At 38.3% G+C, this 144,179-nt stretch overlaps 1 protein-coding gene across 3 annotated transcripts; it reads left to right on the plus strand.

Moving 5' to 3' along the window:
* The first annotated feature begins 23,147 nt into the window (after positions 1-23,147).
* Positions 23,148-115,263, plus strand: fam107b (family with sequence similarity 107 member B). 3 transcript variants are annotated; one of them, XM_028815110.2, is made up of 4 exons: positions 23,148-23,334; positions 81,365-81,548; positions 95,597-95,750; positions 113,833-115,263. In XM_028815110.2, exons 2-4 carry the CDS (start codon positions 81,424-81,426, stop codon positions 113,950-113,952), a joined length of 399 nt encoding a protein of 132 aa, XP_028670943.1. In that variant the 5' UTR covers positions 23,148-23,334; positions 81,365-81,423; the 3' UTR covers positions 113,953-115,263. The 3 variants fall into 3 exon arrangements, with proteins under 3 accessions (XP_028670943.1, XP_028670937.1, XP_028670934.1); XM_028815104.2 differs by having other exon boundaries at positions 23,317-23,454; XM_028815101.2 differs by lacking the exon at positions 23,148-23,334 and adding an exon at positions 79,483-79,659.
* The last annotated feature ends 28,916 nt before the right edge of the window (positions 115,264-144,179 follow it).

Consider the following 144,179-nt stretch of genomic DNA (forward strand, 5'->3'; position numbering starts at 1 on the left):
TATCCAAGGTGCTTCATTGAATGCCAGGGCTGATGGCTCACCCTAACTTCTACTTGACCCTGAATGAGGAGATTGAGGTTAGGATAAAGTATGTTTCCGCACCTACCACATGACAAACCACCTCAGGATCACAGATTAGGACCCGAGTGCAGCCATGCAACAGATGACACCTCAGCACCACACTAGTTCAGAGGGAATGGAACAGTGTGAGGTTTTTTACAGTGGCTGGAGTGCCAATCCTGTCACCAACCCCCACGTTTTCTCTGCAGGTTGGAGGGCCTACTTGCAGGGCTGGATGCAGATTAACATCATACCCAGGAGGAGCAATTGCAGGTTAAGGGCCATGTTCAAGGGTCCAATGGAGTGGAATCACTTCTGGCATTTAAGGGATTTGAACCAGCAACCTTCCGATTGCCAGTGCAGATCCCTGGTTGTGGCCTCAGAGCCACCACTCCGCCCGACCCTGAAAGAACTGAATTAATTTTGAAAAAAATAGATTTTCAAGGCTGGCTGTTTTGTTTCTTGGAAATATCCTATTTAGGATAGGTGGGACCTGCTAGTCCTTCAGGGCCTGTCTATTAGGTTTCCCTTTGAAGAAGAATTCTTTGTTGTTGATTTTTTTCTCCCTCTCTCTCTTAACAGTGCCTTTTGGGTCATAAAAACATACTACATTGTAATCTGGAAACCCAAAACTCATTCCACTGACAGTGTCTGGATACCTTTTAAAAGGCTAAGCAAGTAACCAGTCACATGTTCTGACACAAGGAGAGAATAAAGAAAAGCAGGCAGGAGATCAGTCAGGTCAACAGATGAAAATGTGATCATGGGGCATGCAGATATCAAAAATAAGTAATTAAAGTAAGTAATGAGTAATTAAAAATCATAAAATTAATTATTCTTAGCACTTGAAGGAAGCACACTAACTTACAAAGGAAATAGTTGGTATCAACAGCCTTGGATAACTTGGAGGTGCATGATACCAACTTTTATACCATCATGAAAATGACATCACATGTTGCACGTTTCTGGTTATTCCAACATAGCAATCTGGTTACAAACCATAAGATTAAAGCAAAAATAAATCAATCACATACTACATGGAAACAACTAGGAGTACAAAATAAAATAAAAATGGTCTGTTGTCGTATTATCACCTGCTTAACATGATTCTAATTAAGGTCATCATAGTCCTTTTTCCAAGTTTAATAGGGAAGAGGGACCACAGGGGTTGCTATGCTAGCCCCTTTTTACTTTCCTGGGTCTTTTTACACAGTATATGGAGTACATGTAATATATAGTGCTTACAACAGTCTAGTAACCCATACCAGGCGCACAGTATCCTGAAGAGATTCTCCTTTTTCCATTGTTATGGAATTTTTTAATAAAAAAAGAAGAGATTTTTTAAGTCTGGTTAATCAGGTGGAGATACGTAAGAAACCAAATGATGTTCATAATTAAAAGCCCATACTATTTTTTTTACCAAAGCCAAAATCATAAATAAAAAAATGTAGTTGAGAATTAATAGCATGCGTAAGTAGTTTTATCTAATAATCAGATGTATTAGAATATGCCAACTTTTATGTGGTTGCTCTGATGATGTCATAAAAGGTGCACCCAGGGCATTCTGGATACAATACCTATAGCAACAAACTATGCTAACACTAGAAAATGGCGCCACCCATGAATTAACAAAATAGTGTTGTGGAATAACATGAAACAATATCCAACTGCTCAATAGCCCTTTTTAGAGGGAAAAAAGTGATTGAATCAATTACTCTGCCATCTGATAATAATAGTGTTCCTTAGCTGAATGGACTGTCCACACTACAATAACACTTTTTACTCCACCAAATTCTTGTACATATAAAACAAAATAGTGAAAAATTTGAAAGTCTTTTTCAGGTACTTAAGGAACATGAAATGGTCTTGTGTTTCAAAAACTGCCCTAGATTATTCTCTTGGCCTTTACTCTGAATTGTTGTTTTTTTTTTTTGGATAGTTTAGCTTTCTAGTACTTTTTAAATTTTACTGTTTGTTTTTGATCTTCTCCTCATTTTTTAACTTTGCTTTTGTGTTTCTGGACTATAAAGTGCTAACTATATTTTCTCTCATATTGTGAATCTAAATCTACCAGACTGCTTAAGTGTACTGACTCATAATGCATTTAGTGCAACCAGTAATGCTTTGTTTGGTGCTCCTTGACTCTGCAAACATGGAACTAGTTTGTAGTTGAGCAGAACGCCACCAGCCATTCATGCTGGCCAACTCAACCTCTTAGAAATACAGATTGCTCATCATGGTACTCTAGAATAGTCTCCTGCCTTAGGATGCAGCAGGTGAGAAGTGGAGATGCAGTGGAGTTCAAAACATTCTTGATATTCTGCAGCTTCAGACTGTGCTGAATTACTGTGCCAAAACTGGGAAGAGAGTTAAAAGAAATCACTTGATCCTATTATGCAGGCCAGCACAAATGTTCCAAATGAATCTCTAGCTAGCACAAATTGATTAACTTGGTGTGTATAAAACAAAAAAGTGGCCATCACCCTGCAATGATATATATATATATATATATATAAAATATACTAGCCATGTTGTGGTGGGTTGGCACCCTGCCCAGGATTGGTTCCCTGCCTTGTGCCCTGTGTTGGCTGGGATTGGCTCCAGCAGACCCCCGCGACCCTGTGTTCGGATTCAGCGGGTTGTAATATGGATGGATGGATACTAGCCATGTGCGCCCAACTACGTTGCGCGTGTTAAAGTTGTCTGTGAAGGGCTCCCTGTTTAAACGCGGCTGCCAGTCGTGAACTGGGCCCTTCGTCGCACAGCATTATGATTTTTTATAAGGGAAACAAAATTACAAAACAAAACCCTTGGACATTGATTCGATAGAAACAGCCTACTCGGAATCACTGTCCGAATAGTAATTATGTGGTAGTGGAGGAGCATTTCTGCTTCTCTCCATTCACAGTCCATCACGTTTTCATGACGCTATCGTTTCCTCTCACGATCTCTTCTCAACCTTTCTCCAATCTCGCAGGTTGCTTTGTGGCAATCCAAAGAGTAAAGAAGAACCAATGCTTCTTTCTTGAACTCCAAACGCCGACTGATGGAAAATCACAGAAGTGTGCCCGACTTATATACTCTGACTGCCGACTCCAAGAAGTGGGTGAACATTCGATTTGGACGAAGTGCTGCCTACGACGGTCAATAGAAACACAAAAATCCACAGTCTTGACAACGACGCAGGTGTCGACGCCAGATCTAAACACAAAGCACGGTGTCAACGCCAGATCTAAACACAAAGAGTGCTATCGACAGTGTTTGTAAACAAAAGTAACAACCAAGGTGTTGTGTATTCAGGAGGTACAAACAGCACGTAGTCTCCTTTAGTTCAATCCTCTTTAATCACCACACTCCAACCTCATCCAACGATCCTCCCCCTCACTTCCTCTCCTTCTCCATCACTACTGCCCTCTACTGAACACACCAGGAACACCACACAAGGCAGTGAATTCGCGGACAAACAAAGATCAAGATCCAAATGAAGATTATATATATATATATATATATAAACACTCCTAATTTAATCTTGCATTATTATTAGCAAAAGTATTATTAGGAGCCATGCTGTATGCTGTACATAAAGTAGATATTATTTATACCTTTCAATATTTCTTTTTTCTTTTCTTCAGTTTCTTCCACTAACATTTTAGTTACATCTATTCATACTGTATCTCTCACTACAGTTAAAGGGCATACAGCACTCTGGTAGTACATTTTTGTTCCTATTTAACCCCAGTGTCATTGTACATTTTCCTCAGTCAGTTATATTCATAGTTATTAAATTATACAGTGGAATTAAAAGACATCAGCATTTTTGTTTAGTTATCTAAATTGAGTATGGCCCAGCTTCTGCTGCTCCAACTGATTTCTGCTTTACACCCTATGCTGCAGATAAAGACTGCCTAATACCATAAGACTGGATACATTGGTTGGAAAAATGAGCAAATGGAAAGAATTTATTTTCATAACACAAAATGTGATATATATTTTAATATATTCCATGGCATCCTAAACTGCATGGACCCTGACCAGGTTTCCTTTCAAGTTTCTAGTCTCTTTTGTTTTCCGTTTGTATTTTACAGAAAATGAGTTTGTCCACATCTCCCCAATATTCAGTGGGTAGATGGTTTCTTTCATACTCTTCACAAATATTGTATTGCATAAATGCTTCCACTCAACTCCAGACACTTATACTTGTTTCTTCCAGATGGCTGCCCATTCTAGTTTACCCAACTCACATCATTATACTAAGCTCATATTTCCTGGCCAAGAAGCAGCTTTATAGCCCACATTAAAACTGTTTGTGGGAGAATTTGTTTTCTGGGCAGGAACTCCCAGTTCTTTCTGCATCCCTGCATTTGAATGCTTATTTAAAGGGTCAGGTATACTTGTCAGCCCATATTCTGCTTGCTTCTTAACATCTGCAGCATGACCATCTATACTTCTCACCAGGGCTATCTGCTGCTACCTAATATTTGGAGGAAGACTGGATCCTTTGTCTATCCACCATAATGTAACAAAAATGCTAATGTAAATGGAGTGATTATCTGTATTCCACTGTCAAAATGGATGAGGTGTAACTATCTCTAATGATTCCATATCCACATTGTATTAACCATAGATCCCTCTAAACCAGTGTTTCCCAACCTCGGTCCTGGGGGCACATTGTGGCTACAGGTTTTTGTTCCAACCAACTTCTGTTTTTAATTGAACTCCTGGGCTAATTAAATGATGTGTTATTTCCCAAGTTCTGTGGTTTGGGAACAGTATAGAAATTAGAAAACTAAGTTTGGTAAAAAATATATACTGTATATATATTAAAATGTGTTATATGGGAATAATGTATTTTTTTCTTTTTACCAATATTTTCATTTGGATTTTCATTCTACTTTTCTAGGTGTTCTAATTGTTTAATTAATCCATTAATTTACTACTTAGTAGGTCTGACGCTAAAGTACTTGTAGCCTTTGATTATTCTGTGTTGTTTGACAATGTGTCTGCTCTGCCCGTTTTTAATTGTCATTAAAAAGATACAATGAAGGGGAAAAACTGCACAGAGAAAGGGCAAAATAAAATGAAATCAACAACAGAGTTAAGCATTTAAATCTATAGCAAAAGCAGAAATATTTCTAAATGTCTTATAAATGTAAAAATCATGCTGCTGTGCTTTTCTGAATGGAGATTAAAAGAAAAATAATACCAGCTAATTAAATGAGTTCAGTGATATCAGGCGTTGTCACTGATTTGGAATCTGGTTGGAACAAAAACCTGCAGTCACAGGGGGGCCACAGGACCGAGGTTAGGAAACACTGCTCTAAACAACATATCTCAAGAAAGACAGATATCTAATGGCTGATGACACATTTTGTCCTGGTTCTCCATGCCCATCTCTATGCTTACATTGTATTCAATGAGGTCATTTTGCCTAACTTTACGTCACGCTTAATGCTTAATGTAAAAGCCAAGCCACCCAGGATACAGGCATTAACAGATCTGTCTCTAATCCCTACCATACCTGGCGCCATCTTGCCAGCATGCTACTCTGTCACAATAGGGAGGTATAGGAGGTGCTCATAGTTATGTTCATATGATGACCGTCTCTATAAAACTCATTTTGTTATAAGTAATAGAGTCTTTCTTTTAATATACTGTTTTTGTCTGTGTATATAGGTACACATATTGCCCGTCTAATGTGACAAGTGTATAGCCCAAGTTGATCACTGGAGTAAGTAGGTCAGAGTCTAATAAACATGAAATTGCATCTGGCATATTCTTTTTATTATCTCTAAATGGTAGGCTGTGAATTTTGAATAACAGTCTTTAAAAATCAATTAACTGTACCCATTTGCTTCATATACCAGTCTGTGTTGACTAATGAGCTTTTACTAAGAATGTATCACAGCCATTATCTTCACTTTAAAATAAGATCCTTAAATGGGAAAAAACCCAGCATAACACTCCTGACTTCTGATAACATCATACTGTAGGAAAAGTGGTTTATCATTTTTGGATGGGAAACAATTGCTTGGCGTTGCCTTTTTTAAAGACACTTTAAGAATTAACTATGACAAAGAGCCCAGTCTTATGATTACTGAAGAATGCTGAGATAATTTTTTCCAACTATAAAAGTGCTCCCTACTTTCAGTTATCAGTCTTCTTGAGACAAGACCCCTTCTGTCTAAATCCTTTAACAGTGCAAGTCTTCCTGCTAATATAACATAATGAACAACTGTGACAGAACATTTCTCACTGTTCACAAAAGATGACCATTCAAAGTGCACATTTCTGAAATGATTTATTATCTGCTGTGAGGGTTTTCATCAAATTCCATTCTGTAGGCTGTGTATTCCACAAAATGTGGTTTTTAACAGAACATTGTTTTACTTTTTCAAAACTGAAATATCACACTTTCTATGTGTAAACATCCATCCATCCATTATCCAACCCGCTATATCCTGACTACAGGGTCACGGGGGGTCTGCTAGAGCCAATCCCAGCCAACACAGGGTACAAGGCAGGAAACAAACCCCGGGCAAGGCGCCAGCCCACTGCAGGGCACGTACACACACACCAACCCACACACCAAGCACACACTAGGGACAATTTAGAATCGCCAATGCACCTAACCTGCATGGCTTTGGACTGTGGGAGGAAACCCACGCAGACACGGGGAAAACATGCAAAGTCCACGCAGGGAGGACCCGGGAAGCTAACCCGGGTGTCCTAACTGCAAGGCAGCAGTGCTACCACTGCGCCACCGTGTGTAAACATCTTCAACTCAATCTGTCATTTCAAGTAATTTATTTAACACTTTCAAATACAGTACTATATTTATGTCAAATATCAGGTGTATAAAGTATAGCATGTCACATATTAGGTGTCTTGTACCCGAATGCACAGCTGGGCCATACATTACTGAAGCCTACTGATTTTTAAGCTATAGATGTGCGAGAAGCTTAATACTGCAATCCTGACTAAGAATATTGATGTAGAAAATTAATGGTAAAATGTACAACTAGGAAAAGTTACATTTACAAAACATGTTGCAACTTGAAAATGGATAAAGGAAATGAATGGCTACATGGATAAAACAGGTTTTTGTCTAAACAACATGGTGGCATGGTGGTGAACACAGAGGTATTGAATTGTAGCCAGATCGCTATTTTTTTTTTTGGGAGCATACAGTGCGTTGCCGCACCCACCACACGGCAAACCACCTGGATTGAGATCCGAGTGCAGCTGTACAATGGGTGACACCTCGGCACCACACTGAACAGTGTGAGGTTTTTTAGAGTGGCTAGAGTGCCAATCCTGCCACCAACCCCCATGTTTTCACTGCAAGTTGGAGGACCTGCTTGCATTGCTGGATGCAGACTAACGTCATACCAAGGACTGAGCAATTGCAGGTTAAGGGCCTTGCTCAGGGTCCCAACAGAGTTGAGTCACTTATGGCGTTTTATGGGATTTGAACCGGCAACCTTCCTCAGAGTTACCACTCTGCCCAGTTCACTGATGGTGTGGAATTTGCAGGTAGATAAGTTATCTTTCTAATCTTACATTACTTGGTTAGTTGACCATTCACATATGCATTCATAAATGATCTGCCTCATGCACATCAATATTAATGAAATACATGTGTATCCAGCAGGGGGCGCTCTTTCTCTCCCGGGATATGTTTCTTGATGCAGAATTGACGAGAACCAATACCATCCCTTTTGTACCCATGGAGGAAAATAATTACAAGAGACAGATATATGGTACAAAAAGAGACATATGTATTTAACTTGCTTTAAAAGATGACATTCATTTCCAGAATATAATGCATAATCCTGTATACATCCATATTCAGGCCAGAGTGAAGCAAAGAGACATCCCAGCCAAGTGGGAGAATGCTGACACACAGATGTCCTATCCAGCAAGGAATGTTGGCGGCATAGCGAGATGCTTCTGACGTCATAATGAATCCTCATCATTATAAACACTGACATAATTACATATTAATAGAATTCATGTCAGATATGGGCGACTACCAGAAGAACTTTCTGGTTATTAATACCTTCACAGACTCTGGGTTTTTTAACCATATTGGTCAAGCAGACATCAACACCTTTTAAAGTAACCTGCTTGTGTCCTTCACATGTTTTCTACCTATCTCCCTAACCTGATTTACAGCTGTCATTTGTCAATCTCTTTGGTAGTCTGTCTCTGTCTCTTTCTCTCATCTGAATTGCATGGCTTTGTGAAATAAACTTCACAAATTACATTTGGCACAAATAACCTTCTTGCTGTAATTCTTATTGGGCTGGGTTTCATGGTCAGACTAGGGCTCCACCCATTTATGGTTAGCCACACCCACTGTCCTTTTTATTCTGTTCTAGTTTGTTCAAGTTACTGAGCTCTTCAACATGTTTTATGGTCCCTTCCCTGCTCCTCACTCAGGTTTAGTCCAATATCAATAATCAATCTATTATATAGTAGGAGGAGTCAAAACTATAAAAGCTTAATCTGTAGTTTGTTTGTGGTCTCATTTTATTTGTTAGCTTCATTTCTGTAATCAGTCTTTCTCAGGTTTTGGCCTTTCCTTTGTCTTTTAATCTTTTTACATCATTAGTGTTGTTCTGCTGCTTTGGATGTTTGCATCTTCGCAAAAAAAAAAAATCAAACTTTTTATATATCATACAACAACAGCATGGTTGTCACAATCTAATTACATTTTACTCTTTTAAATGTCATGACAACTGAAAGTTTTATTATTTATTTTTCTGTTTGTTGTTTTCCTATTTATGCATTACATGTTAATGATGTCATTACACCACTATTTTACATTTTGGTCCTTATACTTACACATGGTGCCACAGGCAAATCCTTTGTGCATGTACTTGTGATGGCACGGTGGTTATCATGCAAGCTGCGTGTTCAGTAATTGTATGAACTTTGTTTTAAAAGAAACACCTTCTGCTCAGTTTGACAAGACTAGTATCTCTGTCAGATTTTTTGTGAGCCAATTTTTAACTGATGGTTTTGACTTTCTTTTGTTTAGTACTTCAGAAATGTCAAGTCAGTTTGTTTCAGTGGCTAATTTCTAGACTTTTGTGAACTGCCCAATGCTCTGTCCAAATTACTCTTCTTATTTTGTCCATAACAGACCACTATTTCAAATCATTTGTGACCATTGTGGATTTGTAGTTATCATTGCCATGTGACAAAACTTAGATCTAAGTCTGATTACCTTAGGAGTTTTGGCATTTGCCCTGTGTTTGTGTAAATACTTTCTGATCATCATCTACAGTCCAAAGATATGATGTTAAATGAATTGGCCTGGTGCTACTAAGTACAGGTGTTTGAGTAAGTGTTCCCTTTTATGTTGTAATTGCCATTCCACATATACTAGCCTCATTAAACCAATTACTAAGTCTCCAGTTTCCTACAATACAAATCTGGAACACACAGATAGAGTGTTTTCTTTTTGTTAGATCTCTATAGATATATGAATATAAAAGCTACATTGCAGGATTATACGTAAACCCCACCCTATGGTTCTCATATAGATCAACACCAACTACAGTTCTTGGGCATGTAGAGACTGAGGGATGCTCACATAAAGCTTTGCGGTTTACTGAGATTCATAAAAAATACATATAGATTTTCAAAGCACATGGATGCTTAAAGGTCTATCAGAAAATGAATTAAATGAAAGTTGTTTAAAATGCTGTTCATTAATACTTGCAGCATGAACATAAATATAACTTCAGTAAATGCCAGCTTCTCAAATCAGTGGCTCTGCCAGGCTCTATTCTAAATCATTCAACAATCCTGTAAATCAGGTTAAACAATATGGAGGGTGTTGTGTTTTCAATTTTATTCAAATGCAGACACAGTGGGGTCCCATATTGAGCAGCAATTGGGGTTCTGAACTGTAGCTAACAATTTCAAGAAATACACCTTTCTTGCAACAAAAATATCAAGCAGGAAATAATTCACAGACTGGGAATCTTGCAAAATGCTAGAAAAAAACAACATAATTTTGCCCCCAAGTGGACCCCACAAGATACACAAAACACGATTTTCCACCTTCAGGGAGAGGAACAAAACTTATACTCTTAGGCCTTAGTCAGATCAGGCTGTTTCTAATTTGTTCGCATGCAGTTTGTGTGAGGAACTTGCAAACTTAGGTGCGACTGCTGATCATAATGAGATGTGAAAGACCTTCTGTGACAAGACTCTGAAGGCTGCTGAGGGTTGTGTTGGTGTTGCCTGTGGTCCCAGAAGGAAGTATTTCATTGCGTAGGGCACCCACCCTGGATATCATCAAGAGCAGTTGCAGCACATGGCTTGATGGCCACTCTGGCCTGTACCAGGAACTGAGAAGGATGGCTGCAAGGGCTTAGAGGGCACATAATGAGGTATTTGTTAGAGGAATCTGTGAGCAAGTGACACACCATCTATGGTCCTTACAGATGATGCTGCAGTTGTGACCCACTGGGATGGTAAGTTTTAGCAGCTGTTTAAAGCTGATTCTCTAGCTAGGACATTAGATATCTTTGGGTCCATGGTTCTTGAGGCTGATCCTTCAATTATCTGTGAACCACCCAATATCAATGAGATTGCACAGGTGGTGAACCAGCTTAGGGTAGGGAAGGCTGCAGGAGTCTGTGGTATTCAGGGTGAACTTCTCCAGGTTGGTGATAAGGCTGTCCTCCTGGCATTGCAAGCAATCTTTGCTTCAATTTGGGAGACAGGCATCATCCCAACTGACTGGAAAGTGGGACTTGTTGTCCCTATCTGGAAAGGAAAGGTGATCGCCTGGATTGCTGCAACTAGAGGGAGATAACACTGCTCTTGGTGCCGAGTAATGTTCTTGCTAGGGTCATCCTCAATAGGATCCGTGATCATTTGCACACCTACCAGCGCAGTCTGGTTTTAGGCCTAAGAAATCTACCATTGACTACATCCTGGCACTGAGGGTTCTCATCAAGCGCAAACACGATTATTAGCAAAGTTTCTTTGCAACCTTTGTCGATTTTCGTGGCGCAGTTCCACAAAGGTGAGCCGGCTCACAGGATCCTCACTGCTGAGGACCAGAGAGGCTGGACCAGGCCAAGGGGACAGCCACATAATACTTGCCCGTGCCAGATAGATGGTCATTTTGGGGAATGGGACCGCGGGTCTGCCTTGGGGGTTACCAAATGGGATTCCTGGCTGTTTCGTCTTGTGGGGGTTGCAGAAATGTGCTGTACCAGTGCGTGCTCCCCAACCTGACCTCACCTGACTCTAGCTCACAACGTGCATATGCAAGACATTCTGTAAATAATGACTGCAACACAACGTTTAAAAATACTTACTTTTACAAATTGTTAAATTCATGACTTGTCTGGAGTCTTGCAGTATATACTGTATGCAGTTGTGGGATATGAACCTTTGACTATAGAATTACTTGTCAAACCCTTTTCTGAGCTGGCTCAGTCGCACTACTTGATTGTGAATGCATCATTTAGGACTGAGGTGCTTTAATCTGGATCTAGTGTAACCTGAGTATGAGGCTAAAAGAAAGCTGAATAGGAGTAGTTATAGCATACTGTTTTATAACACTGAAAGGTTTATTATATTCTATTTGTCTGCAGAAACAACAAACAATTGTTGATATTTTTGCTAAAATCTAAATGTATTATATCCATATAACACAATAACAAAAAGCCTATCTATTGCAAGGCTGGTGCAACTATTTTTTTCAATCTTATTTTCCTTGTGGTAAAGAAAAAAAGAAAAAAAGAAAACAAAAATATTCCATTAAAATGGTCTGTTTTGTTCAGACTTAGCCAAGCCGAGTGACTTGGTGCTCCTCGGTGCTGCCCTCAGTTAATTCTTGGAATCATACCTTCTGAATGTAACTTTTACTTACACTTGGGCACTGGGGACATTTGTCATTTTTTCATTTTTGTTTTCATGTTGAACATTTTTTGCTTGTTCACTGATATGAATATGAAATCTAAGAAGTGGTGGCAACTCTTGATTTCTACATGCCTGATTGCAAAACACTGTGTACTAAAGTGTCATAATTTTCATGAAGCACGAAGGCATATATTTTACATTCCTCCCTGGAATCCAGCTGTATTTAAAAGGACAAACTCTACATATGAAAATTATTATAATCATGGCATGCAAAGCTATTTTTACATTATCTTTCTTGTGCCTTGCCTTTTTCATACAGTGTAACTTATTTTGTATATTTTTAAATGGTGTCTATCAAGCATTTTGAAGGCCTATTATTCAGAAACTGCTAACTGGCACAAGCCAAAAGATTTGACTAGGCGATTTGGGACTGGGTGGTACATTAGATAATTGCATATTTGTACAGCAAAAGCCATTTCCTTTTGATACTTGGGGGTGAGTTCCATCACAGACAATAGCTTCTAAATCTGTTCCATCTCATGATGCTTGCAGAAAATTATTTCAACAAGCAAAGCAGCATTCGTAGCAGATGATTATCACTTTCTAAAGTATGTACAATACTAGTATCTGTTCATTGTCTTTAGCAAAAATATTTTTGCATGTCAAAACATGAGATGTACAGATCTGACTAATAAGAAAGCAAATTTAGGTTATCATTTTAAGAAAGCTTTTAATTTAAGTGTATGTGGTATGAAGAAAACCCTTATAATAATAACTTAAAAGTCAACATTTGTTGAAATGGTGCCTACTGTAATAGAATCTGCTATATTATTATTGTTATTATCACTGCTGTTTCATGAAAATTATAATGTTCTAAAACAATTAGACATTCGCAGTTTGGTACTTAGACATTGCAATGATTCTTATAATACAGAAAGTATTCAGTGATGCAATCAAAGCTACTTTTCAAAGAGAGACAGATATTGATAGGCCATAAGCAATCAGGATTAACAGACACAAATACATGAAAGTATCAATCACTCAGTCCAAATACTGAGAGGGTTAGCAACTATCTAGTTAAAGGACACACATACTAATAGTTTAGCAGCTAATTAGTCCAATAGGTACAAATACTGATACTGAGGTTACCAACTAATGGTTATCCATGTATTTAGTCTCTCTCACAAGGAAAAAAGTTTTTTTTCTTGTGTTTTGCAAGAGTCATAAACATGACATGATGCCTGGTTGAAGCAGTCAGAGCCTGGCTGGGATACCAGATGGAATTTTACTTTTCTCCATCTCTGTACTCAGATGATCTTAGCTAAATAAATTTGTACATTTCTATTTAAAAGTTTTGAAACACATTAAGAGTGCAATTTATTTATTTAAAAAAGTCATAAATGTACAATATACATGTATATCATAATTATCAGACATGGCATAAATGGTTTAATCAAAGGGCCTACTTAGCATTCAGTCCTGGGTCTTGCATAGGAGGAATGAGTGGAGAGTGGAAGGACTCAGAGATCAGTGTTTTGTAAAACTGTCAAATTACAGCAAGAACAGATACCAGAGTTGTTTCCTGTGGTCCTAACAGCAGGAGCAGGTAGAAGTGCAACAGGGACTGTAGGAAAAGAAAATAAAGTGTTTTTTGGGCTTGCGTGTATAATTTAATGCATTCTGCTATCCCAAACTTAAATTAATTGAGTTCACTGATTAGATGGATTGATGGATGAATATACACAGTATACAGTATTCCACCTTATGTTATTAAATCAACCAAGATATGATTACGTATATATGATTAAATATAACAAAATGTCAAAATGCTTTTATCTTTAAAAATCATGATGTTTTAAAATATTTGTAAAATTGCTTGTTTAGTGATTCATTTTATGAGTCAGTCTTTTCATTATAATTTTCTTTTCATGTCAATCACCATCCCACAATGCTTTATATGTCAAATGCAAAATTGCAGAAGAACATGACATTTGTAAAACCAGCAGAATAACTGAGTTTTTGGCTCACATATTAAACTATATATGAAATTCAACTCTGAAACTGTGGTTTGAAGTCCTAGCTTTCTGCCTTTAGGGCAGGGCCTTAACAACTACCATCATGGAGGTACCATTTAGCTGAGCCTATGTTCAAATCATGCCTTTCAGTAAATCCGAATATTACCTAATTGTGTTGTTAGAAACAATAACAATGGTATGACAGCACAAAGAGATTTTATTACTAAGATATATGAAGTGAGAAGAGCACAAAGTAGATTAATTGCACAGTGAGGTACACTGATGGATATAACATTGTCTTTTGCATGACAAATTGTTTATTATTACAGCCCTGCTTTCTTTTTAAAATGTATTTATTTATTTAAATGTATTTAATATTTAAATAAATATATAACAATAACATCACAAAATGTATGTGTTTTGTTACTTATTTCATTGTGTTTTTGTTTAATTATTTAGCCTTTTATTTTTTTGTAATGACACTACACAGAAAATGTCAGTCAGTCAGTTAGTGTCCAACCTGCTATATCCTACCACAGGGTCATGGGGGTCTGCTGGAGCCAATCCCAGCCAACACAGGGTACAAAGTAGGAATAAATCCTGGGCAGGGCGCCAGCCCACTGCAGGGCACACACCCACACACCAAGCACACACTAGGGACAATTTAGGATCGCCAATGCACCTAACCTGCATGTCTTTGGACTGTAAGAAGGAAACCAGAGAACCCGGAGGAAACTCATGCAGACACAGGGAGAACATGCAAACTCCACACAGGGAGGACCCAGGAAGTGAACCCAGGTCTCCTTACTGCGAGATAGCAGTGCTACCACTGCGCCACCATGCCGCCTGACAGAAAAAGTATAATCCTTAAAATTTTAACAGTGAAAAATATGCACACTTCGAATTGCAATGCTCAATAGGAACTGATTAGACACCATATACACTTTGACTTATGTTGTGGTACTGAACAAATAAAGTCACACAGTCTGTTATTCTTACCTTAGTAGGGAGACTTGAGTTTTCATTTATCCAGAAGATCCAGCAGTGACTCATATGATGCCCAGGCTGAGGTTAATTGTATGCTTGTCACACTGTTGTTAGGATGATTTCTTTCACTTGTGAAAAGCAGGAGCTACCAAACCACAGGGGTCTGAATACTTAGGCAGGCAGAAGACTCAGTTTTTGACTGTAATACATATGCTTACTTATTCCATCTTGATATCTTGTGTTTATTTTTTTGATTATATCAGTTTACAACAAAAACAGACTAGAAACAAATGTATGAATAAAATTTGTAATATAGCAAAATTTACAATTTTTCTGAAGAGTTTAAAGAACAAATTCTGTTGATTTGATCACATTAGAAAAAATAGTAGTGCAAAGTTTACTCACACAATTGGTAAAGCTGTAAAAGTAATGATGTTTGATATTGTTAAAAGCCATTAGTGCTTCATCTGCAGTGGTACTGACTTCTTGGATCAGCTATCTTCTCACACAATAATACAGATTTTAAATATTCTGCTGCAACAAAAATAAACAAAATCAATGTTAAAAAGCCATGTGTATAGTTTCCAATCAATCTGTTTGTCTATCTTGGTACATTCAATAGATTAAGCTCTGGCAAACAGAATAGAACACCAACATAAATATGTTTTATTTTCTTATTTATATTGGCAGAGATCTGAAAATAGCAAAGAAAGAAAAATAAACTAATTGGATCAAACAGCCATACAGTTTCTATTTTCAGATAGCATTTTTCCATATAAATAGAATCCTGAGTTTCTTGTACAAAGTAATAGTATTGCAAAATTTTATAAATGAAGCTCACGTTATTGAAGGACTCATGAAGCATGTCAAAGGTGGGACATTTAAAGTCCAGTAATTTAGACAGTATCTCATACTTGGTCAAAGTACAGTAATAGAATAAGTATGGAAGTGACTATGACCAAAGATAATCATTACAATCTAATTAAAATTAAATTATGTAATTATGACAATGGCATTATTATGGCAATTTAAGCTCCATTTCACATTAAAGATAAGCATAAAATGTAAAACCAACAAAAAAAGTTAAATATCCTATTCCCAGGAACACTAAACCAGTCAGTTTTTACTACTCGTTAAAAGAAGTGTTATTACTTGTGTTTCATGAAGTTGAGTAAAATGGAACAGGAAATTAATGCAGAAAATGTATTGACTCTGATGTATTACTGTAAATGCTGTGACCATGCCATACATATTTCTAAATTTCTTAAAAATTAAATCACAATGATTTTTATTTTGATTTGATGGAACAGGTATAGAAGCAAACTTTTTAAATACACCAGGAGGTTAGTACAATTTAAGGATTGATCTATCAGTAACATTCTGACAGAAGTGAACCAGATGTGACTGGTCTAGATTATGCTACTTGCCCAGTGGATCCTTAGAAAATGTAACAAAAAACTGGTAAGAAAAGGGTGTATGAAGAGATTAGCTGACAGATAACTTACAAACAGTGTTATTAAATAAACAGAAACTCTCTGTAATTGAAGTAAATGGTGACCTTGACAAGTACAAAGCCTATTGTATTTTATTTCTAAAAGAGAATCAAGTATTCAATTGATTCCTTTGTATGCATTTATATAAATATAAACTGTTTCCACTGCATCCTATATTGTGTTCTAACTTTAGTGAATTTATTTTAAATGAAATATTCATGACAAATATTTCCTGTATAAACCACCTCAACTGGCTCTGTTAAATCTACTGAGGCAGTGATTTCACTTTAAGTCCGCCTTGTATTGTTAAACTCCTGACCCCATCATGGAAAATGAGTCCAGCAAACCAGTGCAAGAACTTCATTTTGGACATTTATATACACCATCTTGTTCTTTCAGTCATTACAGTTAAAAATAGAGGTGCACACTGAGGACATCCGGAGGACATTCTGACACAGTCTCTTTATTTATTAGTTAATGTCAAAAACATCTTTGCCCTCACTCATGAATTAGATCCCAAAGTACTTAAAATCCGCCATATGGGGCTATTTATTCCTCATATCTAAACAGAAGGCCAGCTACTCTCATCAGTGACATAACAATGATCTCAGAATTAGACAGACAGACAGACAGACAGACAGACAGACATTATTTGTCCCTAAGGGGAAGTTAAAACTTTACAGAAGCTCAAACAAAAACAGAATATATATAAGACATGATCTCATTTTAATCATTTCACACACAGCTGTGACCCACTCCCTGTGCTGGTGGTCATAGTTTGATGAGGCCATCATCAGCAAAAACCAAAGGTGTAACCCTTAGCTTTCTAAACTTGATTCTCTTCAGACCTCAGCTGTGCCTTGATATCTCATACAAGAATGAATTACAAGACCCAACCTTAGCCAAGTCCTGTGTTCACATTAAACAGGCCCCACTTAATGTATGTGATGAAATCTCCCACATTTCTAATATCGAGACTGAATGGCCTTGAATTTTCATACTCTTATAGCTTCCTCCTCAAGGCATTGCAGAAAGCATTTATCAATCACCTTTCCCTAAGTCCACAAAAAGTGTGTACAGGTGTGGAAAATTCACATGTTACTGCTTTGTTTTTCCCAAGAGGTGACTGTACACCTTATTGATAAATCCAAATAAAGAGCCAGAACTATGGTTAATTAATATGCTATCAACAAGGATTCTTACAAATAATATCAGTCCATCATTTAAAATATACTACATGCTTTGAATTCCAATATCAAACAATTTTAGTATTTGAAGAGCTATAAATTATTATAATAAAAGTGCGCAGTGCTGGTTCTTACCTATCTTCTGACACTTTCAGGATAAGCTTCAGACCACTCCAACCATCCATTTGACTACATAGTCTTAAGAAAGTCATGCTACTTCAGACAAGTATTTTTCAGTTAGGATACTTCTCAAATCTTAATATACATAACATTTTAAAATTTTGCAAAAACAATTTGTCTATGAGTATCAACAATAAAAAAGTGAGCATTAAGATAAAAAAATGTACTTGAGAAGCTTTAAACTGATTGCACCAAATTTCTATTGTTTTTTGAGCATTTGTTACAAATCAGAGATGACTGATTACTTTTTTGGTTTTTATATTCATTATGAGGTTGCCCAACTTCCAAAGAGTCACACGTAACTATAATAAAAATATTCCATGTGGTGAAGAGCATTGTGATTTTAAGAGATTGTATTAAATGTTGCTGTCCAAAAATGACTTGTTACATGTTCATATGGTGGTCTAGAATGTACCATATTGAAAACCTAATAGAATATAAGAGACAACAGTCAATGTGATTAACTGGATGCAGTTACAATATTACTCAAACAACACTAACAGAAAATTAGCTTTCTGTGCTGTTTAAAGTCTCTTATTCCAATGAAACATTGCACTGATCGCTTGACAAACTAGAGCACCCATTACACATTGATGTTCTCCCTGGAGCACTAGAAAAAATTTTAGCTGCCCTAGGCTCATACTAATACTGATAATAGAGAATGGGGTAACGTTTGTGATTTATTTGTGGTAAACTGTATATTTTTGTATATATTATTTTCTTGTATTTGCATGAAAAGTTTGTGTAAAACAAACCTAATTAAGTAATGTATATTTTTGTCTTTTCAAAAATTGGCATTCAATTAGGGCAGACGAAAGATAAATCTCCTTAAATCTGTTTTGACGCATCAGTGTCTAAATGACCAAATTAGTCTCAACCACAGAAAATATCTGCTGATACAATAATTTCTGATTTGCCTGTAGCCAGGAAAAATATCAGGATAACTGAACCTAGTAATAAGGGTGACTACAATTAAAAAGCTGGATAATTTTCTGGATAGGAAATGCATAAGGCTGCAAATTATGGTATGTGCAATTTTAAGAAAAAAAAACAACCTGAAATTTCAATTCAGCAAGATGAACTTAAAAAAGTGAGTTGGATTCTCATGCAGACAGTAACTATCGTACAGGGCACTAAAAGACGAGATTATAGTGTGGGACAAGCCAGGGTGGGCATCTTAAGAAATCCAGTATATTCTACTTTCATCAAGAGACAGTTATTAAAAGTTATAGAAATAAAAAATGTGTATATTAAAAATAGACTGGTGGCCATTCCACAATTGGCTCTTGCTTTGAATTTAGTAGTGCAGCACTAGATCCCTTCCCAACAGACCGGGTTTGAGAATGGATAGATGAAGGAGTTAAGGCTTGTAACCATGCGGTACAAGGTCTCAGATGACACCAAACTATCAGCACTTGAGATGTGATTCATATCCAAGCTGGAGTGACTTCTGTGTTGTTATTTCATGCTCCCCGATGATCATGTGGAGTTCTGACGTTAGTAAGAATTTCTTCCCTCTATTGTCCGAAAATATACTTCTGTTTCTTTCACCACACACTTATTTGTCAAAATCTTTCTGTTACATCTTTTAGCAATTTATCTTTCTATAAGATAAGAAATGCTCAACATTTGCCATTGATCCCTGAAATCAAGGTATAGAAGTTATTGGAATATTGCTTTTCAGTTTAATTTCTCTTTATTTTATGTTTTGGCATCTCTTTGTCTACCAAATTTTATTGATTTTATCAAACTTCAGAGTTAATGCTCCGCGGCAATTTCTGGTAATTTCATGTTTAACTACTGTTAATTTAAAGACATTTCCATAAGACAATCCTTTTTGCTTTATCTCATAGATCTTTAACTGCTTCATTAAGCAATTGATGATATGAATTTCCTAAAACTATATATCAGTAATTATACTGTAAACATAGTTGTGCTAATCAATAAAAATAATACACATGCATTTGCAACCTATCACTTTATAAAGAAACATGAAAACAATGCCAACATTTTTAGAATGCATTTAGTAAATAGATTAATAAAACATGTTTTAAATTATGATACAGAATCAATATGTTACAGTACTTACTGTTTTTTGATACAGATAACATTCTTTTTGCTGAACTCTTCTTGCTGTCCAAGATTTGTACATGTGTGTGCTAGTTCGATATTGATAAAAAATTCAGAATAAACACTATTGAATACGCTCAGAATTTTACTATACTTTGTATATGTGAAAAACACAACAGAAAAAATATGCAATGATGCAAAGCCCTCCTTCAGTAAAAGGTAAATTTGTTGTCTAAACAGCTGGTGGTAGATGCTTTGGACCCATTAGCTCGTGTGAAAGGAAAAAAAAACTGTGGTCACTCAAGCAAAAAGAAGAGGAGGCTATTTCTGCATCACCAGTGTGGTAAGGAGGACTCTCGGTTTAATTATGCAGGATTGGAACAAGTAAGATTAGAACAGGATAACCCTGCTCCATCGGCAAGGCCTAAAGATTATTTGTTTGTTTACTGTTGAATTTGAACCTGAACATGTGATGATGTCAGGGTTCCATGTTTTGAACATACCAAAAAACTGATGCACATTCAAATATGTGTAGTAAATGTTTGTTTTCTTATTTAATTTTTGTATCCTTGCCTTTTAAATATGGAAAAGCTGGAACATTTAGTGAAAGTTTGTTTTTGTAAGCACATTTACCTTAACCTTAATCCTGGCTGCATTTGGTACCTACCTTGTCTCTGATGCTGTAAGGATAGGCACTGACTCCTGCTACTCTGATTTCCCTAAAGTAGTTTACAAAAATGAAAAGACTGGCACCCAAATATCTGAGTGTTTCATACCTGCCTTAAACACTCATGTTACTACAATAGCATTAAGTAAATTAGATACCAAATTATTGAGACAATGTCCTCAGAAGCTTAATATAGTCCATTGTCCTACTCATAAGTGATTTTAATTTCATAGGTGGTTTAATCAGGAAGGGGTGTAGTGAGTTTCCCTTTATAGAAACAATCAATTCAGTGCCTTTGTCACTGGGTCAATCAATTGACCACCACCAGTCAGAGCCTAGAAATTATACCCAACAATGTCTTATTTCAACTAGAGTTTTATGTATGCCAATAATATGACACATGCAGTTGCTGAAAGCTGTTTACGGCATTTAGCTTAGGCCCAGCTTTACAACAGGTACTTGACATTGCCAAACAATGCTGCCTTCTGTTGTTGGCAAATATTAGACTGAGAATATTTAAGTTGTTTAATTTCTATTTCATTTCGTGTAATTTGTAATAACAAGCATTTACTATCAGGAAGAAGTCAAAAGTGCTTTGTAGTTTCCTGCCTTTAAAAATTAATCACAACAAATGCTTTGTGGGACAATTGCTGGGGTGGTTCTTAGCTCACCGTATATACTACTGCATTCAGCAGAAAACAGAAAAGACTGTGTTTGAATATTCTTTAAAACGTATAAGCTTTTGGTAGGACAACAAGGATTCACAGCTGGACTTACATATCATTAAATGCAACATACGGCACTCGGCTATTGCACTAATATCCACACATGGATGTGCTAATGCATAGATAGGGGCAAAATATTTATTCAGGTCACCACTTCATTGTTTCTCTCAATTATCCACCTGTTGGCAGTATTTAGTCATGTCTGAAATATGTTGTGCTTAACAGCTAAATGTAGGGACAGCCAATTGATACTTAGTGTTGATTTTGCAAGGACAGTGAATGATGGGCTGAGATTTATTTGGCAAATTTTTAATGTTGCTTTTGGCAAATAAACTTAAAAGTACTGGTTTCATGGGTATACATATCAAGGTTCTTAAAGTCTGCTTATATACCAATGTTACAGTTAATTTTTTTATACGAGAGAGAGAGAGAGAGAGAGAGAGAGAGAGAGATAGATAGATATACAAGAACTATTTCTCCAGTGCCTTCAATACCATCTAGCCATTCCTGTTATGGGGTAAGCTCAGGGATGTGCAGGTGGATGAGTCTATGGTACCTTGTATAAAGGACTATCTGTCTGGCTGAGCACAGTTTGTGAGTTTCACCCTCTACCACCTGGGCACTTCTGTATATTCTCAGATGGTACTGCACTTATGGGGTATTGACAAGGAGGATAAGACAGTATGAGTATTGGAGTCAGACAAAGAACTTTGTTTCTTAAGAGCCACTATGACAAATCACCAAGGAGTAGATGTGGATTTGGCACACTACTACAAGTGAATGGAGAGCCACATCACTGATTAGCTGGACTTGTCCAGTAACACAGTGGAGAAAGGACAGAACAGACTCTTTTTTTTTTCTTATAGGAGGCTGTGTTCTTTTAATTTGGGTAGCAACATTCTTTACATGTTCTACAACTGTGGGATGGTCAGTGCAATTTTCCACGCTGTGGTGTGCTGGGACAGTAATGTCACTTCAGGACAGTCCACCGAATCAACAAGCTAATCAAGAAGGCAGACTCAGTTGTGGTACACAGAGAAATAGTAGCAGAGGAGACAATTAAGACAAAACCGATGGTCATTATGAACAATGCTGCACATCATTTCTCTAAAACACTAGCAATAAGTACTTTCAGCCAATGAATTATTTAGAAGATATTTGTAAAGAAACGTCACTAGGGCTCCCTCATACCTCTGGCAATATGCTTTTATAATGCTTCTTAGAATTAGCTAAGTTTTTTTTTCTTAGTTCTGGTGTGTATCTGAGGGTGGTTGCTGTTGTTTGTAACAACGATTCTTGAGCTTCCTTAAAAAGCTAAACTCCCCCCTTTGGACAAATAAAGCGCTTTCTATCCATCTCTGAGTTAGCTAAATACATTGATGAAAATAGGTGTGCTCGTCATGGTTAATGCAATCTAAATGATCAGACAAACAAATAACTAAGCAATATACATAAAATAAATGTTTTGGTATACAGTAATGGGAAAAACTTAAGAATGGAATGCACTGATTTTGGCGCTGAGTACTGTAAAACGGGGTGCAATATTTAGCTACAGTTTTCTGTACTCATTCAGTATTGTGATAACGCTATCCTAAAACTCGTCTGTGTCATAAACCACACTGACAGTATAGGACTAGTTTAAAATATATTTTTGATTATTTTACTCTGCAAGAATTCGACAGTGTACACTAAGTATTTTTATTTTTTAAGCTCCGCGGCAATCCTTCTGTAGAGAAAGCAGCACCACTAGCACCTCCTCCCCCACTCGGTTACAACACCCCCCAGGGGAGCTGCCCAGAAAACCCTGTGAAATTTCCTTTCTGGTAATGAATAGCGATCAGAGAGAGAGAGAGAGAGAGGGGGAGTGTAGAGGTGGAGCCTCCTCTCTGTGACTTAATTATTGAGTCATCTGGACCACACACCCCAAGCAATAGTAATTTCCAGTGAGTGGAGAAGAGTTCCGAATCTATTTGGCAAAGGAGGAGCGGAGAAAAAGCAGCTCACTTACGGGAAGGCAGCCCCACATCAGGAGGCTGGTGACTGAACGGAGTACTTGAGGTGAGCTCAGGCTGTTTCGACCGTTGTCCGAATGAAAAAAAAAAGTTCAGAAACAGAGAAGTGGCGTGCAGTACAAGAGAGAAGATCGTAGAGATGAGTGTGAGATGAGAGGGGAAAAAAGTAAGTTGTCTTTTTAATGTCAAGGGAGTCTGGGTTGGCGCTGACGGCGGGAGCGCCGGAGCCCCACGGGAGTCTGCAATACAGAAGAGCCCCGCAGGAGTCGAGCTCACATGGCAGACTCCCGGGAAGCCCGTCGTTGTCTTTTCTATGGTGCGCGCCTTCGTGGCGAAGAAAGAACGGAAGCCGCGCGTGTTGCTGTCACGTAGGGCCCTGTTTGCTTGTCACAATGAGAAGTATGCCGGTGAGTGATTTATCAGGCTGCACGTGCGCCGATTGTGTGCGTTGTGTTGGGCTCTTGGCAATTCATATGCCCGCTTGGTTGAAAGGCTCAGTGACAAGGGACATCGTGGCGTGTGTCTTAAGTAGCCTTTCTGCAATGTTAGAATTCTCGACTCACCCACTCACTTTTGTTTGCACGCGGATGATTTTGCTTGTGGCAAACTTAGCAGTTTGCTCATTGGTAGTAGCGAACAAGATTGAATATATCGTGGCAAATATCGCTGTGTAAACAAAGGTGCGTGATTGGTTAGTTATTCGTCAATGTTTATGTTATGTAGCGCCTTTCACAGCGATCATTGTTACAACAGATGCAAACAATGTTTCGTTACTTTTTGTAGGTTCAAGCTCGTAATCTTTGAGTAATAACATTTTTTCGGAAACAAAGTACAGTAAGTACAGTTAAAAAAAGTAAAAAGTTTTCTTGTTCTCTAATTTCGTTCATTTCTTTGACAACTACTTAAACAGTATTATAAATTGATAGCTGACAAGGCTGGTCAAATATAATGACCTCACATAAAAGTGGAAAGCTTTAGAAGAAGAACTGGCATGGCCATGACTTGTCATTGTGAACTTAATGTAAACGATGGCTTGTCGGAAAGGGTAATCCCCATTCTGAGCACCTCTTCTGAATGATAAATCTAACAGTCCTGACTCTGCATATGCCCAGTTCAAGCAGTTAAGGTGCAAAGATATGGGCAGATGCCCCTACTCCTCAACACTAAAATAGGAGTAACAAAGCTAAAGGGGACGTTTCAATAGTCTCTCTGTGCTTGCAATTCTCCTTTATAGCTGAGCTGGTTGTTCCTCACTCTTAAGAAGTGCACTCTTCTGAGAAGGATTTGGGGGTTAGTGTAGTTACATTGTCAGATATGTTAAAAATTTGATTACTGATGGTCATTGTTAACTTTAAGTTACTCTTTGATTATAAGGAACTTTAATGAACTCCTCTTCTATTATAAGCATGCTTGTGTTCAGCTAAGTGTCAATTTTTTGTTTTTGCTTTCTCATTACGTGACCAGGGGGGAGATTCAGTTTTAAAAGCATCAGATGAAATGGAGAAACTAAACTTGGGTTGGGAGCTAGTTAAGTGCAGAGTATTTTTCATGTTAATTGGGAATTCCTGGTTTGTAATTTGCGTAGAATGTGTAAGCCTTTAAATGACGAATCTTCCCTTAATTAATTGTAATGGCCTGAGGCCAGGGTGGTTGAAGGTCAGCTGTAGCTAACGCCATGTTTCAGGCTATTACCCCTCCTCTAATTAATAACAAAAAAAACTTTCCATCAAATTTACTGTTGCAGGCCACTTTCAGTTAACTCTGTGTTTAAAACGAAGTTTCATTTAATTAATTATTCTATCCATCTGTATTTACTTTATGATTATAGAAATCATTAATCCACCTATTTACCTGAAACTGTTTGATCAGTACAGAGTTGGAAGACATAAAACTAACCAGTAGCATCAGGCTCAAGGTAGCCTACAAGTCTAGGTACACACATGCTCATACCAGGCTGTTTTTAAAAATGAATGTATATGTTTAATTGCATTGTGCTATTGATTGATGATTTTCTAATTTGTTCATTCTAATGGGGCTTTATGGAGATGGAATGGTTAGTGCTGTAGCCTCAGAACATCGGAGACCTGGTCTCAAATCTCAGTTTGGTTACTGTCTGTGTGAAGTTTGCACGCTCTCTCAGTGCAAGCATAGCTTTCTTCATACAACCCAAAGACACACATTAGCTTCATTAACATCTCTATATTGCCACTGCATTAATGAATGAGTGAGTTTGTGTTCTGTGTGGACCTTAAGATGCACTGGTGTGTTACCCAAGTTTTGCTTCCATTCTTTCACAAGTCACTACAGGGCTTGATTTGGCAGTCCATGTTCCAGTAATAAAGAAGGCAAATTCAGAAAACAAATGATTGTAATGTGTGTCCTGTGCAATTTAATGTTTTCATTATATTCGACTTAACATTTTATAAAATCTGCTTATAGTGGTTGAATGGTTATGTGTACCAACAATGGATGTCCTCTTAAAAGACTTCTAAAGTAATATTTAATTACTGAAAATAAGTGGCGAGCCTTTTACATTGTGTATATTTACATGACAAGCTGTACACTGTGTATATTTATTTGTTGAGCAGCAGAGTTGGATACTCGCTGCTTTATTCTTTGGATCAATTCCCAGCCAATTATCTGTCAGTGTGGAGAAGGGATATTCTCCTTGTGCCTGTGTGCATTTTCCTTCTGCTACTGTACTTTAGTTTTCCTGTCCTATCCTAAAGATATGCATGCGAGGTTAATTGGGTACTCTACATTAGCCATTTGTGCTCAAGTGTGCCCTGCTGTGAACTTGGAACCTTTCCAAGTTGAATTCCTGGTTTGTGCTCAGGTCTGCCAGGACAGATATTGACTCAGTGCAACCCAGTGTTAAATGAGGAGATACCAAGAAGAATGGACACTACAGCATTTGAATGGATATTTGATATTGGTGTAAACTTCTTTCTCAGCAGACCTAGGCAAAAAACTGTGTAATCTGAAGAATGGACCTCTCAAACACTGACATAGTTGTGGAGGTGTCTCTTCAGTTTTGTTACATGGATGCACTCTTCACCTTCACAAGAACAGCTGTTTCCAATATGACTACTCTTCTGTTTTCTTTGTAGTGAAGTGTCCCTAAGATGTGTAGTGTAATTTTTGTATCACCTGTAAATGCACAATTTTTGAATGGCTTCTCATGTCATAGTCTAATACATGATTCTTTTGAATCCTGTGTTAGACTATGTAGCGCAATGCTCTTGAATTTAAAAGGAACTCAGCAATTGGGAGTGTGGCAGAAAACCTACTGCTTTCTAGGTCTGTAACAGTTCCTTGGAAAAAGTGGAAACAATTAAGGGTAAGGGAGTGGGGGTAACTTAGAGACAGACCTGCAGGAAGTTGTGGACTAGTTGTGAAAGTCTCAACATATGTTAACAATTTGGCCTGCATTTCCTTAAACCTTTTGTGTCAGTATTTAAAAACATAGAGCAAATGCTATTGCACCCAGAGTGCTTCTGTGCTTGTGCTAGTGTGTAGAATGCAGGCTTAAAATGAGCTACTTTTCAAAGAGGCTGTGATACTGAAATTGCCTGTTTTACAATGAACATGAGTGTTTTAGTTTAAGGTGTGTTATTCAGGCAAGTGTCCTGTTTGAGATGTTTCCTTCTTCATGTTAAAATATATTTTCCTTTTAAATGAATTAGTGCTATTAAATAAAAAGTAACTCCTAAACTTAAATGGTCACACTTCTCATTTAAGGGGCTGATAGTGTTTATGTGATGGTGCAGACTAGCATGTATTACAGCAGGTATAATAAATTATTGCTGTTGTTGATGTGCTCTTTAATTTGTGCAGATGCCTAAATATAATTGCAATGTTTGATTTTTAGTTTGGGTCTTGGTATACAAAACTGCACCAGTGAGTTACTGTCCTCTATGTCTAGTATTAACAGTACAAGGGTGGGGTTGTTTATCTCCTTGTTCTTTGAAGTGTTTTAAGAGGAAACTGGCATACCTTTTGGTTTGTGTCTCATAATCATCACATACAGAAAAGTCTCATCTGTTACCAGTAATCCAGGACAATTCTTTGAACATATGAGCATTTATCTTTGTTTTTTTCTTTGTCCATTTTTGATATGTCTTTAATCATCAAGCCAGTTTCCTAGTGTTTAAACCTCACTTAATCCTAATCTGTCGTATTTAGGTTAGTCACTTGATATGTCAGTGGATTTAACTATAGCTTTAAATAAAAACATGTACTTAAAAACATGGATTCAACCAGCGATGTGCTTAATAAAATCAAAAAAATAGCATTGTTCAGAAAATCTTTTCTTTTAGTGACTATTCCTGTACTGGCCTGTATCAGCTGAAGCTATCTAGCAGAAATCTTAACGTCAATTTGACTGCTTAGTTCATCTATTTACTAAATACATGTAATCCAGTTTGGGGGTCATAAGGAGCCAGAGCCTATACCAGTACAATTGCACACAGGATAGGAACCAGTCATGGATGGGTTGATACTGGTTCCTTACAAGAAAGTTAATTTTTAAAATTTTGGAAAACAAGGCTTAAAATTCTAATTTTAGTATATGGAATGACTATTTTAAACTATTGTTTAACTGAGGGATTTGCAATGTACATTTATGTAGGAAAAATCATTAATATGCACAATTCTGTAATTCTAGATATGATTTTTGTATGGACCCTTCATGTTTTTAGATTGCTGTAAGTAATGCACACAACAACTAATATAAAGCCCTTAATAGATGTGCAAAATATAGCTTGTGCCAAAGATTTTGTGCTAGTACAGTATGTAGCAACAACGTTACACTGATCCCTTGTAAAACCAAATGACTTTTTCTCCATAGTTTTTAAGAAGGCAAATGCACAGTATGTCTAACCAATCAGAAAATGCAGCTAATTCAAACAGGAGAAAGCTTTTTGTAATGAGGTTAATTATTCTTTTATGTTTGAATATATAGTATGAGGAGTTGGAGGTTGACATCAGATAATCTTTGTTCTGGTATGATCCTTCAATCACTATTGTACCTTCTGAAATATAGTACGTTTCTCAAAGTAAAAATATATCCCTTCTCTCTTCCATGTCTTCAGACTGCTGGTTGTTGGTTTGGGGTTCATTTTAAAGATGCACAGTCATATTGGGTCACATTCCTTCATTTAGGGTGATGACTTGTGGATTGAGGGAGAAACCTTTAAATATGTTACAGTTTGGTCTTTGTTCTCTTTCTGTGTTTCTCTTATGCTGTTCTCGAAGAGAATTATAATACTTTTTTAGGTGGCAGTTTTTAATTATTATCATTTGCCTAAGGTGGCAATGTAGTGCATTCATACTATTTTCTGTCTCAGAACTTCAGGAACAAGGATTAAATTCTGGCCCAACTTTTTGGAGCTTGCATGGTCTCTGCATGTTTGTTAGTTTATTTTTTCCGGTGTGTTGACTTCTTTCTGAATTCCAAAGATCTTTACAGTATTTTCAATTTATTAGCAATTTTGTGTTGACCCAGTGTATGCGCTGTAGGTGTACCCACAAAAAAAAAAACCCTTGCCTTCACTTTATGGTCCCACAAAAGAGTCTGGTTGTCTTAGACCTTGTGGAATCAGAAAATGGCTAGTGTAGCAGATTTCAAAATAATACACGTTAGAGTTTCTCTTATACACATATTTTCAAAACCATGTTTCTAATGTTCTAATGTAATCTCACTGTTGCTTTGTTCTACACCTAATGAAATGAAAGCTTGACAATTATGTTCTGGTGCCCAAATTCATGGGAGAACTGTGTGAAAACTGGAAGCCACTGTTTAATCTCTTTCTCAATCTCAGTTTTTTAATATTTGATTTAATGCTTGAATATTATAAACGGAATTGATGCAGAAAGTTGTGAGAGTTTTGGGGGCAGTGATTACAAAGTAATTTGCTTGCTAAACAAGATAGTTAATCATAACATTCTCTTTCCAATGAATTATGGAATTTAATTTGTGGTTTTGGTGCTCCATGCAAAATCCACATATCATTCAGTTTAGGCTCTTGAAAGTCTTGTACCAAGTGAAGAAAAAATGCAATACAGTATTTTTATAGGTCTTAATATTTTTATAACACATTTCACAAGTCTTATCTTGAATTGTGCAGAACATTACTAACTTAAAAAAAAATATGTAGATGAGAGTTTTTTGTTTTTTTTAATCTAAAATTTTAAACTGAGTATTATAGTCTGCAAAATATCTTTATTTGAACTGTGTTAAAAGTTTATCAAGTTTTTAGATATGTAAATATCATAGCAGTGCTGGTTATTTATAGCCAATATGATCATACCTTGGAGATGTGTCTGTATGAGGCAAGAAAACACAGTGGATTAAAGTAAAAACGGCTCATTTATAATATAGGAAAGGAAATATACTGAGCTAAATTAATATGACGCTGAAAATGGGCTACTACTAATAAAGTTGTCCCTGCCTATGTCTCTTGTGGCCCATTTACTGACACTAGCTCTTTTCTTTGCTTTGGTTTATGTACCTTCCTTCCATTATTTTTTTATTCTACTTGTCTTTGGGTCTTATCTTGAAGTATTTTATACCCAGCCAGTACCAGCCCTGCATGAGAAGGGTGTCACACACCCACACTTACTCTTATTGAACCAGCTTAGTCAGTCCACCTAACCAAAATATTTTTGGGATGTAGGATGAAATGGAAGTCTCTGGGGAAGTTACACACAGACAGCATGAATGTTCAAACTCTATTCCAATAATCACTGGGACAGGTTTTGAACCTAGTTTCCTCTGAGACATCAGCCAAACATATTCTGACCCTCGTGAAATCTATTTACATTTAGAAACAAATTAAAAAAATTTTTTTTTTTTTTTTAATCCTCCATTATCATACAAATTTAATTCAGTCCTAGGGGACTGACAGAAGGCAAGAACCAATTGGATAGAGTGCCAGTCCATTACAGTGCACACACCAACACTTGGACAGTACCAGTTAACCTGAACCCTAGACTCTGACAGCTGTGACCCTGAAGTTGATTATGAATGGATGCTTAAATGTTTCTAAATAAGTGTTTATTTCTTTACAAAGCAGTTTGACTTATTGCAGATTCCTACACTAAATGTGAAAAAGGGTTAAATTGGAACAGTTTGTCTTTTTTGTAATTTATAAGAAAAATAATTTTATTTTACCATGTTACCTGAAGTGTTTACTTTTTCATAATGCTGATCTGTGCTCCATTAACTCCAGTAGATTGAGCACTGACAGTGTGCAGACTTGTTGCTTTTACAGTTATATTCTCACAACGTGTTCAGCTTTAAAATATTTAAATGATTTAATTTTTGCTTAAAATTAAAAAAAAGGAACTTCTTTTGAAAGATCCATGTATCACTTCATTTGCAATTCAAAGACAAGTTATCTTTGCAAAGCAAAAGTCAGTTTCTTTAATTTGAACATAAGCCTATTTGCCGTTAAATAAAGTGTGTGCCACTAAACCACATAGTGATGTACCATATACAACTGCTAAAAGGAACATAATGCACTTTATAGCTTCCCGATGAAGTGAGTAATTACTGCCCACCTTCAAATATATCACCTACAGTTGAAGCTATTGGGAACATATTCTGAAAACCTGTATAAAGATCTTAAATCCCTTTATGCAGGAATGGCTTTTTCATAAATTAAGCATGTGACAGCTCTTGATAGGAGCATAGTGTGGCACTTTTGTCATTTTACTAACTTTTCAGTTTGTTCTGCATTTTTCAATTTCCTGCTTTATTTCTCATATTCTACTCTCTCATGTATTTATAACTGGACTGTGTGTCAGTCATGTATAGGGTGGTTAAAAATTTTTTTTCTGTAAACTGAACCTGTACATTACACAAAAGTTAACTACACCTGGCTAAACAATTAAAGTATATTAATGCAAAGAATGTGTCGCGTGGCACTTCTTGAATGAGCATTTCCTTAAGAAAGTACTGGAAAGTTGGTTGTCTGGAATTGGTTTAGATATGAAGGATCGGATATAGACCAAACTAATGTAAAAGGCAAAGATTGCAAAATGATGATAACAGTTAAAAGTGGCAGCACATCCACTTTGTTTCAGAGCTTAAAGCAGAAACACCTGGCAGAAAGCATAGAACAAAGATAAAGCAACTGCTTTAGCAGACACTGCACAGGGCACAATCCCTGCTATACAGTATATCCGGTTAGAGAGTGTTGTTTTGTTTGAGAGAAATGGTGCCTTATCTCGGTATTGTTGAAGAATTCACCAGAGATGTCCATTATGCCTTCTTGCCCTGCAACAGTGGCTAGGTTGTGATGGGAGAGAGGGATGAGCAGGCTGACTGTATTGATCGGTCAAGGTGCTATCAGAATGTGTGCGTAGTGGAAGGGATGCCTTTACAGAGATGTTCCCCATCCATTTGTCTGCCAGAATCCGGCAGATCATTTATTTTAATGCAGTCATTTCCATCTGTATGCAAAAAAGCAAGCAGGGGATGTTGTCAAGAATTTTGTTCTTTTGGTTTCTGATTGGATTCCAGAACTGCTAAATTCATGGAGGATAGTTTGTAGTGCTTAAGCTATGAAGAAAAGCTGACAAAGCAGGAGTTCAACAACAACTCTTAGATTCTTCTTTGTGTTGTGCTTCAGTTCACTCTCAATTAAGCCTCACCCACATCCCCCTGCAAAAGCACACAATAAAGGGAAGTAATTACACTAATTAATACAATTCTCTCTCTCTCTCTCTCTCTCTCTCTCTCTCTCTCTCTCTCTCTCTCTCTCTCTCTCTCTCTCTCTCTCTCTCTCTCTCTCTCTCTCTCTCTCTCTCTCTCTCTCTCTCTCTCTCTCTCTCTCTCTCTATATATATATATATATATATATATATATATATATATATATATTTTCTCCTCCACGCCTCCCAGCAAGCTTTGTCCACCTCCACCTGACTCTGCTCACCTGTAGGGTTTTCAGCAGTCCTTTAAATAGTTCTCAACCCGGAAGTGCTTCTGTTCTTCCTCTCACGTGACTTGCTAGCACTTCCAGGTCAGAAGGAGAACAAGTTCTTTAATCAGCCCGGAAGTACTTTGGGGCTATGGGGAAGATATGAGTCCCCAGATTCTCTCAAAGCATCCCCCGGCCTGTGATATAAAACTAAATGTCCCGTGGTGTCCTGCAGGAATCCAGGGCACCACTACACTGTAGGGAAGCTGCCATCTAACGTCTTGGGGGAAATAGTGTCCCAAAGAGGTTGCCTTCTCCCATCCTTCCACTCTGTGGGCATCCGGGCTGGGTTGAGCTGTCAGCCGTCTGTCACGATATATATACATAAACACACACACATATCAAACAGGTGATGCAGTGGTATGACTATTGCCTCGCAGTAAGAAAGCTCTATGTAGACTACTGGCGTATAGCCTCCCTAACCTGACACAGAGAGGTAGACACAAGTTCCAGTCCAACACACACATTTTATTCATAGCTGGGCGTGAGGCGACTCCTTTTATGATAGCTCTGGGAGTGTTCCAGGTGTTTTATTAATTGAACCTGGAACCACTCCCAGGTGTGCTGAAAGCCCATCACAATAAATTTTATATATATATATATATATATATATATATATATATATATATGATTTTATGTTTCTAAGATGGATACAGTTGTATTTGCAGTTTACAACATACTGTGTTGAAATAGTTAAAAAAAAAAAAAAACTTGAGGTTTTATTTCTTTTTTTTTTTTTAGTATCGCCCAGTCCTAACTTTATACTCAACTAATAGGTGCGATATGATCATAGAGGAGTAGATAGGAAAGATTGACAGTCTAGATTTGCGGAGAAAAGTGTAATGTTAATTTAATTTTTGTTTTGCTTTCATTTTTTTGACTTGTTGGATTGTAAGCCACCCTTAACTAAAAATATGCCTCTTGTCATAAAGAAAAGGTCACAATTTAATCATTTGTTAATTCATTTGCCTTTGGCATTAGCCGATCTGCTGACATGTAACCTGACTTGTTGATGATTGTTAGCAATGGCTTGTTTACAACTCTGGCTTACAGTAAGATCACAAGCTTTGTGAAGTTACCCACCTGCAAAATACAAAAATGGCAAATCTGATGCCTTTTTATTAAACTGCATTTATACTGTTATGTTGAAGTTGTGAAGTGTTAAATGATATTGTGTTTCTTTCTGTAAACTAAAATGCAAAAGATTTTATTATTTAATAGTTTGTCTTGTTGAGTGGATAGAGTGAATTGTTAGATTAAAATCACCTAGAACAAGAGTGTAGTCTTCAGATTTACTTTTATGATAGAGTGACAAGTCAAAATTACATTTTTTATGCATTATTTAAAAGAAAAGACCATTTTTGAAAAGATGCTGCAACAACACAAATAAGGTCTTGTAACCACTCGGGCTCCAGTGTATTTATTTCAAAAATAAAGGCAGACGTAATGCAGGTCATCTCCCTATAGACCTATCCATCCATATCCCAGACTGACTTAATCCTATTTTCTGTGTATAAACTGAGGTATCATGTTTTCTGTCTTGTCTAGAGCCATACTCTTTTTCCCACCCAAGTCTTGAGTCTTTTTATATATATATATATATATATATATATATATATATATATATATATATATATATATATATATATATATTATAATAAATAAATAAATAACACATACTGGAGTGCTTCTTAAGGGGAGTACCTTCTGAGACTTCTGAGAGAAAGTGACACTTTGGGATCACAAGTGGATGGACCCAGCTTGACAGACTACACCAAGCAGATAGGGATGATGGTAATATCATAGGCTAAAGTAAAATTAATTAATAAAAAAGCTGACTTCAGGAGCACAGATAAAAACCGGTCTGATTCTGTGGCTTTTTGTGGTAGTTATAAGCTTGATTTATCACTTGTTAATTTCTTGAATCTTCTTAATCTAATACATGTCCTCTAATTTGATACCGTTAAAAGTAAAGCATCAAAAAACATTACTGTAAAGGGCACAAACCAGTCATAATAATTGAGCTGGGTTTGAAGTCTTTGAATTGCTGGAGAGGGGTTAACTGACATTAAACACTTCAGTAATGTAATTGTGCATCCTTAAAAGAAACATGTATTTTTTTACTTGTAATGGTAAAGACTGGCACAAATCAGGCACAAGTAAATCTTAACATATTTGTTTGTGGTTGTCAATTTCATGCAACTTCCATTGTGCTTTTTTATTCCAGCCTTAATATGATTCTAGGCTTCTTTATGTCTCCATCCATCCATCCATCTTCTAAATCTGCTTATTTGGGGCAGGGTCGCAGAAAAGCTGGAGCCTGTATTGGCAGGTATCAGGTGCAAGGCAGGAACAATCCCAGGACAGGGTGTCGGTCTATCACATGGTGATCACACACTATGGACCGTTTAGCATCGCCATTCCATCTAAAATGCATGTGTATGGACTGTGGGTGGGAATTTGAGAACCTGAAGGAACCCAACAGACACGGAAGGAACATGCACAGTCCACACAGGAGGTATCCAGGACCTAAACCCTGATCTCCCTAATGCAAAGCAGCACTGCCACCATGCTGCCCCTTTCTTATTATATTTGATTTGGAAAGTAGTTTTAATCTATTCATCCATCAATTTATTTGCAGAACCTACTTAATCCAAATGTTAGGACATGGTCAGGCAGACTCTATCCAGCAGCACCGTGTACAAAGCAAAAAAAAAAAACAATCCTGATCAGAGCATCAATCCCATGAATGATACTTTTATGCCAAGCAAATTTAGTGTCACCAATTTATTTGGCACATATTTCTGTATGATATTGAAGAAAAATCCACACAAACGTGGAAGAAATATGTAAGCTAGACACAAAAGGTGACCTGGCCAGGATTCAGATCCTCTGTACTGTTGCTATGCTAAACACTGAGCTAGCAAAACTTTGAAATGTGTTACATAAAATGATTGATTTATTTTTAAGCAATAATACCAACTGCTTTGCTGCTACAGGCTTTGTCCGGTAGCCTCAGCATTTGTTAAGCTGTATTAGAAAGTTGTCATTGGTGTTGCCTGTCTGGAGTTTCTTCTCAAATCTGTTTTTCACTCCACATGCTACTTATTTGGGTGTGACACTATCATTTGGCAAACCTTTTCCTTTGTTGACATTTTTTTGAAAGTTTTTCTTCTTTAAACGCTTTTCTTAAGGTAAACAACCATATTCCACATAAATTTACCTACAGTATTTGCTGCAGTTTTACGTTACAACATGGGCAACTGTTGCATGCAGAATGCATCATAATGATCAGTTTGAAGACATTCGGTTTACTTAATTCTAAATTTTTGTGCTTTACAGTGAATATAATTCTTTAAATTGACATAAGACTATCATTAAATAATCATATAAATAACATTAAACAAAAAACTATTGGTACATGAAGAACGTTTTTGTCTTTTTGAATCTGTTAGCTACTAGTAAAACTAAGTGTAATCCTAGTTCTCCACCATATTTCTGAAAGTTAACCTCAAGCAGTTGATTTAATAATCTGTTACACAGGCAGGGCCATCAACAAATTATGTGACTTGTTGAGCTAACTTGTTGTAAATTAACACATATTGGATTTTAATTAAAAGGCTGATTTAATCTGATTTCTAATTGTATCAAAAAAATTGGTTAGTAAGGAAAGGACATACCACTTGGATTGCCCAGATATGTGACCTGCCTTGTAAAACCAGTTACTCACTTTGACACCATAGGTGGAGATTAGACCAGTGGTAGGCGGTGGTTAAAAAAAAAAAAAAAAGAGCAAGAGCTGCATCCATTCCAGAACCAAACAACATACCATACATATAAGGACTGTCCCATGGTATTAAAGCTGCTGTGAAAGCTAAGAAGAGTTTCCTAGAAAATTAAGGGTATCCCACTGGAGTGGAGCAGGGCAATGATCACCTATATCCTAAAAGAGAAAATCTCCCACAACATCTACTAGTTTAGAGGCGTTACCTTACTTGAAGTGGAAGGGAAGATCTTCTATTCTGTGATGGTTAACCATTTAACCAGTTATTTCTGGGAGAACAACTACATCAACATCAGCTGCCAGAAGACAGGTATTCAATTGTTCTGTGGCTATGTGGAACACTCCACCATGATCTGGGATCAAATCCAGTTCTGTTAAGTGTAAGAAATCTGATCTACACATACTGTGGCTAGATCTGGCAAATGGCTATGGGCACATTCTCGGATCAGCTCATTGCATTCGCCCACAAGTTTTTTTTTGTTTTTTTTGTTGCCATACTATTTGTTTTTGACCTCAATAAAAAATTGATTACAAAAAAAGTCTGCTAAGTATCTCAGCAACTTCAATATTTGTGCCCAGGTGGCCACAACTGTTTGGCATCACCTTCAGAAAAGAAAAACAACTGGGTGCTCAGTTTTCCCCATCCTGTTCACAACAGCCTTTAAACTAATCCTGATTGGTGGAAATCCAATGGTAAAAGGATTTACGTAGATCTCAGTGAAGACATTGATTACCAGCTTTGTGGAACTATAAAAATAGCATTACCACTCTTCTCCAAACTGCAGTATGTACTGCTGAGCTCATGAACAGCTTGAGGAACTCCTTATTTGAGCCAGGATGAAAGTAAAATTGTCCATGTCTTGCACCCTACCTTTTCGAAGAAGAATCAGGAACAACCACCTCTTTTTCAAAGTCAGGTATGGTGTTACCAGTTCATTTTATACTAGTTGCTGACATGGCCCAAGAAATTTGTGTGAGATTGCTTCATATGCAAAGCTAAAGATGGTTTCAAAAGCTGTATTCACAAGTGGCCAGGTCTTCCCTGTTGTCTCTCCAACCCAGGCCTCCTAATGTAAGTAAGACAAATGCAGTTGTTGGCTTTTGGGAAGGAACACTGCAAGAAGTAAATAATACCTTTCTGAAAAGGGCATTTTTTTTACTGCATGCAATTTTTGTCTTTTTGCCTTCTGCTTTTCATTACTGATTGTAGAATGACCATGTAATTTCCTACCCTGGAGAATGTGAAGGCTTGTGCACTGATGAAATTTCTGATCCAAGATCTTCAGTTGCCTACTAATAAGATGTTTTGTTTGTACAGAAGTTAAAAATTCAAAGTCCTGTATATTTAACAATTGAAGTTTAATTATTAGTTGCTTTTTGAGTAATTAAATACATGAACATGCCTTAATTGGGCAAAGATATTGGTAGATGCTGTTACTACAGGCATTAATTTATAAGGTGGATGGGTAACATTCCTCTATACTTAAACCATGTCTTGCTATTCTTACATTAAATGCCAAGGTGTGAATGTTTGAATTTCTAATGAGATTGAATCCTGTAGGCAGAGATTCAATTACTGTCGATTTACTGGCAACATGAACAGCTTTGAAGTTTAGAGTGTTTCTTGCAAATGTTAAAATGCCCCTTTTACAGTAAAAATATAAATTGAATTATAAATAAGAAAAGGTGCCTTTTTGTTTATGAATTTAAAGTAAATCTACTTTAAGATCACTTGAAGGAGCAGAAGAGAATATTTGGAATATTCAATTTAAAAAATGTTTAGTCACCACATTTATTTTTTCATATTGAATACTGTAGCTAAGAAGCTTTTATGTTCTTAAATTGCCTCAAATGAACTGCCTTCATCCATCCATATCAATGTCTCTTAATCCTATTCAGTTATGGCAGTATTGGGTTGAATGCAGCAACCAGCTCTTGACTGGGCTCCTTCTCACATGCCAGACCAGTTTAGAATGGTAAGTCACTTGAACTACATGCTTTTGGAATGTAAGAGGAAAACCAGAGTAACTAGAGATTGATTCAGTTGGATGGAGGGAGAAGATGATAAATCTCTACATAGACAGTGACTTGGCTAGGATTTGAACCCAATATCCACGAAATGTGTATCTGCAGTATTAGCTAGGGCATCATTTTTCTGCTTTGAACAGGATTTTGCTCAACAGAAATAGTGGAGAAGTAGGAAGGAAAAGGCATTTGTTATTATAATCAAATTTTGATGATTCTTTTAGGCAGCCTAAATGAGTTTTTCCAGATATATTGCATTTATTGCCTGCATGTGTTTCGTCAATCCATCTATAATTACACAAATGCTAAAAATGTTAGAACTCTAAAGCAAATAGGATTTTCTTTTTATATAACCATTATACTTAAGAATTAAGTGATGGAATGCATCTGTTTCTTTGCAGGCAGCCTGGTTTGAGTTTTTAGTCAATCTCCCAATTAAAATATCTTCTGATGAAGCCATTTGAAACTCTTACTTGTTTCTAAAATGCATTCAAATTATATATTCAGTTAATCTTCCCATATACAGTGGTACCTTGAGATGCAAGTTTAATTCATTCCATGACTGAGCTCGTAAGTCAAAATGCTCGTATCTCAAATCAAGTTTTCCCATTGAAATTAATTTCCCCAAAAACCCACCCCAATTTTTTGTTAAATATTTTCAACATAAGAAAAATGTGTTTATAATGAACAAATATTGTATACAAACAAAATAACACCTAATACATAAAAAAGAATCTAAAGAAATAAACTTAACTTTTGCTTAACTTAATTTTCTTCTTCACTAGTTTTTTTCTTTTTTGCCATGCTTTCGTCACTTTCATTTGCAGGGCGTTTCAATAGAAACCTGTCCAAGGAGCTTTGTTTCTTCCTCCCCTTTAGAATGTTTCTGAAATGAGTTAGGCAAGTGTCATTAAATAGCGCTGCTGCACGACTAGTTGCAACTTTTTCAGGGTGTTTCTTTTCAATAAAGTCCAAAACTTTTCCCCACATTGCCAACACTTCCTTTATCTCACTTGAAGAGATAACCTCCTCCGCCTCTGGCTCCTCTGCAATACCAATCTCCTGCAGAACCTCCGTATGTTGCTGCGTCTGTAGTTCTGTCAACTCCTCCGTTGTCAGTTCCTCAGAATGTGCAGCGACAAACTCTTTGATGGCTTGTATCTTGAATTTTGGCTTGTAACTCAAGGCAAAAAAATCGACCTAGTGACGGCTCATATCTCAAAAAACTCGTATGTTGGGGCACTTGTATGTCAAGGTACCACTGTACTCCATTCCATTTCTGAATCTTGCAACTTTTACTATATACATATCTATTGAGGAAAAGGTTGCATACTGATATTGGAAAAAATTGGAAATGATGACCGTTTTTTCACTATGTTGTTCTTTGTAGTTGGATGGCAATGGTAATGAGGAACGAGGACAATGCACGTCCCATACAGTTGGCTGTGTATATTTTACATTTTAAATTTGCATTTTATTATAAACCATCTGTGGGTCACTGTTTTAATAGTTAGTATTTGTCACTTGATTTTTTTTTTCTCTCCCAATCACCCAAAGTTCAACTTTGATAATCACTTATCAATCATATTTGTAACTTTGACAGTTGCAGTGTTTGTACTACAGATGTTTATACTACAGCATTTTGCTTTTACTCTGCTTGCTGTGGCAAAACCTTTTGCCAGACTTGCTTACATAATCCATCTAATACACAAGAGTGCTTGGCAAAACTACCAGGAAATGCCAGTTAATGAAATGGACCCCCCTACTGTATATTGAAGTTTTTTTGTAATTTTTTTTGTATGTAGTTTGGTGTCTGCAAATTGAGTATAATGATTTATATTTAAGTGTTCCTGATTATGATATGGGTAGTTTCATTGTTTTAATACTTCACGGACATAGATTATGATTCAATGATTTGTGATCAACTTTATATTTTCATTTTTTTTTTTTTAAGTGTATGAGGTTGTACCCCTATAATTTAAGCTGAAGCAATATGGATGTAAGGGGATAATATGATTTTTGCCATCTCAACTCCCCACTCTCCATTAATGCTGTGATATCCTTAACTCAGAGCCTGAATCCTCCTAATCAGAGCTAATAACTGAAATGTTGTATATTTGATCAATAAATAAAAGCAGCTTAAATCTTGTTCTGTGACTTGAAGTTAAAATAAAATAGAAGAGAGAGAGAGAGGGAGGGAGGTTGGGATCATGCTCTGATTATAGCACATTGCCACACCTACCACACAATGAACCACCCGGATTAAGATCTGAGTGCAGCCGTACAACAGGTAAATAGAAGAGGCACTTTTTTTATCAATACCAAAACTGAAAAGGCTGCAGTGACTTTTATTGGGTCCTACCTAAAATTTATATTGTACAACCACAATTAAAAAATAATTTTGTTCATGAAAGACATCGTTTTTATACTTGTCAATGAAATTTCCATTTTATGCCACTTTTCTGGGACCTGATTGCAGTGCCAGCACTCTGAACAAAGATGCAAAGATATCCCTTTTCGTCGCCACTTCCTCCAACTCCTCTGGGGTGGATACTGTTACCTGAAGGGGGCACCAAAGTGCCCCAAACCACAGACACAGTAAAGTACCACACGTTTATAGAATAAAATAAAGGGTCTTTATTCTCCTCACAAGCACCTTTCCAAATCTCCTCTTTGACCAGTTGTACATGCACAATAAAAATACACAATAAGCACACAATTCTTCCTCCTTCTATAACCTCCGATGAGTTTTGCCTGCTGCCTCCTGACTCTAACTCGTCCATGTGTGGCAGTAAGCTTCCTTTTATGCTGGACCCGGGAATGCTTCTGGTCTAGGAAGCACCTCTGGGCCATAGACAAAGTAGGGTGGTTTTCCCCTGACAGAGCCCTCTACTGATCCCAAGGGACCCCTACAGGGCTGCACTTCCAAACTCCCATTTCCCTTGCACCCCAGCAGGTGTTCCAACTAGTTTCTCATACAAGGACCACTGCCAGCTAGCACTTAGGGGATGGAACCATTCCCAAGTTCCAGCTTCAGCTGGTCCATCCATTATTTTATACTGGCTGGGCAGAGAGTTCTCTTTCTGCTCAGCTGGCCAATCTGTCTAAGGTTTCTCTTGAGCCTCCTATCCAGGTAATAACCTGTGCTCCTCCTTGGCCAGGATGCCCATTCTTGTCCCACAATACCAAGGCATTCCCAGGCCAGCTGAGTGATATAATCTCTCCAGCATGTTCTGGGTCTACCCCATGGTCTTCTTCTGGTTGGACATGCTCAAAATACCTCCCCAGGGACGAATCCAGGAGACATCCTAATCAGAGAAGCAGCAAATTTTCTTTGAGCTTCTTCTGAATGTATGTGCTCCACATTGTATCTAAGGTTAAGCCCAGCCCCCCACGAGGGAAGCTGTTTTCTGACACTTATTTTTATGATCTAATTTTTATGGTCACTACCCAACGCAAGAACACAGACATAAGTCAGTTTATTTATAAAATTTTTTTTTTTCTGTGCTGACAGAACTGTACTGGGATGGTAGTTGAGACAATTGTTGTGTCGTTGCTCAGGTTTTAATCACCTGTTTTTTTCTTAAAAAATAGATGTGATTGATGCATCAGATGTTCAACCACATAATCCCCACACAGTGAAGTCTTTGTCAGTTTTGCCATTTCGTTTTGAGAAACGTGGTCAGATGTTTTCAAGGATCTATCTTTTTGAGCATGACAGGTGTCAGTTGAGTAATGGCAATACATTTATATTGCATGAACAAAATTTGTAATATTGCATGAGGCTTGAGTTATGCAGCTGTTTTTACTTGAGGGTGGGGGACTGCACAACTCTCAAGTGTCTCTTTATTGTATATAGAAAAATAAAAAAGAACCTCGGAGGGTAGGATGGTGGTGAATTGGTTAATGAAACCCAGTACCTAGTTGTTGTTTACATGGGGCTGAAAGTTATCCCTGTGTCTGCATGTGCTTTCTACTTAGAATGCAAAGACACACACATTATGTTGATTTGTAAATTTTAACTGGCCCTGTGTTATTGTAGGTGTCTGCTTACATGAGTGAATTCTATGATGGACAGGTGCTCTCTCCAAGGATGATTCCTGCTTCGTGTCCAGTTCAGTCAAAGCAGACTTCAGGCGCTGTATGACCCTGAATTGAACTAAGTAGATCAGAGAGGGCTGTTTCCTTAACTTCATCTCATGATTTTATTATGAATGTTGTTGTTGTTTTTTTTTTTGCTTTGCTTTGTAAAGCAAATTCTAATGTTACTTGATGTGAAAGATGAATATTTATTGTATATTATCGATGCAGATATTTAAAGATCTCTTTAACATTACCTTTAGTGCCATACAGTGGGGTAGTGCCGCAGAATCTTGGATCTTGTGCCGTAAATTCCCAGCCTGTACGCTGCTGTATTTGGAGTTTGCACATTCTGTGTATGTCACTGTGGTTTTTCCTTATTTTGGCTTAAATCCTATATCTCAAAAGGGTTATGCTAACACCATAGAAGGGCACTGAGTTTTTGTCTGGTGTAGTTCATTGAAAGATGCTTATGATTAGAAAAAGTTTGTCTTCTTTGGGTAGAGCAACTAAATAATTTTTAAAGTAGTTCATTTAGCACATGCTTAATTAAAAAATTTTTTTTAAATATGAACCAAAACCCATTCTTTTAATGGTTTTAGTTTAGCAATTACATGCTATTCTTTAATCTTGTTATTATATTCATAGAGAAACTTTTTTTCTGATGTTTTTAACCTGTGTTTTTAGAGCATGGCAAGGAATAATAATAAACTAAGAAGCACTCCATAAAGAAACCTGAACTGCATAATGAATGCAAGAAAAAGGAAAAGAATAACTCATTTTGATTGTCCCAGATACACAAGATCATTTTTCCTTCTGCATCCATATTGCTGTCTTCATAACAATCTATTACCATTTTAAGATGTTATATACAAACTACAAATTGTATATTTCAGTAATTTTTACCATTTTTTAATGTTAGTCATAACAGATAATAGGACTGCAGCATGAAAACATTGTGGACCACTGTTGCATACATGAAAAATCAGAGATTGGAGAATGGTAGTCAGTTAAATTAAGTAAAGCTGACTATGAAAACGCTGAAGTGCATCTATATTGTATTACAGTAGTACTGTTTTATTAAATTACATTATACTTTTTCTTTTTGGTAGGACAACATTCTACTATTTCCTTCATACTCATATATTTACATTTGCTTTTTTGTTTTTTTATTATTTAAAAATTTTGCTCACAATTTACATTTCTATCAAATATTAATCATTGTCACTTAGTGCAATTACATGTATAACCATATAGACGAGCAAATATATTTATAATGCATATGGTACATTTATGTCTGTTTTTCCATATTGTATTGTCCATCCATCCATCCATTTTCCAACCCGCTGAATCCAAACACAGGGTCACGGGGGTCTGCTGGAGCCAATCCCAGCCAACACAGGGCACAAGGCAGGGAACCAATCCTGGGCAGGGTGCCAACCCACCACAGGACACACACAAACACACCAAGCACACACTAGGGCCAATTTAGAATCACCAATCCACCTAACCTGCATGTCTTTGGACTGTGGGAGGAAACCGGAGTGCCCGGAGGAAACCCACGCAGACACGGGGAGAACATGCAAACTCCATGCAGGGAGGACCCGGGAAGCGAACCCGGGTCTCCTAACTGCGAGGCAGCATCATTTGTTTCACTCAGTCAGGCAGACACACATGTGACACATTCTCTTAAATTTGAGTTTCACAGAATTCTCAATCCTGTAGTACAAAAATATGATGACAGACAGTCAACCGTTAAAATGTGTTTTTCACTTTATAGTAAAGTATTTAAACAGATGGATATAATTTCTCAAAAGTGTTAGCAAAGGCTAATGTCAAATAATTTGTAACTTGAATCTAAATGTTTACTCTTTCAGCTTTCAATGTTTAGACAATGTTGACATAATCATTTCATAATGCCATTAGTAAATACTGCATATGCACCCTACAGAATCTTTTTAAAAATGCTATGAAGTGACAATCTTCATTAAATGACTTGCATAAAAATGAAATATTGATTGGTTAAGAAATGCATGCAGTAATGTATGAATATGGGGATTTTTGAGTATTTGCAGACACAGTTCATACTCAATGTCACCCGGCTATGACCATGAAATTTACAGTTATGTGACAGAAACAACAAAGATATCTTCACAATAATGATAAATCATAATTATTTTTCTTGCTGTCATATTTTTATTATTGTAGGAATAATACCATTATTCTGTCAACAGTTTTGTAATAATAGATTTAGCACCTTTTAGAAGTACTGGTATTTTTAAGTCCATTATTTGAAAAAAGAAAAAAATGCCATTGCTCTTCTTTGCCTCCATAAGCTGCCATCTCATCCAAGTTTCCTGGTGCTTTTCTCCATACTTCAAGGTGTGCAAGAAAAACTGACAGGTTTTGCCTCATTTTAGGCACAGATATAAAGGGACAGATGGGTCATGCAGTTAAATACAAGGGATGAAATGTCAAGGTTACTTTATTGTCATCAGCAACTGTGTATAAGTACATAGTGACATGAGACAATGTATCTATCTATCTATCTCCGTGAGCCATGGTGTAGCATATAGCAACATACAATAAAGTGCAAGTTGTGACAGAAGCAATACAATAACTATACAGCACATTAGCCAAAAAATACAACCATTAGACAAGTAGACAGTGTAACTGTATACATTTTTCTGCATTCAGAATTCTGAAGGTCTGTGGTATGAAACTGTTTCTCAGTCTTTTAGAACCAGAGCAGAAACTGCAATATTGTCTTCCAGGCAGTAGAAGAGGAGGGACCACGTAATGTGTGGGAATGGTTTTTGGAATGTGTGTGCGTGTTTTTTTTTTTTTTGTTTTTTTTATATTTATGATCTTTTATTGAATTTATTAAAAATATATAACATTCCACACAAACAAAGTCAAAACTTAACAAAACTAATTTCAGATCAACCACCACACATGAGAAAGAGAGGAAAGCCAGCAGCAAGAGTAAAGCAATTGAGAGTAGTAAAAAGAGAAAGCAGTCTGTCCCCCCTCAATATAAATTCTTATTCTAAAATATTGTTGATTAGTTCCTACCAGGTTTTAAAAAAGTTTTGAACAGATTCTCTAAGTGAGAATTTGATTTTTCCCAATTTAAAATAGTATATAACATCAGTTACCCACTGACTTATAAAAGGTGGTTTAGGATTCTTCCAGTTGAGCAAGATAATTCTACGTGCTAATAGTGAAGCAAAAGCAAATACAGTTTATTTGTCCTTCTCCACTTTAAGCCACCACAGCTTTTGCAGTGTTTCTGGCTCTGTTGTAACAGTGGGTTTGATAACATTACAGTTCCCATACGAGACAGTGATACAGCTAGAGAACAGACTTTCAATGGTGCTGCTATAGTAAGGATTGGTGGGGGGAGGCTCACTGTCTTCAGTCTCTCTTAAATCCTGACACAGCTGTTGACAATCCTTGTCATTAATCTGATACCTGAAACTTGATTTTTTTTCATGCTCCAGAGAGAGCTCATGCAGATATAAAACATGCACCACAGCGGCTTTTACTCTGAATAAATTAGTTTTGTGTTGTGCCTTTTTCCCATGAATTCTGCCCCACAGAAATCTGCAGAACTTAAGTAGTCTAATAAAATACCTATTCTGGCAACTGCACTTGCTTAGTGACTTTGTTTCCTGAACATACAACCTTGTTACTCTGACTCTTTATCCATTAGACAAAAGTGGCAACCTTTCATTAGTTCAAATATTCTACCAATGTGATTTTCTTGAGTACATCATTTGTTAGTGGAATGTTTTGTCATACATTATCATTGCCATTTTCTATTTTATGGAGACTTCAAAGCTCTTTTTAAATTTTTTTTTCTCACTTGAGGCCTGGTGCATAAGGAGATGAACATTTACCTTCAAATAATATATACATATTGTGTAAACACTCTAAGTAAAATTTCGTTGGCATAGTGTTCACTTTAGAGAAGTGCCATGTAAAATTTCTTTACCTTTGTATTATTTTGTTTTAGGTTTTCTTTTTTTTTTTTTTCTTTTTTTTCCGTGTGTCAGCAGCTATGGCAAACAGTGACCTTCACTGATGATTTGCATCAAAACATTTAGCTTTAACAAAGAATATGCAGAAGAAATGTAACAAAATTATGTTTCAAGCTGTTACCAGTACTTTTATTTTTCTTTAATATTCTAAAGTTGGTTACTGGTCCATATGGATATAATTTAATGGTATAAATTTGTCAATGATCGTGCTGTTGATACATTTTTGTACATTTATTAAAAAAGCACAATATCGACAGTGGACAAATTTAACCTGAAACTCAATACTTACAGTAGATTCACTTGAAAAGACTATATTTTGACCATCTTTCAATTGGTAAAGCCATTTGATGTTTGATAACTAATTATGGTTTCATCTTCACTTAGCTGTAAATTTACCTTTTTTAATTAAGACTAGTCATAACCATTTTTTCATCCAGAATGTCAATCTAAATAATACTATGATTCCTGCCTTGAGTTAGATGCTGCTGGGAGAGGGTCCTTGACTCTGAATTCAGTGATGTGAGCTAGTGAATGGTATGTTATGAAATAGGCTTTCTGCTTAATTTATATAATAAAGATTTGATTTTGCCATCTTGAAGTTTCTTCACAGGTAAAGCAGCAGATTTACACAACGTAGTGTATACAAGAGTTGCAAAGATAACAGGTTTAGGAATTCAGCCATACTTAATTGTTAGTCTTGTGTTCAGTAGGAAGTGACTGGTTATGTCAGTTTCCTCTATAGACTTAGCCAGTGTTGGTTTTGTGCTATACCCCATTTTGCATTTTGTTGTAAACAAAGGAAATTGTGGTTTCTCCACCTTAACCTGACAGGAACTAAACAGAGTTCATGTGCTAATACTAATATTGGGGGCTTAGAGTTTGCATATACCTGTGAAGATTACTTGCGCTTTTTTGTCTTGGAAAGGTCAGAATCCTTTTCCACTGCAATTTTTGTATTAAGCAGGGAAAACATCTTTAATATAATTGTGTTGTTTTCTTCAAAATATGAAATATTACAGTAGGCTGAATCATTATTCAGCCTGTCCCTATGGCATTTGGCAGAAAACAGAAATCTGTCCTAGACAGGGTTCCAGTCTCTAACAGGACCCACTCTCACCAATATTCGTACATACTACTACTATTACTGCTGCTGTTAGTACAACTACTACTAATGCATAGCCAAATTGGAATTACCGGTCAATCCAACCTGAACATCTTTTGAATCGTGAGAGGGAAACTAGTGTGTTTGATGTGAAATTCAAACCCTGGATTCAAGATCAATGAGTCAAAACTTGATTGGTAAATAAGCTGATAGCAAAACACAATCTTTTCAGCCCCAGCTCTTCTAAGCTTTACTTTATGCAAAGTATTACTGTAGCTGAGCCAGCACTTTTTTTTTTTTTTTGCATCAAACTACTTGCAGTGTAAACAAACTAAGTGCCTTGAGCATGGGAAAGGCGCTATATAAATAAAATGTATTATTATTATTATTAAAGAGCAGCAAGTCGAGGCTTGTTTTAACAGCGAGCAATGTGCTACTGGAATATTTGCTCTTCCTGTCCAGCCTGCACTTAACGGGAAGTGTCGTAATCGTTGTCAGTCTAGTCTGAGACTTGTGTCCTAAGGGGAATTATTTTGCTGAAAAGCCTTTATTATTTTTTTTATTATAATATACAGGGTGGCGGTGTCACTCCATCTCTTTTTCACAGTCTTTGTCATCTTTTAGAATACACACACACCCACTTTTTGTTTTTAACAGTGTCACACACGTGCGAAAAGGAGGCAGCTGAAGGGCTTACAGAATACTGTTAATATGTCCACCATGCGGGCAGCAGGGTGCACTGACTCTTTTTCTAAGTCTCCTGCAGACCTTTCGCGGGTAATCCTGCCAGTAACCGGTGCCTCAACTCAGAGCACGTCCCTTCCAGTCCTGGCCCAGAGGATGACATCACTTCCCCCAGACTACCTAAAAAGCCTCTTTTTCCCTCATTTGGATTTCAGTTCTGTTTTGGACTCAGTCTTGTAAACTACTCTGGTCTTACAATTCTTTACTTTTGCAGCCAGAAACATATTATACGGGTGGCTGCCCTAAACCTTTATCATGTCTGGAGTCTCGTTTTGTCACAACAGAAATGGTGGAAATGGCTTTTTTTTTTTATGTAAATTAAGCCATTTTCCAGATAGGTACATTACAGAAACAATTAAACAATATAACATTAGTTAAACTATGTATTTTAAGAAAATTGTATTTATTTTAGTATTTTATTGCCACTGAACAATAACCCAACAGAATTTATTTTATTAATAAAAAAATGAATATTTAACACCTGTGGTCTATAGCTTAATTATAAATATACACATTAATATAGGATATAAGTCTTCAATGTGTCTGGTTATGCAGGAGCTTAGAGTAAAAAGCTTTTTAAAAGGATAAAGGAAAAAAATCTGAATCAGTCGAACAAGTAACATGAAGTCGATGATCAGTATCGGCCTTAAAATACCTGATCGAAACAACCTTAGTGTTAAACATTCTTTTTTGGCTGTATTTATTTAGATTTTGCTTAAGTGTGTTTGGCCTTGCAATGTTAACTGTTCATTGAAACCTAAGCCACAGTACTAGCCAAGACATGCCTAAGAGGGAAAGTTCTGTTTTGTTTTATTTTTAAATCTTCAATTTGCTCCGGGATAGCCTTTGAAACTAGTGAAAGTTTAACAGCTGCTTCATAGAATACATCTGAACTAGCTGTCTGTGGCTTTAACAACTTTGTTTACCCAGTACAGTATATCCTGTTGCCTCAGTGAGGTACTGGAGAGACAGAGGCCTTAAGGCATGTACAAACAGCAGAACATTTTAATAAACTTCCAAGTTAATAAGTGCTTGTGTTTTCACACAGTACTCCATTGTTGCTATTTTATTTCTGTTTTCTGTCCTAGTTGCTCATTTTCCCCTTTATATTGGAAGTAACTGTATGCTTTACAGTTTATTATACATACTGTATTTGTTTTGAATTGCCAAGAGTCCAGATGATGTGCACGTTTGGCACCCTGATTTTTACAGTGGCATGATGGTGCATCAGTCTCTAAACTCTAAACTAAGTTTTAAAGTTTCTCAAGTCTTGGGTTCAAATCTCAACAAAAGGTAGTGTTTTGTGTGCATTGTAAATGTTCTTTACATATCTGCTTGCCTTTTTTTCCCTTTAACTATAGGTACTTCAGTTTCCTTTCCCATACCAAAATGTTAACTTTAGGTTATTTGATTATTGTAAATTGAATTCTTGTGGGTAAGTGTGTCCTGTGATCAAATGTTGCTCTGTCCTGGGGTGGCTTCTGTCTTTTACAACTCTGAACTGAATTAAGTAATGTTGAATAAAGCATAGATAAAACAGTTGCCTTGATGAATATTAAGTTGTAATACTGTAATCAATGGTTCTATATAGAACAGATTTCTTCACTGAAATTGACGAAACAAAAAGTTAACATATAGTTTGAAGAAAAAGTAAATACTACCTTTTTTTTTTTTTTTTTTTTTAAACTTATTTCACTTTCCATGCATTTGTGTAAAAATAAATAAATAAATAAAACAAAACAAAACAAAAAAAAAACGGCCTTTTCTGAAAAGCTAAGGGAATTTAATTAGAGATGGCTTCATAGGAACATTATCAATATGTTCTTCAAGTGAAATATTGAATTGCGTACTTGGGGGTTCTTGTGGAGATAAAGTGCAAATCAGGAATCATTTATTCATACAGTGCCTTGAAAATTTGAAGCAGCTTTCAAAAATATCTCACTGAACTATCAGTGTAGGTTTGCCAAGAACTAACCAAACAAGATTGATGGATTGAATAGTCTGAGGATTTTTTTAAAAATCATGGCTTATCTGGCCTCTAATGCTTGAAACATACTGAACATTTCATGATTACAGTGCTATAGCTATTTATTTAGTTGACATTTTCCAGTTATCTAGTCAATCACCCAAATGCTGTACACCTCCTTTCACGGATTACTTGTTAAAAGAAACATAAAAAATAGCAAGTGTACAAAGAGAGTGCTTTCTGTAGTTCTACAGTTTGAGTGCTAGTAGTGGAAATGACTTGGTCAAAAGAGTCATTGATGGATCAGTAGTTTTGGGATTATAATCTAAGGCTTGATCACATTCATTACCTTCCCTAAAGTGTGTCCAATTATATTTTGGGCTGTTTGAGATTTCATTTAATTCCATGTTTCAGTAAATGACATGGTTTTCCCTTGAAGTACTTCATTGGAACAGAAATCACTGTGCACAGAAAATGAGCTTGCCTTTTGTTTGGAGAAAACTTTAAACCTTGCAAAAAGTCTGTGAAGATTATAGCTGTCTACCAGGGATTGCATGACATCACATCATTAAATAGCAAAATGAAGAATGTGGTTTGTGGGCAAGTGATCCATCCTCCACAGTCCTGTTGCTTTATGAGGTATTCACAACATATGATTAAAGCTGCAGTGATTTGGTCTTTATTATGTGGTCAGGTGTAACTTTTTAATTGCAAAAAAATTCTTATTAAAAATAACATTTATTTACTAGAATTTTGCCAAAAAATTCAAAAGACCCTCCATCACTAACCATCCATACTGGTTTTAAACCCACTTTTGTCACCCTGTGTTTTAATCTGGATCTGTAGAACAGAATATATATCAAGGCCAGTGGCATAGTGACACTGTGATTATCACTGCAAGTCTTACAAATTCGGAATCCTAGTTTTCAATCATGTACATAGTTGTTTCCTTGTGCAAACCTTAATGGTTTTCTCTGTGTGCAAGTGGATTCTTTTCGCCACTCAATAAGGTGGTTCAGCAGATAGTGAGCCACATTGAAATAGCACATCTTTGCTCATCTCCTAAAAGTGCCTCTGGCTCTTTCACAATCCGAAGATATGCCGTTTCTTGTGTGACGGGTGGCCAGGGCCCATGCCCAGCCAGGTGTCCAGCAGCATATGTTCCAGGGGAGCAAGCATGGGAAAGGCAATATCTCCCCCTGGACGCTAGATGGCAGCCTCCCCGGGTTGCAGCGGTTCCTTGGACTCCCGCTGTGCTTCATGGGAGTTGGAGTTTGGTGCAGCCCTGTTGGGTTCCGCAGGCGCCACTAGGAGGTGCTGCAGCAGGAACTGCTAGCCCCTTTTGGGCACTAGTTTCCCCACACCCAGGAAGTGCAGCCGGATGTCGGCAATCAAGCACCTGGAGCACTTCCGGGTGCCTAATAAAAGGAGCCAGCAACCACCACTCATTGGCCAGAGTCGGGAGGAGGAGGACAAAGCTTGGAGGAGTGGTGGTGGAAGAAAGTGTGTGGTGTGTTTTTGGTGGTGCTTATTTTAAACTTGGGACTGTATTGTGCCTGTGGGGATTTTGGGGAAGACGTGCTCCACAGGTGAAGAAAAATAAAAGTTTATTTATTTTATATATGCCTCTAGTGTAAATCTGTCGGGTCAGGCGCTTATATAGCGCCTTGTTACACTTGTTTTTATAGTTATAAATTGGTCTAATGTAAGTGTGGCTGTATATGTGAGTGCCCGCAAAATGAACTGCCATAGCATCCTATTTTTACTCTAGATAGATGCAAGTTTATCTGTCAGCTGACCAGAACCTCATTGGTATTGATTAGTGAATACTGTATCTTAGAGTAGTAAATGTATATATTTTCAATAATAAAGGCTATACTTTGATTAAAGTAATTTCCAGATTATTATGTTTGTAATTCCTAAAAGGTCATAACTGTAAACAGGATAACCCTCCTTGCTGAGTAAAGTCAAACTTAGAACTGAATCTGACTCTTGGTTAATCTCGAACACTTACAATAGAGCGTAACAACTGTGACAGAAGAAAATGCTATTATTAATAATTTGTTAGTTATATGTGAATTAGGAATGTTAACAATTATACAGTACATTGTTCATTTCAATTAACTGGACTTTTCAATTATTTGATTAATTTAAATTTGCATTGTAAAATGTAATTGCCTTTCTGCATTATGAACTTGTAATAAAGACTTAGTTTGAGACCTATGTTTGTGTAACTAAACACTTATGAAGTGTTTTTAACCTACATGACGGATCGGTTTACATCTGGAAACAGAATAGAAGCCTTTCTCAAAAATAAAACTTGGTATGGTATTTTGAGGGAGAGGTTTATGAAGGTTGATACAAACTGTAATATTCTGCTAAAACACAAAAAAAGCACTTCTACAAGGTAATGCAAGGGTACTGCCCGTAGCAAGTTGTATACAACATGGGTTCTTAATCTTTTTAATGTGAGAGCCCAAATAAGACTGGTACTATGCTAGAACCCAAGAAGAAGGTTATTTACCTCAATAATAAAAGATAATATACAAATAATAATGCCAACATAATAAAAAAGAGTACATGTTTTTGTTTCCTTTTAAGCATATTTCTCACATTAATATCGCTAAAACCTAAACCAATAATTATTATCCACAGCAAGGCATTAATTTCTGAGTGCATTACTGCCAGTGCAAATGCTTAGTTTAACTTTTTGTAAAGCTGCCAGAAATCATTTTTTGGGATGTGGCATTAGAATGTGATGATTTTTGAAAGGACAGTATAATGATCACAAGAAAAAAATAATGTAGTTTTATTTATCTTGTCTTAAATAACCTTTTAAAAATAAAAATCTTTTTCATGGGAGTTCCTCCATTAGCAGTACATTTTTCAATATGAGTTGGCAGATAGTCCAGCATATCACACTTTTCATTTAACAATTCAATAAACTAAGTACAAAAATTTAGCTAAATTATTCCTAAAAAATGTATGCATTATTTGTATTTTTTACAGTGAAAGGATAAATCTTGATGAGTAATTTAGTGGACTGTCCAGTTTGAAATGTTTAATGCTACTGACTGACATTGTACTAAATGTCTATAGCTTGTCTCAACCTTGGGATGCTTTCTGGTATATTTATAGATTCTCAAAGGTCCAACAAACATGTCCTTCACACTACCAGTAGAGTAAAACTTATTAAACCATTTCAAACAGTTCTTTCTCACCAGGTCATATTGATCTAAATGCAAAATTTTTCTTGCATCTCTGCTACAGATTTAGCTTTAAAGTATGTCATAACCACGAGCATGCGATAAAACACTAACCACTTGTCAACAGCCACTGAAACTGCTTCTTAATATCAAACATAAATACCCCAGCTCTGATAATTGTCACATCCTTGTTCTATGTCCATTCCTTTCATTTTGACATTTCAAATTAGTGCCATAGTTCTTATTTTACTGGTTATTAAATGGTTGGTGTCAGGGGAAGCATTTTTATATATTTTCATGCTATAAAAATGAAAGCTCCCTATGATGTGTCAACAGTGTTGTTTCAGATACTACTGAGATACTGTATATAGTATACTAAATAGAGGGTGGTGCATCACTTGACACTGAATTAGTTTTGGGACTATCTGGAGTATTTTGACACTGAATTAGTAACTTCGCTACTTTTACCGCACAATCATGTGTCGACCTGTCACAGACATGTTTCAACCCATAGTTTAAGAAACACTGACATACAAGATGGGGTAGAAAAGTTTTCTGGTAGCTAATAAGGTTTCTTAAGTGAAGCAGCTACATTCCTTCTGGAGGCATTGTCATTATCCAAAGACATTTTACTGATAGTTTACAAAAGCTGAAAACTAAGCTCCCTGCATCTTAGTAAGCTTGCACTCACAGCTGACTTTTCAACTAGGTCGTATTTATTCCACAGTAATGTACCACCGCATAGAAGAAGACTAGCAGATGAAATAGGTACTGCTTCAGACAACAACATTTTCCATCACAAGTGCTCTTCAGTGGTATATCTTTACATTTAACATTTCTCATAACTGAGTTGTCGGAGGCTACCTGGATATGCCCAGAAGATCAGTTCTCAGCTTTCTGCCTAACAGTTAACAGGCATGTGACTGAATCCTGAGCACATCAGTATTCTCCGATTCCTACGTGAACCACTTTTTAGTAATGTAAAGGGACAGTTGGGGTATGTTTTCATTTAACAGAAAAATAGATGCTTATATGCATGAAGCAATAGAGGTGCATGACACAAACCTTTTGTGGGAAGTTTTAACCTTGTTTTCTATGTGATTAAGCAAGTTTTTGTCATTGTAGCAAGTAATAGTTATTCATTGTTCAAAGAGATGAATCTCTTTCATTTTTAAATGTGATATAAATATGTATCTCTAATATGAATACTTTAGTATTTAGCCTTTCATCCACTTTAGGTAGAATTTCTCATAAAAAATAAGCTGAACCATTTACAAAGTGCAAGCCTACAGTGCATAACAGAATAGTGGAGTATATGGTGTTTTCTCCTAAAATCTCTGTTATGTTGCTTGCAAGCAATTATGCCTCTTGAATTTGAAAAATATTATGGTGTATTAATTTCATAATGCTTTTTTGTACCTTTTGTTGGATGTAACCTCTGTGTGATCAAACATACAAGGGAGCAAATTCTAAATGATGTGCTGCCTTTGTTTTGATCCAGTGGAGCTTGGATGTTGGCAATTGTCTAGAAAATGCAAAACAATCATCCCAATGGGATCTGATTAGTCTCTTTTCCTTTGTTTCCCATTTAGTTTTTTCAAAAGCACTTCTGTGTTTTATTTATGATTTTTTTTTGTGTGTGTGTGTGTGTGTGCAGATAAAGGATAATATATAATAATAACCTTTTTTTTATTCTTCCCTAAATTTTTAGGGCAGGATTTGTGAGTTAGCCAGTGGAAGAAATCTTTTTGTTTGAGTTGAAACCAATTTGTCACCTCATCCACCCTTTAATTGAAAAATCATAACATATAGCATATTAAAGAAAGCCATTCATGCTTGGCTAACACATGTAATATTAAATGCAACAGTATGGCTTTATTTTCTTCTTCCTGCTTTAATACTTAATTTTTAAGGAAGGCTGCATTTTTAATTGCCTTTCCATTACTCTTGCATCTGTATATGCAGCTGTTCAATGTGAGAAGAGTATGTAAAACACTTATTTTTTTCAAATACTCCAAGTGTGTTTATTACTGAATGTATTTTAAGTACATAAAAATTATTTTTATTGGATGCAGTGTTGTATGTTCATGAATGTAATTGTTAATTTTGTATCACTACCATAACCACAAACAATTAAAGATATCAGGTGTTTTTACTGCATAAAAGAGTAGCACTGGTATTTCTATTTTAAAATAAAATAGCTAGAACATGATAGCAGGGAATCTGTACTTTTTGTCTTGTCTATCAGCTCTTTTTAAAGAGATGTGTGTGAACCAGACATGGCTAATTAGAAAGGCCATTTATTTTTTGTGGACAATGAGAACTGGACCGCCTGGCTGCAGATTAATTCCTACCCCCTGGGTGAAGGCTTGACTTTTCTGCACATCACTTCACCTGCTTCAGCTTATATTGAAATGGTTTATTTTGTATGTGTATATTTGTTAGAAACTTTCAATATTAAATAAAAGTGAAATGTCTGGGCACAGAAGACTGCTTATATAGAGAAAAGCTATAAAACATTGTGCATGATTTTTTTTTTATTTTAATGGCTACAATTATCACAACTAATTGTTTTTGAGTAGCTGTGTGTATTTGAATCATGATTTTAATTTTGCAACTGTTTTTGGCTGTGGTATTACACATTTCTTTCCTCACAGCAAGTGTTATGGTAATAGATTGGATGAGAAAAGAATGGTGTTACACTCATTAAGATGATTATTCAAGGCTGACACTGAAATGTAAACTGAATAACCAGGTTAGAAAATGGATGAGAGTGGACGATAATTTATCCATACTAAAAATATGGAAAAGCAGCATCATTTTTACAAGCACTTAATTGATTTGTGAGGTTTTAAACCAAGTCCTTTTGAATTTTGTGTCCCTGAACTGTCTCAGAAACATCTTACTTATTGTTTCCAGCAGACCCTGCTACCCATTCGAGTAGTTCATGAACAACAGAAGTTAAGGAAGGCTGTCAAGTTCAAGAAAGAGGATGTTTATGCAGTGGTAGCAGGAGAGTCTCCAGATTTGACTGAGAGGCACCATAAGGCCTGAAAAGCAATCAGCAGTTTGCATGTGCTTTAATGACCTGGTTAGTCATACCAAATTTTCATGTAAACCTTTATTCCAGTTAGAGAAATCATTTTAAAAAAAGAAGATATCTCCTTGTATAACCCAGATATTTGGCCATTTAAACCCTTAAATGGGCTATGGTTAATGATTTTGTAGTCTGCACATGTCCGTTGCACTCTGTTCACCTGCTTAGCTTTGCACATGCTTTCAGCAGCCACGAGTAGTAGCGTCCACAAAGATAATTTCCTGAAGCAAATGCTTGGGCAACCATGTTTTTCATTCTCACAGTTCAAATAATCTGTCTCAAATTTTTAAATGTCGCTAACTTTATTACTCCAAGAGTACGGGGTACAAGGCTCGTTGTTACGAGCCATTCAGTCCCTGTACCAGAAGGAGCAGGAGCTTGGTCTGCATTGCTGGTAATAAGTCAGACTCGTTTCCTGTTGAGGTTGGACACCACCAGGGCTACCCTTTGTCACCAACTTTGTTCATAAGTTTTATGGACAGAATTTCTAGGCGCAGCCAAGGAGCAGAGGGGGTCTGGTTCAGTGACCTCAGAATCTTGTCTCTGCTATCTGCGGATGACGTAGTTCTGTTGGCTTCATCAGACAGTGACCTCCAGCTCTCACTGGAGCTGTTCACAGCTGAGTGTGAAGTGGCGGGGATGAGAGTTAGAACCTCTAAATCCGAGGCCATGGTTCTCTGCCGAAAAAGGGTGGAATGCTCTGTCCGGGTTGGGAACACATTACTGCCTCAATGTGGAGGAGTTAAAGTATCCCGGGGTCTTGTTCACGAGTGAGGGAGGAATGAAGCGGGATGTTGACAGATGGATCGGTGCGGCATCCGCAGTAATGCAGGCTCTGCAACGATCAGTTGTGGTGAAGGGAGAGCTGAGCCAAAAGGCGAGGCTGTCGATTTATCAGTCGATCTACGTTCCTACCCTCACCTATGGCCACAAGCTTTGGGTAGTGACTGAAAGAGCAAGATCACGGATACAAGTGGCCGAAATGAGTTTTCTCCACAGGGTGGCTGGACTTTCCCTTAGAGGTAGGGTGAGGAGTTCAGTTATCCGGGAGAGACTCGGAGTAGAGTCGCTGCTCCTCCGTATTGAGAGGAGCCAGTTGAGGTGGTTCGGGCATCTGGTCAGGATGTCCCCTAGACACCCCCATAGGGGTGTGTTCCGGGAATCTCCCACTGGGAGAAGGCCACAGGGCAGACCCAGGACACGCTGGAGGGATTATATCTCCCGGCTGGCCTGGGAACGCCTCGGGGTCCCCCCAGAGGAGCTGGAGGAGGTGGCCAGGGAGAGGGAGGTCTGGACTTCCCTGCTTAGGCTGCTGCCCCCGCGACCCGACTTCGGATAAGCGGTGGACAATGGATGGATGGATGGCTAACTTTATGTTGATGAGCTGAACATACAGAGCCAAGCTTAGCTGCACAATCGCAACAGCAGTGTTGGGGTAACATGTTAAAAGTAAAGTAGGTTAAGTAGTCCAGCTACATTTTAAAGTAACAAGTACTCTAACATAGTGCTGGGCGGTATACCGGTTCATACCGAAAACCGTTTTTTATTTTTTTTATGATATGGATTTTTCTTATACCGCAACACCGGTTTAAATTGCCTAAACGACGTTCGGAACGTGGCGCAGCGGGAAACTGTTCAAGTGGGGACCTTTTTCACTGCTACACCGCTAAACACAGATTTGTTGCACTAGGGCTCTTTTTCACTGCTACACCACCAAATAGGTAGCGGCAGGTAGCATTGGTATTGCGCGGTGAAAATGGACAGAGAATATTCCGAAACTAAAGCCGATGATAAAGTTGAACACGATGAACAGAAGAACTTTTGCCGAAAAAAAGGAGTCATATCCGTCTCCTGGAGATACTTTAGTTTTAAAAGGTCAGATGTGTAAATACTGTTTCTATACTACTGGATAATACTGCAAGCCAAGTTGTACTTGTTTTATTTGTTTTCAATACAGTGTAATGTACCTGGGTACTGTGTAATAGTGTGACATGTTGACTTTATTCTCGACATTTCCACTTTTAATCTTGACGCTTATGACGAGAATAAAGTCGAGGTGTTGACTTTATTCTCGACATTTCTACTTTATTCTCGCCGTTTATGTCAAGATTAAAGTCGACATGTTGACTTTATTCTCGTAATTTGTCATTAAAGTAGAACATCGTAAACTAAACATCATAAAATGAATATTTAATTTACTAGATTTTCTCAAACCCCGTCATAAGTTATATAGCACATTAAATGCTTTGTGTTAAGTGATTCTTAAACTGACTTCTTCTTGCACTAAGAGGAGGCGCCGGCAGCGATCACCGCACAGAATACATTCACTTCATGATCTTCCTGCTCTCTGAACATTTAGAATGCTAAGATAAATACTTAATATAATTTTCATGGTGAAATGCATTAAAGCATGCATTAATCATATGGGGGCACGGCGGCGTGCCTGCCTTGCATTTGCATGTTTTTCTGGTGGGTTTACTCGGCGTGCTTCAGTTTCCTTTCAAAGTCATGTAGGATGTGGGGATTTGTTGTGCTATATTGACCCTGCTAGTGTATGTTTTGCTTGTATTCATCCTGCGATGTGCTGGCGACTCGTTCAGAGAGGGGCGCAACTCTGAATGGATGGCATAATTAAACATGTATAACGAAGATATTTTTAAAGTTCTGAACACTCTGTGGGCTAAGTTTATAACTAGTTTTAATTTCACAAAGACGTTTATCGTGTGGTGATTGGTTATGTGGTGAAAAAGGAAGGATAGGAACTGGGGTTTTGGTACGTCAGATAGAGACAGCATGCATGCAATAAAGAGAGCCCGCTCAGAAGAACATGCATTGAATTCTGTGTTCATGTCTCCGACCAGCAGATCACAAACCCAACATTTACACAATTTTTATGTTAAACCTGTGCAATAGCTATTCATACATCCAGTTTTTTGGAGCCTCGTCACACCTGCCATAAAGTTCTCTACACTGAACATACACCTGGGGACCCCTTACTGCGAGGGAGCAGTACTACCGCCTCACTACCGTGCATGTGTAATACCTGCTTTAATGCATTTCATCATGAAAATGATATCAAGTATTTATCTTAGCATTCTAAATTTTCAGAAAGCAGGAATATCATGAAGTGAATGGATTCTGTATGGTGATCGCTGTCTTCTCTTAGTGCGGAGGAAGTCGGTTTAAGAAGCGTAGTGATTAACCACTGGGTCAGGGAACGTAACAAAGCATTTAATGTGCTACATTAATTTATGATGGGGTAAATTAAGTAATTGATTAAACATTGATTTTAGGAAGAAGTTTAGTTTACGACGTTCTACTCTAATTATGAAGTAAACTATGAGAATAAAGTGGAAATGTCGACTTTAATCTCAACATAAACGGCGAGAATAAAGTGGAAATGTCGACTTTAATCTCAACATAAACGGCGAGAATAAAGTGGAAATGTCGACTTTAATCTCGATATAAACGGCGAGAATAAAGTGGAAATGTTGACTTTGTTCTCGACATATAGTTTGTTTTTTTCTTCCCAGTATAGCTTAGCTTGAAGCAAGGTCCATATTAATGCAGTTTGCCTAAATGATGGTTCAGTTGGTAAAGATGTCATCACCAAGTTGCACTTGTTTTATTTTAATTTGGTGAATACTGTGTAATGCACCTGGGTTTGAAGTCTTGAAGTAATAGTGCAACTATCAGTAATAATACTATTATTTATTTTATTGTTATTATTTATTAGTTTAAATATTATGCTCGACTTTGTGGTCGTGTCATCGGACTTGCGGCCACATGTCTTGGACACTCGGGTGAAGAGAGGGGCGGAGCTGTCAACTGATCACTACCTGGTGGTGAGTTGGCTCCGATGGTGGGGGAGGATGCCGGTCAGGCCTGGTAGGCCCAAACGTGTTGTGAGGTCTGCTGGGAACGTCTGGCAGAGCCCCCTGTCAGAAGTAGCTTCAACTCCCACCTGCGGCAGAACTTCGACCATATCCTGAGGGAGGTGGGGGACATTGAGTCCGAATGGGCCATGTTCCGTGCCTCTATTGTTGAGGCGGCTGACCGGAGCTGTGGCTGTAAGGTAGTCGGTGCCTGTCGTGGTGGCAATCCCCGAACCCGTTGGTGGACACCAGCGGTGAAGGATGCCGTCAAGCTGAAGAAGGAGTCCTACCGGTCCCTTTTGTCCTGTGGGACTCTGGAGGCAGCTGATAGGTACTGGCAGGCCAAGCGGAATGCGGCTTTGGTGGTTGCGAAGGCAAAAACTCGGGCATGGGAGGAGTTTGGGGAGGCCATGGAGAACGACTTTCGGACGGCTTCGAGGAGATTCTGGTCCACCGTCCGGCGTCTCAGGAGGGGTAAGCAGTGCAGTGTCAACACTGTGTATAATGGGGATGGTGTGCTGCTGACCTCGACTCGGGACGTTGTGGGTCGGTGGGGGGAGTACTTCAAAGACCTCCTCAATCCCACTAACATGCCTTCCAATAAGGAAGCAGAGCCTGGGGTCTCAGAGGTGGGCTCCCCCATCTCTGGGACTGAGATCACCGAGGTGGTCAAAAAACTCCTTGGTGGCAGGGCCCCGGGGGTGGATGAGATACGCCCGGAGTTCCTCAAGGCTCTGGATGTTGTAGGGCTGTCTTGGTTGACACGTCTCTGCAACATCGCATGGACATCAGGGACAGTGCCTCTGGATTGGCAGACTGGGGTGGTGGTCCCCCTCTTTAAGAAGGGGGACCGGAGGGTGTGTTCCAACTACAGAGGGATCACACTCCTCAGCCTTCCTGGAAAAGTCTATTCGGGGGATCTGGAGAGGAGGGTCCGTCGGATAGTCGAACCTCGGATTCAGGAGGAAGTGTGTGGTTTTCGTCCTGGTCGCGGAACAGTGGACCAGCTCTACACCCTTAGCAGGGTCCTGGAGGGTGCATGGGAGTTCGCCCAACCAGTCTACATGTGTTTTGTGGACTTGGAAAAGGCGTTCGACCGTGTCCCTCGGGGAATCCTGTGGGGGGTGCTCCGAGAGTATGGGGTACCGGACCCCCTGATAAGAGCTGTTCGGTCCCTGTACGATCGGTGTCAGAGCTTGGTCTGCGTTGCCGGCAGTAAGTCGAACCCGTTTCCAGTGAGAGTTGGACTCCGCCAGGGCTGCCCTTTGTCACCGATTCTGTTCATAACTTCTATGGACAGAATTTCTAGGCGCAGCCAGGGTGTTGAGGGGGTCCAGCTTGGTGGACTCAGGATTGGGTCACTGCTTTTTGCAGATGATGTTGTCCTGTTTGCTTCATCAGGCCGTGATCTTCAGCTCTCTCTGGATCGGTTTGCCGCTGAGTGTGAAGCGGCTGGGATGGGAATCGGCACCTCCAAATCCAAGACCATGGTCCTCAGCCGGAAAAGGGTGGAGTGCCCTCTCAGGGTTGGGAGCGAGATCCTGCCCCAAGTGGAGGAGTTCAAGTATCTCGGGGTCTTGTTCACGAGTGAGGGAAGAATGGAGCGTGAGATCGACAGGCGGATCAGTGCGGCGTCCGCAGTGATGCGGGCTCTGCATCGGTCTGTCGTGGTGAAAAAGGAGCTGAGCCATAAGGCAAAGTTCTCAATTTACCAGTCGATCTATGTTCCTACCCTCACCTATGGTCATGAGTTATGGGTAGTGACCAAAAGAACGAGATCACGAATACAAGCGGCTGAAATTAGTTTTCTCCGCAGGGTGTCTGGGCTCTCCCTTAAAGATAGTGTGAGAAGCTCAATCATCCGGGAGGGGCTCAGAGTAGAGCCGCTGCTCCTCCGCATCGAGAGGAGTCAGATGAGGTGGCTCGGGCATCTGATCAGGATGCCTCCTGGACGCCTCCATGGTGAGGTGTTCCGGGCACGTCCAACTGGGAGGAGGCCCCGGGGAAGACCCAGGACACGCTGGAGGGACTATGTCTCCCGGCTGGCCTGGGAACGCCTTGGGATTCCCCTGGAGGAGCTAGAAGAAGTGGCCGGGGAGAGGGAAGTCTGGGCATCTCTGGTCAAGCTGCTGCCCCCGCGACCCGACCTCGGATAAGCGGAAGAGGATGGATGGATGGATGGATGGAAATATTTTGCAGTTTAATGATGATAAAGTTGTTTAAAAAGTCACTTTAACGGGTCAGTGGACAGTGATTGTTAAGATTAACAGAAAGTGTAGTTGGTTTACAAAAAATATTTACTATTTATTCCTTTTCTAAGACATATTCAGTGCAATACAACTTTTGACAATCACTTTTGGATAATTTACTAAGTCTAAATGCCTCTTTGTATGGTTGAAAATATGTTGTCAAAATTATAGTTTGTTTTTGCAAAATTTGTTCAATAAAAATATTCTATATTTTGACTGCATCTGTCATGCAATGTGATACCTTCTCCATTAGTGCCACCCCCTTGAAAACTATCACTTTATGGGGCAATGCAAAACTGTTTTAATACTTGTGTGCACATTAAAGTGTTTTTTTTTTGTACAATGTACAATACTCTTGACAGTGGAATAGGTTATTCTTAGCCAGTAATTGCAGTGGAAAATGTGGTTAACATCCACTCATGCATGGGGAAAGAAATACTGTCGAATACCGTGAAACCGGGATAATTTAGAAAAATACCGTGATATAGAATTTTGGTCATACCACCCACCCTTACTGTAACACAATACTTATTTTACTGAAGTAAAAATATTTTTCTGTTATTATTATCCTAGCAGTACTGGGTATCGGACAAGAAGCATGTATACTGCTTTGCTGGGCTCAGTTGCACAGCCAAGCAGCAAAGAGTGTACACTGTGCACTCTGGTTATAAAAAGATATTGATGAAGCGTCAGTTTAGTTTTCATCTAGCTATTTGCTATAGATATGTTGAAACCATGTGATCTTGTGTCAATGGCCAGTGTTCATTGGTGGCTTGGGTCAGGAATGTAAAAAGGGAATGAATGTGATTTACTTCATACATGAAAGACTGTTTATAAAATACTAATGATCTCGTCTGGCTGTGTTTGTCAGTTTCATGAAGGATCATATAGGGGCATAGTATTTAACGATATGCTGTCCAGTCTGATGTGCAGTTTTTCAAACAAAAGAAGAAAATGTTATGTAAAAGTAATGTGTGAACAGCGTGTTGTCAATGGGTGATACAAGGAACAAGGAACATTATAAATGTGCAGGGCCCTGCCTGACTGCCGTGTCTGTGTATAAATAACTGCGCTGTTGCTGTTTCAAGCTGAATAAAGCTTGTGTTGCTAAAGTACTGAGACTCAGCTTCGTGTTTTAGGGTGCAAGACGGGGACTCGCATGTCACAGCACACATGTGCACGTGAGCACACACACACATACACACACACACACGAGTGCGCACACAGTCACAATGCTAATGCTGTAGTGAACACTATACGCTCGTACGGATGTTGACTATATGAGTGAGGCACGCCGACTCAGACGGAGAATAGGAGACGATTGCCCACAATCCCGCAGTGAGAGAGAGAGAAGAATCATCAGCTCAGTTGTGATCACATGACGCTCAGCAGACAAAGCGTAAACAGTAAATACTACTCGTACTGCAAGACCTTGCTCGTTTATCAAGTGAAAATTTATTAAAAATTTTGGCTCATCTTGCAAAACACTCGTAAACCAAGTTACTCGCAAACCGAGGTTCCACTGTATATAATATAATGTGTGTTTGTATGTATATACTGTGTGTAAATGTATGTATGTATGTATGTGTGTGTGTGTGTGTGTGTGTGTGTGTGTGTGTGTGTATATGTATGTATATATATATATACACAAATAGATAGATAGATATATATATATATATATATATATATATATATGTATATATCTATATATCTATATATATATATATATATGTATATATATATATATATATGTGTATATATATATATATATATATATATATATATATATATATATATAGATATATATATAGATATATATATAGATATAGATAGATAGATAGATATAGATATATATATATATATATATATATATATATATATATATATATATATATATATATATATATATATTAGATAGATAGATAGATATAATATATACTGCTCAAAAATATTAAAGGAACACTTTTCAATCAGTATAGCATCAAATCAGCGAAACTTCTGGGATATTGATCTGGTTAGTTAAGTAGCAGAGGGGGTTGTTAATCAGTTTCAGCTGCTTTGGTGTCAATGAAATTAACAGGTGCACAGAAGGGGCATCAATGAGCCAACCCCAAAACAGGAATGGTTTAACAGGTGGAGGCCACTGACATTTTCCCCTCCTCATCTTTTCGGACTGTTTTTCACTAGTTTTCCTTTTGGCTACAGTCAGTGTCACTAATAGTACCATGAGGCGATACCTGGACCCTACAGTGGTTGCACAGGTAGTTCCAACTTCTCCAGGATAATAATAATAATAATTCATTACATTTATATAGCGTTTTTCTCAGTACACAAAGCGCTATCCACACAGGATGGCACATCAATACGTGCCATTGCAAGAAGGTTTGCTGTGTCTCCCAGCACAGTCTCAAGGGCATGGAGGGAGATTCCAGGAGACAGGCAGTTACTCTAGGAGAGCTGGGCAGGCCCGTAGAAGGTCATTAACCTATCAGCAGGACCGGTATCTGCTCCTTTGGGAAAGGAGGAACTGGGTGAGCACTGCCAGAGCCCTACAAAATGACCTCCAGCAGGCCACTGGTGTGAATGTATCTGACCAAACAATCAAACAGACTTCATGAGGGTGGCTGGAGGGTCCGACATCCTCTAGTGGGCCCTGTGCTCACTGCCCGGCATTGTGGAGCTCGATTGGCATTTGCCATATAATACCAGAATAGGCAGGTCCACCACTGGTGCCCTGTGCTTTTCACAGATGAGAGCAGGTTCACCCTGAGCACGTGTGACAGACGTGAAAAGGTCTGGAGAAGCCGTTGGGAACGTAATGCTGCCTGTAACATCTTTCAGCATGACCAGTTTGGTCAGTGATGGTGATGGTCTGGGGAGGCATATCCATGGAGGATCAAACAGAACTCTACAGGCTAGGCAACGGCAATTTGACTGCCATTAGCTATCAGGATGAAATCCTTGGACCCATTGTCAGATCCTATGGCTGGTGCAGTGGGTCCTGGGTTCCTCGTGGTGCATAACAATGCCGGGCCTCATGTGGTGAAAGTATGCAGGCAGTTCCTGGAGGAGGAAGGAATTGATAGCATTGACTGGCCCCTACGCTCCCCACACCTAAATCCAATAGAACACCTCTGGTACATTATGTTTTGGTCTATCCGATGCACCTAAGACTGTCCAGGTTCTCCGTGATGCCCTGGTCCAGATCTTGAAGGACACCATCCATTGTTTCATTAGGAGCATGCCTCGATGTTGTCAGGCATGCATACAAGTACGTGGGGGCCATACAAACTACTTAGTACGATTGTGAGTTGCTGTAATGAAATTTTGGCAAAATGGACTAGCCTGCCGCATCATTTTTTCCCTTTGATTTTGAGGATGTCTTTAAATTCAGCCCTCTGTAGATTGATAATTTTTATTTCCATCAAATGATGTGGCATCCTTTCATTCCTAACACATTACCCAGTCCGTATTAGTATAGATATCCAGCATGATTTTATTCCCCATTAAGATCTGATGTGTTTTCAAAGTGTTCCTTTAATATATATAATATATATAAAATGTATTTAATTGATGACGCACATTAATGGTTTCTGAAGCTGGCTGTCCTAACTTTGACCTTTTTGCTGAAGAGTCCCAAAGACCATTAAATATGCTTAATGATGACATCTTCCAAATGATCTAATGTGCCATTCGTGGGAGCCAAATAATCATTTAAACAAATGTTGATGGCAAAAAGATCATATGTTTATTGAACTTTATGCATCACAGTATGCTCAAAGCAGAATCACTGGTGATAATGTAGTTTGTATTAAATAGTAAGTTAAAATTGTTGCATAGTAAAAAATGCAGTTCCAAGTAGTAAGAAACCCAAAGTTGAAATCTTGGTGGGAGTGGATACAATAAAGTAGATTTTGTTGTATGCTGTAGAAGACTAGATGCTGATTTGCATTTTTTTTTTTCAATTTACACTTTTGAAATGCTTCCTGTTAATTAAGCAATGACTGGTGCCAGACTAAGTGGCATGTGTTAGTTAATTTTCTCTCCAGAGAGCAAACAGCCACTCCAGGGAGTTGGAGGGGTGAAAGAGAGACAAAGTAAAATTGGGAGTTGGATGACTATACCTAAAAGGCAGGTACATCTTTTGTACTTTAATTTGCACAGTGTGATATTGGATGAATTTCTTTAGTTTTGTTTACCTTATGCTGGAAGCCACTTTGCAAAGGTGTGCCATGATCTCCACTTATATCAGTCAGTCAGTCATTCTCCAACCCGCTATATCCTACCACAGGGTCACGGGGGTCTGCTGGAGCCAACCCCAGCCAACACAAGGCGCAAGGCAGGAACAAATCCCAGGGCAGGGCACCAGCCCAACGCAGAGCGCACACACACACACACACGCACACACACACACACACACACACACACACACCAAGCACACACTAGGGACAATTTAGGATCGCTAATGCACCTAACCTGCATGTCTTTGGACTGTGGGAGGAAACCGGAGCACCTGGAGGAAACCCACGCAGACATGGGGAGAACATGCACTTCAGCTTATGGCATATGTTTGAAAGAAGATGTTGTAACTTTTAAAATAAACCAGTAAAACCTCAATTTTTTTTTTTACTGTCTGTCTATCTACACTTTCACACACAGAATTTCCTAACCCTTTCTCATATAAATAATGTATATAACTTTGATTCCATTAATCATATACAGTAAAATGTCGATTTGGAACTTTGAGAAATGCAAATTGTCAGTGCAAAACCAAGTTCCCCTTCATTCTTTGCACATTTCCCTGCTCCTAACAAAAAATCTAGTAGGTACCAGTACCAGAACCAAAAGATTTGCCCTTAAATAAATTTTCAGAATGGAGTTACGCATGCAGCTCTGCCACTAAGCCAAATGTGAGTTTGATAAAATGCTGTCTTTACAAAATATCAAAGGCAGGTTAGACGCAAGTAATAATGAAAACTATCAGCATATTTTTTATCTCCCCCTTGTGATGTAATGTAACTTTATTTAAAACTAATCTGAAAGAGAAGTTGGTGAAATACTCTTTTTGGTTACTTTTTAAGTAAAAATGATTAATTTTTCAGCAGACCCACTGGAGGGGGTTTTAAGAAAATGAAGTTGAGAATAATGTTTGAACACAGTGTTTGGCATTTGTGGCACAGAAAATAAAACAAAACAGTAGTGTGTTATGTTTTTCTGTATCTTATAGTCTCTACCCCTTTTCAACTTTTCATCAACATCAGAATTTTTAAATGGGGTGCATGATTTTTGAAATGGCCAACTCAACATCCATCCATCCATTTTCCAACCCGCTGAATCCGAACACAGGGTCACGGGGGTCTGCTGGAGCCAATCCCAGCCAACACAGGGCACAAGGTAGGAACCAATCTCGGGCAGGGTGCCAACCCACTGCAGGACACACACAAACGCACACACTAGGGCCAATTTAGAATCGCCAATCCACCTAACCTGCATGTCTTTAGACTGTGGGAGGAAACCGGAGCACCCGGAGGGAACACACGCAGACACGGGGAGAACATGCAAACTCCACGCAGGGAGGACCCGGGAAGCGAACCCGGGTCTCCTTACTGTAATGCAGCAGCACTACCACTGCGCCACCGTGCTGCGCCCCAACTCAACATACATATTCTAATCCCAATGACGTTTTGGCTTGACCCGCAAAAAGTAGTTCATGCTACAAAACTCCACAGTTGAAGTAACCTTACAAGGAAAGGTGAACAAAGAATCCTCCACCTCACAGCCAAAGACTGATCAATAATTATAGTGAATATCTGATTGGAACTATTGCTATGTAAATGCAATAGATCTAGTTAGCTCGTCTCCAAAGGACTGTTTTAAACATATTTCAAAAATTGATTTGAGAGGAAATTTATTTCCATACAAAGCATCTTAGCTAAATGTTTTTGTTTTGTGGGGAGGTTATAAAAGTTCTGCAGATACCTATAGGAAACCTAATTTAAAAAAAGGTGATTTTCCTTAACAGATTTTCTTTCCCAGTAAAATCGCATTGTTTCTATGTAGCGTGCATTTAAGGCTCACCAGTAAAGTCTGACACTTAAGTCGATGGATTGTTATCACAATAGATGCTTTTATAAACTTTAGTTGACTTGGGTAGAAGTGAATTCCCGATTTCACATGTGCTGGAAGACACCTTGTCAAGTCTTTAAAATAGTAATGCCGCGTGCTAAGATTGATGCACCTTTCTGATTAAAACTGGTGTGAGGTTTGGGGTATCATTAAGCTTCCCAGTTCCTTCTATTATAAATGCCAGGTCAGTACATGATGTAATGCAGAGAGATACTGTATACTGTTCAGAAACTCCACATTCACTTCAGCATATGTTGTAATACTGGATATGTGTGTTTGTCATAAACAAGGTTGTGTTTGATTTTGGCAGTAACTCCATTTGTGCCAAGAGAAGGCCATTTATGTCCTTTTCTATTTTCTATGTTAACAGCTTTTCTTTTTGTTTTTTTTATTTAATATAACTTTTCATTTTGCATATATGTGGTATTATTATCAATAGCTGCCAGTTTTAACAGTGGGTCAGAGATGTAGATTGTTTTAGCACATCATAGAGAAAACAAGTTGCTTTTATTGTCTACTGAAGCAGTTTTCAGTTTTGATTAACCTGTATGCAGGAAATGATTTGTGCCAATGTTATCTTATTTTATTGCACCATCTGGTAACCCTGCTAAACTGACGCTTATACACAGCTTGAGCTTGTTTAATAACCGGGAGAAATATGTCTAAATACCAGTAACAGGTAGGTACATGACAATGAGTGAAATGAATGGAACTGAATCTGTTATTACCATTCTTGGTTATAGAAAGAAAGACTACAAAGAGAAATGATTCAACTAGAACCATTGACATGATTGATTTGGGCATCCCACTCAAAATTCCTATTTTACGGAATCTTTAAGTAAAAGGTGTTAACATAACCAGTGCAAGGTACAAGCTTCTTAAGCATATAGTGACATTTTCACATTTTAACACCAATTATTATTTTTTTACTGAATTTAACTGTTTTAAATTGAACAAGGAATGTGACAAGTAGAGAAGTGTGGATACCCATCAATCAGTAACATTTCCTTTTGGACTGTTGTCTTATTGAAATATTCAGTCTCTCTTCAGCTTTGTTTTATTATTCTAGGACACCTGATTCAAAGATTTGTTGATATTTAATTTAATTCATTTTTCCTTACACCTACAAAATATTTCTTTTGCCACAGGGTGTCATATAAATTAAATGCATAATTGGTACATCCCAGTGCGTAACTGTTGTTTCCTGTAGGCTTTACCTGTGTTTTCCTCCAAGTGCATCTTTTCATATTTTTACTCATAAGGTAAATCTTTGTTTCTTCAGTCCTTCTTCTTCTTCTTTCGGCTGCTCCCATTAGGGGTTGCCACAGCGGATCATCTTCTTTCATATCTTTCTGTCCTCTGCATCTTGCTCTGTTACACCCATCACCTGCATGTCCTCTCTCACCACATCCATAAACCTTCGCTTAGGACTTCCTCTTTTCCTCTTCCCTGACAGCTCTATCCTTAGTATTCTTCTCCCAATATACCCAGCATCTCTCCTCTGCACATGTCCAAACCAATGCAATCTCGCCTCTCTGACTTTGTCTCCCAACCGTCCAGCTTGAGCTGACCCTCTAATGTACTCATTTCTAATCCTATCCATCCTTGTCACACCCAGTGCAAATCTTATCATCTTTAACTCTGCTACCTCCAGCTCTGTCTCCTGCTTTCTGGTCAGTGCCACCGTCTCCAACCCATATAACATAACTGGTCTCACCACTGTCCTGTAGACCTTCCCTTTCACTCTTTCTGATACCCGTCTGTCACAAATTACTCCTGACACTCTTCTCCACCCATTCCACCCTGCCTGCACTCTCTTTTTCACCTTTCTTCCACAATCCCCATTACTCTATACTGTTGATCCCAAGTATTTAAACTCATCCATCTTCGCCAACTCTACTGCCTGCATCCTCGCCATTCCACTGACCTCCCTCTCATTTACACACATGTATTCTGTCTTGTTCCTACTGACCTTCATTCCTCTTCTCTCTAGAACATATCTCCACCTCTCCAGGGTCTTATCAACCTGCGACCTACTGTCGCTACAGATCAGTGTCATCAGCAAACATCATAGTCCACGGGGATTCCTGTCTAATCTCGTCTATCAACCTGTCCATCACCATTGCAAATAAGAAAGGGGTCAGAGCCGATCCCTGATGTAATCCCACCTACAACTTGAATGCATTCGTCACTTCTACCGCAGACCTCACCACTGTCACACTTCCCTCGTACATATCCTGTACAACTCTTACGTACTTCTCTGCCACTCCCGACTTCCTCATGTAATACCACAGCTCCTCTCAAAGCAACCTGTCATATGCTTTCTCTAGGTCCACAAAGATGCAATGCAACTGCTTCTGGCCTTCTCTAAACTTCTCCATCAACATCCTCAGAGCAAACATTGAATCTGTGGTGCTCTTTCTTGGCATGAAACCATACTGCTGCTCACTAATCATCACCTCACTTCTTAACCTAGCTTCCACTACTCTTTCCCAGTCCTGCACATCCCCCTTATTCTTAAATACCAGCACCAGTACAATTCTTCTCCACTCCTCAGGCATCCTCTCACTTTCCAAGATTCCATTAAACAATCTGGTTAAAAACTTCATTGCCATCTCTCCTAAACACCTCCATGCTTCAATAGGTGTGACATCTGGACCAACGACCTTTCTATATTTCATCCTCTTCATAGCTGTCCTTACTTCCTCCTTGCTAATCCATTGCACTTCCTGATTCGCTATCTCCACATCATCCAACCTCTTCTCTCTCTCGTTCTCTTCATTCATCAGCCTCTCAAAGTACTCTTTCCATCTGCTCAACATACTCTCCTTGCTTGTGAGTACGTTTTCCATCTTTATCCTTTATCACCCTAACCTGCTGCACATCGTTCCCAGCTCGGTCCCTATGTCTAGCAAATCGGTACAGGTCCTTTTCTCCCTCCTTAGTGTCCAACCTCTCATACAACTCATCATACACCTTTTCTTTAGCCTTCACCACCTCTCTTCACCCTTGCGCCTTATCTCCTTGTACTCTTGTCTACTTTCTGCATCTCTCTGGCTATCCCACTTCTTCTTTGCCATCCTCTTCCTCTGTGTACTCTCCTGTATTTCCTCATTCCACCACCAGGTTTCCTTTTCCTCCTTCCTCTTTCCAGATGTCACGCCAAGCACCTTTCTTGCTGTCACCCTTACTACATCTGCTGTAGTTTCCCAGCTGTCTTGTAACTCTTCACTGCCACTCAGTGCCTGTCTCACCTTCTCCCTAAACTCAACCTTGTAGTCTTCCTTTTTCAACTTCCACCATTTGATCCTTGGCTCTGCCCTCACTCTCTTCCTCTTCTTGATCTCCAACGTCATCCTACAGACCACCATCCTATGCTGCTTAACTACACTTTCCCCTGCCACCACTTTGCAGTCTTCAATCTCCTTCAGATCAACTCTTCTGCATAGGATGTAATCTACCTGTGTGCATCTTCCTCCACTCTTGTACGTAACCCTATGTTCCTCCCTCTTCTTAAAATACGTATTCACCACAGCCATGTCCATCCTTTTGGCAAAATCCACTATCCTCTGACCTTCTTCATTCCTCTCCTTGACACCATACCTACCCATCACCTCCTCGTCTCCACTGTTCCCTTCACCAACATGCCCATTGAAATCCGCTGTAATCACCACTTCCAGTCCCTTGGGTATACTGTTCATCACTTCATCCAGCTCACTCCAAAAATCTTTCTAACCCATTGCACACCCAACTTGCGGTGCATATGCACTAACAACATTCATCATCACACCTCCAATTTCCAGCTTCATAATCATTACTCTGCCTGACACTCTTTTCACCTCCAAAACACTCTTGACCTACTGTTCCTTCAGAATAACTCCAACCCCATTTCTCCTCCCATCCACACCATGATAGGACAATTTGAATCCACCTCCGATCCACCTGGCCTTATTCCCCTTCCATTTAGTCTCTTGTACGCACAATATATCAACCTTCCCTCTCTCCATCATATCTGCTAACTCTCTTCCCTCTCCAGTCATACTGCCAACATTCAAATTTCCTACCCTCAGTTCCACTCTCTTTACTTTCCTCCTCTCCTCCTGCCTCCAGACACTTCTCCCCCCTCTTCTTCTCCTTCTTCTTCTTCGGCCAACAGTAGCCCAATTTCCGTCAGCACCCTGTTGGCTAACAGTACTGGTGGCCTTCATTGTTAACCTGGGGCTCGACTGATCCGGTATAGAAATTTGTATTGTTGTCCACATATTGATTTGGTAAAATTTTACACCGGATGCCCTTCCTGATGTAACCCTCCCCATTTATCCAGGCTTGGGACCGGCACAAAGAAACACACTGGTTTGTGTATCCCCTGTGGCTGGGTTTTTGTTTCTTCAGACCATGAATAAATTGCTCCCAAAAGCATTTGGCTTTTCTAAGTATTGTTTAGCATACTTCACACTTTGGCTTTTGTGCCAAGCTGCATAAGAGGTTTCATTTTGATCTCATGTCAAATATTTTTTCCGTGAGCAATGCTGGACCACTGTTCTACTCAGCTGACTCTTTCTGGAGGTCCTTTGCAGAGAAATATGATCTGCAAACCTGACCAGTTTATTAGCAGGTCATACTGGGGGTTTTCTTGGTTTTCTTGCCATGTCTTCATGAGTACCTGTTATTTGGGCCAATCCCTGCTTGTTGTGTTCTAACCTTCTGCTTTGTGTAGTGGTTCTACTGATAAATATACAAGATCTCTGCTACAGTCCTTAAAATTAGTACATAAGTTCATAAGGTTCTCATTGGCCACAGCACACCTTGATTTGTGAATTTTGTATGGTATTGATGGGAATACTTAGATTGTAAGTGAACTATTTTTATCGTAGAATGTCAAGTCAGCTGTTTTGAGGAGTTCATTGGTGTTGAGAATAGCTGCAACATTCTAAAAGGTTTAGAAGTATCAGAATATTTATTAATTCCTGAATCTGTTTTCTCCTGGTTTAAGTCAATTAAGTTTTGAAGCCTTAAGAATCAACCTGCTGGAAGGTGTACAAACATTTTACAGACGTTACACACATTATTTTATTATTTTTTTAACCTGATAAATTGTATAATATTCTCATATCCAGTTTAACATTACAAGACTTGATCCTGTCCTAACTGCCTCTGGCCCATTAATGTACAGTATATGCTCACATGAGGCCAATATACACTTGCCAGTTAACCTCACTTGCAAATGTATGGGATGTGAGAGGAAACCAGAGTAACTAGAGAAAACCCATAGACACTAGGAGAATGTAAGACTCTATATAGGTATGAGGTTTAAACTGGAAATGCTGGCAGAACCAATTTGCAAGATAAATGGGAATCTGTTAATAGAATGCAGAAATGTGACATGTTTAACTGTGTTCCCTTCAGAACTTGTGCTTACTTCTGTGATGCTACAAATTATTATACATTTCTTATTTATGAAAAATGGGATATTGAATAGGATTTAATACTGATCTTGCTTCATTTTTTCAAACATTTCTCTTTCCAAATCAGACATCCATCTGAAGCATGATTAAATCAGTTTCTTCAAAAAACAATATTTAAGTGAATTATAAGGATTTTTACCCCCATTTTGACATAACAAAGATTCAAATCCTGCAAAATGTTACTGTTAAAATGTATTCCCTTTATTTAAGATTTCAGAAAGAATAACATTTAATTAATTGAAGGGATTAACCTCACATTTGGTTTTGTAAATCTAGATATTGCAGCATTTTAATGATTGGGTGAGTGGAGTCCTTCTCCAAATCAGAATCACAATGATGTCTTAGTCATGTGACATCTATATCACACTGGCTTGTTAGCATTAGGATTACATGTTGTCTTCAGACATACTGTATTTACATCGTGCCATTTTTTCTTTTTTTTTTTTTTTACATTTTTACAGGAAGGAAAAATTAGTCAGTACATATTTGCCGCCCTGCCCGTTACATAGTATTTAATTTGATAACACTTCTACAAATACACTAAAAGATCAAAACAAGGCACAAGCACATAAGAAAACACACAAGAACAACAGTTAGACCTACTGTATGCATTATATTCCTGCAGTTCGTAGCTTGTGGATAAGATCTATAATGAAATCTGGTTGTCTTGGTTTTGTTGATCTGAAGTATTTAACAGATATAAGAAGAATGAGCAGAGATGGGTCAGAGTGCAACAAGTCTGGAGAATTTTTTTTTTTCATTTTAATCTGCAAAACCTAGTGAATAGACAGTGGGCAGGAGGCAACCTGTGATTTTATAACAGATCGTAGACTGCACACCAAGCTGTCTAGCTTCATCTTGTCCTTGCCAGTAACATGTGTAGATGAAGAAATAATTTTAATAACACACCTATAGAAAAATGTCAATACTTCCTCAACTTCAACTATGTTTGATAGGCCAGTCTCAGGGTTTTCTTAACTATAATGTATTGGAATGATTTAGTGCTGTATTTCCTTTAAGGAACTAACTAACTAATTAGCCTACATAGGGAATAGGGCTTAGCAGCACTTTATCAAATAATGAATAAAATCTGTGGGAGAAAGAAGTGAGGGTGTGGATCTGCTGGTTCTCAGTAAATAAGGGACAAGCACTTTGGAGTTTTTGAAAATACAAAGTTAACAAAATTCTCAAGTCAGCAGTCTTCTCTAGGGATTTTTAGAATTCTTCAACAACATTGTTAATTAAATATTGGTCAAGTGCATGCCAAAACAGATGAAGTCTCTGGATAACTTGTTGCTCTGAAGGAAACTGTTTCTTAGCTGAGTAATCTGTTCAAGTAAAATCCACATGACCTTTCGACATTAATACATTTTTTGAACATGTAGAACATATTCCGTGGCACTCCCAGAGATTTTAGCTAATGAGACAAATTTGTCATCAGTTCGGCTGTATGTGAAGTCCTATCAGATCCTTATTAATTAAAGACAGGATTAAATGAAAGCTTTTTAACAAGGTGCTGAGCTTGGTTATCTTCCAGTTTAAGGTTTTAACACTCTACCAGTATTTCTCTAGAAGAAAAACAATAGGGGCTGTTTGGCAAAATAAAAAAAAATAAATAAATAAAAATTGTAGCTAATATTCATATATATATATATATAAATATTAGCTGCAATTTTTATTTATTTCTTTTTTTAATTTTGCCAAACAGCCCCTATTGTTTTTCTTATATATAATATAGGACTAAAATAAAGCTGATGGAAAAACATGAAAGCGCTATTTGGGAAGCCTAATGGCTTCTGCTTATTCTAACATTGTATGGTGAATCAAGAGCCAGAAGTTGTGACATTAATTTTTATGTAGTGTCACAAACTCCACTCTGAGTCATAACAAGGTTTTGGGCAGCCACCCGTATATTTGGTATCCTGGCTGCGAAGTTGCAAAAGTATCAACAGCACTGATGTGCACAGAACTGAGGGAATAGGGAAAAGGTGGAGGCTTATAAAGGGGAAGACAGGAAGTGAGGTCAAAGGGGTCCAGCTCATAAGGGTCTTCAACCATAGGCTTGTGCCCGGATGTGACATCATAGGGGCCGGAGCCGGCAAGGTCTTCTTCCATAGGCTTGGACCCGGAATTGACATCAATAGAGCCAGGCGGGATCTCCCGTGAATGGTCTACACAGGCAAGGGAGAAAAAGAGTCCGTGCTCTCTGCCACATCCCGGTCTGATTCGGAATTGCCCATATTCAAGCCCTTTAGCTGCCTCCCATGCACACGTATGTGACAGTAGTTAAGTTATGTTGTCGTCATTCAGGCATGTAGCAGAATTCTTTTAAAATCAAAGCAGCAAAGATCACCTTATGTAGCTCTGAATTAGAATTAGAAAATAGTTTAACCTTACCATATACAGTACTGTACTTACTTAGCTGTTTTAACTGAATAAGTTATCTATTCTAGGAAGAATGTATGAGATAAATCGTGTTTTTACCACGAGTATATTTAAATTAGACCTTGGCAGTCAGTAAAGACAAAAGTAGAAAGCTATTAGTTACTTAAATAACTAAACATGTTGGTGCAACTTATTGATTTGTTTGTAAGGTGTCCATTCAGTGTATATATATAAATAGTATATGCATGCTAATTAATCTATTATCTTAGTGAGGTTTCTCATAAAATTCTGATCAAACATATTTACAACCAAAGTACAGTGACATTTATTTGCAGGCAGTCTGTTGCTTGTGCTCTGCATAGCATTAGCTTCAGTGGGATAAATTATAATATATTGATATTGCCAGAATTGTGTTTATTTGTCTTAATTGATCAGGCTTCTTTCACTGTTAGGGCAACAAGTGCCAGGATCTACTTAAAAACCTTCTTTAGAATACACTTATAGTAACATGTTTTGAAGGCAATAATACATTGAGTGTAGACAACTACTTAGTAGGTTGTACACTGAGCACTGAAGTAAAATACAGAAATACATATAGGTCAATAGTTATCCACTAAGAGAGAACATTTCAATATATCCATATTTAGGGGTATAACCACTCCACAACAGTAAAACTATTGTAGAGTGGTCTTATATACGCAACCTTCAAAGAAGAGGAGTTTGGGGGACAGCTTGGTGGTAGAAGATAGATAGATAGATAGATACTTTATTAATCCCAATGGGAAATTCACATTCTCCAGCAGCAGCATACTGATACAATAAATAATATTAAATTAAAGAATGATAATAATGCAGGTGAAAAACAGACAATAACTTTGTATAATGTTAAATGTTAACGTTTACCCCCCTGGGTGGAATTGAAGAGTCGCATAGTTTGGGGGAGGAACGATCTCCTCAATCTGTCAGTGGAGCAGGACATTGACAGCAGTCTGTCGCTGAAGCTGCTCTTCTGTCTGGAGATGATACTATTTAGTGAATACACTAAATATATAAAATAATACACGCAATTAGAGATGTCACATGAACCGATATTTCAGTACTAAGTCAATATTGTAATCTTGGAACTGCCATGGTACCAGCTTTCACATCTACACACACAGTAGTACCGAATGAAAGTCAAAAGTTACAAGAGATGCCCTATAAGGCGCAATAATACTTGGGGGAAAATGTGTGTTAAAACTTTTCATGTGGTGATAATACAGCACCGTATTCACACATGCGAAAAAGAAGACCAGCTGAAGTCATTTATTAAAGGGCTTTGTGTTAAAGGCAGGAGAATTTCAGTGTGCGATTGCGGAAATCTTGCTTATTATTTACCTCATAATAGCCAAAACGTACACAAATAGTCTCTTGTTGTTGTCACTTTTATCCCATTACGGAGTTATTTTAGAAATGGATTTATGTATGCTTTGAGAGCAAAATAACATGATCGATCAGGTGAGGTGTAATTCATTTACTGCCTTCTATTTTTGCTCCCTTGATGTTAATATCTACCTCTTGCTTTTTGTCCCTTCAAGTGCTTACAATGCTGCCCAACCTGATTTTAAAAATGTGCACAATAAAGTCGCCTGTTAGTTACACATGATTTCTGTTTAAGCCAGTTAAGGTTATTACAACACGTAGGCAAAGTAGAAACTTGGAATGGTACAAGAAAAGGGTGGAGGACTTAAGTAAACAAGTAATGACTTTAGTGACATCAGGTTTTCATTTTTTAAACCATGTCACATTTTTCACATGTCTGCATGAGGATTTCTCCAGATATTCCAGTTTTAGAAGAAAATGTACCTATTGGGTATTTGGTGACTATAAATTGTCCCAATGTGAGTTGCCTTCCTGGAAGTGAGGTTCAGTATTTGAAACCGGTTTTTCTCACATGCTTTTCTACTTCCATTACAGATGTTTGCTTATGCAGGTATTCTTGTTCCTTTAACAAAGTATAAGTGTGGCTTTTAAAAAGTCTGCCCTGTACTTTTTGAGACAAATAGGTGGTTTGCAAAATAGCATAAATGAAAAGATTATACATTTTTTGAAACTGGAGAACAATTTTAAGATTTGGCAGCAAGTCAAATACTGTGTGCGTGTGTGTGTTTGTGTATGTGTACACGCATGGCTGGAAGTGTGAAACTCTTGTAATGTGGAAAATATGCGTTAACTGACAAAGCCCATTTCCTCTTCAGGTTCATTTGGCATGTTCTTGTAAAAACTGTAGATAATATAATAATAATACCTTTTTAAAGTTCTGTATAAAGTTGTGCATGTTATTTTTTGTGTGTTAGAGTGTGTGTGTTTCTTAACCTTAACTGGGGTAGCAGTTACTCTTTGTCTCTTGCCATTTTTTAAATGCCAGACAAAGGTGTTAATTTGCTTGGTGTTGCTCAAAAACATTATGGGGGCATAATTCTTGTGGTTTAGTAGCAGAAGTTAAACTGAAATGTAACTTGAAATTATATTTTTTTTATCATAGTAGCTGATCATAGTAGCTGATTGATCAACAGTCCTGTAACAATATTCTGGAACATTAAATGCTACCATGCCCTTTTAGGTCTATCCTGCTTACGTAATATCTGAAAATGTAAAGCAAAGTTATAGGATTTGAGCAGTGAGATCTAATAATGTATTTACTACTGTCTTGCAATAACAGAAAGATTTCTGAAACTGCTCCTGTTCAGTAATTTGACACGTTATACCATATTTATCATTCTCACCAATTATTAACAGTGACTGCACTATTTACAGTGAGAAGTGCTGAACTTTTTTTTTTATCACCCAATGTCCAATTTTATGAAAGCCTAGTGATGAGGATTTTGCAGTCTTTTATGTCATTTAGAGGATTATTCCCGAAATCGGAATAAACTCCACAGCTGCCATCTGCTGCATATAATGGCATGTCTGGAGGGCATTAGTCCAAGTGTTGTGTAAAGATTAGCCAGTGCTTGTGGGGTGGGCATTGCTGAGGAGGGCACTCGTTAGATAACAAAACAGCTTTGGGACTGTAGTAAAGCATTTCCTTTGTGCCGATTTATGAGAGGTCAGCCACACAAGGAAAAAACTGGTCTGGAGCATCTGGATTTGATGTACAGTATATAAACGCAAGAGAAGCTTTTGTTTGACTGTGGTCAAGCAGATACTAAGACATGGAAACAATGCTTCCGTTCAGAGTGTTTCCTTTGCTTCCTGGTGAGTTGAATTTGCTCCATTTCAGCGAAACCTGCTAATTATTTGCTAGAAAAGCAATTATGTGTCAAAGATGTGCCAAACAAGCTCACAGTAGATTTCAGTCTTATATTACTTTTGCTTCAGTAAAGGCTTTTATTTACAGTATATGTTTGTTTTATTTAATAAATCAAAGAAAAGTAATTAAATACATTAATCGACAACCAACATTTACATTTTACAATTATATTGTGTTGTTTTAATCTTGCTTGTGGGAAGTCATTTACAACATAGTGCATTTGTGTTGTTTACAGTTAAATGACCTTTAGCTCTTTCTTCAACTAGATCTCTGGAAGGATTTAAGATGTATTACCTGTCTGGTTTTAATTGTTTTATTTTCTTCTAATTCTGATTTTTCTGTTTTAGATTAAGTGATTGGGCATTTATTGCTGTACCAATAGATGCTGATAAAAATCTAATGATTTTGTTTTGAATTGGTAAATCAGGGTTTTGCAATTTTTTTAATTGTACAAGGAGTCATGTAATTTAATAAAAAAATACTGTGCCTAAAAAAAAATTTGAGTTTATGGGGTTTAGATAACTTCTGTAATTTTAAGGGTGCAAGCAGCGATTTGCAGCACAGTTTTAAAGTGCTTTGAAACTTAGAGGTGTGTTACTAAAATATAAATATTCAAATATGATCTAGTTTTAAATCATCAAGTCTGAGAATTTTAAGTCAACGTTGTTGGCTAATTGTTGTCCCGGCAGTCTCTTTAATGGATTATTTGTGTTGATAAGCTGGTTCATTGTACAGTCCGACTGGAATCACTTAACATGCTTGTGCTCCAGGTGTGGACATCAAAATGTTTACATTCTTGTTAATTATGTAAGTTGTTTTGTATAAAAACAGTACATGGCAGATTGTATGGAAAAAAATTACTCCCAAAGTAATAGCTAATCATGACAACATACCCAAAAATATATATTTTAAACCTGAATGAAAAGTAAAACCAATAGTCATTTGAATGAAATAATGTTGTTTTAAAGGCATTGTAAAGGTCTGTAAGCAACATTAAAGGTTTCATGGTCCTCTATTGATTAAGCAAGATAAGTTACCTTCTCTTGTAACCTCTTTAGTTGGGATAATTAGGGAATTATTTTTTGTTTTATCATGTGCGACTTATATTGTTTTCTGTTCTTCAGTTGTGACAAGTATGTCCCCAGATGATCTCGAAAGCTGAAAGCAACTTTGTTCAGGTGTTACACAGCTTGAAAACATGATAATTCACATATTCGCCAACCCACTTAATGTAAATCAGGGTCGTGGGAGTAGAACCTATGCCTGCAGCATTGTACTGGGCATGGTATGACAGGAGACACTTCTGTACAGGGTACCTGTCCATCACAGGGCTTACTCATAGACATATACACATTTGCATGCACACAGTGCCAGTCTGGAACTGCCAGTGATCTTATTTATATAGATAAAAAAAACGCTAAACAAAATGAAGGCACAGTGCCTTCTGGTTTTGATTCTGTAGCAATGAGTTAGTTTGTATTTAATGCATCTTTTCTGTGTAAAAGAAAGTGTTTAAAGATTGTATTGTCATATTAACTATTTTTTGTCTCTCTTTATAAAAATAAAAACTTTACTAATTTCTGGCTAAAGTTGAAGAGATTTAAAAATGTTTTTATTTAATTTTTAAGTAAATCTCCTGTTGTTTTTCAGATAAAAGCACTGAGAGGGCCGAGATACCTGAAGACCTAATACCATCTCTGAGAAGCATAATGGCAGAACCAGACTATATTGATGATTGCGATGAGTTAATCAAACCAAAAAAGCTTATTAACCCTGTGAAAACCTCTAGGAATCACCAAGATCTTCACAGAGAGCTTATGATGAACCAGAAAAGGTAAAGTGCACTTACTCTGCTGCCTTTGAGTGCCGGTGTTAATATACAGGTCCTTTACTGCAGGCTTTCATGTACTTCTGTTAAATATTGTATAGTTCAGAGTTTAATATTGAATTGCATTGTGTTTTAACAGCTAATTCTATGTTCAGTATTGCCTAACAAATTATTCAGTTAATGTATTTGTACTATTTATTAACACTTTCTGACTACTACAACAAATTACTTTGGCTGTTTATGACCGCATTTTGAAAATGCTTTATTTGTTCTGAATGAATTGTTTTCAAATCCCAACCTTAGGCTATGAAATCTTTACCATAGTTAATGCACAGCACATTTATAAACATTTCCTTTCGTTAATAGCGACAGTGCTAATAAGACTCCACTATATAGCAAAGTAAAGAACAATGTATACATAATACGTTGCATGTATTGTATGTTTATTTTTGTAGTTCTAACTGAATGAAGAAAATCCATTTAATGCTAAGAATTTAAAACAGGGCGGACTACGTGTACAACAGAATTTTTTTTGTCACGCGGTCCTTAATGGTGAAGTGGAAACTTTTGCTGGGGAAAGGGAAATTTTTATCTACATTGCTCAGCTGGTTTCAAGAATGAACCCCTGCATAATTGACAGTTTAAACTATTAGTGTACATAATATATTATGTATGGAATTTACAAATAAGAAATGTCAATTTGGCCAATGTAGCTTATTTGGAGTATGATATCCTGATTTATTTTACTTCCCCAGCGCAGTGAACATCCTTAGTATGGACTTTTTAAATCTTTGTTTTCTCTAATTACACATGAATCACAATCATTGCTATGGTGTACAGTAATCCCTCGCTACTTCGCGGTTCACTTTTCGCGGATTCACGACTTCGCGGATTTTATATGTAAGCATATCTAAATATATAACGCGGATTTTTCGCTGCTTCGCGGGTTTCTGCGGACAATGGGTCTTTTTACTTGTGGTATTTGCTTCCTCAGTTGGTTTGCCCAGTTGATTTCATACAAGAGATGCTATTGGCGGATGGCTGAGAAGCTACCCAATCAGAGCACGCAGTTAAGTTCCTGTGTGCTGCTGATTGGCTCAGCGACGAAGTGCTGCATTAACCAGGATGTCTCATCTCACTCATTCAGCATAACGTGCTCTTGCTACTACATTCAGGGGATTATCACCTTCATCGTCATCATTTTTACTGCGCAGCATATTCATCACCATCATCACGTCATATATAGCTACGTGTACTTCGCTATACAGTAAGTGTAAACTTATCTACCGATTTCATATTGCTTAGCAGTTGTCCCTGTTATTAATAGAGTAAAGGGTGGGTTGTAAACAATACAGGGAGGGTTTAAAAACATCCAAATACACGTTAAATAATTAAATAAATATGGTGTCCCTACTTCGCGGAAATTCAGTTATCGCGGTCAGCCTTGGAATCTATCTCCCGTGTTAAGTGAGGGATTACTGTATACAGTAATCCCTCCTCCATCGCGGGGGTTGCGTTCCAGAGCCACCCGCGAAATAAGAAAATCCGCGAAGTAGAAACCATACGTTTATATGGTTATTTTTATATTGTCATGCTTGAGTCACAGATTTGCGCAGAAACACAGGAGGTTGTAGAGAGACAGGAATGTTATTCAAACACTGCAAACAAACATTTGTCTCTTTTTTTCAAAAGTTTAAACTGTGCTACATGACAAGACAGAGATGACAGTTCCGTCACACAATTAAAAGAATGCAAACATATCTTCCTCTTCAAAGGAGTGCGCGTCAGGAGCAGTGACTGTCAGAGAGATAGAGAAAAGCAAACAAATCAATAGGGCTGTTTGGCTTTTAAGTATGCGAAGCACCGCGGCACAAAGCTGTTGAAGGCGGCAGCTCACAGCCCCTCCGTCAGGAGCAGAGAGAGAGACAGAGTTTGTTTTTCAATCAAAAATCAATACGTGCCCTTCGAGCTTTTAAGTATGCGAAGCACCGTGCAGCATGTCGCTTCAGGAAGCAGCTGCACAGAAGGTAGCAACGTGAAGATAATCTTTCAGCATTTTTAGACGAGCGTCCATATCGTCTAGGTGTGCAAACAGCCCCCCTGCTCAATCCCCCTACGTCCGGATCAGAGAAAGTCAGCGCAAGAGAGAGAGAGAGAGAGAAAAGTAAGTTGGGTAGCTTCTCAGCCATCTGCCAATAGCGTCCCTTGTATGAAATCAACTGGGCAAACCAACTGAGGAAGCATGTACCAGAAATTAAAAGACCCATTGTCCGCAGAAATCCACGAACCAGCAAAAAATCCACGATATATATTTAAATATGCTTACATATAAAATCCGCAATGGAGTGAAGCCGCGAAAGGCGAAGCGCGATATAGCGAGGGATTACTGTATAGAGAAGTATAAACAAGAAAGGCTTAAATAGTAGAGGTTACATTGCAAAACAATAGTATGGCATTGTTAATAATTACATTAGTCTAAATATAGGCAAATTGTACTGTTTTATTATTTTGTTACTTGAGAAGCAATGCCAGGAGTGTCGCAACAAATTTTGTAACAGAGCATTGGAGAATGTTCTCTATTTTAATCTATTCTGTTCTCTAAACCTACCCTCATATGTCTTTCACAATGTCTTTAAACCAGTTTTGTCACTGAAACTAATTGTGCTTGTGTCTTTTTGTTAGAATTAATGACCTATTAAAATTTTAGGGTATATGCTCATTTCTATATTTGAAATGTCCATATGCAGCCAAATAGACATTTACATCTTTTTGGGGAACCCTGAACATAATTTAACAAGTTGTTTGTCTGTGTATGTATTTGTCTTCACCTTTTTTAGCAAAATGATTCCTGTAGACTTAGTCACAGTTTCATGTAGTGTCTAAAATATTCACAATGGCTGCTAGGTGGAATGTGAAACCTCATTTTTCATTTGTATGCCTTGTAGTTCATTAACTCACATGCTATCATATGCATGTTTAAGTACAAGAACAGCAAGCTGGATAGCCACACCCTTATAAAAATACAGGAGGTCTCAGAGCAAAGCATTTCTGTATACCATTCTTACATTTTTAAAAATTCACCTTTGTGACTGTGCTGCAGAGGAAAAAAAAAGATGTTCTGAATTAAATTAACAGGATTGTATAGGTTAGACATACTCTACAAAATATAAGTTCATGCAGCATAAGTATAAGATCTGCTGCTGAAATCGGTTTCAAAAAAGGTCACATAGATTGCATTCTGTAAGCTGCTTCTCTCAGGGAGGAGTAGTGTCACATTAGTAGAAAGAGAGTGGAAAGCTTTTATATGGGAGTGAGTGAGAGGGTTGTACTGTAAATGTATAACAACTCTTGAATTATTTTGGGTAAGGATAAACAGAAACTGAAATACTGAATCCTTTTTTAATGATTTGTAACAAAACTGCTGTTATGTTAACAAGCAGACTGTTCATCAGACTTGTCTTTTTAGCTGTTTAGTACTTCATCTTGATTGTATATTCCAAATGAGTATTCTGTGCCCAGTTAGTGACATGATTGGTTCAGGATGCACTTTTTAGGAAGGAAAAAAAACTGTTCAATGTTTTTCTCCCTCTATTCTACATTACTAAGCAAAACTTTATACTTTTCTCTTTGTTTCAATGTACCAGTAATGCTAAAGTCTCATAATATTATTAAAGTCTATTTGAGAGATTAAAAGTGTTCAGACTTCAGCTTAGTAGAGAAAATTGAAATTAAATGTTATATAAAATGGATTACAGCCCAGAAGGATTAAGAATTAATTCTCCACAAGTGAAATGATGCCAATAGAAGTCCTTTTTTCATTATGGTTACCAAGCAGAGTAAAACTTCCATCTTTGGCTTGCATACTGCAGCAAACATTGTGTCTTTATTATTTAATTTTTTATTATTATTATTAATGGCCTACTGAGAAAAAATCAGCAATCTAGTTATGGATCTCTCTGTATTTTTGAGGCCCTTTAAAATGAATAAAGCGCCATAGCTGTACGATATACTCTGCTGCTTGCCATTATTATTATCCCAAGTAGCATGTCTTCACTAGACTAGGCAAACACCATTAGCCTTGAACATTCATATCATGTTGTTTTGAAGCTTGCCTCCACATAGAAAGATACAGTACAATTTAGAGAAACAAGTTTGAACAGGAGAAAAAAATAAGAGTTTTAAGACCATACTTAAACAGAGCCTTCTTGACTGTAAATAATGGTATTTCTTTGCATTCTGTTCATCTTCTGTTAGGCAGAAGTAGGTAAATGTAAGTGCATCTAAGCCATTGACAAAACCAGAAAAAATTCTTTCCCCAGTGTCCTTCCAAGATAGTCCATTCCCTGACTATTTCTTGGGTTTTAAGTATTCTTCCTTTTCACTTTCAATTTCTTTCTGTCTCTTAGTGTTAGGCTATTATTCAATATTCTGTAACAAATAGATTTTGATTTCATATCAACATTTATGTTCTGTGTCAAGATAATTAGAATTTAGCATTTGCATTTTTTAAGCAACTGGTGTGTGACTTCCAAATGAAATTAGGCGGTTTAGAAACAAAATATGTAACTCTGATTCTGCAAGAAATGCTAGTAGTTAATCTAACATGCACAAAAAGATTTCTTTGATGATGCCAGAGCAGAGAAAGAGAAAGTAATGAATAATTCCATGTCAAAAAAAGTAACTGCACTTGTTTTGTATTATTTGTATTATTATTTTGTATTATAGCCTGAGACTGCAATTTAAACAGAAATACAATAAGATTGGGGAAAAAAGAGTGCAAAGAGTAGTAAGGGAGAAAAAAAGAAAAGGAAAGGTGGACACGCTCAAGCAGCTTATTACTAATTGAACAGCATGCAGTTATAGATACTAGAGCCAGAAGAGTTGGGATGCAGAAAGTTCAAAAAAGAGAGGACTATAAAATGAGGACTTCCAGAGTGCAGGAGATTTCCACCGAGAAGCTAAAAGCAGTTTGGCTCAATGGTTACAGCCATTAAAAGCCTCCACTGGGACAGAGAAAAGTAATGTGAGGAAAGAAAAGAAAGATCTAGGAGGAGAAGAACTTGAGAGGATGAAGGAATGGGGAAAGAATGAATCATAGAGAGGGTTCCACCCACATAGCGTCAGAGAACCACCATCCAACCTGTCACAGATCAAAGTATAGTATTTAATAGATGGTCTCTTGTGAGTCCAAAGGAATGAACATATTACCAGAGCTTAGGTGGGAGAGAAAGCAGGAGAATAGTGGTAACAAAATTCATTATAGGGATCAAATTATTTTTAATAATTGCCAGTCTAAATTGCAATGAGAGAGGAATGAGGGACCAAGAAGAAATGGAGTCTCTGACACAACTTGGCAGCTGTAAGCTCCTGGACCCTGGCATAGATGCCCAATCCCAGGTATCTAAAAGACACTGTCTGGGGAATAAATGAAGGCAATGTAGAGAGATAACAACAACAATTTAGGGGAAAAAGAACAGATTTAGATCCTCCTTCACTTCTTTGCATTATGATCCCATATTGCATGCATTCCTCTCAAAATAAGTTATTATAAAACATTCCTTATCATGTCAATACTAAATCTCCTGTCATACTTTTGACCCTGCGTGTTTCTTGTTTGTTTGAGTAATTTACAAATAGAAAAGACAATGCAATTTTTGGCCTTTTTATTTGCAGCTTAAAATTTTCACCTGTAGGGCATTTTATACTATATATTTTGATTTAGGGACTAAACATCATAAGATTATTATAATACTTCTACTCTAACATAGTATAATATGGCCCTGTACCACATCATAGGGATAACCAGCACATCATTTATATTATAAGTGCAAGAAACTAGTACGTAGAGAATCTACACATAACCAGAATATTGACATTTAATAGGGTACACAAAATTAAAATGATGGAAAGTTGTTGTTTATTAAATTGATTTTCTGAAGTTATATTATTACCTGTGTGCATTTTAGACAAAAATGTGTTCTACATAGAAAACACAATATGTGGCTTCCAAAACTCTTCATGCCTTTGGAATTTGCGTGTTAAAGTGCCTACCCTGAAGCAAGAGACATCTTTAGCAAATACCAAACATGAAAAACTTGACTGGCTGGTCAGGACGAGACGGTGCTGCCTAGTGGCTAAGGTGTTGCACTTTAAAAGACAAGGTTGTAGTCTTAGTACTTGACTCTGACTTGCTGTGTGGTCCTTGACAAATCACATTAGTTGCTTGTACTAACATTAAAAATTAAAAAAAAAAAAAAAAAAAAGTAAACTTTAATGTAGCCAGTCCTTGTATGTCACCTTGGGTAAAAGCATCGGCCAAATAAACAATGTGTACTGCATGCAAATATTCAAATACAAAAAAAAAAAAAACAGTAGTTGTTTCCATGTACCATTCATTTTTCAGAATGTGTTTGTGGGAGTTTTGTTTAAATACCTTTGGAACTCATTTAGGTCAGGTAATATACTTCCTGCGCCATTTATAACTGACTTGAAAGGCTAGCTTTGTATATAGATCCTCCAGGTTTTATACAAGTTCTTACACATTTCACATCCTGTTCTCTACCTCTTAACAACACTGTCTTCCTGCTCTCTATTACCTGCCTAAATATGAACCTAACTTCATATGGCTAACTACCTATTGATTATAATAGCTTACAGTCTTTACAGAGGGAGTTAAATCTTGTTAAAACTGTGTTTAATCTGTTTTTACATTGTCTTAAATCCATAGTATGTGTGTGTGTGCATGAGTGTTCTTTTGATGGAGTAGGTTGATACTTGGCTGGCACCTACCTTTAATAATGTTACGTTATTTCTACAGTATGCATTTATCCGGAGACGATTTCAGCTAAGCTGTATTTTGTACACTTCACCTCTAGCGTGCAGCATTTTCACAAAGATAACCAGTCTGACCTAAACATACAGTCTGGTGAAATGAAAATCGGTTTTATTTAAAAGAAGCTTAAAAGCATTCAGTACATTTCCCCATTTTCCACAGTGACAAAGCATGATTGCCTTCAACAGCCTATGACACAATTGCATTGAAACATTTAAGAATGTAGCGCCACTATTCAAATACAGTTCAAAAGTATATTGCACACTTGAAGTGCACTCTATTTAGATGTTTCTGTTAAGAGTGCATAGCCAAACCATCCATTCATTATCTGCACCCTTTTTTTCATCTCGTCTGTAACCTTTCATCATTGTGAACTTTCCAGCTCTGAATGAGGCCATATGTCTTGCTTTTGTCTTTCCTGTCTCACAGTACAAGTCTGTCAAAATTAAAAACATGGATATATATGGTGATTTGTCATAAAGCTCTGTTTTCACATTTTTCTGAGCTGTACATACTGTAAAAACATAATTTATGTGGGCAGACATCCAACTGAAACTATGACTAAAACCTTTTGTTGTTTTTGTTATAAATACGTCTTCTTGTCGTAGAGGATACCAGCTACCATTGCAATTCATAACTTAATGAAATATATATTTCTTGCTGTCTATTCAAAACTCTTTTATCACACAGTGTATTTTCCTGTTATCTAATGAGTATGTAATTTCAGGTAACGTTTTTGTGGACTTGATTGTGCAATGTATGTAAATGTCAAAGAATCAATAAATATATTTTATAGTTATACTGAAATAAAATCTAGAATGTTTGCTTATGGGTGCTTTCCTGTTTTAGGCACCAGTTTAAAGAACAGAAAATTCTGTGATCTATTGAATGATGACAGAATGTCTTTTTGCATCAAATATAATTCACAACTTTCACAAAGTCTTTTTTGTATATATACTTAAATGCTTCTGTATTATACAGTATTCGCTGCAAATATTTAATACATATATTATATAGATTAATAGACCAATACTTGACCAATTTTGTGTTTGTTCTATAATGCCTCAGATGTCATAAGAAGCGAGAGAGGGCCCCTGGCATGCTGAATGCAGCATATGATGTACCAGCATTGCCAATCCACAGTGTCCTGACAGCAGGAAAGGCTTCATCCCACAATTGCATATTTAGAAGTTCATTGAGTGTAAGACAACTCCTGTTAATGTTCATAGTTATTATTTTACTGTTGTTTTGTAGTTGTACTGATTTGGTTTTGTATAAATCACATTTGTTTGCTGTTATTTCAGCAATAAAGGTTGAAATTTCAGTCCAACAACAAGGGCACTATTTATTTTTCTATCAATGTATGGGTATACTCACAACATTCAGAAATTTTTTAACCCTCTTCACTTTTTAGACATTTTGTTGTGTTGCAGCCTTATGCTAAAATCATTCAAATTCATTTTCCCCTCATCAAGCAATACAGTGATCCCTCGCTATATCGCGCTTCGCCTTTCGCGGCTTCACTCTATCGCGGATTTTATATGTAAGCATATTTAAATATATATCGTGGATTTTTTGCTGGTTCGCGGATTTCTGAGGACAATGGGTCTTTTAATTTCTGGTACATGCTTCCTCAGTTGGTTTGCCCAGTTGATTTCATACAAGGGACGCTATTGGCAGACGGCTGAGAAGCTACCCAACTTACTTTTGTTTCTCTCTCTCTCTTTCTCTCTCTCTCTTGCGCTGACTTCCTCTGATCCTGACGTAGGGAGTGTGAGCAGGGGGGCTGTTCGCACACCTAGACGCTACGGACGCTCGTCTAAAAATGCTGAAAGATTATCTTCACGTTGCTACCTTCTGTGTGCAGCTGCTTCCTGAAGCGACATGCTGCACGGTGCTTCGCATACTTAAAAGCTCAAAGGGCACGTATTGATTTTTCACTGTTTGTTTTCCTCTGTCTCTCTCTCTCTCTCTCTCTCTCTCTCTCTCCCTGCTCCTGACGGAGGGGGTGTGAGCTGCCGCCTTCAACAGCTTTGTACCGACGGTGCTTCGCATACTTAAAAGCCAAACAGCCCTATTGATTTGTTTGGTTTTCTCTCACTTTCTGACATTCAGTGCTCCTGACACGCACTCCTTTGAAGAGATATTTTTGCATTCTTTTAATTGTGAGACAGAACTGTCATCTCTGTCTTGTCATGGAGCACAGTTTAAACTTTTGAAAAAGAGACAAATGTTTGTTTGCAGTGTTTGAATAACGTTCCTGTCTCTCTACAACCTCCTGTGTTTCTGCGCAAATCTGTGACCCAAGCATGACAATATAAAAATAACCATATAAAAATATGGTTTCTACTTCGCGGATTTTCTTATTTCGCGGGTGGCTCTGGAACGCAACCCCCGCGATGGAGGAGGGATTACTGTACTCGTACTCTGAAAATGACAAAGTGAAAGTGGGATTTTAGAAATGTTTGCAAATTTATTAAAAAATAAATAAAAGGTAAAGTACCACTTCTAGTTAACAGAAATAGCCCAAAAGTTGATAGATATCTACGTTTTGTACCTAATACTTGTATGCAAAATTTTGTTGACCTAAGTGAAAGCGTACTCAAGTTATCGTGTTTACATACACACATATCCACAGACAGACACACAGACCTAATTCCAAGAATGTCTTTTTAGATGTGACTTGGGGATTTTTTGCCATTCTTCTCTGCAGATCCTCTCAAGATATGTCAGGTTGGATGGTAACCGTCAGTGGGCAGCTATGTTCAAGTGTCTCCATTGAAGTTCAGTTGCGTTTAAGTCCAGATCTTGGCTGGACCAGTACCATGTTTGATTGGTGGAAATGGTATTGTGCAGGTGGTGAGCGGTGCCAGGTGTCCTGTGGACATGACGCTTAGAATTAATTGTTTCTCATGGTCTGAGAGTCCTGTAGGTATTTTTTTTGGTGGAGTGTTGCAATGATGGTTGTCTATTTGGATGTTTCTCCCATCTCCACACACATTCTCCAGAGCTCAGCCATCTGATATGGTTCTTGATCACCTCTCTTACCAAAAATATGTTTCCACTGTTACTCAGTTTGTCCAGCCCAGGGAAGAATTGTGGTTGTTTGTAACTTCTTCCATTTAAGAATTATGGAAACCACTGTGCTCTTGGGAACCTTCAATGCATTAGAAATGTTTTTGTAGCCATCTGCAGATTCATGCTTCAACACACTTCTGCCTCTAAGTACTGCAGACAGTTCCTTCAACCTCAATACTTGTTTTTTGCTCTCAAATACATTTCTAACTGTAGGACCTTATATAGACAGGTATTTGCCTTTCCTAGTCATGTCCAATCTATGGATTCCACCTGTGGTAAATTCAGAACAAGGCTTAGAAACATCATAACAGTGATCAATATCAGATACATCTGAGGACCATATTTCAAATGTCATAACAAAGAGTCTCAATACTTATCAAAAAGAATTGAATTTAGGATTATTTTGAAGTAAAATGCGATATTGGATATTTCTCATTAAGTTTTTAAGTAAATGCAAAGCATTTGATTTAATCACTGCTCATAATACATGTGCATATGTTTATTATACATATATTGTTTTATGATTTCCATCATTTGTAATGGTCCATATTATTTATTTTTGCGATTGTCTTTTTTTCCTGTCTGTATGATAACATTCGTCAGCAGTAACATTCGTCAGCATTGAAGGCACTCTGATCAAAAACAGACAACTCTTATTTTGCATTGTGTTTTTTAGCAGCTTCTTAAATTCTTCCTTTTCTATTGTATCGATTGGTACTTTACAGGTTTGACAACAGTGAAGAAACTATAAAAAGAAGCTAGAAATTCCAAGGATCTCTCTATTAAAATTTGGTCTTAAAATATAAATTAAGAGAATAAACATTTGAAATAAAATATATTTTATTCTAGGACTAATCTCTGCTCACAAAGTAATATGGTTGTACATTTGATTTTGAATGATCATAACAGATTCAGAGATCTCCAGGACAACGTGTTTATAAATATTAAAGGAATACTCCACCCAGCAAAACTTTTATGTTATTTACCAGTTTGTAGTAATGGCCAAGAAAAATGTTGAGTCTTATGTTTTCATGCAGAATGAGAGAAAAAAGATTAAGGTATAATAGACAGCAATGGTAACCTGTGCTACATATCAGTAAACAATGTGGAAAATACTCATGGTAAATAGAAAACATTTTCATGTTACTTGTGTCGCATAATCCACATGTTTGTTATCCAGTCGTATGCTCAAAACATGTGAATAACTTCATTTTTTGCTAAAATATTAACAGTTATGGTATTTCTGGGAAAATAGATTCCAATAATTCTTTGCTTTTAAAGTGAAGGCCTGCCTGTCTCGCTCATTCATTGGTCAAGAGTCCTGTCAAGGTAAAGTGGGCACTTTTAGGGGAAACACTGGAGATTTTGTGGATTTTATTTAATGTTCTGAAGAAGTTGTAGAAAGTCAAATAAAAGAGCTGAACGTCATGATATTGACTTTTGCATATCGATTTCTCTTGATTATTGAATTAAATTGAAAATTTGATATTTTGCCAAGCCCTAACTGAAGTCCTGCCAGACTTTGGGGCATCTTTAAACAACCTGCCAGAGTAGAATTCTGCAGCTTATGTTTTAACTGTGGCATCTGAAGCCCAAATATATGATGACTAGGTAAGAGCGAATGTCCGAATGAGGCATCATTCTCTAGTATTAAAATGTAATGATAGCATTTTTTTTAAATCATCAGTGCTAATTGGGTGCTGAATCAGGAAACCTATAATCCACAAAAGCAAGAAGCTGGTAATTATATACATCTTAGATATTAGAAATATACCTGTAGCTAACAGCTAAATAGCTAAACTTTGGATGAAATCAACACCTTGGAATACCCCGTTGACGTTCAATGTCAGAATTTGTTGATTTGCTGCTTATGTGTGTAACTTTGTCTATTTTTATTTATAAATAGACAGTAAATATTTTTTTTTCTTTTATCCTTTGTTTTTGTGCATGATTTATTACACACTTCGATCATTTTTAAATACAGTAACAGGATACCCAGACCTTGTGTAACCACCAGTTTGCAAATGTGAATAACTTGGGAAAAGAGGAAAAGTAATAAATAATAAAAGGGTTGAAACAGATTTGTTTAATTAGTCAGTGTTTAGGGTTTGATTTATTATCATGTGTGCAGGCTTTACTTCAAGTAAATGCTATCCTTTATATTGGGTTGAAGTAATTTTTAGAAACGTAGATCATACTTTGTTTAATATAAAAATGTTCTACTAATGGCACGGGCCCAGTGGTGTATACATTAAATAGCTAAATTACACTTTAGGGAAAGAAATAATTTAGGCAGTCATCATAAACTGGCTTCAGTTGAAACAGATTCAGAATTGTTGCTATGATGATAGATACCATTACCAAATAAGTTTGGATGTTGTCATTCAAGGTTTGATTATAATTTCTACTCTTAAACACTTTAATTTGCAACATGGTTAAATATGTAATGACCACTTCAATTCTAAATTTATATGTTTGCTCTAGCAAAGATGCAAGAAGTAAGGTCCAGACCACCATAACTGTATATCAACTGTGAAGTCAGCAGATTAATTCATCAAAAGAGAAACGCAAAGATGACGCTGGCGAGAGACTAAAGTTTCTTTGACTTAAAGAATTATTTTAAGTTTCCATAAAAATGGTGTGTCTTAAGCTTGGCTTTACTGTAGAATATTATAAGAGAGTATTCGCTCTTAATGTAAGAGAGCAAATGAACAAACTTTGCAAATGAAACAAAGACACTTCACGTTTAAACCTAAGCCCTGTATCATGTTTTATGCTCTATTTACTTTTGAGATTTACTTCATGTCTTCTATGCTACATATGTGTGTCTTCAATGTACTTAATTTGTATTTAAAGCATATACAGTACAGTTTTGAATTCAGAGTAGGCATTAACGAATATAAAAATAATAAGGGATAATGAGGGATATCTGGAAATGAGAATTGTCCAATATGACTTACATAGCAATTCATGTTACCATAAACATTTGATAAGAGAGGAATGCCTTACCAACCTTGAGACTGTTTATGTTGCTATTGTTATTGAGTGGTGTTCACTACTCACAGCATGCATTTGTTTCATACGTCGGACACTTCATGCTAGGTATTCAAGATTTAAATGTGCAACATATGTCCTTCCATGTAAAATAAACTTATACCTCTATTGTATACTGTTCTGTAAGCTCAGCAAAAGTATAAGGAAATGAGACTACATATCCTCTGTTTATTGAAGAGGCAGGGTGCCTCTTCCCAGCAGCATGTTTTTTTTTTTTTAAATGCATTCAAAGTTATGCCATACTTTAGAATTAGAAGACTCTTTAGTTGCCACTTATGCTGTTACTCCATTAACACAGTCAGTATTTTGATAAAATGCACTCTTTTTATTGCTGCATATGTGGATATGGAATTGCAAACCACAATTTCTGGGAGACTTTTTTGTTTTTGGTCTTTGTATTTTTTTAGTTTACAATTTTGAAATGAGTACTGTGATATAGTGATAATAAACTATATTTAGTAATGACATCAAAACATCTGAGCATTATGACTAGTCACAAAATGAAGCTTGAATATTTGAAGAGGTTAGTTTGGTTGTGGAATATTTATTTTAAACATAACCCCAAGTGTTGCCTTTTATATTGTTGTAAGATATTCTAATGTATGTGTACCGAAATGTTACAAAGTAGTTTATCCATGTGCCTTTCCTCTGCCAACTCTTGCGATTTATAAAATAGAACATAGCATTGTTAAGCTGTTTGCTCAAGGTTCGTTTAAGTGTTTTGTGTGTACAAGAAAGCAAATGCTATGGATGAGATAATTGATTTTCTAGCACTTTTTAGAAGATTAAGCCCAATTCTTGGAACAAATGAAATGCATTTAATTAAGTTTATTAGAATGGAAAAAACAAAACTTGTGAGCAGCCTTATACAGTACATGAGTAATCTGTTACTTTTCTTTTTATTTTTAAATCTTGAATTAATTAAGGGGCCAGGGAAACTAAAGTTTGCTAGAAAAACATGAACCTAACAACTATGTAATAAGTATTCTGTTAATAAAGGTATGATGATCATTAAACTATGTACTCACCCTTTACCATTAATGTTTGTTTTTCTTTTTTTTTTTTTTTATTCCTTGTTTTTCTTCTAAAGGGGCCTCGCTCCCCAAAACAAACCAGAACTGCAGAAAGTCATGGAGAAGAGAAAGAGAGATCTTGTCGTGAAACAACAGAAGGAAGAGGAAGCTCTCAAAAAGATGAGTGACCTGGAATTAGAGTTGATGAAACGACAACAGAAGCTCGAGCAGGTGTGTGCATTTACTGTTTACAAGGATGCCTTAAATTCCTTTGCTTGCACTTTACAGTATGTAATACTGAGCAGTTACTGTAACTGCGTGGGCTATAATTTGTAAAATTTGTATATCATTGATGATATCTACAAATATATCTCATTATGCACCGATTTATGGCCCAGTGAGTTGAGACCATTTGTATTTATGGTTGAGGGCCATAAGAGAACAATAGTATAACAATGTTCTAGAAATTACCAAAACCAGCCACTACAGGCCAGATGTCACTTACTTATGGCAGCACTAGCAGCAATATTCCTTCTAATTTTTTGTTCTTGTGATGATTGGATGTGAATAACAGATGAGCTGGTGCTTTCACTTTATGATGGACTTTTTTTTCCCCTATTAACTTTAGAATTACAAGTAGCTCCACACGAGCCAGGTTGATGGGGGTCTCTTGTGTTCTCATGTGATAGTAACGAAGTAGCCCCATATGAAGGATGAGTGGGGGGGGGGGTAGGGGATGCACGGCATGGGGAGTGAGCAGCAAGACAGCAGCTGTGCAGCAAGTTCAGCAGTGCTGCGTAGCGCCCTTAACAAAAGTGGGTGGCCATGCAGCTTAGAGGGAACATTGGCTGCCTGCCATAGAGTGATACACTTCCTATAGAATCAGTGAAAGAAGTACAGATCCAGTCATGTGACTGTCTGCCTTCTTTACTCCTGCTACACCAATACAACAACACGGCCACAAACTAGCCATTAGTAAAGCATTTTTTTCTGAAGTTGTGTTTTACACAGCTGGCACTGCTTTGTTGTTTCCTGTCTATGCAGATCCATCCATCCATCCATTCATTTTCCAACCCGCTGAATCCAAACACAGGGTCACGGGGGTCTGCTGGAGCCAATCCCAGCCAACACAGGGCACAAGGCAGGGAACCAATCCTGGGCAGGGTGCCAACCCACCGCAGGACACACACAAACACACCCACACACCAAGCACACACTAGGGCCAATTTAGAATCGCCAATCCACCTAACCTGCATGTCTTTGGACTGTGGGAGGAAACCGGAGCGCCCAGAGGAAACCCACGCAGACACGGGGAGAACATGCAAACTCCACGCAGGACGGACCCGGGAAGCGAACCCAGGTCCCCAGATCTCCCAACTGCAAGGCAGCAGCGCTACCCACTGCGCCACCGTGCCGCCCTCTATGCAGATGGTTTGCACTTTTTTTCTTCATTCAGGAAGATAGTAACACCTTGTAAATAATAAATCTTTCATTATTACGAAGGGTGTTCAATTATAAACAGGAATTTTCATGCTCTGTTCTTATAAAGAGTGCAAGGTAGACATGACTTATTGGACAAACACACATGTTTGAACTTGTCTTTAGTAGTGTTAGCTGTGTTAGTTGTAATCAACATGTCGGAACAGGAGGCACACAGTAGTGTTGCACAGAAAATTATTATTACATTTTTGACAAATGAAGGAATCATTAAATCTCAGATTTATTTGACACTTAAAAATCAGTTTGGGGATGAGCGTCTCTCTGTCTAGACTGTATGATTGGTACAAATCATTCAGAGAGGGACTATAATCTCTTCGGCTCACCCAAGGAATTTTTAGCAGGGAAGACATTCAAGTTGAATGAGGAGGTTATTGACACTGTGCAAGAATGGGTCAACATGCACTCAAAAAACTTCTACTCTTCTGCGATTAAGAAGCTTCCTGAGTGCTGGAACTTGTATATTGCAGTGGCAGGAGACAACATAGAAAAATAGTGTGAAAGTCGTTTCATTGTACAGTAATCCCTCGCTATATCGCGCTTCGCCTTTCGCAGCTTCACTCCATCGCGGATGTTATGTAAGCATATTTAAATATATATCATGAATTTTTCGCTGCTTCGCGGGTTTCTGCGGACAATGGGTCTTTTAATTTCTGGTACATGCTTCCTCAGTTGGTTTGCCCAGTTGATTTCATACAAGGGACGCTATTGGCAGATGGCTGAGAAGCTACCCAGCTTACTTTTCTCTTTCTCTTGCGCTGACTTTCTCTGATCCTAACGTAGGGGGATTGAGCAGGGGGGCTGTTCGCACACCTAGACGATGCGGATGCTCGTCTAAAAATGCTGAAAGATTATCTTCACGTTGCTATCTTTTGTGCAGCTGCTTCCTGAAACGACATGCTGCACGGTGCTTCGCATACTTAAAAGCTCGAAGGGCACGTATTGATTTTTGATTGAAAAACAAACTCTGTCTCTCTCTCTCTCTCTCTCTCTTTGTCTGCTCCTGACGGAGGGGGTGCGAGCTGCCGCCTTCAACAGCTTTGTGCCGCCGGTGCTTCGCATACTTAAAAGCCAAACAGCCCTATTGATTTGTTTGCTTTTCTCTCTATCTCTCTGACAGCCTGTGCTCCTGACACGCACTCCTTTGAAGAGGAAGATATGTTTGCATTCTTTTAATTGTGAGACGGAACTGTCATCTCTGTCTTGTCATGGAGCACAGTTTAAACTTTTGAAAAAGAGACAAATGTTTGTTTGCAGTGTTTGAATAACGTTCCTGTCTCTCTACAACCTCCTGTGTTTCTGCGCAAATCTGTGACCCAAGCATGACAATATAAAAATAACCACATAAACATATGGTTTCTACTTCGCGGATTTTCTTATTTCGCGGGTGGCTCTGGAACGGAACCCCCGCGATGGAGGAGGGATTACTGTATTCAATAAATAAAGTGTAGCTCATAAATTCCTGTTTATATTTGAATGCCCCTTGTATTATTTCATTGGGTCTGATGTTTTCTGTTTTGATTAGAAATATGGCAAATGATTGTATTTGTTGTTAATTGAAGAAATGAATCATTACTCTTCATGAGGTAGTGTAGTGTAATGCAACTTGACTGTAAAAAAATATGGTTTATTTTTAGTTTTTTGGTATTTGGCACACCATATTAATCCCCAAATGGAAATTGTCTTTTCATAGTTTAGTGCTCAATTCCCAGATCTATGTGGGACCTTGAGCAAATGTGTCTATAAAAATTGCTTCTAAAAGCCATACTCAGGATCCATACTTCTAAAGTGTCTTGTGGGAATGTTCATTTTAGAAAAATGTTGCATAAAATGAAAGTTGTTTGTTTGTAGAAGCATTATGACTTATGCCTCATGTATTTTAAGACCCATGTAGTCACCTGGAGCCTATCCAGCAACATCAGGTTCAAGGCAGAAACCAACCCTTGGTGCTGTGCCAGTCTGTAACTTTACAGTGTAAAATGATATAAAATAATGCTTTTTTTTCAATGAAGTATACATAGGCAGGATTGACAGTGTGCATAAAACAAAACTGTTACTTACAAGGTCCAAGAACAGTTCATAGTGAGAAGAGAGTTTATGAACCACCAAGATTCATTTTTATCTCTATATGCGTTTATTATATCCATTTTAATTCTTTTTCTTTGCTAAAGCATTGTATTATCCTATGTGGTAATGGCAATTAAAAAAAAATTCAAAAGCTGTTATGAAACTAAGAGTCCTGGCTTGTTATATAATAGTCATGTAGTAAAATCACTGTGACACTCAGGTTACCGGATCTTGAGTGACTTTTGAGTAATTTTACAGTGAGCAGTGTTGGAGCAAATATCTAAAAAGTAACTTGTCTTTTTGTCTTTGTATTCTGCAACACTTTTCTAATAGACCACATAAGGAAAAACAGTGTTTTGTGCCACACGCGGACATGAGTTGACAGTAATTTTTTACCATATTGTGACACTGCTTATGTCAAGTGTATGCTGCATGTGTTTTATTTGTCAGAATTAGTTAGTTGTTTATATTTGTTTGCCCTGCATTTCTTATAAATAATTAGGCTGAGCTTGTGTTCCTGCTTGCATTTTAACTTTTGCTTAGAATTCTACTCTAAGAATATACTATGATTCCAGAAACAATTTACATTACCTATCCATAAAACCTTTTACCCCACGTTAGCCCTGCATTTCCTTTTGGCCTGTGTAAGAAACCTTTCTACTGTAGGCTTAATTATTTGCAAATTCCAAAAAATCTAAAAAGCTGTCTCACTTCAGGGATCTAGCATCCTTTTGCTACTTTCTACCATCACGGCTATAAACAACTATTAATGGGGCAAATAGTTTACAGTGTATGTTCATACTTTATTAACTAAATCTTGAACTAAATCAATTTTCAAATATTTAACTGCTCTATATTTTTGTAAAGGTTACTTTAATGCACTGTTATTTTTTGTGCTTGCTCAATGAGAATACTCACAAAATATTTTTTATAAATTATTTCGTGGAGGTGATACCTTGTGTAAATTTCTAAATTTAGTAGGCAAAATATACACCCATTCTAATCTGTGTTGAGAAGATTTTGGTAGGAGCTTTAAAAAGGAAAGCATGGGTACAAAGGGCCAAATGAGCTTTTCAGTGAGAATCTCACTGAATTAGAGTTTCTGCCACTTTCATTCAAGAGGGCGTAGTTAGGTGGTATGGGCATGTAGAGTAGATGCTCCTTGGAAAGAGGTTCTTAGGTAAAACAAAACCATGCTTGCAGGATTATATTTATGTAATCGCCATAAAACCTAAAGGATTTTGTTCAGGAAAGTGAAATCTGTATGCCTTGTTAGGCTTTTTACTACTGTAAAATAGCACAGAACAAGGGTATGGGAAATTAATGAGTTTATGTATGAATTAAATCTTTTTTGCAGCCTGTTCAAACAATATGCTACTACTAACACTAGAAAATATTTTTACATTTAAAGATATTATCTTGGGTTCTGAATCCACACACCACAACTTAAATTTGTAAAATATATTTTAGCAGTATATTAGACGCACAGCAATAGCTGTTTTATATCACATTTATCCCAATCCTACATCTGCTGCAAGAACAGCAGCTTTAGAACTAGTCATGATTAGTGTTTGTGTGATGAGCAGATTGGTGCCAGTGCCTTTAATGAAAGTTGGGAAGGGCTCTGGCCCTGCAAACCTGAAGGTTCAAGACTGTTAGGTTGAAGTTGTGATGCTTATACTTCTATTCACTTAATTACTCAAATGGATGAACCACTATATTAAGTGATGATGTATTTCTAGTGCTTTATGTTTCAAGAGTTGGTTGTGATCCTCTCATAACACAAACACTAATTGTGGTCTGTTTTAAGCTTATAGTTCATCCAGCAAAAGGACACTGTTTTCTTTTAAAAGTTTTTATTACATTACACATTTCTTGTGTTCCATTGTCATGTTCATTTTTCAGCAGTCTCTTTACTGAATTCTTTATTTTAATTCTGTCCACATTACTATTAGCTTTAAAGTGTGCTGTTTTGTTAAAGTAAATATTTTATGTTAGTCTTAATATTTATATTATGCTATTTTTATTTTTTGCTTGTACTTTTTCTTCTTTCTTTTGAAGTTTTACCAAAGGCAAGAGTTTAGTTTTTACTTTTTAATTGTAATATGATTCTTGCATGTGGTTGCCAGAAACAGCTCATAAATGTGTTTACCATTAATGGAGTAGTGAAATTGTGAAATATCTGGAACTTGCCCATGTAACACTTTCTTTATTGAACATTAACCAGAAGTCTTTCAGTGGCTCACTTACAAAATGCTCATCTTTAAATGAATTCTAGTTAGATATGCTTATAACTGTTGTTGTGACTCTTCCTCAACTTTCTTCATTGGAAGCTTGTACACTAGTAAATGCTGTGTAATCGCCTTAAGGGCGAAATAAGGGAAGTATTGTTTTTTTTTTTTTTTTTTTTTGAGGGTGGGCAGCATGTTGATGATTAACACTGCTGCCTTTTGGACGCTGTGTCCTAAGTTCAAATCCTGTATGACATTTGCTCTTTTCCTCTTCTCTATATGGGTTTTCCTCTTACATCCCCCCTTACACAATGAGAGTATTAGTAGTAGTGTGTGCATGAATAGAACAATTTAGGAGTATACTTGAGAAAGTAGACATTACCACATTGATTCTGAAGTTTAAATGCCCCAGGAATCCCAAAATATTCTGTTTGTCATTCAGTTTATCAAAATGTTTTTATTACAGTGTTGTGGGTGCTGATGGAAAGGTCCTTGCAGATGACACTGCAGTTGTCACCCGCTGGCCTGGCTACTTTGAGCAGCTGTTTAAAGCTGATCCTCCAGCTAGGACGCTAGATATTCCTGGGTCCACGATTCTTGAGGTTGATCCTTCAATTAGCTGTGAACCACCCAGTCTCACTGAAATTGCACAGGCAGTGAACCAGCCGAGGGTAGAGAAAGCTTCAGGGATCTGGGGTATCCGGGGTGAACTTTTCCACGCTGGTAGTAAGGCTGTCCTCCTATCATTGCAAGCAATCTTTTCTTCCATTTCGGAGACTCATCTTCCATTTGGGGGCATCATCCCCACTGACTGGAAAACAGGACTTGTCATCCCTATCTGGAAAGGGAAGGGTGATAGCTTGGATTGCGGCAAATACAGGGGCATAACACTGCTGTTGGTGCCAGATAAGGTCCTTGTTTGGGTCGTCCTCAATAGGATCCTTGTTCACTTGCTCACCTACCAGTGACCAGAGCAGCCTGGTTTTATGCCTAAGAAGTCTACCATTGACTGCTTCCTGACATTGACGGTTCTCTGGAGCACAAACACGAATATCGGCAGAGTTTCTTTGCAACTTTTGTTGATTTTCATAGTTATCGAGCTGCCCTGTGGGACATCCTGAGACTTCGCAGGATCCCCTCGAGGCTGCTGGATATCACAGCCGGCCTGTACACTGATACTGTGAGTGCTGTCTAGATAGATAGATAGATACTTTATTAATCCCAAGGGGAAATTCACATACTCCAGCAGCAGCATACTGATAAAGAACAATATTAACGTAGAGTGGAGGCAGAACCTCTGCATTTTTCCCAGTTGATTCTGGTGTTATCAGTGGTGTATTCTTGCTCCTACTCTATTCAATGCTTGCATGGACTGGGTGATGGCCAAGGTTGTGGTGTCCAGTGGCTTTGGGGCTTCTGTTGGCGAAGAAAGATTCACTGATCTTGATTTTGCTGACAATGCTGTGATCTTTTTTGAGTCAATGGAGGCTCTGAACGTGACTCTCAAGAGCCTGAGCGAGGAGTCTGAGTGTCTGGGGTTGCAAGATTTAGGCCTTAATGACCGCTTGGGCACAGCCATCAGCAGTGTGTCTGTCTGCGGAGGGAGTGTCGATCTTGTCGAGAGGTTTACTTGCCTCGGCAGCGACATTCCCTTGGTTGCTAGACTTGATAATGTGCTTATTGTGTTAATGAAACAGTGCCATAACTTGACGTTGACTTCCGGTTTGAGTGAACGCTGGCGGGACTGGTCGCCGCTGCTCGCCGGTAACTAGAATATGTGATTTTGTGGGTATTTGTTTGTTTTTTTTGCCAATTTGGTTGACATCTCTGCGTGGCTGTATATGCTGTGTATGCATTTAGCTTCATCCTAACCTCCGTTTCGTTTGAAACTTACCGGCTTATTCTCTGGACGTCTGAGCTGCCTCTGGCCTCCTCACCTACAATGTGGACTGGTAGGATAATCGCCTGGTTAATGCTTGTTTGGAGTCTTCTGTCGCTCGTTATCCAACCTGCGACTGGCCTCCTCCAGTATCCAGCTGCTGAGCTTCTTCGACTGCGTCTTCTCCAGTCTGTGCCTCTGCTGTCGGTGCTGTATTTCGACCCGGACGTCATACTTCTCCCTCGTCGGAGATACATCCACCGTGGGTCTCGTCGGAGATTCCGAACGGACGTCTCGAAAGGAATTAACTCTTTTTGGTCTGATTTTCGGCACCCTCCACACAACACAGATAGGAACGTTGATCATAGCGTGTTGGCCAGCTTAGCTCGGTCGACTTAACACCACTGTCAAATGCGACAGCAACATTGTCAGCTTTGGTCTACTAAACATCCGCTCACTCACGAGCAAGGGACATCTCATTCAGGATCTCCTCATTGACCGTAAGTTTGACTTTTTCTGTTTAACTGAGACTTGGCAACAACCTCAAGACTTTTCACAACTTAATGAATGCACCCCCCCGGGGTTTGTTTACACTTGTCAATCCCGTGCCTCTGGCCGTGGAGGAGGTGTCGCGATTATTTATCGCGAGGAGTGGAAAGTCCTGCCGTTGTCTGCTCCTGCTGTTAGCTCTTTTGAATCGACTGTGTGTCAACTGTCTGGCCCAGTTCCTACCATTATTGCAACTGTCTACCGTCCTCCTAAGTCAAACAACAATTTTTTGAACGATCTTGTTACCTTCCTTACTCATTTATCTGTAATTACCCCAAATATAATTCTGCTGGGGGATTTTAATGTACATCTGGACAATATCAATATCCCTCTCACTAGAGACTTTTTATCTTGCCTGGAGAGTTTTGGATACCAGCAGCACACTGATGTTCCTACTCATTGTAAAGGACATATCTTGGACCTGATCTGCTGCTCTGGTGTTGTTCCTTTTGATCTCACAGCAGATGAACTCACTATAACCGACCATTTTCTTCTTTCATTCAATGCCAAACTTACCTTTTCTGTTCCTAAGCTTCCACGTCTCATAGCCTTTCGCAACATTAAGAATATTAACTTGAATTTGCTGTTTTCTAGAATCGATTCCCAAATGGACTTTTATAATTTATCCACTCCCATAGAACTGGTCTCATATTATAACACCTGTCTTAATGATATTCTTAATTCTCTGGCTCCGCTAAAAACCCGTTCTGTTTCTTTTTCTTTTTCTGCCACTTGGTTTACGCCTGAACTTCGGCTTCTGAAAGCTAAGGGCAGGCAACTTGAAAGGTTGTTTAAAAAATCCGGACTGTTTGTCCACAAAGAGATGTATAAAAATCATCTTCTCTATTATAAGGATTGTATAGCTCAAACCAAGTCTAATTATTACACTCAGTTAATTACTCGTAATACAGGTAACACCAAGACTTTGTTTTCTTTACTTAATAATGTTACACAACCTCCAGACTCTTTACCATCTCACCTTTACTCAACTGCTTTCTGTAATTCTCTTATGTCTTTTTTCAACGAGAAAATCCAAAAGATACATCAGCACCTTGGTCCAGATCCTCTCTATATTCCTTCTGAACTACACTCGCCTATTCACTTTTTCTCTTCTTTCCAGCTTCCCACTTCCTCTGAAATTTCAGATCTCATCTGCAAATCCAAGTCATCTACTTGTCAGCTGGACCCCCTGCCTACAGTTCTGGTTAAAGTCTGCCTCCCCTCTCTAGTCCCTTTCATTTCTGCCATCATTCACTCTTCTCTCACTACTGGTATTATTCCCTCATCTTTTAAAACTGCTGCTATAACCCCAATATTAAAAAAACCTGGTGCTGATCCTACTAATTTCAATAACTTTCGCCCCATTTCTAACTTGCCCTTTATCTTCAAAATTCTTGAAAAAATAGTAGCTATCCAACTTCACACCCATTTATCTCATAATAATCTATATGAAAAGTTCCAGTCTGGTTTTCGCCCCCTTCATAGTACAGAAACGGCACTTGTTAAAATTACTAATGACCTCCTTATGGCTGCTGATTCTGGTCTAATCACTATTCTCATCCTCCTTGATCTGAGTGCGGCCTTTGATACTATTTGTCATACCACTCTCCTTAATAGATTATCTCTGATTGGCATTACCCACACTCCACTTGATTGGTTTAGATCCTACCTCTTAGGCCGCACTCAGTTCATACAACTTAAAACCTTCACATCCCAACCCACCGCTGTTACCTCCGGTGTGCCCCAGGGCTCTGTCCTGGGGCCTCTTCTTTTTATTATTTACCTTCTTCCCCTTGGCAATATTTTTCGCAAATATAACATTAATTTTCACTGTTATGCTGATGACACCCAGCTCTACCTTGCTGGTAATCCCACCTCCTCTTTTCCACCACCCTCGCTTATTGACTGCATTGCTGAAATTAAATCCTGGTTTTCTTCGAATTTTCTTAAATTAAACAGTGACAAAACTGAGGTTCTCCTCATTGGTTCAAAATCTTCATTATCCAAAACCAATAATCTTTCTCTTATTATTGATGACTTTGTTGTTTCCCCATCATCTCAGGTCAAGAGTCTGGGTGTCATCCTCGACAGTACTCTATCCTTCCAATCTCACATTAATAACATCACCCGGTCTGCTTACTTCCACCTACGTAATATTAATCGTATTCGCCCCTCCCTCACTCCTCACACCACTGCCATTCTTGTTCATAGTCTTGTCACTTCTCGGCTGGACTACTGCAATTCACTCCTCTTTGGTCTCCCGAATAAATCTCTTCATAAGCTTCAGTTAGTCCAGAATTCTGCAGCACGTATCATCACTCAAATCCCATCTATTCACCATATTACTCCGGTCTTGCAGCAGCTTCATTGGCTCCCGATTAAGTTTCGTATTGATTTTAAGATTCTGCTATTAACATTTAAGGCCATCCATAACCTCGCCCCTCCATATCTGTCTGACCTTCTTCATGTTGCCATTCCATCCCGTAACCTTAGATCCTCTTCCTCCACCCATCTGACTGTTCCTCCCGCCCGTCTAACCACCATGGGGAGCAGAGCTTTCAGCCGTTCTGCTCCCAAGCTCTGGAATTCATTGCCTGCGGATCTCCGAAATAACAAATCATATTCATCCTTCAAATGTAAACTTAAAACGCATCTGTTTAAAATGGCTTTTTCTTTTTCCTCCTGATTATAATGGTTTTGTTTGGTTTTAATTTCTAGATTTTCTGATGTTTTAAGTTTTTTATAATTGTGTCTTTTATTTAATTATTTATCTATTTATTTATTTATTTATTGTTGTTCGGTGTCCTTGAGTTCCCTGAAAGGCGCCTTGTATAAATAAAATGTATTATTATTATTATTATTATTATTGTGCATGGCTGGGATGCATCGTCCAACAAAAATATATTAATTGGGGACTTAGTGGTGGCTCTGAGGCTAGAGATCTGCACTTGCAATCGGAAGGTTGCCTGTTCGAATACCGTAAATGCCAATAGGGACTCTGTTCTGTTGGGCCCTTGAGCAAGGCCCTTAACCTGCAATTGCTAAGCGCTTTGAGTACTGAGAAAAGCGCTATATAAATGCAAAGAATTATTATTAGTGCCTTTTTCTTTACACTGAATAAGCAGATTGCTTTTTTCTCTTTTTTGTTCAAGGTTTGGAAGGAAGCAAGGTTTTTTAAAGGTGGTGACAGTTTTACACTATTTATATTCTGTGTCAGCTGTCAGGGAAGTTTTATGTAAAAAGTAAAAGTAGTGGACATTATGCTGTGTGGGATATGGCCGGCCATTCATCCCGGCCAATACCCCCCGGCCGCTATGTGGAGCCCTCCCTGTAGCGTGGAAGTGCCCCGAATGCCAGCAGGGAATTATGGACATTGGACTTTTAATTTACAGCCCTGCTGGATACCATGGGGGCCGCCAGAGGACGCTGCAGGGAGGAGTAAGGACTATTTTTCCTACACCCCGGAAGTACGTCCCAGTCACACATGGGCAGAAGAAATGACATGCTTCCGGGATGAAAAAGAAGAGTTTTGCTCTGACCCGGAAGTGCTAAGAAGTCACATGGACTGAGGGTTCAGAAGCACTTCCGGGTCACAGACTATAAAAGGACTTTGGGAGATCCCAGATGTTGAGCTGAGTTGGGAGGCAGGGTGGCTAAGCGTCTGGGAGTGGAGGATTGTGATTTGATTATAGAGAATTGTATTGTTTATTGAGTACTAGCAAAATACCCGCGCTTCGCAGCGGAGAAGTAGTGTGTTAAAGAGGTTATGTAAACATATATATACATAAACATATATACTTATATATACATATCTACATATACACATATCTACATATTTACATATATATATACATATCTACATATACACATATCTAAATATTTACATATATATATACATATACACATCCACATATATATATACATATATCAACATATATATACACATACATATACACACATACATACATACACACACACACATATATATACACACACACACATACAGACACATATATATACATATACATATTTACATATCTACATACATACACATCTATCTATCTATCTATCTATCTATCTATCTATCTATCTATCTATCTATCTATCTATCTATCTATCTATCTATCTATCTATCTATCTATCTATCTATCTATCTATCTATCTATCTATCTATCTATCTATCTATCTATCTATCTATCTATCTATCTATCTATCTATCTATCTATCTATCTATCTATCTATCTATCTATCTATCTATCTATCTATCGTCAGTTCAGCACTCCGGTTGGAATATGACCAAGCCGTGCAAGCTTACTGTTAAGAATGCAACGTATAGTTGTACAGGAGAAAAGCAATCTTGCCTCAAATCAATGGCAACCTTTTGTAGGTCTATGAACTTAATTTAAACTTTAGGTTTACACGGTGCTCTGTTTCCATAGTATCTGCACTCATGAATATATCTGTATGTGTCAGTCGCTGAAATCCCCATGCTTGGCACCGGCGAAGTACTGCTTTTAAATTTTTATTAAGAAGAAAAGAACACCTTTTTAAATTGAGGTAGAATATACCACTAACAATTTGTTAAGGATCTGTTTTTTTGTGTAGCTGACTTCACACAGCCTCTCCGCTGTTTTATAAACGAACGTCATATAAGGTCTTCCTTTATCGTTACTTCGCCAATGGAAGCAGCCTTTTTATTTAATCCTGTTTTTACGATTGTTCTGTTTGTATACCAGTTTGTCAGTTCAGCACTCCGGTTGTAATATGACCAAGCCGTGCAAGCACACTCTTGAGAATGCAACGTATAGTTGTACAGGAGAAAAGCAATCTTGCCTGAAATCAATGCCAACCTTTTGTAGGTCTATGAACTTAATTTAAACTTTAGGTTTACACCAGGGATGTGCAAAGTCATTCCTGGAGGGCCGCAGTGGCTGCAGGCTTTTGTTCCAACCCAATTGCTTAATAAGAAGCACTAATTGCTCTAGAAACACTTCTGCTTCATTTTAGTTATCTCCCTTGTTAAGATTTTGAACCCTTATTGCTTATTTAAGTCTTAAACAGCTGCATTCTTGGTTTTTAATTGCTCCTTATTAGCAATAAGATGCAAATGACAAAAGAAACCAGCAGTTATCCATTTTGCTTGTTACCCTTTACGCCTGTGTGTATTTATCATGCACTATTTGGTTTAATTAAATACTTGGAAGGAAAGAGAAGACAAAAAAGTCAAGGATTGAGAATTACCCATCCGTTTTACACTTCAAAATATTTGGATATCTTTAGAATGGAAAAAAAAATCTAGGATTTGAGAATGACTTGACATAGCAGAGTTAAAGCACTAACAAGCCATGAAATGTAATTATTGGCAAGGATTGTTTTCAAATTAAACAACTGGGTTGGAATAAAAACCCGCGGCCACTGCGGCCCTCCAGGAATGACTTTGCACACCCCTGGTTTACACGGTGCTTTCTTTCCGAAGTACCTGCACTCATGAATATGTCTGTATGCATCAGTTGCTTAAATCCCCGCGGTTCGCACCGGCGAAGTTCTGCTTTTAAATTTTTATTAAGAAGAAAAGAAAACCTTTTAAAATTGAGGTAAAATATACCAATAACAGTTTAAGGATCTGTTTTTTTGTGAAGCTGCCTTCACTCAAGTGATCACTTCAAGCTTTAAGCCTGAGAAATCACCCCGTAAATGCACACGTTTAATTGCACATCTGTTAATATGTATGCTTACACAGTATCAAAAGACACTCAACAATTACACAGTATTAAAAGACACTCAACAATTAACGTCATTTACCTTCGTTCCCGCGTTTGACTCGTGCTGTAAATCTCTTCCTTGTTTTCACTTCACGTGATTACGTAGGAGGCGTAATACGTGATGACGCAATACGTGACTCCGCCTCCTCCATTAGAGTATATGGACAAAAAACAGGTTCCAGTTATGACCATTACGCGTAGAATTTCGGAATGAAACCTGCCTAACTTTTGTAAGTAAGCTATAAGGAATGAGCCTGCCAAATTTCAGCCATCTACCTACACAGGAAGTTGGAGAATTAGTGATGAGTGAGTGAGTGAGTCAGTCAGTGAGTCAGTCAGTGAGGGCTTTGCCTTTTATTAGTATAGATTGTGGAGTGGAGGGATGCTTTGTGCACATTATTATTATAAAATAAATAATTCTTGGACTTTTATCTGGTGTCTAGCGTATTATCCGAGGGTTCAAGGGACTGAGAGCGCCCTTATCTGTCACAGCTGTCACTATATCATGTTTGGAATGCTTAGTGTTTGTAGCAGAAGCACATTGGTTGAATGTGCTCACAACTATCAGTCACAGAAGAAGGGGGGTACCTTCTACATTTTACCAGTGAAAGTAAGCACAGTTTGATGCAAATGAGCAAAAAACTACTATAACAAACATCTTGTGGGGAATGTAAGGGTAAAGTCTTCACAAATCAAGCCAAACATAAATGCTGCCTTTTTCTGTGAGTGATGGTTATAAAGTATATATGAAAATATATTACATACTAGGGTGTGTGCTTTTGGCACCCAAGCCCCAGTTGCGGCCAGAATATAAAATCTGTAAATGTACAAAAGAAAAATAATTTATTTATTGGAGTCAAAATCATGAAATGAGAATAAAGTATTTATTCTCTTACCAATTAAAGTATTCCCGTTAAACTGAGGTCCACTATGCTCGATGAGTATTTAAAAGTGACGGAATAAATGATCCATTCGTTTTAACTGACATAGATAAAAAAAAAAAAAAAAAAAAGATATAACTGTATATCGTCTGCATAACAGTGGAAGTTAAGGCCATGTCTGTGAATAATCTGACCCAAAGGAAGGATATAAAGTAGAAAAAGTAATGGCCCAAGGACTGAACCCTGAGGGACACCATGCGACACAGGTGAGGTGGAGGATTTATATCGGCCGAGTGTGACAAACTGTTGCCTATTAGAAAGATATGATGTGAGCCATTGAAGGGCAAAGCCAGAGATGCCTACAGCAGAGAGATGTGACAGGAGGATTTCATGATTAACAGTGTCAAATGCTGCACTTAAGTCAAGAAGGAAGAGAATATTAAGGGAACCGCAATATGCAGACCGGAGGTCATTGACTACATGGAGAAGAGTTGTCTCAGGGCTGTGCAAAAAGCCAGACTGAAAAGGCTCATAGTGTATTATCTAGAAGAAAAGCATGGAGTTGTGTAGCAACCACGCATTCCATCACCTTAGCCAAAAAAGGGAGATAGGCCTGTAACTGGAGAGAAAGGAAGGATCCAGGTCAGTTTTTTTTAAGGACTGGGGTAACTGCAGCAGTTTTGAGGGCAGTAGGGACAGAACCTGAAATGAAACATGCATTTACCAATGAGGCAATAGAAATACTAATTATGGATGAGCATGTCTTAAGCAGAGAAGTGGGAGCAGGATCAAGCAGACAGGAGGAGGCATTAGACTTATTAATAAGTTCAGAGATGGCAAGAGAGTCAACAGGCAAGAAACAAGCGAGTCTTGATGATGGAGATGGCAGATCAGAATGAGTGAGTGACTGTGGTGTGGAGGGGGAACTGTGATAGGCTTTCTTACATTTCTTTAATACCAAAATTGATCAAATCTGACACTGTTCAGCTGTATTGGGGCATGCTAGAAGAGGGGGTTGGAGTAGTAGATTACATATATATTTTTGTTTTTAGCTCAATATTGTGAAATAGTGGTTAATTGCTCCTACCTCACTGTTCCAAAATTCTAAATCTGGTCATACTTTGTGTTCAGTTTGCACATTCTTCCTGCATCTTTTTTCTTTTTTTTTTTTTTTTTTGTCCAAGTACCACTGTTTTTGCCTCCAACGCTGTGTGTTAAGTTAATAAAATTGGCTGTGTGTGAAAGGGACCTGATATGGTCTGGCACACCGTCAAGGGTTGGTTTCTATCTTGCATCCATTGGTGCTAAACCATGTTGACAATATTGAAGAGTATTGTTTTAATGTTTCTCGAAGAAATAAACTGAGCTCAGAACCCCTGGTTAGTCCTGTAGTACAGTTTTTTTAACGTCTTATCAAAATTCTTGTAAAAATGTGAGACAATAGGATGATTATTTAAGAACAGTGTGGCTTCTCATTTGTCAATGCATCTTCTGCTGATTACTTTCATTTTTAAATCCTTGTTATTATTAAACAAAAATTTGAAATGAAATCACCAATGCCTCCCAAAGTCAGTCAGTCAGTCAGTCAGTCAGTCAGTCAGTCAGTCAGTCATTATCCAACCCGCAATATCCTAACATATGTCCACAGGGGGTCTGCTGGAGCCAATCCCAACCAACACAGGGCACAAGGCAGGAACAAATCCCCGGGAAGGGCGCCAGCCCACCACAGGGTGCACACACACACACACACACACACACCAAGCACACACAAGGGACAATTTAAGATCGCCAATGCACCTCACCTGTATATCTCCCAAAGTATAATTAATCACCCTCAAAAGAAATGTTTTCCGAAAGCATACTTGAATTGTTTTCTACTTACAATCTTCTTTATGAATACTGAGAAAACTAAAATGTCATGTACTGATAACAACTTGATAGGGGATATCAAGTGTCTAGGTTAGCATGCATGATCGAGTAGAATTGTGTAAGAAACCTGTTTGTCAGCCCAGGCCCCTCACACCATACTATATAAGCAAAGAATATGTACAGATGATTTCTGCTTCATTTTCTGCGCATTCTAATTAAAGACCGATAATATTATCAGTTCAAAAAACTCCACCAAGATAAGGGTTTCACATGTCTTTTAAAGGTAAAGGCAATTTTGGAAACTTTGCCAACAGAAGCCCCAAAATTTTTATATTCCAAGAACAAGAAATCATTTGTTTTTTTTTAAATGTACAGTTTATTGATGTTTTGTCAATGTAGAGTTCTGACTGGTATTATACTTTTTTATTATATATTTTTATACTATATATTATACATTCTTACTGGCAACTGAAAAAATTCTTTAGCACTAAGAAAAATTACATTTTGACAAAAAAGATTAATTTAGGTGCCCAGAGTCTGGTGACTTGTACCCTGGTCCTCATGAAATGTCTATTTAGTCCAATCAAAATTGTTAATAGCATTTACTGAAATTTTGTCTGCTGAGGAATTTAATTTGCATTTTTTTTAAAAACTGCCTGCAGTTTGTGTGCATGTATTTACAATATTTCAAATGTCTGAACAGTTTTAAACTGAGTAATGCTTGTTATTCTGATACATGTTGAAAGGATTTAAAAATGCTTTTCTAAACCTGAATACTATGTACCGAATATTGTATTGTAGTATGTAATCATGTTTAAATGTCTTTCTATATTATTAAATTAGTTCTGCTTGAAAGAAAAATATATGCTCTTTATGGAAAATTACAGTATTTTTTCCTCAGAATAAGAATATTAGGAAAAACACATGATAGGATAAATGCAAATACATGAACATGGCCTCAGGGTTACTGTGCAGAGTAAAATTTCTAAGACTTGCTATGCATAGATCAAAATTGATCAGTAATGGATTTGAAGCCAAAATAAAAAATTAGACTGATAAAGAAAATAAATCTGTACAAAATATTTTGGCTTTGAATGTTATCTAAATTACATTGACTGTGTATTGTTTTTTCTTGTTAACATGCTTGTTTAGAGGCCATTGGAAGTTGATGCTTTCTCTTGCCATTTTGTTGCGTGTTTGTATTGTTTTTTTTACTTGTCTAAGTTTTGCCAAACCCTTACAGCTGACTTCATTATGGTAATAAAGTAAAAGGAAACCTCCATTGTGATTATCCAAGGGTGAATATTTCTTACACATTTGTTAGTATGTGGCAAGTTTGAATTCAACTATTTCTGATACGTACCAGTAGGCAGCTGGTGGAGTTGAAGTAGCGTTTCTCTTAGTGTTGAACACATTAAAGACATTCAGCATGTCTTGCAATAGCCATCATTGTCTTTTTTGCTGGTGTACAACATTTATGCTAGTCCGGAATACTGGCAGATGTCGCACCAAAGTATCTCTGTTTACATTTTTTCATGCCTTTTAATGAGTTCTGTTTATTTTTGGTTCATTTCACAGCTGGAATTGGAACAACAAAAAGCCAATGAAGAGCAAGAGAATGCCCCCGAGTTTGTGAAGATGAAAGGAAACCTAAGGAGAACAAAGCAAGAAATCGAAGGGCATGAGCAGGCTACCTAACCGGAAAACCAAAACATTTAACATTCCAGAGAGAAGCCCATGGCCTTTTGTGGAATCTATATTCCCATGACCAGCAAAAGAAAGAGACAAATAATGTATAAAGTAAAAAAAAAAAAAGAAAATGATACTTGACATCTTAAAATACTGTTTGTTGGAAGAAAAACAGTATTACACATTGTGGGAAATGAGAGAAAAGCCTCATATCAGCCAGGAACTAATGGGATGGGTTAAAGCTGAAGCTTTACTGCTTTACCCTTGGGGGGAGAAAAAAAAATTAAGATGCAACATTTTCAAGTTATGGATGGAATCGTGGGCACTGGATAAACTTTTGGAAACTGTACTAAAGTGCTCATAAGCCAAGCTCAGTACAGCCACCAAAACCTTATTTATGTTTTTTTGTTTTTGAAAATCTTAATAGGATTTTAATACGTACGGGTTTTTTATTTTATGAAAAATAATTTGAAAGAAGAATTGGAACTACTTGGCCATCTCAAAATTTGTTTCAAAAGTCAAATTGTAAGGTTTGATTTAAATTATGTTGGATTTCTGGAGTAGGTGTTTTTTCAATGCGTATAATTTTATTGACAATAACAGAATGTTATTTGTTATTTTCAGCAAAAAGAGGATGAACAAGATGTTAATACTACATCTGTACACACTTTCCTTCTCTGGCCAGAATTTGATTTATTTTGAGCTCAGAAGTGTCATGAAATGACTCTTATTGTTAACTTTCCTATCAGTTTGCAAAAAAGGTAATACTGTATTCCATTCTTTAGCAGAATCGCCCCAGAAGATTTTGTCACTGTTTCCTTTCCCATCAGTTCTTTCACCTTTGAACCCAACTTGTATTTCCTTTCCTGCCTACATCATACATAAACAGGAGAGAATGTCAGGGAGCTTTGTGTGGAAAAAAGGCTGAAATGACAAAATCCTTAAAACACAGAATCAAGGTCATGTCTGACTCGCTTCCTTTTAGCACAAACTCCCTTTCCAATTCTCATTTGACCAAAATAGTGAAATATTTCCAATAATGTGACAGATGTTTCCACTTCAGCAGTTTAACGTGGAAAATGTTGATAGGAATTTACAGGGAATGCTCTCTTTGTTCTTTTTTTATTTTTGGATCTGCATGTCGCTTGCTTATCTGCCTGCGCTTGCATAACTTTGTGTTTTTTGTTAGAAATTATTTGGGGGAAAAAAATAGCTGCAACTTATTTTTGCAGGTAAATTGTATGTGTCTGTGGATTTGAGTGTTTTTGTATAAATTTAAAAAGTAGAGATTTTTATTACAAATAAATTACTTGGAAAAGATTTCTGGATTGTGCTTATCTCTGCCAAACCTTCTGCATCTTAAGTTGACTGGGCATGGATGACAAATCATAATATAAGTGTTCCAAAATAATCCTGCAGTTTTACACAGACACTCTCTGTATTGTTAACCCACCATACTTTAAGGCATTGATGAAATATAGTGAAGAAATCTAAGAGTCCCTGATTTCAAATTTGTTTGTTCTGAACCCTGACTGATGTAACCATAATGTGGGAAACCACTGTGAGCAAGTAGTTAAGGACTGGAACAGCAAATGATCAAGTTGCCAGTTCAGTGCAGTAATTTCCTGTGGTCAGACAACTTGCCAGTATTTTAACTAAAGAAATGTATTGACCATTGCCTTAATATGCTTAAGATTTATAAATCATTTTATTTAATTAAATAAAATGGAAATCACTGGCATGGGCAGTGCAGCTGTTTGATTGGTTTGTCATGTTTTAGTCTGACATATGCGGTGGGTTGGCACCCTGCCCGGGATTGGTTCCTGCCTTGTGCCCTGTGTTGGCAGGGATTGGCTCCAGCAGACCCCCGTGACCCTGTGTTCGGATTCAGCGGGTTGGAAAATGGATGGATGGATGGATAGTCTGACATTATAGCCTGAATTTTTGCTTTAGAGTATAAGTTTGGCAGACAAGAGCAGACTATGCATTCCTTCAGACTCATTTGTTTGGCTAGTAGCTAAGCTGCCCTAGTATCTCATCCTGGTATGTGTTGAAAGTTATCAAGGTTTCCACTTCCGTTTCTTGACTCCTCCTTTATGTAAAAAATGCCTTCTAGGATTCTTTCTTAAATGGTCTCCCCTTGATATTTATAAGAATATGACTTGCTGCTTAATCAAAAAAATTCTTTTGCGTCTACTTTTTGATTCCTTTGAGAATTTTGAAGTCCTAAATTAGATGTCCATGCAGTGTTCTTCACTCAATAAGGCTTAGTCCACATTAACAGGAATACATTTGAAAACATTATTTTTGTTTCAAAAGTTTTCAGTGTACAATAGCATTTTCAGATCGACTTCAAAACGTTTGTGATCCACACTGAAAGGCCTAAATGTATAAAGAAAGAGGATTAATTTCCCTGAGCCTCTCAGAATAGGCCATGCCCTTAGTCTGTAGAGGTTTTAGTGGATTATCCAAAGAGACATTTTGGCATTATATCTTGGGGGAAAAAAAAACAAACTGACAAAAAATATCACCCACTTAAATCACCAAAGTGAAGTTGATAGTTATAAATAACCACTTTAATGATGATTTTTAAGTGTTATTAAGACCAAAATAAGTCTTTTTTGAGGTTTTGTTATATAATATGTGACTAATTGATGCATTATAGATTGTACCTAATTTTAAATCTAATGGATTTCATATAGTCTTGTTATAACACATACTGTATTAAATGTGACTTGTGTGCTTATCTACTATAAATGTTATGCTATTTACTATATTAATTTACTATTAATATGGTCAAAAGTGTGTGTAAGGACTAAGAGCCTGTACTCAGTGAATTTTTTTTTTTTGAGCAATACCTTTTGGAAGAGCTGCATATAACACTCATGTGTTGCAATAGTACGAGGCGGAGTCAAGCTAAAGTTAGAAAATGGAATGAACCTTAACGAAACTGATAATGTCATTTCTCAATGTAGTATTTGTACTTGCGCCACCTGCCTGGAAGTGCCTGGATTCCAGCAGAATAAAAGGTTTTGTCTTCTCCTCGTAACCACTCATGCATCACTTTCTGCACATAGTCATCTGTCTTGAACTGACAACCACCCAGATGTTTTTTTAGTGGTCCTAACAGGTGGAAAATACATGGTGCCAAATCTGGTTAATAAGGAGGATGTGGCAATACCTCAAACTTCAGTTTCTCCAGATAAGCAGTGTGTGGATGGGTACTGTCTTGCAGAGAAAGGACTCCTTGAGACAACAGTCCCCTCTGCTTGAATCGAGTAGCAGGAGTCACATTTGTCTCCAGCAAGTCACAGTAACTTGCACTATTGACTGTAGTACTCCTCGGCATGTAGTATTCGACAATAACTCAGGTACACAAGTGGTTGTGAGGACAAGACAAAACCTTTTATTCTGCTGGAATCCAGGCACTTCCAAGTGAATTGAGAAGGGTGGAGACTGCATTCAGGAATGACATCAATTTTGTTAAAGTTCGTTCCATTTTCTAACTTTAGCTTGACTCCCCCTTGTATACGGTGTCTCAAAAACGTACAGGTCAGACCTAACCTTCTTTAGTTTTAAAAGATCACAGACTATAATGGCATATACAGTTGGGTCCATAAATATTTGGACAGAGACTTTTTTCTAATTTTGGTTGTGTACATTACCACAATGAATTTTAAATGAAACAACTCAGATGCAGTTGAAGTGCAGACTTTCAGCTTTAATTCAGTGGGGTGAACAAAACGATTGCAGAAAAATGTGAGGCAACTAAAGCATTTTTTTAACACAATCCCTTCATTTCAGGGGCTCAAAAGTAATTGGACAAATTAAATAACTGGAAATAAAATGTTCATTTCTAATACTTGGTTGAAAACCCTTTGCTGGCAATGACAGCCTGAAGTCTTGAACTCATGGACATCACCAGATGCTGGGTTTCCTCCTTTTTAATGCTCTGCCAGGCCTTTACTGCAGCGGCTTTCATTTGCTGTTTGTTTGTGGGCCTTTCTGTCTGAAGTTTAGTCTTCAACAAGTGAAATGCATGCTCAATTGGGTTAAGATCAGGTGACTGACTTGGCCATTCAAGAATTTCCCACTTCTTTGCTTTAATAAACTCCTGGGTTGCTTTGGCTGTATGTTTTGGGTCATTGTCCATCTGTATCATGAAACGCCACCCAATCAATTTGACTGCATTTAGCTGGATTTGAGCAGACCGTATGTCTCTGAACACCTCAGCATTCATTCGGCTGCTTCTGTCCTGTGTCACATCATCAATAAACACTAGTGTCCCAGTGCCACTGGCAGCCATGCACGCCCAAGCCATCACACTGCCTCCACCGTGTTTTACAGATGATGTTGTATGCTTTGGATAATGAGCTGTTCCACGCCTTCTCCATACTTTTTTCTTGCCATCATTCTGGTAGAGGTTGATCTTGGTTTCATCTGTCCAAAGAATGTTTTTCTAGAACTGTGCTGGCTTTTTTAGATGTTCTTTAGCAAAGTCCAATCTAGCCTTTCTATTCTTGAGGCTTACGAGTGGCTTGCACCTTGCAGTGCACCCTCTGTATTTACTTTCATGCAGTCTTCTCTTATGGTAGACTTGGATATCGATACGCCTACCCCCTGGAGAGTGTTGTTCACTTGGTTGGCTGTTGTGAAGGGGTTTCTCTTCACCATGGAAATGATTCTGCGATCATCCACCACTGTTGTCTTCCGTGGACGTCCAGGTCTTTTTGCGTTGCTGAGGTCACCAGTGCTTGCTTTCTTTCTCAGGATGTACCAAACTGTAGATTTTGCCACTCGTGATATTGTAGCAATTTCTCGGATGGGTTTTTTCTGTTTTTGCAGCTTAAGGATGGCTCTTTCACCTGCATGGAGAGCTCCTTTGACCGCATGTTGTCTGTTCACAGCAAAATCTTCCACATGCAAGCACCACACCTCAAATCAACTCCAGGCCTTTTATCTGCTTAATTGATAAAGACATAACGACGGACTTGCCCACACCTGCCCATAAAATAGCCTTTGAGTCAATTGTCCAATTACTTTTGAGCCCCTGAAATGAAGGGATTGTGTTAAAAAATGCTTTAGTTGCCTCCCATTTTTATGCAATCGTTTTGTTCACCCCACTGAATTAAAGCTGAAAGTCTGCACTTCAACTGCATCTGAGTTGTTTCATTTAAAATTCATTGTAGTAATGTACAGAACCAAAATTAGAAAAAAGTTGTCTCTGTCCAAATATTTATGGACCCAACTGTACAACCAGTATGCATTTCTTGGATGACAAAACAGACACCACTGCTCGTACATTGGATCACGACTACCTACTGGAAGTGTACAGACAAGTGTGTACAATACTTAAAACGTCAACATAGGTGTATATCCTCCTATACAAAGTGTAATACTGTTAGGAGTTTTGACTGTCTCGGTCCCACCAATTCTTGTTTTTCACAGTAGCCTGATGCTGTCTGCTCGTTTTCCATGTTTGCTCTGCATTCAATACTTGTCTGATCAGGGAGCCAAGTATTGGAAGAATTGGCTGACCCACGCTTATAAATCTAATATCTCTGCAGCTTGTAGCTACATGATGCTGTCTGTCTGAGTGCATATGAGGTTACCAGAAGTAGATTAATGTCTGTGTGTGTTTAGTAGTTTCCATCATGTGTGTTAAACTGTTAATGACTGAATTGTGGATTGAAGCATGTGTTGTACTTCAAGTGCATGTGACTGGAATCAGGAGGACAATGTGGAAAACACTGCTGTGAGTTTATACAGTACTTGAAGGATTTAATAGAAGGAATGTGCCTACTAAGTTTGAAATCAGAATTTCACGCCACCTTTGGAAATCCATATCCGTGACACTTGTTTAACCTTTGTTTTTCCAATACTGCCCTTTTGTCTTTCTTTCTTTCTTTTGGTCTTTCAGTGCCTTAGCTAGGTGGATAGCACTTTATTGGAATTGGGACGCTGCTGTGAGTTCATGTGTAATTCATCCTAGTAGGGTATGAGTTTATTTATCTGTGAGTGCTAAGTTTATTTTCATAAGAGAACATACAGTTAGTCATTAAATGAGTGGCACAATAACAAAGTGGTTAGTACTGCTTTCTTAGAGCTCCACAGTTCTGTGTTTGAATACTGGTCCAGTCACTTTCTGTAAATTCTCCTCCTTTATCTGGATGGGCCAATGTGATGTAGTGATTAAGGCTTTGGACTTCAAATCCTGAGGTTGTGGGTTCATGTCCCCTCACCTGCCTGTGCTCCAATTGGAAAAACAAATTAAATGTAACCAACTTTATCTCAGATGTTCTAAGATGTCTTGGGTAAATAGTAATACATAATAATACCATACCCTAACTTGCACATCTTTGGTAACTGGTAACCATATTTCCATCCAGTGTTTGTTAATTTAAGAGAAAGGTTTCAAACTTGTGTTTGGATGAATTGCTGGCTATCCTTGCTTAGTACTGTGTTGTAATTATTTAAATATTCTTAAGCCGAGACCCAATTCAGACATGTAGCACATCCATCCTTTTCTAAACCTGCTTCTCCTGAGGTCAATCACGAGGCAGCTGCAGCAAACATTGGCTGCAAGACAAGCAGAAGTTGTGGATATGGCTGCTGCCCATCACCATGCCAGTCCACTGTGGAGGAAGAGGAGCACCCTGGAGAAAACACACGGGGAGAACATGCAAATTCCATGCACGGAGCACCAGGAACTTGAACCCCAGTCTTCTTATTGCAAGGCACCCAAGTATGATTTTGTGTATAGTGCCTTTCTCTCTCTAAAGGAGTTCTGAAGCAGGCTGAAAGCTTGTAGCCTGACAGGTCTGATCTCAAAAAGCACCTTAAAAAATTTCTGAATTAGTATAAGCCACCATATTTTTTGGTCTTTGTAAGAAATGTAATGATTAAGTTAGTGACGTAGAAGTATACAATAAATGAGAATTGTTGCATCAAATATTTGAAATGTTGAAATATGTGCTTCAATTTAAATGTTAAAAGTATACATTTTCTCCATTGTAATAGTAATTTGTTGGTTTTCGTGCCATATTCTTAATCACTGACATTGAAATACTGTAGTCTAAAATGATCCTCCGCATGTTTCTGTTTAAAATTTGTCATTTTTAACTTTTTGAGAGTGACTCTTAAAGGGCTAGCACCACTGGTAAAGAATCAAATAACAAAAATATTATATTTGTGACCAGCAACCTTGAAATACCATAAAATGACTCCACATGCCTATATTACCAGTTCTCCATTTTTTTGAAGCTTAATGTAAAGGACTAACTTTGACCTTTTGTATCCCATTAGGCGGTGAATCCTTGAGGTTAGTTGATGTGGCATACACAACTTCAAGTCCTTCTGAACATTTTTTTTCTGAGCCTATTGGTTTTCTCTTGTAATTTTCTGCATAAAATATGGTCCAAAAATGGGCTAACAATAAGTGTGTTAGGGGTCTATGGGCCCTAAAAGCTCAATGTTGTGTCTAAGTAGACATCAACATGAGTTGAATGGTTTATCTCATGTGGGGGTTTTCTCATACTGGTGAGCCCAGAGACGTTGGACTTAAAACCTGAAATGATTTCATAGCATTCATGAGTAATTCTTACGAACACAAAATGGGAGGTCTAAAATATTTTACAGGGAATTTTCAGATAGCATTACTGAAAAAGCAAAACATTCCAGGTTGCTCACATTGGTGACTGATTTCCAAAATGGTTCTGCCTATGATGTCTTTTGATGTCTGCTCCAAAGAAGCAAAAACTTGGCAGCAGTGGTTTCTAAAGAGAGCAGCCTTATGAATTCTGTTTCCTGCTTTTGTGTTTCAGATACCTACATGTCTAAGCGGACTGTTATCAATGAGAGCTTTTATCACAAAAGCAGCCCAGACTTCCTCATGGCACGTCACTTCACCCCTCCATTTCCATGTAGCACAGGTCTTGATCACTCAAATGCCCCTTGATTTTTTTTTATTTCATTTCACTTGGCAAATGAGTCCGGCTAGATTTCATAACATCATTTTAAGACCTGCTTAATCCAGTTCAGGTCATTGGGGGTAGAGCCTGTCTGGGACATGAGGCCCATACACATTTAACTCAACTTTCAGACCTTTGAGGATGTAGTAGGAAAGCCCACACAGACACTGGAAGAATATGAAAACTCCCCACAGACCATTACAAGACTCTATTTGCTCCTTCCTTCCAAGGGTCTTTGATCCACACCAGTTTGCATACTGTACAAACATGTCTACAGATAACGCTGTCTCACATATTATGCACACCCATTTGTCATACATGGACAGCAACAAGGGGAATTATGTAAGATTGTTGTTTATAGACTACAGCTCAGCCTTTAACACCATTGCCCCCCAGTTATTGGCCACAAATTTTAAACACTTGGGACTGAACATCTCCCTGTGACTGGGTGCCAGATTTTCTAACAGGTAGGCCTCAGGTGGTGAGAGTGGACAACTGCTTCTCCAACACTGTCACCTGTCAACACAGCAGCTCCACAAGGCTGTGTACCAAGTCTTCTACTGTACTCCCTTTACACTCACAATTGTGTGGCCAAACGCAGCTCCAAAACTATTGTTAAGTTTGCTCATAACACAGTGGTCTTAGGCTTCTTTCCAACAATAATGAGGAGGCCTATATACAGTACATCCGGAAAGTATTCACAGTGCATCACTTTTTCCACATTTTGTTATGTTACTACCTTATTCCAAAATTGATTAAATTAATTTTTTTCCTCAGAATTCTACACACAACACCCCATAATGACAATGTGAAAAAAGTTTCCTTGAGATTTTTGCAAATTTATTAAAAATAAAAACATTGAAAAAGCACATGTACATAAGTATTCACAGCCTTTGCCATGAAGCTCAAAATTGAGCTCAGGTGCATCCTGTTTCCCCTGATCATCCTTGAGATGTTTCTGCAACTTAATTGGAGTCCACCTGTGGTAAATTCAATTGACTGGACATGATTTGGAAAGGCACACACCTGTCTATATAAGGTCCCACAGTTGACAGTTCATGTCAGAGCACAAACCAAGCATGAAGTCAAAGGAATTGTCTGTAGACCTCCCAGACATGATTGTCTCGAGGCACAAATCTGGGGAAGGTTACAGAAAAATTTCTGCAGCTTTGAAGGTCCCAATGAGCACAGTGGTCTCCATCATCCGTAAATGGAAGAAGTTCGAAACCACCAGGACTCTTCGTAGAGCTGGCCAGCTATCTAAACTGAGCGATCGGGGGAGAAGGGCCTTAGTCAGGGAGGTGACCAAGAACCCGATGGTCACTCTGTCAGAGCTCCAGAGGTCCTCTGTGGAGAGAGGAGAACCTTCCAGAAGGAAAACCATCTCTGCAGCAATCCACCAATCAGGCCTGTATGGTAAAGTGGCCAGACGGAAGCCACTCCTTAGTAAAAGGCACATGGCAGCCCGCCTGGAGTTTGCCAAAAGGCACCTGAAGGACTCTCAGACCATGAGAAAGAAAATTCTCTGGTCTGATGAGACAAAGATTGAACTCATTGGTGTGAATGCCAGGCGTCACATTTGGAGGAAACCAGGCACCATCTCTACAGTGAAGCATGGTGGTGGCAGCATCATGTTGTGGGGATGTTTTTCAGCGACAGGGACTGGGAGACTAGTCAGGATAAAGGGAAAGAAGACTGCAGCAATGTACAGAGACATCCTGGATGAAAACCTGCTCCAGAGCGATCTTGACCTCAGACTGGGGTGACGGTTCATCTTTCAGCAGGACAACAACCCTAAGCACACAGCCAAGATATCAAAGGAGTGGCTTCAGGACAACTCTGTGAATGTCCTTGAGTGGCTCAGCCAGAGCCCAGACTTGAATCCGATTGAACATCTCTGGAGAGATCTTAAAATGGCTGTGCACCGACGCTTCCCATCCAACCTGATGGAGCTTGAGAGGTGCTGCAAAGAGGAATGGGCGAAACTGGCCAAGGATAGGTGTGCCAAGCTTGTGGCATCATATTCAAAAAGACTTGAGGCCGTAATTGCTGCCAAAGGTGCGTCGACAAAGTATTGAGCAAAGGCCGTGAATACTTATGTACATGTGATTTCTCAGTTTTTTTATTTTTAATAAATTTGCAAAAACCTCAAGTAAACTTTTTTCACGTTGTCATTATGGGGTGTTGTGTGCAGAATTCTGAGGAAAAAAATGAATTTAATCCATTTTGGAATAAGGCTGTAACATAACAAAATGTGGAAAAAGTGATGCGCTGTGAATACATTCCGGATGCACTGTAGAACGAGGTAGAGATTATAACCTCTCACTGAATGTCAGCAAGACCGCGGAGCTAGTGGTGGATTTCTGGCTGAAGCAGCAGCAGATCTGCAGCTCCATCAGCATAAATGGAGTTCCTGTTGAGAGGGCGAGCAGCTTCAGATACCTGGATGTGCTCATCACAGAGAACCTGATATGGACACAGCACACACAAGCTCAGGTCAGGAAGGCAAGACACCATCTTTATCACCTGAGGCAGCTGAGGAAATTCAAGGTCACCTATTTTGAAAACCGGTGCCATAGAGAGCATCCTAACACAGAGCTGCACATCCTGGTTTGGGAATTGTTCAGTCCAAGATCACAAAGCGCTGTAGAGAATGGTATGTTCAGCAGAGCGCATCTTAAGGTCAGCACTGCCCTCTCTGCAGGATTTCTATACCAAAAGCTACAGAACCAGGGCGATTAAAATAATTATGGACATTTATTTGGCCAACAGCTTTCTCCAAATGCAACTTTCAACAATACAGATACAATTGATTACATTTGTTTTCCTTTTCCAATTGGAGCACAGGCAGGTGAAGCGACTTGCTCAGGGTCACACACAGAGTGTCAGGATTTGAACTCACAACCTCAGGGTTTGAAGTCCAAAGCCTTAACCACTGCACCACACTGCCCACCTACATACTATGAACATTACCCACCCCAGCAACAGACTATTCATCCTGTTGAACTCAGGCATCGGCTGCGCAGCCTAATGGGAAAAACTGCGAGACTCAAGAGGAGCTTTTACCCTCAGGCCATCAGGATCCCGAACTCTGACATACCAACAAACATTCGAACCTAAAACAGATGACACACTCACTGTAACTCACTCAGTGTGAGTCACTTTAAACTTTTAAAATTTACTGTTTCAGATCTTAATTTTAATCTAGTTTAACTTAATTTAATGTAATTTACTTAATTTTCTTTAATTAAATTTTTATCATTTTTTTCTTAATTTTTTAATTTATTCTATTGTGTGTTTGTTTTTGTTTTGCACAATCTTGGAGTAGACCAGCTTTTCATTTCACTGCACGTTGTACCTGTATAACCATGTGTGTGATGAATAAACTCTTGAATCTTGAAACCAGGTATGGAATTTGAACCCCAGAAAGCTGGATTTGTGAAGCAGCTGCACTAACCACTCAACTACTTTGTTAGAAATGTGGAACTGAAAACAAGATTGCCTGTGCGATATTAAAAGTTTTTCTTTTCACAGAGATCCATCGACAAATGGAATAAATTCCCAAGTAGTGTGGTAGACAGTAGGACTTTAGGAGTAGGATGGACAAGCTTGTTGGAACGAATGGCCTGTTCTTGTCACAATTTTCTTAGCTTTGGGATCAAACTCTGAAAGACTTAGGATTTCTTTGAACTTTTTAGATTTTTGTTTTGATCTCTTGCTACTGACTTCTCACTTAGATTTTTTTCCTCTTGTTTTAGTGGGTGTCGTTTTGGTTTGCCTCTCATTTTGGTCTCTGATTGACTTGCAAATTTAAAAAGCTTGTGCTTGTTCATCGCCTGAATCTTTTTCAGTTGTACTTTTCAGGACACATCACTTCTGAAATTGTTTGTTTCAAAATGATCTTCAGAGTGTACCATAATGATGCAGAGGGACATGAGTGGTGACATGACAATCCTGCAACCTGAGTCTGAATCCCATCCCTGGTTGTCCATGTCCAGTTCGCAGGGACACATTCCTAAAATGAGCAGGTTAACTGGAAATCCCAAATCTTGCAGCATGAGTGTGAGAGAGTGGGCACTGCACTGAGCAGGCTCTCCATTCGGGGTTCACTCATGCTTTGCATCCAATGCTGCTATGTGCGCCCGAAAGCACCCCATCCCAGACACAATTCCTGTTAAAATAAAGATGTTTTCCTTCCAGTACTACCTTTCACAAAGGCTCCAGAAGTGCAGATAACACAAGTCTCTTTTATTCCTCCTCTTGCATTTATTTATTTGGCTGACACCTTTATCCATGGCAGCTTACAACATTTATGATACAATTGGTTTAATTTCTTTTGGTTGTCCAACTGGAGCACAGGCAGATCAAGTGACTTGCTCATGGTCACAATGTCAGTTGCAGGATTTGATCCCACAACCTCAGCATTTGAAGTCCCAAACCTTAATCACTACACCACACTGCCTATGCCTCTGATGCCATTCTGTCTCCTCTAGGAAGCACTACCGGGCCATAGACAAAGCAGGGTGGTCCTTCATGACAGCACCCTCTACCAATCCCAAGGGAGGACCACCCTGCTATGTCTATGGCCCAGAAGTGCTTCCTAGAGGAGAGGTGTCAGCCAAATAAATAAATGCAAGAGGAGGAATAAAAGAGACGTATGTTATCTGCACTTCTGGAGCCTTTGTGAAAGGTAGTACTGGAAGGAAAACATACAAGGACCATTGCCACCTAGCATATGGGGGATGGAACCACTCCCAAGTTCCGGCTTCCATTGGTCCATCCATTATTAAACACCGACTGGGCACAAAGTTATCCTTTCATCCAGCCAGCCAATCCTTCCGCCATTCCTCTTGGGTTATCCTCTAGGCAATAACCCGTGCTTCTCCCTGGCCAGGATGCCCGTTCTCCTACATATGATAGAATTGGCCTCCTGTGACAATTGATTTAAGAAGATCTGAGAATGTTTTGTTATATTTTCAGCCATGTAAAACTGTATCCCCATGTCCTGTACATGATTAGTCCCAAATTCTTTTGTGTTACCAGTTTTTCTGTTTTTATAGTGCAACAATTAAGTGAACACACATTATCAACAAATATGCACGCTGACCTTTTTTTTCCATTCCTTTGAAATTCTTAACACATTTATTTGAATACTGTTTTTTAATCATAATGTTCTTGAAATATTATTTTAATTATATACTCGGAAAATCTGCAGCATTTAACTTTGAAACAAATCACTGTAACAATAGAGATAATTCAGTTCATAAAGATGATTGTTCACTTTCTACTACTGTAACCTAATTAGTCTTCATTAGTTGGAGCCTATGTGTTACTACTGAAATACTAATTATTCAAACAATACTCATTTAGATGTTACATTTAACAAAATTTTTCCAGATTGTTCGTGAAAGGGAGACACGGAGACACCATATAATCAAACTTCAAAACCACCTTGATTTGACAGGAATGGCCATACTCTGTACTGTAGCTGGAGGACATGGAGAACTGGCAGGTCAGTGGTTTCTTCTGTGCCCTATGTGCAAACTGTTTGGTATTTTGGTGTTTGAGTATACGCAATGAATAGTTTACTTTGTACCAGGTCAATAGCTTTAAAGGTTTTATTTATATGAGATCTACAAAGTGAGATGATAATATAATGTAGCTGTCAGCTTTTATTTTTGATATTCCTTATCGAATTCACTTACATTTTATTCATCCATTCATCCATCTCCCTAACGCACTTATCCCGAGCAGGGTCAAAGGTTAGCTGGAGTATATCCCATGCAAGCAGGAACAATCCCTGGACAGGGCACCAGTCCATCACAGGGTGGACACACCTTTTATTCATCCTTCCATACAGCACCATTTTCTTAAGCCAGATTTTTGTTTGAGGGTTGAGTGTAACTGGCAGAAAGTAATCTCTGGATTTGGTGTCAAGTGATCACAGAGCTCCTGCATGCACCTCCACTCACTTACAGTATGTGGGGGCCAATTTAGAGACACCAGTAAAACTAAATGGTGGAATGAGAGAGAGAAGTCAAGCACCATATGAACACATGGAGAACAGCAGTGAGAGTGTCCTCAAGTCCTGGAACTGTGAATTCTTATGACGTAACATTTTCAAGCTTCATCCAATTCAGGGTCCCAGGAGGTCAAAGTGTGTCTCAGCCTCACAGGCAGGGGTATCGGATTACGATCCTGGAGGGCTGCAGTGATGGCACGTTTTGGCTCTGTCACTTTTTTTTTTAGTAGCTAATGGAGCTTACTTTGCACAGCCAAGCCATATAATTAAATAATGTGTACAAACAGTAGTATGATTTGGCTTTTAATGAAACAACTGGTTGCAACAAGGTCTTGAATGCAATCATAGCCAAAACTTTTGAGAATGACACAAGTATCAGTTTTCATATGCAGTTTGCTGCTTCAGTGTTTTTAGATCTTTTTGTCAGATGTTTCTATGGTATAATTACAAGCATTTCATAACTTTCAAAGACTTTCATTGACAATTACATTAACTTTAAGCACAGAGTCAATATTTGCAGTGTTGGCCCTTCTTTTTCAAGACCTCTGCAGTTCACCCTGGCATTCTGTCAATCAACTTCTGGGCCAAATATCCTGATTGATTGATTCTTGCATAATTTTTGTCAGAATTTTTGGGTTTTTGTTTGCCCACCCGCCTCTTGAGGATTGACCACAGGTTCTCAATGGGATTAAGGTCTGGGGAGTTTGGTTTCGTGGGCTTGCTGGTTGTCTTCTAAGAAAGAGACCCTCCAGGAAGTAAGTTTGAGACCCCTTCTTTAGAGGGTGCCAATCCTTCATGGGGTGCACTCACTCACTCACACACACACTCCAGCAATCACATGGTGCTCATCACTCTATGCACTTCTATGGGATGTGACAGCTAAACCCAGAGTTACAGAGAGAACGTGTAGACACGGCATGGACAACAACCAGGCGTGTGATTGTGAATCCATGAGGTGTCACTTTCAATTAATGTATGATAATCATATCATTTATGAAATATGGTTGAATTGCTTTCCAAATCAAGCCCAGTCCATTAGTTTTTTGGGGTTAATGTTTCCCATTGCAGGGTCACAAAGAAATGAAGCCAATTCCAGTAGTGTCTGACTCATGACAGGAACCTAACTGAGACAAAATGTCAGTCCATCACAGAACACTCATGCATTCCAGACCATGTTTGAGTTGCCTTTGGGAGGAAGCAATATTATCAGGATAAAAGTGGCCGCACATGGGGAGAACAGGTAGTGACAGAACCAGGAATTAAACTTGAGCTCATAGAGCGAGGCAGCTATGCTAACTCCCAAAACTTCATGCCCCAGATATCATTACTAGAGTCCTTTATAACATAAATCAGATTTGCATTTTATGCCAAATAAATTATGTCATTTTAAAAAATTCAAAATATTGGTGGAAAGTAGAAAGCAGCATTTATCATACCAGCAGCCATATCACCTGCGTTTCAGAGCAGGTCATCCACCTGAAGCGTAGCATGTTTGGGCCTGGCCAGTACTTGGGTGGGAGACCAACAGAGAAAAGCTTGGGTTGCTGCTGGATGAGGCATCTGTGAGGCCAGCAGTAGGCGCTAACCCTGTGGTATGTGTGTGGATCCAAAAGCCCCAGTGCAGTGATGGGAACACTGTGCTGTAAAAATGGTGTTGTCCTTTGGATGAGATGTAAAATCAAGGTCCCGACTCTCAGTGGTCATAAAAAATCCCTGGGCATCCTTCGTAAAGAAGAGCAGGGTGTATCCCGATGTCCAGGCTAAATTGCCCACCACAGCCTAATCATTCTGGCCACCTAATAATCCCCGGTGTCTAATTAGCTAACTATCTCTCACCCCTTCACCAGCTAACAGATAATGTGAGGTGAGCGTACTGGCGCAAAAGTGGCTGCCGTCATATCATGCCAGTGGGTGTAACACATCGGCGGTGATTAAAGTATCTCCCCATTCTGAGTAGTGAGAAAAGTGCTGTATAAATGTAAGGAATTAATTCTAGTCATCTAGTCTTTTCTGTTCCATAATTCACTTTCACTACTTAACAATACCTGTATTAATCTTGTTGAGCCCATTTAAAAATCTACGTTTCAGGGCAGGTTGGATTAAGTGTCCTTTCCCATTTTTTTTCCTTACTTCACTTTTCAGGTTGCTAGACACCTTACAATATAAACGATCAAGTTAGCATTTTTTTGTATCTTTTATAGCTTGAAATTTTGTAATTAATATGTCTGCCTAAATGAGTAATTAATATTAGGTAGGCAGTGTGGTGTAGTGGTTAAGGCTTTGGACTTTAAAAACCCCTAAGGTTGTAGGTTCAAATCCTGCCACTGTGACCACGTGCAAGTCACTTCACCTGCCTGTGCTCCCACTAGAAAAGGAAATGTAATCAATTGCATCTCTCAAATGTTGTAAATCGACTTAGATAAAGGTGTCAGTCAAGTACTAACAATAATATTATACTGCACCGTGTCTTACCTGACTTATTAACCTTGGCAGTTCATTGACCTCATTGGTGGATTAGCCACTGTCTCAGGGATCATGCAATGCTGACCTCTAGTGGTCACTGTGTCCAAGTGCACCAGCTGCCATATGTTTTGTCTTACTAAGTAGCAAAATTAGCAGTACTGTAGTAGCATTATTACATGTACTGGGTACCGTAAAATTCCTGCTTCCTTTTCTGACCAACATGTAACACGTCACCATTCTCTGGTACCATGACAAACTAGGCTGTATCTACTGTAAATGCCAGTCTTCATGTTACTTTTAATGCTGCTATCTGCTTGGGATTCATTTTTCCAAGACTGTTTTTTCGCATTGTCCACCATTATATTATATTGTTATAATAAAAACAATTGTTTTAATTAATAGAAAAATTGAAGTCCTATTAGAAAGAACTAATATGCGCCCCTCTTAATAAAATAACTGCAGTCTATTGAAAGTTACAGAATGAAGGAAAATTCAAAGAGGAAACACAAGCAATAAACAGTTGTGTGGTCCCTCTAACTGGATGAGGGTTGCAATCATCCATCGAAATGACCAATCAACTCCCACTCTGCCCATCGTTTAAGGACTGAGGGTTGTTCCAACTGAACCAGGAGTTCTGTTACATTCAGAAATCAGTCCATAATTTTGAGTTTTGACATAAAGAAAAGCTGTAGTTGCTGGACTCCTTCAGGGTGGGACAAATAGCTGATCCTAAGGTGAATCAACTCTAAGGCACCTTAAAACACCTAAAACACTTAAGAATAATCCATCCATCCATCCATTTTCCAACCCGCTGAATCTGAACACAGGGTCACGGGGGTCTGCTAGAGCCAATCCCAGCCAACACAGGGCACAAGGCAGGAACCAATCCCGGGCAGGGTGCCAACCCACCGCAGGACACACACAAACACACCCACACACCAAGCACACACTAGGGCAAATTTAGAATCACCAATCCACCTAACCTGCATGTCTTTGGACTGTGGGAGGAAACCGGAGCGCCCGGAGGAAACCCACGCAGACACGGGGAGAACATGCAAACTCCACGCAGGGAGGACCCAGGAAGCGAACTTAAGAATAATTATAAGGTATAATTATTGCACAGTTTAAAAATATATATACAGGTAGATTAAGTTTGATGAAAACTGTTAATCAAATTACAGCCCTTGCAGATTACTCAGACATGTTTGTATTTCTTAAATGATCTTCCTCAAAATGTACAATTCACTTCTGTTTGTTCTTAATATAGCACCATGAACTGTCTATGATCAATAATGCCGGCCAAAGAAAGTGCCAGTAGGCAGCGGCCCAACCTTATGGTGTCGTGAGAGTTAAATAAATATGGGTTCTGGCAACATCATTGTGTCAGAGCTGATGGTGAAATAGCACAGGGACAGTAGTTCATATAAGTAATTACTTGAGGAGAATGACTACTGGAGAATGAAAATTAATTTAACTGATGTCCTCGTTTCTGTTAGAGGGCAGCTATGTGGTCACCTACTTGTAGAGTATGCTACGCCAGAATAAAATACAGCATATTCACTGAACACTTAAGTGAGGGCTTCAGCTCAGGTTTGCAGGACCACTGGGGCTGATAAAGGCAGTTGTAATAGATTGGGAATTAAGAGGGTGCGTAATGCCACCTTGAGCCCAAAGGCCAGGTGAACTTGGAGTTAGGAGGTGAATCAAGACTGTTGTTAGAAAGAAACACTTTAGTAAAGTCAAGGTCACAATTACATGACTTCTAGTTGCTAAGTATGTCAGATTTGCCAACTGCAGTCACTGATCTCATCACTGGACCGTTTTGGTTTACATGACTGGAAGTCACTGTCCATATCACACTTGGCGATTTCATGCCAACTTTCCAGCATGGTCATGCTTGCCCCTTTTTGTGACAGCCAATAATGTGCCACCTGACTGAGCTAGCGCTGTGTGAGGGGTTAACAGCTAAAGCATGTTTAGACACAATCTTCTCCCTTTTTTTTTTCATTTTTCCATTATGTCATGAAACACAAACCATTACATGGATGAGCTTCTCTTCTGTTTGTGTGGTCCAAAACACTTGTGTTCTTTATTCCTCCTTGTCTGTATTTATGAAAGAACATTCATTGGTTTTCTGCACACAGAGCCCAACCCTTACGACTAACGACAAACTGAAAAAGGTTTGATTGTTTGGAGTGAGTTGCAGACTAGTTGGAGTGAGTCATTGGGTATGTCACATCAGGTGACTGGAATTATGGGAGGGCGTCACTGACTACCTCTGACTCTCTAAGAATATATACAGTATATGAAGGCTACAATTGAAAATTGCTGGAAAAGTCACGGAATGTGCCATGGCCTTATGAAAGACGCAGAAGGTGACGAGTGGATTCTTGTGAAAAACTGCACAGGCTACTCCACCAGCTTGCATCTATTTAGGTGGGCCTGCAAAGACGGTTAAGTTATTATTTATTTCTGGTTGTGTTATTGCTCCCTTTGTATACCCGCTTCCCTTGTAATTTATGTTAATGAAACACTATTTTATTTTTCTATGGCATCATTTTAAGTGGTGAAGGAAAGAGTGCTGCTGCTTGACAGATCTAGCATGATGGGCTCAAATTCTGTTCCCAATTGTTGTCTGTATGGAGTTTGCAAGCCCTACTCATTTCTGCATAGAGTTTCCTCCAGGAACCCCAGTTTTCATCTCCCATCCCCAGATTAAATTAGCTGGCAAATACCAATGTGCCTAGTATGAATGTGAGTGGGTCTTTGAATGAAGTGGTGACCTGTCTTGGGTGGTTTCCTGCCCTCAACCAAGTTCTACCTCTGTGACACTGAATTGGATTATATTAAAATTTTGAAATCGAGAATATATGAAGTATTCATAATGTAACGTGTGGTCCATGGCGCAGTGCCTATACTCTGTGTAGGTGCAGGCTCTAAACAAGTACGTGGGTGTTGCGGCGGACGGCTGGGGATCCTGCCCAGCTGGGACGCCTGGAAGGAGGAAGGACTGGGAGAGGGACAATACTTTCCCCAAGCCACAAGAGGGCAGTCGCCCTGGTCTGCATCGGGGCCACGGGATCAGAGCTTTAAAGCTCAACCCTGTTGGAGCCCATGGACTCTGCCAGGGGGAGCCCGGAGGATGATTATAGAGCCTTGGACTGGAAGATTGTCATGAAGCACCTGAAACACATCTGGGGCATTATAAAAGGGGCCGCCTCACTCCATTAGTCGAGCCCAGAGTTGGGAGGAAGAGGATGGAGCTTATGTGTGGAGGAGTGGCAGTGGCAAAAGAGTTGAAAGGAAAGAAGGGACTGAGTAATTGTGGCCGTTTAAGGCATTGTGTGGTGCTGTAAAGGCAAGAGGCCATCTGGTGTCTGTCTGTCTGTTTTTCGGGGGCTGAACTTCCATAGTGTGTAGATGCGTTACGCTCTGAGGTTAATGGAGGCACTGTTTGACCACGACACATTTACGTGCAGAGGCGGGTGGATTAATCAGGAGCCTTCATCCTGCTTCAGAGGTAACGGCTCCTCGAACCTTCACCCAATTGGCTAACAGTTTTAAAAAGAGTCTGCACAGGTCAGGGGGAAAAGAGAGTGAAAGGAACATGTCAGACAAAAAAGGGCATCGGAGGTTAAAAGTGAGAATCGAGAGGAAAAAAAAAAAAAGGTGAAGACATGTGAGAGAAGTTTTGTGCAGGACAAGCCGGCCAGTTAGAGAAGAGAGGCAGCGTGATCTTAGGCCTCACGAAGAAGTGACTCAGTGACGTTCCAGGGGCTGGTTCACCCCACTGAATAACTGTATGGAGTGAGGCGAGCACTCCACTCTGAGGTACGACTGCAGATGCATGAAGGATGACAGGAGGAGGACTGACCTCAGACGGTCTCGGTAGAGCTGTTTATGCGGCTACGAAGGAGTTCAGTGATGAAATTAGCGTCTGTTAATGTTCTCCCCGGCTGAGAAAGCAAGGGGTGAGCTGGGGAAAACAAAGGTGAAGTTGTACCGGACTCGTCTGACTGTGCAATAAGGACCAATGACTGTGTGCTTTAACCTTGCTTTTCATGGATTTATTTATTATCATTTTTTAACCTCCATTAGCACCTTTATTTTATGGGATTATTTATTTATTATGGATTTGAAGCACTACAGTTTGAGCGCTGTTTTGGACTTGGTTATTATTAAAAGCACTTTTACACTTTTTCACCATCCCTTTGCTTAGTGTGTCCTCATTTGCCCGGCTCATCTCACTTATGGCACTGATGGTGTTGGGTTCGAGAGACTCTCAGAAAGGAGGTGGAGCAGGAGCCGACCCACACCATCACACATAAATCACAATACAGAATTAAAATGGCATGAATAAAAGTAAAAATTTAAAATTGATATAGTATATGGTAACAACTGATCTTGCATGATCTTTCTAGCACAATCATGCTCACACCTTAAGAAGACATAAAAGAAATGAAATGGACATGATGCTATGGTAGAGCCCATTCTAGACAGCAAGAGTCAAGTTGTTTTTTAACTGTAAATTAATTATCCATTGGGCCTTCTGACTTTGGTGGAGCAACCCATTGAGTCCGAACCATAAAACTAAACCATACTAACCAGTGACAGCGGGATATCAGCATCACAGGATCTTGTGGGCTTAGTAGCACAGACCACTAGTCCAGCATGTCCATGTCAGTTAATAGCAGTTTTACAGGCAATTCTTTGTAGTTGAACTCACTGCAGTAAACTGGGATCATTTGGTCTGGTCCAAGTCATGACTGTACCAGGTGTCCGTCAAGATTGTTTCACTGCTGCAGATGGAGTGGGAAGACGAGATCTCCTTGTCACATTCAATAATAATCTGCATTTTCATGACTTTCCACAACTTTGTCACTTTTGGGCTTTGGTTCTTGTTGTGTACCTGTGTACCTGAGGCAGTAGTTATCGTCGAGGAGCCTGGCTCTTACTCAAATAATAAGATATGTCACAAGATATTGTGAAGACTAAAGTGGTACGTTTTTTGCTAAAGTATCAAACAACCCACCACAACATTACGGGTGTAACCCCAGCAGAGTTTCTCATGAAAAATACATTTGTATTTGGTACACCCATCTCTGGCCTTTGAAGTGTGGAAAAATCAAGCTAAATAAAAAGGAGGCCATTATATTTATACACAAAGAGTCAAAGCTTTATTTGTGAGGAGGTATCAGAAAAGAGGAGACAAATAGATACCTAAGGTTCTATTTCACCCTAGTGCTTCAGTGTCATGGAGAGTAGAAACTAATAAGGGACAGGTAGTGTGTTGACAACATGATCAGATCTGTCCTCAGTATGATGAGCAAACACCTAAGGAGTTTAGTGTAGATGGGGCAGATGTCCCACTATATCTACCTCAGCTGATGACTGCCAAGTCTGAATGTAGTGAATCACCTGCTGAAGAACCCGTAAGCGAAACAGTTCAGCACTATCCTTTTTGAGATAAGGAGGCACCCACATACCTTAAAAATTATGAGCATGCTGGGGCAGAATAAATCCCCTTGGGATATCTCAGAGAGGAGTAGTTTTAAAGTTATGAATAAACTGTTAACTTGGAAAATAATACATGAAACTGACGTTTGAGCTGTATTGTTTGGTACAGGCATTTGTGTAGGGCAACTAAAAAGGGGCAGTATTAGAAACAAGCTGGGGGCCTGCAGTGAAGGGCAGAAATATGGAAAGGCGAGTGCCAAGGAATTGTTGGTAGTCACAAATAAAATTTGAACAATATATATAACATTTTTTAATATTTATTACAGTTGTGAATTTGATTGAGATCCTCATCAGAGGGCAAGTAAACAGAGAGGATACTGTTATACTTGAGAAACATAGTAGAGACAACCACAAATTGCATTAAGTGGGTTTTTCATTTTGTATTGTTTGGTTAGAAGGCTTAAATTCTTCTAGGGATTCTAAGATGGCTACCATGTCATGATTTCACAAAGGTGCAGTCTTGAGACACAGTAGGTCTGGCCAGATGAGTTATCATGTAATGTCATGGTGGCCATTTTCTCCCACTATAAAAACAAGCTTGCATAATGTTAATTTCGTGAGCTTCTGGGTACGTAGTAACATGATACATTTTCCAGCAATCAAGTAGTTTAATTCATTATGGTTTATGTTATTGACTTAACTAGAATTTCTTTACTTGTGTTACACGTGTTTATAAATATGCGATATTATGTAAATGTCATAAATATGTTGAAGGGCATGGATTCCATTTCACGTAACATTCAAGAAGACAAGTGGGCTTATCTGATTTGCACTGCACATGCATTCTGTTTTCACACAGGCATAAAGTATGTTGGATTTCAGAGTACTGCCTGATCTGTATGAGATTTGTGTATTATTTTACAACATTACATGGTAGCTTGTTTTGCTTTGGCATCGTGTTGAGCTCAACTTTGTCTTTATTAAGACACAAAGATTCTGAATTTAACTTTAAAGGATAACAACGTTTCAGTTTTGCAATGTATTGAAAAAATATGCTTATTGGAAAGGATATTTCCAAAAAAATGTAGCACCTTATCCCGATATTGATTTAGATTTTTTAATCACAGTGGCAAGGGCATATTGATTGTTTTAGACAACAGACACTGCAGGAAGCTTGTGTCTCCTGATCAATAAGTGCTCTAGTTTGCGGACTGCTACACTGCCAATCATTTGCTCTTTACCAACTCTATTTAGGAGTGATTGTCAGCTTATTTTTAATTTTTTATAAGAATTCTTTTTGTGAACTTAATAGCTATACTTGCTGGTTTATATGTTTGAAAGGGAAGAGTACTACTGTAAGTCAAGTTGTTTAGCTGTTTACCCACTGAATTCACATTCACTGTTATTATATATTTCCTGTTGTTAAATACTGAAAGGACATGTGCTTACCATCTTTTTAATTTCCAATAGGTACATATAGGCAGTGCCTGAAGTAGAAGCAAATAATTGCCGGTATTTTCTGTTTTTGTTGGCTTCTTGCTCCTCCTCTCAATGCGTGGTAAATTTTGCGATGATTTCTTATGTGAGATTGGTTGGTGCCCCCTTGGAATTTTGTTCGCATTTATATGTGTACATTAGAACCGAGAGCTGTGGAGGAGAGCTCCCCTTTTTGAATTTCTGAGCGTAATGGCATGCAACCATTTACTGCTGTTTTTAAAATCATTTTCTTACTGCAAAAAATGAAGTAAAACTGGTGCATGCCAACCCACTGGTATTGGTTTAGAGAGGAACACAGAAGTTTTTAGTAATGTGATTACTTTTTCCAGGAATCCTATTATAATTTGAGAGAGGTCGTTTGTAATGGATTACTAATTTGAGCAATTAGTAAGGTAAGTTCTTCTGATCTTTCAGGAATTGGTAGATTCTGTCTTTTTGACCTTTAATTCATAACATTTTAAATCATTTTTTCAGTCTATGTTTTATCTACAGTATATATATTTTTCCCCTTTTGTTTTATGTATACATTGCTGTATAAGTTTAGTTTATTTTATTTTTGCTTTGCATCCTCCCTGACATATAACCTATTATCTATGGGGGAGGAGCGAAAGCTTTAGATTCGCTAAAAATCTCGATCTCCGGTTTTCAACAGATCTTGACGTTTTAGGGTCCCCTGATTCTGAAAACATTGATGTCTCAGTGATGGGCATGTCTGTCTGTGTGTGTGTCACAGTTTCATGAAGATGGTCTAGAGCTAAAATGGCTGGATGGAAAAATACCAAACTCAAAACTTAAGCCTGTTATGAGATGATGATGTGCTGATTAATTTTCGAGCCAAATCATGCAAGAGAAAGGGGCACTCTAGAGCAGTGGTCCCCAACCTTTTTGACAGTAAGGACCACTTTATTAGATGCAAATTTTTCCACGGACCGGTCAGGGAGGGGGGGTGGGGGGGCAGTTTTATACACAATTTACATAACATTTCTATTATTATTAAGTTATTAAGCAGTTCACATACGTTTGCAACCCGAGATTTTTCTTCTTTTTTTGCATTTAACAAAGACATATGCTTTACATTTGCCATTCCAACAGATTGCACATCACAAACATTAACACTGTTATCGTTTTTTTCGTGTCTGCCGTTTCTATAGGAGGGTGACAATGAGTTAAATTCCAATGGATGTTTTTCAAAAGTTGACAAGCAATAAGCAAAAGGAATCACTGAAAACCACAGAAAACAAAAACATCAAAAAAAAAAAACAGTACGAGGAAAGTTCGAAGAAAGAATTTTTTTTTACAATGTTTCTGTTTGGGGATCGTTGTGCAAACGTGCACAACTGAGCTGCGACCACAGATCTAACTGCTCTGTGGATGATCCATTCAAGCATTTCAAGGTCACTTCGTTGTAATGAAAGCATCTGCTGAATGTACTTCGTAGTAACGAGACTTCTATAGACTCGTGTCATATGGGGAAACTGTCGGGACCATAAAATACTTTGTTGTAATAGTCTCTCACCTCGGTCTCTCTCTTCTCTCTGTGCCGCTGCAAAGCCCCGCCTGCCAAGCGTTCTGAAAAGTCTGAGTGAGTCTCCGTTGCCCGGTAGTGGGTCGCGGACCGGTGGTTGGGGACCCCTGCTCTAGAGGAACCCTCAAGTACTGTAATTCTGCAATTAATTATAAATTCTTCTCATCAATTACTATCATAATGACCTATTTTATGATCAGAAAGGTCAGCATCAGAGTGGTAAATAATTACTGAAATGTTATAGAATTACTGTATTTGGGTAACTTGGTTCCTAGGGCACGAGCCTACTGATGCTCACGTCCGAATCTTGTAGATCTTATTTCAGTTTTGCTTATTATCTAGTTAATGTTAGGCAGGCACTTACATCTGTCCATGTAGTGAGAAATTAACTGTACAGACCCTAGAAGGATGATCTATGATGCTGAGCTCTATTTCTCAGGTTAGTAACATAATCTGTGAGGGCTGTTTGCATCACATGGAATTTTCCTTTCTGTCACCTCTTTACTGCTCAGTTTGCTTGTTTTCTACATTGATATTACAAGAAGAAGAGTTGACAAGAACAATGTTCTAGAGCAAAATAAATCGAAATTGAAAACAGAGATGGACTTATCTAAAAGTGTATAATTAACAGTAATTAACAGACACTGGCCAATTAGACATAGTTCATCAAGAAACTGTATGCATCATGCGTGTTGAGGAGAGCAGAATACAAATTCCATGGATGGTAGGTTTCTGAAAAACAAACCAAATCATAGTCAAAAGAGTTGATGAGATTTTGAAAAGCTGCAAAAGTTCTTGTTTAGACATGCACTCTGTTCAACTTCTCTAAATCAGCTGTTCCCAAACATTTTTAAGGTACTTCCCACTTTTGGGCCAGAATTTTGTTTGCAACCCACAACTACTGTACTCAACCCCAATGGAACAAACAGCAGGTGACAGGCAGTAAAATAGTTTATCAAATAACAGAAATACTGGCACCATCTGGTAGCCAGTAGCACAATTTGCCCTTGTTCTTCATGTTTCCTGGACTTTCCACCATGTTCAAAAAAGCTCATGCTAGTTATTTTTAATCATTGCACAATGTCAGTGGAGTCTTCGTGAAATTTCAATTCGACTTTATATAAACAGCAAAGTGCAATGACTCATCATTTCCAAGCCGTGCTGGTGAGTGACAGTACAAAATGGAATATTCAAAGATAAGTACGAGCTATACTTATTTTGTAAAAGATGAATACATTTTATAAAGATCATTGGAACCTTCCACGTATGGCAGTGACGAGAACAAAAAGAAAGATAGATTTTACAGTGATGAATATCTCAAATATAACTCCAATAAACCCCAGTGTGTAATTTATCAAAAAATGTTGTCAAAAGAAAGTATGAAGCCATCAAAGCTACTTTGACATTTAAATACCAAACATCCAGAGAAAAAAAGACTGTGGAATTCTTTGAAAGAGAGCTAAACTACCACCACAAGGTGCAAGCCATTTTTACTTCTGCAAACACCAGTAAAGAAAAAAACATTATTAGCAAGTTATCGAGTTGCATTTCGCAATGTGGAAGCAAGTAGGCCTCATATAATTGCTGAAAGTTTGATTTACGGACAGCTGTTTGTATGCTGGGCGGCACGGTGGCGCAGTGGGTAGCGCTGCTGCCTCGCAGTTGGGAGATCTGGGGACCTGGGTTCGCTTCCCGGGTCCTCCCTGCGTGGAGTTTGCATGTTCTCCCCGTGCCTGCGTGGGTTTCCTTCGGGTGCTCCTGTTTCCTCCCACAGTCCAAAGACATGCAGGTTAGGTGGATTGGCGATTCTAAATTGGCCCTAGTGTGTGCTTGGTGTGTGGGTGTGTTTGTGTGTGTCCTGCGGTGGGTTGGCACCCTGCCCAGGATTGTTTCCTGCCTTGTGCCCTGTGTTGGCTGGGATTGGCTCCAGCAGACCCCCGTGACCCTGTGTTCGGATTCAGCGGGTTGGAAAATGGATGGATGGATGGATGTTTGTATGCTGCAAATAATGGTTGGTGAAAAAGAGACTGACAAGCTCAGAATAATATCTCTCTCCAATAATACAATCCAAAGAAGAATAAGGGATATGGCAAATGACATTGGAACACAAGTTCTTGAAAATATTAAGAAGTGCAAGTACTTCTCATTGCAGATGCACAAATCCACAGATATTACCAATCATTCTGGCAGCAGCAGCAGTGGTCACATTGCAACACAAACTGGTTTGTACCTCTTGTCATTGTACTCCCAAGTGAACGTTGCTGTATATGCATCAGCTACACTTACATGTTCAGCATCACAGTCAGCTGGGGACCAATCAGCTGATGCCAGTACCTCAGTTTCATTTTCAATCTCGATCTCCAGATCACTTGCACCAAAATCAGAGTCCAATTCAATGATAATATGCAAAACATCATCCACTGTGTATTTTGCTTTGCACATTCATCTTTGTCTCTTGCCAGATGCCGGTGCTCTTTTCGCCATTGTTTGTTCTTCACTACTCATACACATGTAGGGATTAGACATCAAGCCAATTAGTCTAACATTCCTATAAGCAATGAGAGTATACCTTTACTGTTTTTTTGTGACATTTACAGCTGATTATCGCCCAAGTCAACATTTGCCCTCAACCCCTCCTGTCAACAAAAGTCAATATCCACCCTAAAACACCTTTTAAAGGATTTTGCTGTTTTATTTTAGAAATCCTGTCCTTTATTGCAACCACCCATGAGGTCATGACCCACAGTTTGGGAACCACAGCTCTAGACTATTAATAAAAAGTATAAATGATCCTGAAAAATCCCACTGGAATACAATCGTAAAACAAACAAAGCATATTGTGTGTGTATATCTATACTAATAAAAGGCAAAGCACTGACTGACTGACTGACTCACTCACTCACTCACTCACTCATCACTAATGTTACGGCCAAAACCCGAAGTTTGGCCAGTTCCCGAATTGGCAGGCCGTTTTGCATTTTGGCAGAGAGGTGTGGCCAAAGTCCAAATTACCAGAAATCACCAGTGTATATGCTACTTTGGCCCGCCATTTCGCAAAGTGGCACGAACTCCCTGGTCAAAATTCGATGCACTGATGTAAGACTGTCCGCTCAAGGTGCGAAAATGCTTAAAAATTTCAGATGCAGATTCAGAAGTGAGTTTTCCATTCTGCATGAGAAACTGCTCAAGGCGGGTCTTGTTCAGAAAGCGGACACCACTGGAGACGGCCTTCCCCTCACCCAAACACTAACTTTAAGGTCAATAAAATAGGTCCCTGATGTTAAGTCACTATTTTAGGGCTAAAATGATAACAGAAATGTGAAACCTACTTATATACCTAATCTTAATTATTGTGAAACAACCAAGTGGTGTCTGCTTTCTGAACAAGAGCCGCCAAGGCTACACTCGATGCAATTGCACTACTAAGTATGCAACAAATTGCTGCTCATGCCTTTTTTCTTCCGACTTTGGCCAATCGCCCCATGCCATTTCGCAAACCAGCTGGCCAAATCCCGAAATCGAGGAAAACATCAGACATTGGCCGGTCAATTTACAGCGACATTGGCCATTTCTCAATTTGGCTGGACACTTCCTGCTTTGGCCGATTTCGGGTTTTGGCCGTAACATATATACTCTATTGATATATACTATATCGCTCTTCAACCCCCAGGCCCGCGCTACACGCCAGCCACTTCGTATCTATGCCGCTCACATATGTGAATTTCATTTTCACCAAACAACAAATCTTTTATTTCTCGCGGATACGCCTCTTCATTGGGAAGAAACACTACTTATCCCTGATGGCAACAGGAATTAGACAGTCTACAAGTCTCTGACTTAAAGTTTAAATCCAAACAATATATTCAATCTCTTTTCGCTGTTCCATTATTTCACCAAGTAATAATTTCCGTTTGTTTGCACTAATTTGATCTTTACTATCATTTTTTTGAGACTTTCAAATTTTAGTACTTTCATTATCTCTAACCTGCTCTGCATGTGTATTGCACCAATGGTTTTGAACCTCTTTACAACATTCTACTTTATCATCTACTCTTTGTCTTTTATTTCCAGCCCCAGGCGTGGTTAAATCTCTTGGCACAAAGTCTCATTCTGCAGGACTTGAAAGTATCTCTCTGAAAAAGTCACGTCTTGTCCCAGGCTAAAAGGTCTTGTTTCGTCCCAGGATTTATATATATATATATATATATATATATGCATGGTTGCCTGTTGTTATAAGGAAATTACTAATTACAAATGCTTGATGTACAATAGCACAAACCAGAAAAAATTACTAAAATTGATCTCACATTAGGTGACTTCTGACAGTAGTTCTAATCTCATCATCATACCATGTCAATTTAAATGACTGAGATCATTATGTGACTGCATGCTGACTTACCATCTTACTCGTGCTCACCCCTTTTTCTGACAACCAATAGCATGCTGTCTGACAAAGCCAGTGCTGTATGAAGGGTATGGTATGTTCAGTCATAATTGCAGCTCTTTAGTTTCTTTTTTTCCATTCTGGTGTGGTATATGAAACACGAGACACGGATGAGCATCTCTTCTGTTTGTGAAGCCTAAAACACCCATATTCCTTATTCCTCTCTTCTCCTATTATTAAAGACAAAATCAGATTTGTTTGAGTTTATTGGAGTGAGTCACCGAGTCACTAGCAGCACATAAGCACGACGCAGACTGCCTCTGACTTGCTAAAATTATGTAAAATATGTAAATGATGAGTACAAATGAAAATGGGACATGTTCTTAAGGGAGGAAATGCTTACCTGGCAGTAATGCATGCTCTGTAACAGGGTGATATTCTTTAATAAGACTTATGGCATTTCATGACACAATACTGGAAATACCAATCACAAATCATTAACAAAAGAAAAATGGCATATAGTCATTCACTTTAGTCCACTATACTGGAAACGTGAAGCAAAAGTTGCAGGATTACCAGCAATTAAGAAGACTTCAAAATCATAGCTGCAATAAAATAAATAAAACTGTGTCCAAGAATATTTACCAGCCCCTGGATACCTGACCTGTGACACCTGATCAATCCTGACAGTTTTTACATAGTTGTGACATTTTCTGATGAAGACCGTTAAGTTGAATTTCTCATTTCCCACTGTTGTTGTTTCACTTATTTATTAGATGAACTGCTAACAGTTCTATTCAGACTAATATGATTATCTAAAAAAATAAAATAAATATGTGTATATATTAATAATCTAATCTGAGCTCCTGACTCACAGTGCCGTCTTTATACTGTGCTGTGTCCCTGAGTTCTTTATTA

Source organism: Erpetoichthys calabaricus, chromosome 1, assembly GCF_900747795.2.
Source record: "Erpetoichthys calabaricus chromosome 1, fErpCal1.3, whole genome shotgun sequence".
Lineage (NCBI taxonomy): Eukaryota > Metazoa > Chordata > Cladistia > Polypteriformes > Polypteridae > Erpetoichthys > Erpetoichthys calabaricus.

Bases quoted from the DNA above. Each gene is read 5' to 3' on its own strand.
- fam107b (XM_028815101.2), top strand. From the start codon at position 79,617: ATGGAAACAATGCTTCCGTTCAGAGTGTTTCCTTTGCTTCCTG. The intron at 79,660-81,364 runs GTGAGTTGAATT...GTTGTTTTTCAG, and splicing joins AGTGTTTCCTTTGCTTCCTG to ATAAAAGCACTGAGAGGGCC. The intron at 81,549-95,596 runs GTAAAGTGCACT...TTTCTTCTAAAG, and splicing joins CTTATGATGAACCAGAAAAG to GGGCCTCGCTCCCCAAAACA.